At 34.9% G+C, this 144,179-nt stretch overlaps 4 protein-coding genes across 14 annotated transcripts; all 4 read right to left on the reverse strand.

Annotated features, from left to right (window-relative positions):
- Window positions 1-5,229: 5,229 nt before the first annotated feature.
- Window positions 5,230-11,508, reverse strand: LOC126706855 (uncharacterized). 6 transcript variants are annotated; one of them, XM_050406422.1, is made up of 4 exons: window positions 11,084-11,508; window positions 8,890-9,109; window positions 8,653-8,785; window positions 5,230-7,470 (listed from the first exon to the last, which is right to left on the reverse strand). In XM_050406422.1, exons 1-4 carry the CDS (start codon window positions 11,165-11,167, stop codon window positions 7,401-7,403), a joined length of 507 nt encoding a protein of 168 aa, XP_050262379.1. In that variant the 5' UTR covers window positions 11,168-11,508; the 3' UTR covers window positions 5,230-7,400. The 6 variants fall into 6 exon arrangements, 5 of the variants coding, with proteins under 5 accessions (XP_050262379.1, XP_050262381.1, XP_050262383.1 ...); XM_050406424.1 differs by having other exon boundaries at window positions 5,231-7,470; window positions 8,886-9,109; XR_007648727.1 differs by lacking the exon at window positions 5,230-7,470 and having other exon boundaries at window positions 8,509-8,785; window positions 8,886-9,109; window positions 11,079-11,508.
- A 21,407-nt stretch (window positions 11,509-32,915) lies between these two features.
- LOC126705622 (cyclic nucleotide-gated ion channel 1-like) lies at window positions 32,916-51,560 on the reverse strand. 6 transcript variants are annotated; one of them, XM_050404720.1, is made up of 10 exons: window positions 51,308-51,557; window positions 46,073-46,129; window positions 41,717-41,859; window positions 40,481-40,920; window positions 39,188-39,270; window positions 37,019-37,231; window positions 35,220-35,503; window positions 34,622-34,733; window positions 34,121-34,345; window positions 32,916-33,551 (listed from the first exon to the last, which is right to left on the reverse strand). In XM_050404720.1, exons 3-10 carry the CDS (start codon window positions 41,752-41,754, stop codon window positions 33,042-33,044), a joined length of 1,905 nt encoding a protein of 634 aa, XP_050260677.1. In that variant the 5' UTR covers window positions 41,755-41,859; window positions 46,073-46,129; window positions 51,308-51,557; the 3' UTR covers window positions 32,916-33,041. The 6 variants fall into 6 exon arrangements, with proteins under 6 accessions (XP_050260677.1, XP_050260679.1, XP_050260675.1 ...); XM_050404722.1 differs by lacking the exon at window positions 41,717-41,859 and having other exon boundaries at window positions 32,916-33,533; window positions 51,308-51,560; XM_050404718.1 differs by lacking the exon at window positions 41,717-41,859.
- A 4,493-nt stretch (window positions 51,561-56,053) lies between these two features.
- Window positions 56,054-64,801, reverse strand: LOC126705625 (cyclic nucleotide-gated ion channel 1-like). The gene is made up of 5 exons (XM_050404725.1): window positions 64,374-64,801; window positions 62,076-62,276; window positions 61,582-61,862; window positions 60,253-60,364; window positions 56,054-56,513 (listed from the first exon to the last, which is right to left on the reverse strand). Exons 1-5 carry the CDS (start codon window positions 64,602-64,604, stop codon window positions 56,406-56,408), a joined length of 933 nt encoding a protein of 310 aa, XP_050260682.1. The 5' UTR covers window positions 64,605-64,801; the 3' UTR covers window positions 56,054-56,405.
- Window positions 64,802-97,376: 32,575 nt separating this feature from the next.
- On the reverse strand, window positions 97,377-125,078 carry LOC126705624 (cyclic nucleotide-gated ion channel 1-like). Its single transcript, XM_050404724.1, has 7 exons — window positions 124,936-125,078; window positions 124,441-124,582; window positions 120,932-121,256; window positions 118,349-118,552; window positions 117,888-118,168; window positions 110,518-110,629; window positions 97,377-97,971 (listed from the first exon to the last, which is right to left on the reverse strand). Exons 2-7 carry the CDS (start codon window positions 124,476-124,478, stop codon window positions 97,708-97,710), a joined length of 1,224 nt encoding a protein of 407 aa, XP_050260681.1. The 5' UTR covers window positions 124,479-124,582; window positions 124,936-125,078; the 3' UTR covers window positions 97,377-97,707.
- Window positions 125,079-144,179: the final 19,101 nt, after the last annotated feature.

Below are 144,179 nucleotides of genomic sequence, written 5' to 3' on the forward strand. Positions count from 1 at the left end.
GGGCCTAAATATATATATATATATATATATATATATATATATATATATATATATATATTTCCTGTTTAAAGGGGCCTGGGATTATATTAAGAGTGCTGAGAAGAATTTTCTTGAATCTAAACTATTAAATCTCATAAAATTTATATACTATATATTTTAAAAAAATTCTAAGGGGCCCCAGGGCCATGGGCCTCTTGGTTGAACCGTCTATGTTTTAAGATTAATTCACACAATTATGTTATTTATTTATTTTTTTTTTTTGTTAAATATTCACACAATTATTGTTGAAAACTTGAAATACAAGTGTGACATATAGATATATGACCGTTTGGCTTGCTTGTCATATTTGATGCTAACTTAACAATATTCAGGCTTTATTTCTGGGACCAGTGACCACAACAATTTTTTAATTTATTTCAAGGGCAATAGACTTTTTTTATTTATATAGGAAGAGCCGAAGAAGTAAAAATATTTTCATCGAACAATACTAATGAACCACAATATTCTTGATATATATATATATATATATATATATATTTAGAAAAACAATACTCTTGATCTAATTGTTCAGAAATTGTAATAGAAGTAAACAAGGAGTTCTATATATATATATATATCCCCTTTATTCAGCATATATATACATACCCCCTTATTATTATTATTTTTTTTGAGTAAACAGTAATAATTATTAGAACACACACGAAAATAATAATAGTGTTTTAAACTGGGTTTATAATACATTACATAACCAGAGTACAACTACAAAAGGACCCAACCTTTGTAGTTGTAGACTGAGGTTATAAACAGCGAACACTAGACACACACAACCAATGTGGGACAAACATCTTTATTCTTTTTTTTGAGTAAACAGTAATACTTATTAGAACATACTTCTTATTAGTGAGAAAAAGAATGTGTTTTTATATAAAGAAAAGAGTGGCTGAAATTGGTTTTGTTGGAAGATTTTTAAGAGCAGGTGCAAGTAATAAATAAACATACCATTGTCAACCATTGACAATGGTCTAGTCTTTTTCGCTATTAATATTGTCTTCTTCACCAACGGATAAGAATTATTAGGCCCTCAATGGATAAGAATTCATCTCTACCTCTCATAGGGGTTGGCCAGGAAGGAAGACTCCTCCAAGAAGACTCCGTAGTCAACTCAATCATAGTTGTTAGTATAGTATGATATGCGATACATATTGTATTGTGTGTAAAAAGTTCCATATTATATCGGCGTATTGTAAGTGCTCATGAATCGTATGATACAGTGTCTGTATCGTATGAATTGTATCATAACATAAAATCATACGTATCATACAATACGTAGATAAATGCTTTAAAATGAGTTTTTTGTTAAAATTTATACTTTTATTTGAATCTAATAAGTTATTAGACTTGCTTTATTACTTAATTTAACCTAATAAAATAACATATTTATAAATTTTTCCCCCTCTCTTTCTTCTACAAAATTTGGACTACATAGTATACACTTACACTTCACTTTAATATTTACAAATTTATTTTCTATATTATGAATAAGATATTAATTGAAAATATAATTATTTTTTATTTTTTTTTTATTATTGTTATAAGTCCAAGAGACTAGAATGCCAAGAAGATTTTTTTTTTTTTAATTATTAAAATAAAAAGAACAAGAAGAGATAGTAAATGTTAATGACAATGAATAAAATTTTAATGAAGAAATAAATTTGCAAAATGATAAACGTGATGATAGCATTGACTTAGATGGGGTTGATTAGCCAATATGATTAAAATAAACTAATTTTTGGGTCATTTGTAATATATTATCACTTTTAAATTTAAGCAATTTGAATGTGTATGTTATAAGCATATGCTAATATTATTATATAAGTGATGAATAATATATTCAAAATTTATAATGAATATATCTTTTACATATGTATATCTATAATTTTTTATAAATTTTATTAAGTGTTTGTGTATCTTACGATATAAGATACAAAAAAATAAAAAATTGATTCACAATACAATTCACATTTTAACAACTATAAACTCAACCACTTAAGTGTAACAAATGGGAGAAATAAAAATCAGCGATTTTTTTGTTTTGTATTTTTTTTCTTGTTTTTTTTTTTCATTTTCTCTTTTTATGCTTTTTGTTTAATATAATTTAATAGTTAGGAGAGAAGGTATTTGAATTTGGACACTTCTGTCAAAAATATCAAAAAAATGTCAATTAAATTACAAAATTCTTAAACAAAAATTAGCAATCTTATGAGCATAATTTTGTTCACAATTTATTAAGTTGTGTTTTAAAGCATTATTACCTTCAAATGAACTCATTCTCGACATAGTTTCCAATATACACCACAAGTGACAATATATCACATCAATAATTATAAAAAAGAAAAATTATTACAAAAAATTATTGAATAAAAAAATTCAAGTTCGCAACTTCCTAACAAAACTGTCAAAACATTCGGTAAAAATGAAAAAAAGAAAAGAAAAGTACACTTCGTAATTCTTAATAATTCAAACTGTTGGCTAAATAACCTAACAATTATATTTATGTGTAATCAATGTTGTCATCTACCATAAATTTATGTATGTAAGATAGTTAGTAAAGGTACTAAATGGATAAGACAGCATTGTTGTCTAATAATAATGGAACATAATAAGAAGCTACGTGCTAACTTAACTAAAGGTATTGTTCATTAAAAAAAAAAAAAAAAAAAAAAAACTTAACTTAAGGTATACCCTTTTAGAACAGTAGATTCTCACTAAAGATCAGCAAAATGCTACTTCCCATATCAGTAATGTAGTCTATGTAGAGTTATTGGTCATGGGGATTATACTATGGAATAGCGATGAAGTCAAATTTGACTTTAAGGGTTGTTTGGATACAAATTATTTTTACTGAAAATTGAAAACATTGCAGTAAAATAATTTTTAAATGTGTGAATAGTTTCATGAGACCAATTTTTAATAAAAACTTGCTAAATAGTACACTAGTGTACATTGTACACTGACAGAAAGTCAAAAAACACGGCTAATCAAAAAAAAAAAAAAGGCAAAACGCGGACGCAGCAGATGCAGACACCAATCCAAACGGCACCTAAGAAGATAAAATTTATTACTGACATACATACATCATTATGAGTAGATTTTAGGTATAGAACTTAGGTGTTATTTTTTAAGTTTTTCTCTTAAAATTCAGCCATATGACTACTTAACTAAAAATACACTTCTATCTTATGAGGAAAAAGCCACATAACTAAAATTTAAGAGAGAAACTTAAGGTACAACACTTAAGGTACTATACCTAAGTTTTGTTCTACCATTATACACTCACATACATAAAGATTTTTACACATTGTCTAAAACCATAACATATATACACATTATATATGGCACACTTAAGTCTAATATAGACAATAAAATACTGCTTATGTGAATACTGGTATTTTTCATGTTAAAAAACTATACAAAGATAGCACATTCATTATATTGTATTTATTTACTATGTTACCACCACCATAAATAGTTTTTATAATAAATATGTTAAATTTTCATCCTAAAAATCAATTAATCCCGATAAGTAAAAAAAAAAAAAAAAAAAAAAAAATTAGGCTAACGTGTGGCCCTCCTTTAAATAAAAGAACTTTTTAATTAAAAAAATATTTTTTTTAAAAATCTGCGTTTTATACAACTAAAATCTTTTAGTATAACCTAGAATCTTATAGTTCAATTAATTGGTACCTTCTCTTAATTTGTCCAAATGAGATTACCAAATTATTAAAAAAAAAAAGTAATACTTTTAGTATAAGTAAAATAAGAATCTCTTAATCATTAGAAAATTAAAAGAAAATTGAGAAATAAAGGACTTGAAGAAACAATAAAACTCAAGTAGGATGCATTTTACAGTTAGTACTAAAGTGAGAACTGTAAACCATTAACAATGGTCCACTCGTTTTTTACCAACTAATAAGAATTAAATTTTTTCTAAGAAAATTATTAGGCCCTCAACTGATAAGATTTCAATTTTTCCTGAGAGAAGACCTTAGAGAGAGTTTGGTAGAGAGAAGGCCCTAAACCTCACTAGTTAAATCAACGTAACCTTATTTCTATTGTTTGAGATTTGCTATGACAATCATAATCCTCAATTAAATCCATGTTTGGTATACGATTAGAAGTGTAAACAGAGATCAATCTAAAACCTCTTATTCTAAATCATATATATATATATATATATATATATATATATATATATATATATATATATATAAATACTACAAGGAAAAAGGGCTATTGCGGTGGGCCAGAAGCGTCGCTAAAGGTACATTTCACCTATAAAAACCGCTATAAGTCTTCAATTATATCATAATTTTAGTCCTTCAATAGCTGTTTTTGCCCGCCGCTATAGGTTTTTTTTTTTTTTTTTTTTTTTTTTTTTTTCCTTCTTGGGTTCTAAAACCACATTTCTATTACAAATAACCTGTAATAATTTTAGGTCCTCTAAGACTATACCACAAATGTAACTAGATAACAACACAAATATCTCCAAACTAACAGTATATTAACATAGAAATATATTATCAAATACATAATATTGTCTCTAACCATCATCAGAGTTCCAAGCTAATACCACAATCAAAGTTCCAAAGTATTTAAAAATATCCTTCAACACTTCCAAAAATTGCAGTTGTTCAAACTACAAGGCTTTACTTCCTTAACGTGTCTAAGGACAAACATTAATTCTAAGATTTTGTTTAAATTATATATTTTAAAGGAAAAATATTGCAATCTTAATTGCTTGTATATAAGAAGCCTATTAAGTTAAATTTTACTTTAAAAGTTAAAATATAAATATATTGACTAAAAGCAATAAAGGAGAATAATAGAACAACTGGTTGACGAATACCAAGCACATGTTCTATAGCATAGACAATAGACAATAAACTCTCAATAGGTGACGAGACTTCTACGTAAAAGCCAAAAGATGCTTCATCAATTGAGGTCTTGAAATTTCATAAGTCTAAAGAGACCATGCAAGGCATTTATAGAATCTTGTATAAACAATGCACTCAACGCCAAACTGACAATCATTACAAAGCACACAAACAACAAGAGTAAAAAAAATCCACAGACCATGGTATGATATTTTCACAAGTCAGAGGCGCAGCTCAAGCCCTTTATATCTTTGTTGATATCATGAAAACATAATCCAAATCCATTAATTATTTACATATATAGAAATATTGCTCCTCAACAAGTATAACATGCGTCTTTAATTAAAATAATAATAAGGAAAAAATAAAGTTGAGGCCAATGCGCAAAAGGCATCTTTATATAACCTTAGAAAATTTTATGGACCAAAGTAGGATAGGCATATTTTTCCCCCCTTAAAGCTAACATCACAAATAAGGAACCAACAAAGTTGTATCCCCATGTAGTCAGTTAAGAAGATTTTGGAAGTATTTATGGAGCTGTAATATCCCGCACAAGATCCGCCACTTCGCTTGGAGGGCTTGCAAAGATGTTTTACCCACAAAGGAGAATCTGGTTAGGCGCAAAGTGCTTTTGGACAGTGTTTGTGATGAATGCCAGATGGAGGATGAGTCTTCAGGCCATCTATTTTGGCACTGTCAACGTGCTAGAGAAGTTTGGCGCACTTCCTCTCTGTTTCTGGGCTTTGTGGATCACCATTTCAGTTCATTCATGGACTTGCTGTACTTCCTCTCTGTTTCTGGGCTCTGTGGATCACCATTTCGGTTCATTCATGGACCTGCTGTGGTACGTAGTGATGATTGCTCAATGGGATCACAGTGGGGTGGAACATTTGATTGTGATAGCTTGGGCGTTGTGGTCGAACTAGAATGAACACAGACATGGTGGTGCGAAGAAGTCAGCGCAGGCCGTAGTACAGGATGCGTTGGAATATTTAGTTGCGTATCAGGCTTGTTTGGAGGCCACAGGTTTGAAGCAGCCAGCTGAAGCAGTGGTATGGACGCCTCCCTCTCCTAATCGCTACAAAATTAATGTAGATGGTGCCGTGTTCAAAGAGCAGAAAATGGCTGGGGTGGGGATTTTAATTAGAGATGCAGCGGGTCAGTTGATCGGTGCCTGTAGTAAAAAACTTGATCCTCTAGGTGCCATGGAGGTTGAAGCTAAGGCTGTTGAGCTGGGCCTTCAATTCGCCAAAGACATGTCTATCCAGGACTTCACGCTTGAGGGTGATTCGTTGTCTCTGGTTAATGCTTTAAGGGAATTATCTCCTCCTCCATTATCTGTTGCTGCTCTGGTTTTTAGTTCCATAAATGTTGCTCATAGCTTCCGTAGTGTAGATTTCGCCCATGTTGGTCGAAATGGCAATAAGCCGGCTCATTTACTTGCTAGACATGCTTTAGGCATTGCAGATTTATCTGTTTGGGTTGAAGAGTCCCCTCGTTTTCTTGAAAAAGCTCTCAACCAGGATGTATTTGTCAATTCTTCTGATTAATAAAGTTTAGTCGAATTTCACATCAAAAAAAAAAAAAAAAAAAAAGTTGTATCCCCATGTGAGGATCCCACCTTTGGATGCCAATTCCTACATGCCCCAAGTAATCTTAACTCCCTAATAATCATATTGACAATATAAGTCATGGAACCATAATTTTTTTTATTGGTAATGCTTTTAAAAGCGGAAGAGATTCCATTTGAGCTAGTGCTCATTAACAAGTCCTTTTTTATTATAAAAAAAAAAAGGACCACTTTTAATATTTCTAGGGAAATAGAAGAAAATTTTAATTTTCACCCAGCTGGCAATTACCATAATACATGGAAGAATCCCATCTCTAAAGACAAAAATCTGTGACTCCAGCTATGATTTTAAGGACTACCTTTCTCTTCATTCCTATGCTTGGCCCTAATCTAATTCAGTGCCCAAAATTCCACATAGCTAGACTCGTACCGCATCAAATAGAAACTTCCATAGTTTCTCTTTGGAACAAACAACAGTCAACAACTAACCATACTTCAAAACACAAAGAATTACACACCTAGGTGATTAGTTTACAAGGACTTTAAACCTCTACAACTACAACCAGAATATAATAAATTCAGAATCGCTCATCTATTGAACGTCCAAATTTACTTCCACAATAACAAACGCATGAGTAGGTTATGGAAACAGTAATGGGCACATCACCATGACTGAATTGATGAACTAATCATTCAATCATTCAAAATACCCAACAATCATGTGAAAGAATAAAAGGTAAAAACCCATCAAGAAATCAATTGGGAACTAAAAAGAACCCCAAAACCAATACACAATAATTTTTTTCAAACATATTTTCGGATTCTACAATAACCAATTACCAACATAAAAAAATATATATATAAAAAAAAAATAAAAAACACTCCTGTGTATAAAACTAACTTTGCAGTATGACAGAGTACTTCATTACTCTTTCTCTATCACTCCTCTGCTGAGGGACAGGGTACCTGGTGAGTAAAGCAAACTCTAAATATTAATCAAAAGTTTGAACTTTGACAAAAAGGTTAAAAAGAAAAGAGTAACACAACCCCTGTTTGCTTGCCTAGAAAACCAAATAAAACAACAAAAGAGTTGCAAATTTCAAATCTTTTTAAGCAAACCAAACCCACAGAAACCAACGCATGGTAAAGCCCAAAAACATTAATTTCCTTTTCTTGGCTTTCCCTCCAATTTATCAGCAATCAAACAGCAAACAAAACAAATCAAATTCTTTTAAAAAAAAAAAATGGAAACTTTCAATTCTAGAAGTTTACAGTTGTGTTCAAAACACTCCGTACATAACAGTTTACCACTTATAATTTGTTCCAAAAGCATTTCTCACTTTTAGGTATTGTGATTGATTTCTTTTCTTCTTTTTTTTTTTTTGGTTCCTGCTCCTACTCCACCATGTCACAGTATGGTGATATTATCCCTGCCCAGAATAACAATAAAAAGAAGAGCATTGCAAAAATCACCCTAAAGGAAAAAGAAAACCGCTTATGGTCTTAAAGCCAGAAGAACCAAGACACTAAAAGGTGCAAAAGAAATGTTTAGAAATGACAAGAGGGGATTTTAGTTAATTACATAAAAATCTGTATAAAATCAAACCAGTATCACATTTGTAATGTTATTCAATCCATCCTGTTAAGGTCATAAAACGTAATACTTGAAGACAATTCTAACCAAGAAAAAAGTGTTGATCTAATAAATTAAACATATTTAAAAGATAATAAGATTAAAGAACAAAAACTATGTAATAATAATAATAATAATCGATTGAGCTGTTCTTAATCACAAAAACGTTATATTGGTTCGACCTTAACCATTAAATGCAATCTATCAATCCTTTTACTACCTGTTTTCATTTGTCTGTATATCTTTAATCTAAACCACTCTGAAAATAATGCTCGGAAGGACATTTTAGTCACATGCTAAACCAACCCAGCAAGATGATGAAAATAAATTCTATTGAGAAAACAAATTCTTATTCATTTAACAGTTTCACATATGTAAATAATTTTCATATTGAGAAAAAAAATTAAGAACGCTTAAAATGAACTTTAAACTAATGTCAATAAACTATTTTCTTTTGTCCTAAGTTATTAAAAAAGAAGACGCAATAAAATGAACAAGGATTTTGTAAAGCTTACAGAATCACTAATACAGCAATCCCAAACTCTGGCATTGTGACCAAACAGCACAACACCGTCAAGTTCAGGCACAATAGAATACCCAGGCTTGTCAGAACCATTTCTTTCAGTATGAACCACCCAAACACGAGCACTGCACAAATCAAGAAACCGGTTATTGTGTGGAATCACTCCTCCAAGATAAAGAACAAGTATTAACAATTAGAATGGTATTAATGAAGAAACTAATTCACCTACGATCGTCAGAGACAGATACCAGATTGGAACCATCAGAGGACCAGGTTATGCGGAAGAGTGATCCTTCATGACCAGCAAGTTTATCCATATGAACAGCTTCAAACTGCTGATAATGAAATAGGATATGGTTGGAAAATGGATAGCTTTGATCAATATGGTCTTCCATAGGACTTGTTGAAGATGGAGCATTATACTTAGGAACCACCTTCCATACAAGAATCTGAAAGAATCATTTTTGTCTCAAAGGGTTAGGAATAACATAAAGACCAAGGTCAAAAGCCTCTTTTAAAAACTATAAGGATTATGGTAATTATAAGATAAGTACGATAGTCTCTGGTAGATGATAAATCAGCTCCACTAACAGCATGGGACTAAAATTTTATAATCAGGGAAATGACTAGTTCCCTTTCCTTTTATCCTTCCTGAAGGAGGAATTCAATCACTGGAGACTCTGTAGACATACTAGGAGTGACCATAGAATAAGACTTATTAAAAGAGGAAAAAGTGAACATACAATAAGAAAATTAACAATGATAGTATTAGAAAAATTACAATGCTCAATATTGATAATGACTATGACCAATACTCTTAACACAAATAAGGCACCGACAAATTTTGTGACCAAACCCATTATTTAAAAAAACCACCACCAGGCCCTAATCCCAAATTTTGGGGTCATCTTTGAGGACGCCCCAACATGTATCTGTAGTAGATCCATTTATAACAAAGTAACTTAAAATTTTACAATGGCATTAAAGTCTGCAACCCAACCCTCCTTTTTTTCCAAACTTGGGACCGACACTCAAAATTAATGAAAAACCAGTTAAACCTATGAAACAAAGATGCCCAGATATGTTTTTTTTTTCACTTGAACGAGTTAAATCCTAAAAAACATGCAAACCCAGAACTGGTTCCTAATCAACTGAAATAAAACTCAAAATGTCTGAAACATAGAATTTAAGGAAAATTTTAGTCTTGGATAAAGCCCTGTCCATCCAATTTACAATACTAAACCCACAAACCCGAATCAAAAAACAAGAAGAAAACTTTCCTAATAATAAAGTAAAAGACTCACAGAACCCAAAAAAGGAAACAAAAGCATAATTGGGATTCAGAGAAAACGAAGGGAAAGTCAAGCAGATACATTTCCATTCAACAAAACACCAAAATCAGCTCAGTGAGTTCTGTAACCCCAAGTGACCACTAAAGGCCAACTCAACTCCATTTTTATCTTTCTTCCCAAAAAAAAAAAAAAAAAGTTAACTTTGGTTCACTATTCATAAACGAACAAAATCCCATTTAGATCAATTCAATGGGTATCACAAACTAGCAATGCATCTTTTGAAAATCAAATCAAGCAAAGTTTTTGAAAAGCGAACACTACCTTATTGAATGAGTGGCAAAGCTGAGATAGAGCAAACAAAAGCCCTTTAAAAAACCAATGTGAAAATTGCTGAACGAAGAAAAAAATAACACACTTCTGTAGATTTCTTTTCTTTTATTTAGCTATCAGTCCCAATCCAATTGCTTCTCTATATTCTCTCACTCTCTCTTCCACTGTGCTCAATGCTTAGCAGTTAGCAAAGAGAGAGATGGAACACAGTGTGAGAGCAAAGAGATTTTGGACTGATCCAATCATGACAGGGCTCGTGAATATTTTTTAATTTTTTTTTATTATCTAATATTTTATTTGATTTTTTTTTTAATTATGATAACTATTAAAATTGCGTATCACAGTATAAATGTGAAAGATCGAAATAATTGCACTTTTTTAGGGCATAGTGGTATAATTTATAACCATTACGTTAATTACTAATGTACACTCTACCAGTCTCTTATTAAACACGTGATCTCTCTCACCAGTTGAGTTCTCAAGTTCTAACCCAATGATTAACAATTCAAAATCAGCATCATATGAGAAAAACCAATTAAATCTACGCTAAATGAATTGAATACTCATATTGTCTAAAACAATCCATAATTAAAATCAAACAAACCAAAATCAAGCTATTAAGAAATGGTGAATTTATTCATAAGGCCATGATTCTAACATTGTCAAAATCAACCCAACAAATACTAATATGCAAACATTCACGTATAAAAAAATAAAATAAAATAAACAAATAAATATTTGCAAAAAATTGAAAAAGTAGATTGATATGAAAACCCTAACTAACTAACTAACTAACCTGACCTTGAAAATAAGAGACTTGCCGATCCGGCCGGCGGGGTGATTCGCCGCCATGAGCGCAATAGCGATCGTATCACCGAAAACCATCTGGATCGCGGTGGAAGTGACCGGAGAGAGATCGAAGGGGCACAATTCTAGCTCCAGAGGCAAAATGCACGTTCATGTCACACAGGGCAGCGAGCGCATTGCCCTGAATCGAGGTGAGGGAGATCAGGTACGCGCCTTTAGCGCGAACGCAAGGGACGAGGCGGAGGAGCTGGTCGGTGTTGCCGGACTTGCTGAAGTGGTGGCGGCGGCGGAAAGGCCAGGTGAGGGAGGCAGGGAGAGAGAGAGAGAGGCGAAGGTGGTAAGGGTGAGGGAGAAAGAGAGTGACGGCTGGTGTAATGGGTATGAAGAGAAAACATTAAAACCCTAACCAAAGCTTATTGTGTTTTTTTTTTTTTTTTTTTTTTTTTTTCTCAGATCTAATCGTTTCTTTGTTTTCTTTTTCCTTTTTTTCTTTTTTTTTTTCCCTTTTTCTTTCCTGGGCCGTGATATCACTGATATGCGTCCACTTTTTTTTCTTTTTTCTCTTTGTTTTTTCTTTATTGTTAATAAGCCCATTGTCTTTTCTTTATTGTTAATAAGCCCTTTTTGTTAAGTTTTCTTTTTACATTTTTTCCTTTATACTTTTACAAAAAAACAATCATATATACTCAATAAGATTCAGGACACAACTTTCTCAAAAAAAAAAAAAAAAAAAAAACCACACAACAAAAATCATCACACGTTCTATCTTATTAAAAATAAAAAAAATAAAAAAATAAAAAATTGTCACAGCTATTATTAAATTTATGTAAAATTTTAATATGTGGCTAACTACTTTTACTTTAAAAAAAAAAAAACATATGACTAATTGGATGGTCAGATTGAGAGAACATAACCATACAAGTATACAGCACATATCCATCACGTGCCATTCATAGATTTGAAATCTAACCGTTGGATTTGAAGAGTGTAATGAAAGGTTAATTCTAATAAATTATGGTCACAATCACACGATTGGATTTAGAGAAACGTGCAGTTAATAACTTATTATTGAATGTTACATCAACCAATAACTTATTATTGAATTCATATTTTGAAAATCCAACGATTGGATCACATTTCTATATGTTCTTAACATGCATGCCAATTTTAACGCCAATTAGATGTAATTTACCGTATGATCTTTAAACTCATCTTTTATGCGTTATTTTAAATTACAAAAACTTGAATTAAAACAATTGATCGATGGTATGACTATTAATCTTTGATCACTTTGAAATTTTGTAAGCATGAAATATGAAGATAATGTAATCTAACGATAGATTTTTCAAAATTCACTTTAAATTAAGAAATATAGGATTGGGTTCAAGTTACACTTGATGTAACTCTAAAAAATGTTACACCAACCAATAACTTATGGTTGAATTCATATTTTCAAAATCCTACAGTTGAATCGCATTTTATATATATTCTTAATATGCATACCAATTTTCATGCCAGTCGGATGTAATTTACCATTTGATCTTAAAACTCATCTTTAATACGTTATTTTAAACTACAAAAACTTGAATTTAAAAAATTAATTGATGACATGACTATTAATCTTTGATCACCTTTAAATTTTGTAAGCATGAAAAATATATGAAGATAATGTAATTTAACGGTATATTTGTCAAAATTCACACTGAATTAAGAAATATAGGGTTGAGTTTAAGTTATACTTGATATAACTCTAAAAACTGTTACACCAACCAATAACTTATTGTTGAATTCATATTTTGAAAATCCAACTGTTGGATCACATTTCTATATGTTCTTAACTTGTATGCCAATTTTCATGCCAATTGAATGTAATTTACCATTTGACCTTTAAACTCATCTTTTATATGTTATTTTAAACTACAACAACATGAATTTAAACAATTGATCGATGGCATGACTACTAATCTTTAATCACTTTAAAATTTTGTAAGCATGAAAAATATATAAAGATAATGTAATCTAACGGTAAATTTGTCAAAATTCATTTTGAATTAAGAAATATATGATTGGTTTCAAGTTACACTTGATGTAACTCTAAAAAATGTTACACCAACCAATTACTTATGGTTGAATTCATATTTTGAAAATCCTACTGTTGGATCACATTTTATATATGTTCTTAAAATGCATGCCAATTTTCATGCCAATCAGATGTAATTTACCATTTGATCTTAAAACTCATCTTTTATGCATTATTTTAAACTAAAAAAACTTGAATTTAAATAATTGATTGATGACATGACTATTAATCTTTGATCACCTTTAAATTTTGTAAGTATGAAAAATATATGAAGGTAATGTAATCTAACGATAGATTTGTCAAAACTCATATTAAATTAAGAAATATAGGGTTGGGTTTAAGTTGCACTTGAGGTAACTCTAAATAATGTTACACCAACCAATAACTTATTGTTGAATTCATATTTTGAAAATCCAACCGTTGGATCACATTTTCTATATGTTCTTAATCTGTATGCCAATTTTCATGCCAAACAAATGTAATTTACCAATTGATCTTTAAACTCATCTTTTATTCATTATTTTAAACTTCAAAAGCTTGAATTTAAACAATTGATTTATGACATGGCTATTAATCTTTAATCACCTTGAAATTTTTTAAGTATTTAAAATATATGAAGATAATGTAATCAAACGGTAGATTCTTCAAAATTCACATCAAATTAAGAAATATAGGGTTGGGTTCAAGTTACACTTGATGTAACTCTAAAAAATGTTACACCAACCAATAACTTGTTTTTGAATTCATATTTTGAAAATTCAACCGTTGGATCACATTTTCTATATGTTCTTAACATGCATACTAATTTTCATACCAATCAGATGTAATTTACCATTTAATCTTTAAACTCATCTTTTATGCGTTATTTTAAACTACAAAAACTTGAATTTAAACAATTGACTGAGGACATGACTATTAATCTTTGATCACTTTGAAATTTTGTAAGCATGAAAAATATATGAAAATAATGTAATCTAATGGTAGATTTTTCAACATTCATATCGAATTAAGTAATATAGGGTTGGGTTCAAGTTACACTTGATGTAACTCTAAAAAATGTTACACTAACCAATAACTTATTGTTGAATTCATATTTTGAAAATCCAACCATTGGATCACATGATATATATGTTCTTAACATGCATACCAATTTGTATGCCAATCGGATGTAATTTACTATTTGATCTTTAAATTCATCTTTTATGCGTTATTTTAAACTAAAAAATTTGAATTTAAACAATTGATTGATGACATGGCTATTAATCTTTGATCACCTTGAAATTTTGTAAGCATGAAAAACATATAAAAATAATGTAATCTAACAATAGATTTGTCAAAATTCACATCGAATTAAGAAATATAGGGTTGGGTTTAAGTTACACTTGATGTAACTCTAAAAAATGTTATACCAACCAATAACTTCTTATTGAATTCATATTTTGAAAATCCAACCGTTAGATCACATTTTATATATGTTATTAACATGCATGCCAATTTTCATGCCAATTGGATGTAATTTACAATTTGATCTTTAAACTCATCTTTTATGCGTTATTTTAAATTACAAAAACTTGAATTTAAACAATTGATTGATGACATGACTACAAATTTTTTATCACCTTGAAATTTTGTAAACATGAAAAATATATGAGGATAAAGTAATCTAACGGTAGATTTATCAAAATTCATATCGAATTAAGAAATATAGGGTTAGGTTCAAGTTACACTTGATGTAACTTTAAAAAATGTTACACTAACCAATAACTTGTTTTTGAATTCATATTTTAAAAATTCAACAATTGGATCACATTTTCTATATGTTCTTAACATGCTTACCAATTTTCATGTCAATCGGATGTAATTTATCTTTTGATCTTTAAACTCATCTTTTATGCGTTATTTTAAATTACAAAAACTTGAATTTAAAAAATTGATCGATGACATGACTATTAATTTTTGATCACCTTAAAATTTTTTAAACATGAAAAATATATGAAGATAATGTAATCTAACAGTAAATTTGTCAAAATTCACATCGAATTAAGAAATATAGGGTTGGGTTCAAGTTATACTTGATATAACTCAAAAAAATGTTACACCAACCAATAACTCATTGTTGAATTCATATTTCGAAAATCCAACCGTTGGATTACATGTTCTATATGTTCTTAACATGCATGCCAATTTTAATGCCAATCGGGTATAATTTACCATTTGATCTTTAAGTGGGAAGGCAAAAAAAAATAGAGGGAAATTTTGGGGCTAGAAAATTTAAAGGTCTATTGCGGCGGTTCAACCCGCCGCTATAACTAAGAAAAGGTGCCGCAAAAAGGATCCCTATTGCAACGGGGTTTTGGAGCGCCGCTATATCTTAGTTACCGCCACTAAAACAGGTCTATTACGGCATCTTTATGTCCCGCTATTGTAGGACGCCGCAAAAAACCCTACCTATAGCAGCGGTCCCAAAAAACGCCACAATAGGCGACATATAGCGGCAGTTTTCGCACCCACCGCAATAGCTCGTTTTTTTTTTTTTTTTTGAGAGAGTATCAATCTAAAGCGTCTATTCCTGATGATAGCTCTTTATTATCAAATCAAGTTATTAATTAGTTTTTGGTGTAAGCGAGGATTGAACCCCATATCTCTTATTCAACCACCAAAGACTTTACCAATAGAGCTAACTGGAACCCACAAATAAAAAATATATATGAGTCATGCTAACGGGTGCCCTTAGGGCAATGGTTAACAATCCATTTTAGGAAATTTTTGATACCACTTTTATGGGAAATGAAAAAAGTTGTCAAAATATTAATTGTTTTTTTTTTTTTTCTTTTCCCATAAAAACTTTCTTTAAATAGGTTGTTAACCATTATCCTAAGAGCATTCATTAGCATTTTCCAAAAAATATATGTTTTTTTTTATCTTTTTTTTTCTTCCCTGTATCATGGAATTTTGAACCAATTGCAAATTTCCGTGCTATATTACCAGGTCCATATGGTATGTTCAAAATGGCCAATTACAAAGTCCTGCATGTTACGCAATGGGTCTTAATATCATTGTTCAAAGACAAATGGAGATTTGGCAAATGTCCTTAAATAAAAGTTGAAAAGAATATTTGAGTGTCAATCACAGGTCAATTCATACTGATAATGACATAAGCAGTTTAATTAAATGCTACCAAGTATTATTTTAAGTTAAGATACTTTGACTAATCAAACTCTGTCATGTGTCTCTTGGAGAACAAGAGATAAAATCTCTCAATTTAAATTATGACTTATCTTATCAAATGAGCGCCAATCATGTGTCATTAAACTCCTCAATAATCCAACAAATAAAAGTTCTCCTTAGTCTCGTAGGAGAATATTCAAAAGTCTCAAAACTTTATTGGAATCAAGGTCCAAAGCCTCCAAGAACTTCAACGGTCAAAGCTCAGTCGAATTCAAGTCTCAAAATCCCTAAAAACTTCTACATTTAAATCTTTGAACACAAACAATATTTGAAGAATATTCATCCCTCTAAACCTTAAAATTCTACTAGAATCAAGCTTCAAAACCTCTAAGAACTTCAATAATTTCAACTTCAAAGATTTTTTTAGATCAAGCTCCAAAACTCCAAAGACTCTAATCCATTGAAACTTCATTAATTAGATTCAATCTCCAAAGCCCCAAGGAATTTCCATAAAAAAATCTTTGAAGACAAAGAACACATAAAGAATGAGAAGAATAAAAAGTCTCTAGCAAGTGCATAGCCAAAAATTCATCACCATTTCATTCCAAGGGTCTTTCAATCCACTTTATAATTAAAGTGAAGGATATTTTGTGCTTCAATCAAGACTGCATTGGCACAATTCTCGAATCAAATACTTTTCCCTAGAAATCAAATCAAAGCATTATTCTATTGTAATAGAATATAAGTACAGAAGATTGTACCCACTCTTTTATGTTTTATCACTAGAAATTTACATTTTTGAAACTATTTAAATGATTTAATTTTTAAACTTGAAATTTTGTGTTTACACCCCAAATTTGCTCACATCTAATATTTCTTTTTAGAAAACTACACTCTTTATCGTTTCCAAAAATTCAATTCAGTCTTAAAAGCTTTTTTTTTTTTTTTTTAATTATCAATTTAGTTTAACCAAGGTATGCGAATATATAATCCATATAATATATTCTAGAAAATCCAATTTAATGTTTATTGCAATCGCTCCATTCCAAAAAGAATGATAACATTAAGGTTGTGGGTTTTTTTTTTTTTTTTTTTTTTTGGGTGCATGCGCTTGCAAGTAAATAAGATTATAACAATATGGACAGGCTATGTATTATGTATACAAGATAAGGAAAAATATGTATGTATATAAATAAAATATGGACACGCCTCACACACTTGCCAAACGCCTATTCAATTATTAATTCCCGTGGAGACTTTTCTTTTTGTTTTTTTGGTTGGTGTTAAATATATATTATTAACGTGATATGTTATATCATGTTGTATATGATAGAGTGGATGTGGAAGGAGAAGCATAGAATAGAAACACCGAGAACATGAAGGTTACGTAGTTCAGCCTTGTCGGCCTACATCCACAAAGGAATTCCTTAAGGGTTACATTTTTAATATGTAAGAGTGTAGTACAATAACTTGTGTTACAATGAACCCTAACATGAGTATATGTAAGCGAATAAACCCTAGACTACTAGTATAAGTAGGATTGGCCTTGGCCCTATTACATTGGACTACTATGTCTAATATATCTCTAACACCCTCTCTTAAACTCAAGGCGGAAGCTCAATGAAGGTTTGAAGTTGGATAAGCATGAGAAGATCCCTTATAGATGTCTTGAAGAATGCCTTTGAAGAAACCACAATGAATAATATGCCAATTGACCAATTTCAGAGTTTCAAATGAAGAAACGAAGTCCAAAATCGGAATCTATGCGAAAAATTGAGCAAGATAGGCTATTTTTGGAAATTTTGACTTTTGGTTAAAGGTCAACGCAAAAGTCAAAGTAAACTATGGTCAAAGTCAACATATCCAAGGTTAAAGTCAACGGCTACATGGTCCAGGTCAGTTCCGGGTTTCTAGGTCAGGTCACAGATCAGACTGTAGAGACAGTGACATCATCCTGATGACGTGGCGTTGACCTGGACATAAGTTGACGTGGCTGTGGCTTGCGTGGCGCTGACATGGCTAAATGACATCAAGATGACATCATTAGAGGTTTTCGACACGTGGGATGTCCACTGATGTGTGGAGGAGAAGCCAAAAACCCAGGCGGCAAGTGTGGGTGCGTGTTGGCGAGATAGGTGGTCAAACTTCTCGGGTTTTGCAGATCAACGGGTTGTGAGGCCAACAGAGCAACACGTGTAACCATAAACCTACTTGAGAGTCGAGAATTTCGATGGTGCGTGGGGAGTTGCAGAGCCTTTGGTGGTGCGTGGTGGCACGTGAAGCTACTGTTGGGGGCCAAGTTCCTGGGTTTTGATCATGGAAGGTTGTGGAGCACGTCTGTGGTGTTGGTTTTATTAGGTGAATCTTGGATTTGCACAAATTTGATAAGTTAAGTCACGGCTTGCTTGGTTGTTGGATTTTGACACATCATAGAGCCATGGTGGCTGCGAGATGCCATGGAGTCTAAATCCAACAGACAAGCATGTGTGACTTCAGATGATGGTGTGCACGTGATAATCTTCTTTGCTTGCTAGAGACGTTTGTTTGATGCCAAGAACGAAGTTTGGCTCTAATACCATGTTAAATATATTATTAGCAATGTGATATATTATACCATGTTGTATATGCTAGAGTGATGCAGAAGAGGAAGTATAGAATAGGAACAACGAGAACACGAAAGTTACGTGGTTCAACCTTGTCAGCATACATCCACGGAGGAATCCCTTAAGGGCTACATCTTTATTATGTAAGAGTGTAGTACAATAACTTGTGTTATAATGGACCCTAACATGAGTATTATAGGTGACTAAACCCTAGACTACTAGTACAAGTAGGACTGGGCTTGAGCCTATTACATTGGGCTAATATGTCTAGGCCAAAATGGCAAAATACCCCTTTCACCAAAACTTTCCAGCAAAATGCCCCATGTTTGAAACTATTTAGGGATATGCCCCTATTTTGAAACTCGATTTTTAGAAAATCGAGTTTCAATGAAAAACTCAATTTGCTGAAAATCAAGTTGTTTGAAAAATCCTGCATGGAACTTGAGTTCCATGCAAGAATTTTATTTTTATTTTTTTTATTTTTAAATTTGATTGCCTATAACTCGATTTTTGTCAAATCGAGTTTTTCATTGAAACTCGATCTTCGCCAAATTAAGTTTAAAACAGGAGCATATCCCTAAATAGTTTCAAACAGGGGGCATTTTGCTGGAAAGTTTCAGCGAAATGGGTATATCTCCATTTTGGCAAATATGTATAATATATCTCTAACAGTTGGTTTGGACCCAATTTTTGTTTTTGTTGCTTTGAGTGAACTAATACCTCCTAATTTGATAAAGAAAAGTGCTACATCCATAACGTTTTCATAATAAATCATAGGTGATAAGTGTTATTAGTTCTAATTTAAATAACATTATTGCCCACCCATGATAACTAATAACAACTTACCACTTGAGATTTATTGTGAAAAAATTTTGAAAAAATTTTAAACATAGTATTTCTCTTTGATAAATAGACTACCTTAGGAGTCCAAACCAATGCATTAGACTGCCAACAATTTTAACAAAGAAATTTATGACTATTTATTATCCATTTTCAACGACGTTTGAATTATATAAGACAGACTTCCAGTTAGATCAATACCACGAAACATAATCCTATACCAAACTCGTAATCCTAGATTCCTAATCAATCATCTAGCTAATTCTAAAACAAACTAATTTATTTGAATAAAATACAGGCGTAATACAATACTAATTCAAATAAAGTAATCACATAACATTTTTATTTTTTTATTTTTTGATAGAAAAAATAGACAATACTGCTGCTGCTTGTTTGAACATAAAACCAATAATTTATTAATACCATTCTTCTTCTTCAAATGAGAGTAGAACAACATATAAAACTAAAGACTAGCAAAGAGAGAATACAAAATGTGCGGGAATAATCTTTGTGTTTCTGTACATTTTACTGTATAAGAGAGACAGCATTTTTGGCCAAAATTGGGTTTTACTCATTTTAGCCAAACTTTCCAGTAAAATGCCCCTTGTCTAAAACTATTTAGGAAAATACCCCTGTTTTGAAATTCAATTTTCTAAAAATTGAGTTTCAAATGTAAAACTTGATTTTTGGACAATCGAGTTATAGCGAAATGAGACTTAAAAAAAGAAAAAAAAAAATCTGGAACTTGAGTTCCATTCAAAGAACTCAAGTTTATAGAACTCGAGTTCCACTTGAATATTTTCAAGGAGCTCGAGTTCCATAATTTTTTTTATTTTTTTTAAATTTCAATTTGCTATAACTTGATTTTCCAAAAATCGAGTTTTAAATTGAAACTCGATTTTTAGAAAATCGGGTTTTAAAATAGGGACATTTTCCTAAATAGTTTCAGACAAAGGGCATTTTGCTGGAAAGTTTTGGCAAAAGAGACAAATGCCCATTTTAGCCCTGCATTTTTATACAATCATGATAAGTGTGTAGTACTAAGTGATAGGTGTGCAAAGCAAGTAATAGTATAATGTGCTTATGTAAAGTTGTAATTTACAACTTTGTGTTTTGTTGGCTTTATTCCGTACCAAATTTATTTGTAATTTCATTCAATCTGTTGTACCATGTATTTATTGTGGGATTTAATTGTAAGGGTTGTGTGATAGAGAGAGAGTGTGTGAAAACTCAAGCTATTGAAGACAAAAGGGTTTTAGCGGGTATCTCGCGACTAAGCATCCCACGAAATGATGCATGTGCCCCGCACATGATTGGAATGTGAAGAGACAAGATAGATGGAGACAGTTATGTTTCGCGAGTATCTCGCAGGTAAGGCCTTCCCGCGAGACACTCGCATAACATTCTGTTTTGCCAGTTTGTACTATCTGATACACACTTTCTGTACCCACACTATATATACCCACACTATATATACCCACAATTGTTGAGGAGTGTTTCTGAGAGAAAACCCTAGCAATAAACCTTGAGAGTTAGAGATTGCTATACCCACATATCTCTACACATTTGCTTGTGGATTTTCTCAACTCCTACCTCTCTATTTCCATAGCATTGAGAGGTTGATAGTCCAAACACTTACTACACCCTTTCAGAGTGTCAAGTGAGAATTTGGTGCTGCTAGGAAGCATTGGAAGAAGCCAAGGATGACAAATGCAACATGGAGCTTGTTACGGGATCCGGAGAGCTAGACAAGACACGGTTTCAAGTAGCCTTGTTGGAGTAGGATCTTGGAGGGCTTAGGTACATCGGGTAAATTAGGCTTGGAGGGTCTCTTGCTAACTCATGTATCCCAACTGATTGTCTAGTGAATCAATTACCGCTTGGAGGGCAGCAGAGAGGTTTTACGTCGAGGACTTCGGTTTCCTCTTCGATAACACATCGCTGTATTGTCTTTGTGTTTGCATCATTCTTCCCTACTCTTTTATCTTTCATATTACTGCTGTGTTATATTGTTTATGGCTTAGAGTAGTTTGTTTGTTCATCCGCTCGCTTTTACTCTTTTCTGCACTTAGTATAAGTTAAAGTAAAATCTATAGAGCCGTAATTTTTATCTTGGGGTCTAAATAGTTCTTGTGTTTTTATACAATTTAGAGCTTTTAGCTTATATTTACGTATGATATAAAAAGTTGTATAACAAATTTAGGGAAAAAATGCCTTAAAGTTGTAAAACATCCAATTAAGGTTACTTAATTCCATTCTTTTCCAATCATTTCCCTTGCTTAAATACGTTCAATTTCATTCCATTATCTTATGATCATTTTTTTTCATTCTCTTATGAACTTCCAAACGAAGCTCTAAATCTACTCTCTAAATTTTACACATGAGCCAAATTGGAAGCATTCCATTAAACTAGTATTATCCTTATTTTAAAAATAATGTGTATTATCCTTATTTTAAAAATAATGTTTATTTTCGACGAAATATTTTACAAATTATGATCATAAAACCGTTAGCTTTGGCAAGCCAGTGTTTAGATTCAAATAGAATTTTGATTGAAGAAACCCAATGTTTATCTTCGAAACTGTCCAACAAGACTTGATGTAATTTGTTATTTCTTGCTGATATGGAATGGAAGTCTTTCTGTTTCTCAAAAGAGAAAGAAAAAAAAAATTAACCGTATTAGCTATTCTTTAAATCAGCCTAGTCATGAACTAAAAACCAAAAGAGAATTTTTGACATTCAAAAATACCTTCCCCACCCCAATAGCCCTACCTTTCCGCACTCCAACATTAAAATACAAGCAACTTTCAATTCAAGAGGAATAATATTAACCCACAACGCGACCATGATTTCAGAGGATAAGCAATTGGAAATTAGACAGAAAAAAAAAAGGCACAAAAGTAGAAGAGAGAGGACGGATGAAGCACGCTCTTGAGTAGTCTTCAACGCACCAGATTAGAGCAGGCTACATCGTCTCGAATGGCACGGTGGAACCACAAACAGCGAGATTGGAGACGGGAGGGGGGGAGGGACGCCGCTGTTCAGTTGAGAGAGACCATCTCCCTGTTTGAGCTGTCTCTCATCAATTTATGTCTAACAACTGAGCCTCTAGTTTCTCTATCTCCCGTCTCTTTGAGTTAGGCAAATTTTGTCCAGCTGAGAGGCATTAGTAATTTATTTAAACTTTAGACCTAACAGAAGTATTAATTTGGCTTATGTATGAAGTTGAGGGAGTAAGTATCCGTTTGAGATCCGTTTATTTTGTTGAAACTGAAATTTTTTCCTAAAAATATTATAAATAAAGGTAAAAATTAGTAAAAATAGTACAATGGAACCTATAAATAGTACCAAAAAGTGCAGTGAGACACATAAATAGTAACAAAAATAAACTAAATCTTAAAATAAATTGACAAAAATAATTCATACCAAACGCAGACTAAATTGACTAAAATAGAAGTTGAGGGAATGTAATGAATACTATATACCCCTTACTATTCTAAAGTTCAAGGGAAGTGTAAGAGCATTTTTCCCACGAATTTATAGAGTTAAACAAACCATTCTTTTTAAAGCAGATATGACACTTGACATTGCTTTGAACTTCCCAAGAAATATTATGGATTAGGTTCTCCACGCAAACATCTTCGTCTTCTTTAAATCTCTTCTATATGTGATCCATAATCAAGCTTCTCATTATACTAGGGAGATTGTTTTTGGAAATCCACAATTCTGTGATTGCCTTTTATTGTTCTAGTCTTCTCCTTTTAATCGGTAAAGTTTTTCCTGGTTCCCCCATTTTCTTCTTCATTTGCCGTCGTTGACTCGATCTTTTAACCTTTTTTTTTTTTTTTGAGAAAAACTCCATCTTTTAACTGATTCTGAAGTTCTTTGCTGCATGTACACCTGTCACACTTCTACTCGTAACTTAATATTGTCAAATATTACACTGTATAGGCATTAAAAAATGTATATTTTTAGAAGTATTGTTAAAAATATGTGCTTAAATGATTAAAATTATCATATTCCAATAGTTTAAACTTTTAAAACAGTCAGTAATTTAACATGGTACATATAACATCTTATTGTTTCCACACACTGATGCACACAACCTAATTAGGTAATTCGTAGTGACAAAGTCCAAAATTTTATTGTAAAATCTATCCGAAGTCACAGCCGCACATAGCGCACTCTCACTTTTATAAAAGGATTGATGAGGTGAGGTGGCCCTCGTCAACAACCCATACTACCTACCCCTTCCAACATTTTGCATCTTCTATACTCGTCAATTGTGCCAAGTCACCAAATGTCTCCATTTGAATCCAAACCCCGATCCCAATCCCAAACACAACTACACACTCAACCACCCAATCACTACCATCAAAACTCCTTTCTTTTGTCTTGGCTTCCACTGTTGCCTCCTCCATCCTCTTATTCTTGATCATCCTTTACAGTAATATCACCTAAAAGTGAACCACTCTTGACTTTTGACTCCCAGATTGATCACTTGTCCTACTCTATCGTCTAACATGCCACTAATTCCTTCTCGCATTGCCTCGTCCTGGGTGACTTTGGCCTAGTTGCAAACACCCTTACTACCATTGCCATCAAGGTCATGAACTCTTGTTCACTTCAATGCATGTGCTAGTTCCACAACAAGCTCTTCTTCTGCTTCAAGCTCCACTCCCCTTATCTCATCTTTGTAATTGTGTTTCTTGTCCCACCACAAATGACATTTTGTGATGTTTTTGGTTGCCAAGAAAGTAAGGGGAAACTAAGGAAGACAAAATAAAGTAATTTTATTTGAATTTCCTTATTTTGAGAGTAATTTTTAAGCTAATGTACCTTCTTCCTTTTTCTTTTTTCTTTTTTTCTGTTTTTTTTAAGCTAATGATGAAGAATAACAATGAAACAGGCTTCAAAGAAGCTAGGACTAAAATAAAACAAAAAATTGTTTAAGGACCAAAAAGAAGCCAGCCCTAAAAGTTGTGGACCAAAAGCATATTTAAGGCTCAATCACATTGGTAATAACAACAACAACAACAACAAATGACAATAACAACAATAATAAACTAACAATAATATCACTGGTAAAAAAAAAAAAAAGTAATAATAATATCAGTATAATACTATCACTAATAATAGGATGATATAGATGTCTATAATTTAAATCTCTTATTCCCAATTGTTGTAACTACTGAATTATAAAAAAACAATTATCTAGATTAGCATATTACTTGGCGAATTAATGATCTCTCTCTCTCACTCACACACACACACACACAATTATGAGACTTAAAACAATTTTAAAAAGAGAAGAAGTGAAAGGAAAAGGATTGGGTAGTACTCACCTGCAAGTTTCTTGTGAAATAAAGAAATAATAACAGACCAAAGATAGAAATTCCAAGCAGAGAAGTTTTCACAAAAGAAGAAGTGAAAGGAAAGGATTGGTACTCACCTGCAAGTTTCCCATGAAATAAAGAAATAATAACAGACCAAAGATAGAAATTCCAAGTGCAAAGAAGTTTTCCCATATGTAGCCACTTGTTAGGAGGTTTGACACAAAAGAACTGCAAAATGCCACAACTATAATGTATGAGACACTAATCTTAAGAATTTCTAACTAAAATTCAAAAAATGAGAATTCACGAAATTTTAATGGAAATGTATAAGTTAAAGAGAAAATTAAAGATCTATACTTAGGCCTTGAAAGTAAGAAAATAGGGCCAAGATCACATGTTTATGGCCTTTGGACAAATAGGAACTCTAACCCCATACACAATAGCAGTGGTTAATCAAGGATGGAGTTCAAGCCCATTACATTCATGAGAGAAGGAAGCATGAACGCGACACAATTAGAAGAAATAAGAGGAAATTAAGGAAAGAATGAAGAGCAAAAAGAAGACAATGGCTACAAATTTCCCTTATATATTTTTATTAGATGTGAATTTTGACTAATCTACCATTAGATTACATTTTCTTATTGTTAAATATTAGCATTGATACACCATGTTGAATATGCTAATATAGATGCAGAAGCGAAAGCATAAAGTATAGAACACAATAACACACGAGAGTTACGTGATTCAGCCTAACAGCCTACATTCACGGAAGAAACCCTAAAATGCTACATCAATAATATATTATAGTGTAGTACAAATCCTGTGTTACAGTGAATCATAAAATGTGTATATATAGTAGACTAAACTCTAGACTAATAGACTTCTAGTACAAGTAGGAGACTTGCACACAAAGTAGAATTAGGCTTGGGCCTATGCTAATGGGCTAATATATCTCTAACACATCCTCTCAAACTCAAGATATAAACTTGATGAAATCTTGAGATTTGATAAGGTTAAAAAGATTTCTTAAATGAAGTTTGGCTCTGTGACGGTAGTTTGAGGAAGACAATGGTCTTGCAGTGTTGATGCGACTTCTAACGGTGACATGATTATACTAGAGAGTTTTGACAGCAGCAGTAGGAAGCTAAAGAAGATGAATGCAGCGACAAAAAAAAAAAAAATGCTTAGAAGACTCTTAAAAGACACTCGGTCAACTGATAGCCTATTACAAAAATTTTGAGATTTGCTTCTGGATTGTTTGTGTAGCCACCTCTCTAGCCCAAAACCTACAAATATAAAAACCCAATATCAATCCTAAGTTGGTGATAAGGAAGATGGCCACATTACCCAAAATTAAAAATAAAATAAACATTTGAGAACGCTTTTTGCTGTCCTACCCTCTCCCATCGATCATCTTTGAGAGATTGAGAGTTCCAAGTATGAAATCACCTAAAGTGTATTGGAGGTTCTGTTGAAACCATAAAGTGACAGTGTGACACAAAAATCTTCAAGTGGCCTTAAAGTAACTAAGAAATTGGTTTGGCGGTCGGCAATCTACTTGCGGCACTGAATCAATGTGAAGACTAATATAAGAGTTTTGATGAATGAATAATTGCATTAACTTTTTGATTGTACAAACCGATCTATATATACAAGGAAATAAGCTACTAACTGCCTAACTAACTTCCCAATCTATCCGGATCTTCCCTCCAAAAATGGTTATTAAAATACACCAATCACCAAGCAACACATGTCCATAATTAATATGAAACTAACTACAACACATCCTAAACTACAAGTAGCATAGCAAACAGAAAGTCTAAACTACAGTAGTTTATGCAGAAACTAGTAACAGCTTTCCTTCCAATGCTCTGTTTCTGCAACTTCAGTCCAGGTCTGATCTCAGCTTCCTTGCTAACTTGACATCAACTTCTTAGACTTGCTTCCATCAACCTGAACCTTCTGATAACTAAAGGCTAGTACAGCAATTGCAGCAAAAGCAGGAAACTAGGATACATTTTCTACCTGCGGCACTAAATCTGTGTGAAGACTAAAGGCTAGTTCAGCAATTGCAGCAAAAGAAGTAAGCTAGGATACATTGTCTATTACTTGTGCTGGAGGTCTAGTGACTTAGTTTCCATATCAAAAATCTTTATGGGTAATTATTGTATGGGTTATATATATATTTTAATAGAGTCACAATTCTATTAGTGATAAGTTGTATATATTAATTGCTTTAATTAATTGGGTAATAATAGAATTATATAATAATTATCTCAAAAACTAAAGGGAGAAACTAAAATATATATATTTAGTTTCCTCTTCATATAAATGATTGTTGATTAAAGATAATTTAAAGATATTGAATCTTTTTGTCAAATCTTAACTCAAGTTTGTTGAAGTTTAATATGCATATTTTATGTAAGATACATAGACAAGGCAAAATTGGACATTGATCCATTAACTGAAATGGACAATATCCAACCTTACATGGGATTTTGGGACCTAAAGTAAAAATAGCTCAACCCGTACCTGACCGGTTTAATTTCTAGGTCAGGTCAGGTCAACCCATGGCCAATTGAACCCAACATGTTTTTTAAAGTGATATTTTTTTTTAAGTTGGTTATATGGATTTAGATAAGTTAATTCATTTTTAGAATAGTCATAATTTTTAACTCTTTATTGAATCACTTTCTTTGTATACTTGACTTATATTAAAAATATTTTATTGTACGTAGATGAAATACTAACAAAATTACTTGCCAACTTGAAGATTGATTCTTGAGGTACTATTTATATTAAATGTATATTTATTTTTCTTTACCTAATATATTATGTTTTATTCTTAAAACCTTTTTTTTAAGTTATATTTCTAAATAATTTAACTTTATTATTATTTTACATGCAATAAAAAGAGGCACAACAGAGAAGGTTGATAACTTGGCATGGTCCACAAACTTTAGCATTTTCTTTTTTGTTATTTTATGGTGATGATATTATTAGTGAACTTTGGATTGTGTTAACTTAAAAATCAATGTATTTTTTAATTTTATTTAAATAGTTTTTGTTATTGGTTCTCTTTTTTTCTTTTTCCTTTTTTTAGTTATTTGATCTCTAATTTGTATTGAAAGGAACTAGGAAGACAAAAATAATATGATCATATTATTATTATTATTATTATTATTGAATTGATATTCGGGCTTAGAGATTGAAATATGAACTTATAATTTTAAAACTATAGGTGCGTTTGGATATCGCTTATTTTGCTGAAAACTGAAAATAATTAAAAAATAATTAAAAAGTTACTGTTCATCAATGGGTTACTATTCATTTGCCTATTTGCACTGTTCACATGGACGCGAGAGACGCTATCCAAATGGTACCTATATATATATATATATTTATATAAAAACAATAACTTTGAAATTGTAAGTCAAAATAAGAATATATTTATTTATATTTTAGTTAATTTTTATTTTTACTAATTTAATATATTTATTTATATTTTAAATAATTATTAAATTAATTATAATATCATCACAGTTCAGGTTTGAAAACTATGATGTGTGATGGTCGGCTGGGATGTTGGGTTAATGGTTTACAATTTCAAAGGGGGCACAAGCTTTTTGTAAAGGGGGCTCAAGTTCTTTTTTTTGAAAATTAACCTACTTAAAATATATTTTGCTGAAAACTGAAAATAATTAAAAACTAATTAAAAAGTTACTGTTCATCAATGGGTTACTATTCATTTGCCTGTTTGCACTGTTCACATGGACGTGAGAGACGCTATCCAAATGGTACCTATATATATATATATATATATATATATATAAAACAATAACTCTGAAATTGTAAGTCAAAATAAGAATATATTTATTTATTTTTTAGTTAATTTTTATTTTTACTAATTTAATATATTTATTTATATTTTAAATAATTATTAAATTAATTATGATGTCATCACAGTTCGACCTCGGTTCGACTTTAAAAACCTTAAACCGTTCTTTTTTACGATTCAATGAACAGTCCAGGTCTGAAAACCATGATGTGGGATGATCGGCTGGGATGCTGGGTTAATGGTTTACAATTTCAAAGGGGGCACAAGCTTTTTGTAAAGGGGGCCCAAGTTCTTTTTTTTGAAAATTAACCTACTTAAAATATATATATTTTTGGACCAGGGAGACCTGGCTCCCACCTGTGTCCGTCCTTGGCCCTGCGAAGCCTAAAGGAAAACACACAACTGTGATTAAGTTGTAGATGTTGCATAAGAACAATTAGAGAGCACATAAGATTATACATCTTCGGTTTTATAGTATATATTGATGATGCACAGAAAATTAGTAAGCTGAATGCTCCAAGCTTCAATGGGCTTGAGATTGCTTGGAAGGCCTGAAAAGAAAGAAGCACATGATCAAAGGTGGCCTGGGTAAACTGGCCAAAAACCCTCCAATACTTAAGTTAGTTTTCTCTCTTGAACTAAGGAATTCCAAACTCTATAAGTGGTGAAAAACTTACTTTGATTTCATATGGCTGAGTCGTTTTATAGTAAGCTTTGGAGTGGTTACTTGTTTAGTAATTTCCTCAACATGGATGGAAGTTAGAAGGTTCAGAATTAACTTCTACAACTGCCATTAGAAGTTACGAACTTAGTGGAAAGTTAAAGCGATGAATAAGAGTTTTGCTTCTACTTCAAAATAGTAGAATGTGGTCTGAATCATAAGCTTTTGGATATAGATTTACTCTGAAAATTTCTAAGTGTTTAATAGTCATCTAGGTGACTCCATGTTGGACAACCTTCTTGCACTTGGATGACCTTTATGGTCTTGGACAACACTATAGATGAATTGGAGATAGTCTAATTTTTGGTTCACCATCATATATAAATAATAAAAATATAAACATTAAGAAAATGATCTCAACTATGTTATTTTATAGGGAGGTATGCCCCTGAATGTGATGGAAGCTACCAAGGGAGATATGTAGGAAGTTAATTGGTATATTCAAATATTTATGAAAGAAATCAAGATAATTCCAACTGTTTTTTTTTTTTGTGAACAAGTGACTTTAGTGATGAACGGTAAAGTGACCTTAGTGATAAGCCTAAATGTAAAATTATGGTCAAATGTAATATTGGTAGTGCTTACTGTGATGATTGAATTGTCAATTGTAAGGAAAAAAAATAGGGTACAACCGAATGTGACAAAAGTGCGATCAGAAGTAATGTGGGTATTACCCAATGTAATAATGGAACGGTCAAATTTGAGAATAAAAAAAAAAGGGTACCACTAAATTTGACAAAAATAGAGTCGGATGCAATGTTGGTACTACTTAATGTGACAATGGAACCATCAAATGTGAGAAAAAAGTAAGAGAATCACCAAATATGAGAAATGAATTGTCACATGTGATGTTGAAACTGCACAATGTGAGGATGGAACAGTCAAATGTGAGAAAAAAAAGTAAGGGAACCACCAAATGTGAGAAAAGAACTGTCACATGTGATATTAGAACTGCACAATGTGAGAATAAAACCATCAAATGTGAGAAGAAAAGTAAAGGAACTACCAAATATGAGAAAAGAACTATCACATATGACAAAAGAACTGTCACATGTAACAAAAATAGAACAAATGCGATGTTGGTACTGCTTAATATAACAATGGAACCATCAAATTTGATTAAAAAAAATAAATGAACTACTATATGTGACAAAAGAATTGTCAAATATGATATTGGAAGTGCATAATGTGAGGATGAAACCGTCAATTGTGAGAAAAAAAAAAAAAGGGAACCACCAAATGTGAGAAAAGAACTGTCACATGTGATATTGGAACTACATAATGTGAAGATGGAATCGTCAAGTGTGAGAAAAAAAGTAAGAGAACCACTCAATGTGACAAAAGAACTGTCATATGTGATGTTGGAACCGTACAATGTGAGGATGGAACCATCAAATGTGAGGAAAAAAAAAAGTAAGGGAACCACCAAATGTGAGAAAAGAACCGTCACATGTTATATTGGAACTGCACAATGTGATGATGAAATTGTCAGGTATGAGAAAAAATTAAGGGAACCACCCAATGTGACAAAAGAACTGTTACATGTGATGTTGGAACTACATAATGGGAGAATGGAATCATCAAATGTGAGAAAAAAAATAAAAGAATCACCAAATGTGACAAAAGAACTGTCACATGTGATGTTGAAACCGTACCATGTGAGAATGAAACCGTCAAATGTGAAAAAAAAAAAAAAAAAAAAAAAGAGTAAAGGAACCACCAATGTGAGAAAAAAACTATCACATATGATGTTGGAATTGCACAATGTGAGGATGGAACCGTCAAGTATGAAAAAAAAAGTAAAGGAATCACCCAATGTGACAAAAGAACTGTTATATGTGATGTTAGAATCACACAATGTGAAAATGGAATCGTCAAATATGAGAAAAAAAAGTAAGGGAACCACCAAATGTGACAAAAGAACTGTCATATGTGATGCTAAAACCACACAATGTGAGGATGAAACCATCAAATGTGAAAAAAAAAAAAAAGGAAACCACAAAATGTGACAAAAAAACTGACACATGTGATGTTGGAACTGTACAATGTGAGGATCGAACTGTCAAATGTGTGAAAAAAAGTAAGAGAACCACCAAATGTGAGAAAAGAACTGTCACATGTGATGTTGGAACTGCATAATGTGAGGATGGGACCGTCGAGTGTAAGAAAAAAGTAAGAGAACCACCCAGGGGCAGAGTAGGGGGGGTCCCCGGGGGGGGGGGGGGGGGGGGGCACTTGCCCCCTCTGACTCCACCCAAAAAAAGTTCATAGTAACAGCCTGCAGAAGTGAGCAAAAACTCTATTAAATGCTTAACCTATTTGCCCCTTCTAAATATAAAGAAAAAAACAAAATGAGTCCCCAAAATAGCTCTGTTACCGAAAAAGAAAAGCTAAGAAGGTTACACAGCAATTGAAGGATTGACGCCACTGTCAAAACATGCTACATCATTTTGGTTTTAAAAAGAAACTTTTATTAAGTCCCAGATTTAAGCATGTCACTACCATTCTTGGAACGTTTATCCCAACTTTCTTTTCTTTTTTATTTCATAAATTTTCAATTGATGGTAGGTCTTATATTTTAATATTTTATACAAAATAATTATATATATATATATATATAAAACTAATGTCCTTGTACTATAGTTTCTATATATATATATATATATAAAACTAATGTCCTTGTACTATAGTTTCAGACCCTAAACCTCCACTATCTTCTCTCTCCTCCATCTCTTAGACATTTCAATTTTAAACTCTAGGTCTAGGTTTTTACTACAAACCCAAATTTAAATACTTTGAAGAATAGAGAACAAAAAATTTTGAATTGTGGATATTATTTAAAAGCAATCAAAGCAATAGACATGTATACAACAATAGATATCTAAATTTTAAGGAATCAAATTAGATATCTAAATTTTATGTAATTAGATTAATCTCTTACTTTAATTGTTTGTAACTATAAATTGGTTATTTTTGTTTCGATATGAAATATATATTTGTACTTAATTGAAAATATGGAAAATCCTGAGTATAATAATGAGTTCAAATCAAGTTCTAAATGAATTCTTATATAATTGTTTTTGTTTTTGCCTTTTTAAAAATAGTCTTTAAATCTTGCCCCCTCTGAATTGAAATCTTGAGTCCGCCACTGGAACCACCCAATGTGACAAAAGAACTGTCATATGTGATGTTAAAACCGCATAATATGAGGATGAAACCGTCATAACATAACTTAATGCATGAATTAATTAAAGAAACATAATTTTTACCATTATTATTTCACATGTTCCCCTTGTCCATCACTAGAAAAACAAATCTTAATACAGCAAAGACATCAAAAAAATCCATTGCTTTGCAACAACAATGTCAAGTACTACTGGATTCAGAAGTTTTCTTGAAGCACCAACACTTTGGTTGATTGCAGCACCGGACTCGTTGTAAAATAGAAGCTTCCTTGTATTCAACAACATCAAGCTCTACTGGATTCTGATCATGGAGCGAGATTCCTTGAATGTAAGCTGCGACGTCGTTGGCCATTAGAGCAAAGACTTCCACTTTTGTGTGGGTTTTGAGAGTTTTGGAGGAAATGGGGAGTTTGGATAGGTTATCGACAGAGGAAGGATTCCAAAGCAATTCAAGAAGTTCTTCTCCAAAGAAGTGACCTTTCTCAAGACGCTCAGCATGCTTTCCTTCACCATTATTACTGCTTGGATAGGCCCATGCAATGCCGTACGTAATCAAGAATACCGCATCAATTGGGTCTCCCTCCTTAACAATGTAGCTTTGCTCGTTGTAGAACACTGGCTTGAGTGAGTTGCAGATTTTAAGCAAAAGTTGCTGATCCTTAGTCAAGTCATTCTTTTTTATGATATTGAGCTGAGAAAGAAAAACAAATTAGTTGAACTACAAATCTGTTTCCTAACAAAAAAAATAAAGGGAGAGAGAGATGGTTAAGTTGAAATTACCATAAAATTCAATAATTTTTTTTCTTTAACTACAAAAGAAAAAGGACAAAAAGAGATTTCAAATATTTTTTATAATTATATAATTTAGAGTTGTATTTTACTATGATTGCATGGTTATAACCTATTACAACTTTTAGTTTGCGACATTGATAGCGACATGTATCTTTGATAAATACTAATTATCAAAATGGTAAATTTATAGTGCATCCTTAACTAGTCAACTTAAATCCAACTTTTATATATATATATATATATATGGATAGATAGATAGATAGATAGATAGATATAGCTATAGAGCAAGAAATTTGTGTTTCAACCCTTTTTGGATGACTTGATCAAAGTGTATTATACAGTATATGAAATAATATAGATATTATGTATCATCTTTTCTTTTGGACGAAAGTTATTGTACCATTCTCAGTCATTATGCATAGGACAAGGAGTTATTTAGAAAAGTTATGGAGAGGTGAAGAAACTCACATTTTTTAGCAGATTTAAGCAAATGTGGCGCTTGACATTGCTTTGAAGTTCCGAAGGAAGATCAGGGATCAGGTTCTCCACATTAACATCTTCGTCTTCGTCAAATCTGTTATGTATGAACCCAATTATATGGCTTTTCATTTCAGTGGGGACCTCTTCCTTGGAAAGCCACAATTCAATGTTTGCTTCTTGTCGTTTCCTTCGTTTCCTTCGCTGCATGGACGTCTGTCCCACTTCTATAAATAGTAAGTTCAATTCACAATATCTTACAATGTATATTTAGGCATAAAAAAAGTATACTTATAAGCATACATCTCATCATGACAATCGTATCAATGTAATAATATAGTAGGATGATTAGTATATTACTTGGAAAATTATGGTGTTTCATTCTTCCTATTTAGAAACCACTGTCTCTCTGCTTTATAATTGTACAACTAAGAGCCTAACATTAAATAAAAAATAACAAATAATAAATAAATAGAAGAATTGGATTCGTACCTGAAAATTTCCCATGTAATATAGAAATAGCAACAAGCCAAAGATAGTAACGCAAAGTACAAAGCAGTTTTCCCATACATCGTTACTTGTTCGGAGGTTTGAACCAAAAGAACTACAAAAGTGGCACAACAATAATGAATGAGATGCTAATCTTGAAAATTTATAACTACAATGAATTTACCAAATTTTATTGGGAATGAATAAGCTTAGAGAATATATATATGTGTGTTGGTGTGCGCGCGTGCGTGCATAGGTTTCAGGCCCTCCAATCCTAATATGCAAGATGTAGAGTAACGACAATGTTTTTGGCAATCAGAGAAGTCCTGAGCCACTTTGCTGATACTCATCTACCAGGGTAACAGTTTTAACATCAAGTTTGGAGGTCTGTATGTTGAGCACGAAATCCTAGTCTCCATAGTGGATAAATGCTATGGCATAAACCACCTAGGAAACTAATAGTAACTCTTTTAGTCCATAATGTAATCAAAAAACAAATTTAATGCATTGAAATAGCTTAATATGGATCTTCTCAAAAAAAAAAAAAAAAAAAGATAAAAAAGCTTAATATGGAATTGTACAGAGTCTAATATGTGCAAACCTCAGATTTCGCATGCCCCAACAGAAACAGTAGAATATTTTTTGTGGAATATTTTTGGACTCTAAGATCTTAGACTGATGAGCGTCGAGATATACTCCAAAATCAAAGAGCTCCGCATTTGGCATATTTTTAGGGCAAAATTCATCTAAAACGGAGTGATAGCGAAAGTTGTGGTCGCAGTAATAAAAAGAATTTCGGACACATCTACCATGATTTTTACACGCCATGTACCAGCAAGCCACAGTTCGTTGAATAGAGAAACAATACCAAAAGGCTCCTAATACCTAAAAGACGAGGAAATCATTTAACATCAGTCAATTTTGTAGATATCATAACCAAATGTAATAACTATTTCAACTAAAACGATAATAATTAAAAGAAAAAAGAAGAGAAGAGAACTCAAAAGATATGAAACTACTTAATTTAGTTAAAAGATTTAAATAGGAAAGAAGTAATACACCTAAGCACAAAAAGCACGCTTGATTGAAGGGAAGCGCACAATTTTCAAATATAATATTTCATAACTTCTAATAGAAATATTCATAATATATTAAAAAAAAAAAATAAGAACAAAGTTTAGCTAAAAAAAAAAATTTAACATTACTACATATTTTAAAAATTTAACAATTAAATTGCATGTTCTTTATGTTCTTAATATACATGTCAAATTTGTGCCAATTGGATATTATTTACTATATGATTTATAAGCTTATATTTTATATATAATTTTAAACTATAAAAACTTGCAATTTAAACAATTTATTGATAACATAACTATTAATCTTTAATTTTCTAGAAATTTTGCAAGCAAGGAGGGTGTAAAAAGAAAATGTAATCCAATTGTGGATTTGTCAAAATTCACCTCCAATTTTGTAACTAAACTTTTTCCAAAAAATAATAATAGCCAAAAATTTATATTTTTTACCGATCAGGGAAGTCAATTGTATAATGTTTGTAAATTCAATTTTTACCTAAGTTATTTCAATTCTTAAAATTTTATATAGTAAATTGAAAACAATTATCAATGGTCAATATCATAATAATCTAGTCATAGAAAGTTTTATACATAATATATTCTATATTTCTCTTGTGCTTTATAAAAGTACAAAACCATGATAGCTATAATCAAACGATGTATGTGGTTCAATCAACATACATCTAAAAGTCAAAGATCAAAGAGCACAAGAATTGTAAATTAACCTATCTTATGACACGTAAATAAAAAAATAATGTGTAATACAACACCCTAAAGATAATAGTTGTGTAGTAAATCATTGGTCCATGTTATTTCTTTTAAGATCAAACAATTAATTTTTATGATCCATATCTATTTTAGCAATAAAATAAAATAAAAACGTGCCTATGCATGCTTTATTCTTCTTCAAAAAGCTCCAAAAAAACATGCATAAGGCATGCTTCAATAAATGATCTATTTTTTGGCCTTGCAAAGCTTTGAGAGATTGGGACTTGGAGCTTTGATCTTAGGCGCACTTTTAACAACAATGGTGCACTTATGTGAAATTGGTCTTCACCACATGTGATTTTGATCTCTTAAGATATGAAATTACTTAATTTTAAGAGATAAACCTCAGTAATAGTACTTAAGTACTATACCTAAGTTCTGCTCAGAGTTATATAAAATCTAACTTTAACCCAACTCCTCCAAAAAAAAAAAAAAAAAAAAAAAAATCTCTCTCTCTCTCTCTCTCTCTCTCTCTCACTCAGAGATGGTTTCAACACTTGCACACTTGCCAAGATTAAATTTAATGAATATGAAATTTCTACACAATCAAACTTACATGGCCGGCAATGATGTATAGAAAGAAATCCAGTGGGCCTAGGACCCATCGCCTTTCACCAAGTATCTCATGATTTGATCCCAGATCCTTCCTTGGTAGGTAAATTTGAAAAACTCTCGGCCAATATTGGAAGAAAATAAAAATGTTTAAGATCTGTAATGTTTTTAAAGATTTCATGGCTCTCACGTCTAAGAGTATGCATAACATTACCACCTGAACAAATTACAAGTAGTTCCATGTTTAGAGGCGCTGAATAAAATCCAATTATGTGTAGGACAATGTTAATTCAAAGAAGATAGTATGCGTGTATAAGAAATTGCATCAAAATTCTGCTTTAAACTTATAATTATTCTATTTGAACCCTTTTGTTGTGGAAGAAAAATGTTTTATTTGTCAAAGAAATAATTTAGTTTTCCTTATAAAAGAATTAGTATTATTTGTCCATTAAAAATTAGGTGTTATAGCCGTATGCAGGCACTGTAATTAATAAGTGATTAAGAATTAAATATATGCAAAAAAAAAAAAAAAAAAAGTGATTATGTTTAGAGGTTGACAGATATCTTATTGGTTTTGTGGTCAAAAGATACAGATATCATATTTTTGTACGTTGGCGTAATTCGAATTAAAACAAACTTATAATGTGTTAGAGCGGTATCTAGGCACTGCTATTAATAAGTAATTAGAGAACTGAAACATATGCAAAAAACGTGATTGTGTTTGGATGTTGATAGATATCTTATTGGATTTTTGGTCAACGGATACAGGAGCGTGATTTTTTGTTTATTTGTATAGGTGAACACATTGAGTGTTGTTTGGGTCATATTTTTGTATTTTGGCATAATTTGAATCAAAACGCACTTTTTATGTGTTTGAGTCTTGGTTTAAGTGTGTTCATATTCATAAGCAAATGGAATATATTGAAGACACAAGAAACTACTAAAGAACTGTTGAATCTGCTGCCTCAATGTAAAGCTCGACTCCACTTTAATGGCTTGGAGGTATGACAAAATTGCTTTCCTTATATTATATTTTCCCCCATACTCAAGTAGTTAAAGGGTTATTGTAAACTTGCCCCCAACATACAACCAATCCTATTGGATTTTACAAATTGCAACTTTGGAGAATACCTAGAGTTTCTAAATTTTTTTGTTAGGGAGAATAATGAGAGTTTATACATTATATATAGACCATGAAAATTCAGAAATAAAGTGTTATAAGGGCTAAAAAAATGTTAAAAACAATCTCCAAATATTCATAAATGTTTAAATATGAAATGGTGCAACTCTTGGCAATAACTTTGTAATAAAAAATTGCATAATCTCACAAGACATTTGGTCAATGAGTGTCTATCGAGTTTCAGACAAAAACTCTCGTAAGACATTTGTTAGATGTTCAATCATTCAAAAACACAATTTCGATCAACTCAACATCTATCCAAACATTATAAATGCATTTTCCACTTGATTTTTGATCATTTCTTTCAAAGTATCTCTTCTAAAGAGATAATGACACTTTTCAACTTGCAAAGTGGAATCAAACAACAGTCTTCCACTACCAAAGTGGGATCAAACTTGTACTACAACTTATTTAGATATACAAAATATCCAATGAAAAATTGGAATTTTGATTCCTGGTTGTTGCTAAATTTTATGCTTTCAGCTGCTCAGGAAGTGACTGGCTGCTCCTTCAACCCAGAGTGGATTCTAGGGGAAGGGCAAGGAATTCGAACAAACAGGGGGCAAGGAAATGGTTATTGGCTAATTTATTTGAAGCTTCCATTGAATTTGAACAAACAGGGGGCAAGGAAATAGTCTGTTGTGTGTTATATCTATAATTGACTCTTTTTCCCAATAAAATATGAGAATTTGTTTTGGGCTTAATGAGATTTAGGTTAATTTGTGTTTTTTAAAGGATTGTGAGTGCATTGATATTTGTTATTTCGTAAGTGGGGTCTATAAAAATTTATCAAATGTGTAATATTTATCATTGATAATAAATTTTAATTGTTGTCGCATGTGAATAAAAACATGTGATTTGTTGAACTACGTTACATTTTTGTGTTGTTAAATTTCCATTTACATGAATGTGCTTTTGTTAGTCCCAAACTACAAGAAGATGTGAAAAAAGTATTTTGCAACCAAGAATTTAGTTTTTAGTCTACTCCATTACCTGTGGGATGGGAAGAAAAACTAAAATGTCAAATAGAAAGTGTGGATGCAGGATATATTTTCTGAGATCTGTTTGCCACTTATCTGCATAAAGGAATCAGGATTTTAGTTTCGGGGGAGCCAAATTATAAATAATTATTTTTTTAATTAAGAATTAAAAATATACTTAGTATGCATTTGGATTGGTGTTTTTCAGCAAATCCGTGCGTCTGTGTTTATTTTTGGGTACATGGATACTGTTCACGGACCCACAAAAGTCAACAAAACACAATTTTCTCTCTTTGGGTCCCACAATACTATTCACATATTTAAAAATTATTTTACTACCGTGTTTTCAGCAATAAGTTTTCAGTTTTCAGCAAATAAGCGGTATCCAAACACACTCTTAGAGTCCGTTTGAAAACAGCTTATTTAGCTAAAGCTAAAAACTTTTTGCCGAAAGTGTACAAAAAAAGTTGAAAAATTAGTTGAATAGTACAATGGAGACCCATGAATAGTATCAAAAAGTACAATAGGACTCATGAATAGTTTTAAAAATAAAGTAAAATTGCAAATAAACTGAAAATTTCAGCTCATCCCAAACGATCTCTTAGAGTGTGTTTGGAACTAGCTTATAAGCTAGCTTTTTGTTTTTTAGTTTTTTTTTTTTTTTTACAGCTTTTTAAAACTTTTTTTTTTTTTCTTACTTTTTTAAAGTACAAGTATACTTTAACACATTTGCTGCAAAAAGTTAAATAAGTTGTTCCCAAATGAGACTAAAAAGCAAAATGCTAACTTATAAGCTAGTCCCAAATACACAAAAGATGCATTACTAAATACTATGAAAAAATATAAAACTAGTATCAGTTCAATATAACAATATATAAACAAACGAAAAGACAAATAATTATTGCTCAATGCATTTCAATCAGTCATTTATCAAAAAGAAATTTGACGTCTTTTAAATACAGGAAATCATTTATGATATAATTTCTATATTAAATTCAAGGTAATTTTCCTTTCAATGAACAAAATCAAGTAGTCCTTTAAACAATCATTTCCATAAGAGTAACTAGTAAGCATAAGTACAATCACCTTATAAACAAGTTGGTAGATCTTCATCTTTAAATCACTATCAACCATTTGGTACCATTCAAAAAGAAATGGTGAATCATTTTTATAAAAAAAAAAAAAAAAAAAATTATATATATGTGTGTGTACTTCAGATTTACTACCATTCGATCAAAATTTTGAAGAAAAAACACACGTTAGGTAGATTACAATTTAGATAGCATGTTATTATGTTGATATTTACCTTTAACAGGTGTTGGGCCAGTGGGGGCCTTGATCTCCGTTGATCTTGACGTGGCTCCGTTGATCTTTTCCTTTACCAGGTGATTTTTTATTTTTTTTCTAGATTTCCGAAATAGGTTGCCTAAAAACCCAGTATGAAATCGCAGCACTAGGTAACTGATATCAAGGAAAGTTCGCGAAACTATAGCTGTGATCCCCAACATTCTGTCTATCTCAACGCATTTCTTGTATTCATTGATCGTGAGACCATACAAGAACAAGGGTTCCAGTGACAATGCGATCATGCGCACCAATATAACTATTAGATTCCAATCCCATGGAAGAGAATTTACCCATTTTTTTATTCTATTCCAATCCCACGGAAGAGAATTCCCTCGTGAGTCCGAACTTGTCTTTTCTGTCTTGCCAACCTTGGGAGCCTGCTCTTCGATATCATTTATACTAAACAAAAAGCATGGAAAACATAAAATTAGTTTATATGACTCTGATCTTATAGGACTGAATTTCAACTAGATAAAAATAAACCCATAAACACAAACTTCCCATAATGTATTAGTAAAATTAATCATTTTTTTTTCAGCTCATCCAAAATGGATGCCTAACACGGCAAGGCAGCAAGTCAGGTGTGCTGTCTGGTCCGCCCCTTGAGCCCAGCGCCCTCTCCAGACGTGCTCTCTCGTGTTTCCCAAGGGTCCTCCGTGCAGAAGTCAAAGCTTCGGTTTTGGGCTTACTTTTGTTTCCCTCTGAGGCCCAAAAATCTCCCTGCCATTTACCCATAAATATACTCCCTCTCCTTGTTATGAGCCCACCAACACCCCTTTAAAAAGGGTTGCTAGAGCCCAAGGAAAGAAGCCCCAAAATTGTAATATGCAAACACAAGAATTTAGATGGGCTCTTGGGTTCATGGGGGTAGGGGGTGCATAGTTTGTTTGTTTTCTCCCAGTTGTATTGTTGGCTTTCACTGATGTATCTCTTTCATATGAATGAATAGTTCATCTTTTTATCAAAAAAAAAAAAAAAAAAAAAAAAGGATGCCTAACAGTAACCAATTTAGAAATATGTTAGACTTGTAAAAAATGACAAGTGTTATTGTTAGAATATAAAAAGAGGTGAAAAAGAATAATAATTAACTAAATATGATTAATTAATTTGAAAATATTTAAAATATTTTGAATAGATATTAAAGACACAATAGATGAGGTAAAAAAAAATAATGTCAAGGGCTAAGGAAACTAACCTCGTACCATTCCCTAGCTGATGTGAACGAGAATTCATAACTAAAGCTTATCAAGGAAACGATGTCCAAAATGAAGAATCAGCCTTTAAACTATGTGTAGGCCCAGCCAACTTTAACAGGAAAATCTGAATTAATCTTGATCCCTGGAGAAATGGGAAACAGATTAGACAACAAAGGCAAATTTCTTTTTTTTTTTTCTCGAGAGAAGCAAAAGATTTTCACCAAATGGTGTATCTAGCGTGTGAAGTGTGAGAAGGTGGAGCAATGCATATAGTGGCAGAAGTAGGCTTTGTAATGGGATTTTAAGAGTGCTCAGAGGCAGATGCAAATAATAATAAGCAAGAGCAAATCCTGGCTGCTAATGGTCAATCCCGGCTGCTAATGTTGTCAAGTTAGTGTGAAGTGTGAGAGTCATTCACAATGGTCAATAGTCTTCTAATGTTGTCCTATTTCAGCAAGTCTTCGTTTTTTTTAATAAAAGAAGACCCGGACAACTCCATCTGCTCAGACTAGTAGTGTGTGTAGTGTGGACCATATATGGTCCATGGACAATGTTCTGGTCTTTCTTTAGCATTGTCTTCTTCTCCAACCAATAAGAACTCAATTTTTTCTAACAAATTATTTGGAGCTCATCAACCGATAAGAATTCAATTTGTTCTGAGAAATCATCAGGTTTTTCTGGTGGAGGCACTTCCTCATCAAAGGGTATGAGCCGGGGGGGGGGGGGGGACCCCAAAAGGACACGTCTCATTTATTCCAAAGTAAAATCAGCTAACTAAATATGGTAGTGTTGTACATATGGCGGAAATGAAAATAAACAATATTAAAACTTATCAAGGACATGATATTTTTCGAAATTTATTAAAGTAGGAAGTTGTGATTAAATCAAAATCACTTTTAAAATGATATATTATTGATACATTTTTTATTATGCACTTATTACAATATATCACATTAATAATTATGAAATTTTATTTTATGAGAAGACTTTTTGAATAAAATTCTAAGTCACTACTTCCTAACAAAAAAAACAACGGTAAAAAAAAGAAAGCATAATTACACTTCTTAATATTTTCAAAAAGTTTATTATTATTATTTCAAGTGCTAACAATGCACACCTAACCACAAAAATATTTTTTGTTAGTTAATTGATGGTAGGAACCTACTTGATTGCAAATTAAAAATAAATTATATTCCTTTAACATATCTTAAGATTTGGGCTAATGACAATCAGATCTAAAAATTTTCAAAACTAGCCAATTTGATCCCCTAAAACCAACTTAGGCCCTAAGATAGTTTATAAAAATAACTGATTGACCTTTTTTTTTTATTGAGAAACAAACACACACATACACGCAAAAGAGAGGAAAAGAAGTTTTAACACAGACGCAAACCACAAACTCCACTCAAAAGCCATAATAACTTTTAAATATTTAGAGATTAAGTTGACTTTAAAGACCAAATTAATCAATTTTGAAAAATTTTAAACCTAATTGACATTAATCCAAATTTCACACTATTTTAATAGAATTTTCCTTTAAAAATAAAATAAATCAAATTAAAAATTACGAAAATAAAAAAATAAAATAAAATGGTTATGATCAAAAGTTAAGAGAGTTACGTTTAATATTAGGCCTAAGATTTAAAAAGTTAAATGTAACAAGAAGTAAAAGATTAAAAATACAAAAGTATAAACTTGTTATGAGTGATTTATGAGGTATTAGGCCTATTCCAACTGGATCCAAATCCGCAAAATTCTATTTCTTGGCCGTCTATTTTAAGCTATCTTCTTTTGTCCGTTTATGTCAAGTGATTGTCGGAGACTCTAATGTGAGATTAAACTGTGTTCAGTACACCATTTCAAACAACAATTTTCAATTTTTAAAAACTATTACACATATTTTCATACATTTTTTCACCTACACGTATTTTTACGCATATTTTCAAACATCAAAACACATGTTTTTTATTTATTTATTTATAAACACATGTTTTTAATTACAGGGAACAAACGTCCCTAAATAATGGAAAAGTAACTTTAAACTTTGTGCCTTACAGCTTGATTCAACTCACCCTCAAAAAACGTGCCAACTTGAATGTATTTTTGCAATATTGCAACTTTATCTTAATTTATTGATTTTCATTATATAGGTAGGCAGTAGCAAGTACGAGTCAATTGGTTATATATTAATAGTACCGCAGCCTATTCAACAACTTTTGATTTGATTTTAAGATAAATTATTTGACAATTTTTTGCTACAACTTTAAAGAAGTAAATTATGAATAATTATAAAATAAATCTATAAAATTAATAAAAATATTTTATAAATTTTCTATGTGAGAACATTTTTTCATAAAAAAAAAACTTATTTTCCTTAGATAATTACATAGTTAATGGCAATATTTTAATAGAATTGGATGAAAGCAAGGTCAGCTCAATCATATACGTAAGTGATGGAATAGCATAAGCCCCAAATAAAATGAGACCTCCATTTTTAACTAATACAATATAATTTATTTATTTTTATATTTTAATTAAGAAAAAAAATTTAAGTCCTTTTATTGGTTAAAAAAATGCATAAAAAAGGCTTCAGTGTATCTCTAAATACAGAAAATTAAAAAGGAAAAAAAAATTAGTCAAAATTCAGCTAACAAATTCACTGGAGACAAATTCATTAACTCATTCTTTAAATCCGCTAAAATCAAATTTAATACCATACAAATTCGTTAATAATATAACGTAAATATCTTGAAATATGCTACAATATATATTATAAATCTCTAAAAAAAAAGACAAAAAAAAAAAAAAAAAAATCTCTCTCTCATGCTCATACCCATATTGCTATACAATCATGAAATCTCCACTAACAAAGGATGAAACAATTAAGATTTCTAGAAGTTTATTCACAGATGAAATTGATAGGTCGGTTCTCAAAAAAAAAATTTTGATAGGTCAAAACATTTCTTCATCCCTCTATTCTCTTTAGTACAAATAAAACACTCAGAAATCACACTAAAGCATCACATAAATGAACTTCATCACAAAAATGTGGTTCAATTCTTTTCCCATTTACCTAAAAAAATAAACCACCATTGTTTCTTGGATTGGGTATGGAATAGGAGGCCTATACATCCACTATCATAGCATAGCTGGTGTGTCAGTGAATGCTGTATTACTTTGTATGGTCACTGACACCTTATCAAGTAGTAGTTTTTTTAAGCTTTCATTTCACTTGTAACTCCTCACAAACCCAACGAAACTACTTAACCAAGCTACAAATTGAGCGCCTCGTGTAGGTTATTACTCATCCAACCCATAACACATCACTTGGGTGGAGAGCACTTGCCATTTTTATTGTTAAAATAGCTATCTAAAAAGCTTGCTCTCAAAGTTTTGAAGAAAGTTTCTGGGTTCGTTTGGATTGAGCTTATTGTTGCTGAAACTGAAAACTGAAAACACTGTAGCAAAATAATTTTTAAATGTGTGAAAAGTACTGTGAGACCCATTTTTAATATTTTTAATGCGTGAACAATGCTGCTACAGTACGTGAACAGTACTACTACAGTGCATAAACAGTAATTTTTGTCTCTGCACAGTAAATTTACTGTTCATGTGCTGAAAAAAAAAAAAGAAAAAAAAGGACAGAAACGCGGAAATGAAAATGTGAACTCAGCTAAAACCAAACGCTCACTCTATATTGACATTGATATTCTAGAACAACCAACAATTTATATACTGTACTTCTAAAGCATTCTAAACATCATTAATTATTAGTTTAACAGATTTAACCAGAGCAACAAAAAGATATAAATTCAGTCCCCTAAATTAAAACATCATGCTCCTCCCCTTCTTGGCACAAAACTAATCTATACTGTAAAGAATTAAAATTTTCACTTTTAATAAGTAAATTTTGAAATGTCAAGGTTTGGGTAATGTGTTTCATACGCATATCTTTACTCACAATCTTGCTCAGTTACTCTCAAATCTAGGAGAGGTATCACATTTACAACCAAATAAAAAATAAATATATAAAAAGGCCCAGGGAGCCCAGATCATGTCAAATTACTATAACTTAGTATTTTCTGAATGAAATATATATAGGGCAAAATTTAAGTACAGTATTTAGGTGTTTTTCTTAGGTTCTCCTCTTAAAATTCAATCACGTGACTGCTTAACTAAAAATACACTTCTATCCCATGAGAAAAAAATCACATAGCTGAATTCAAAAAAAGGAACCTAAGGAACAACATTTAAGATACCATACCTAAGTTTTGTCCACATATACGTGTATATATATATATATATATATAGAGAGAGAGAGAGAGAGAGAGAGAGAGAGAGAGAGAGAGAATTACCTCAAGATCAAGTCAGCGGTAGAACTGCGGATCACGGGCATCAACAACCATTACAAGCTGAAAAGAACAAAATGAAATCAGTATTAACCTAAACTAAATCATATGATTTAAGACGAAGGAAACAATGTGTTCCATGAAAAGAAATGCAAAAAATAAAGGGAATACTTGATATGTGTGCAAGGAATACTAACATGAGACTTTAAAAGGGAAATCTAACAGGATTTCATAATTATGGTAGATTGCATGTATCAACATTACAAGTGAATAAAAATTGCTATCAGCCAGTAAGGTCATTACTCAAAAAAGGTAGGTCAATAAGTATGATCACAAACTAAAACTTAGAGAAAACATACTATGACCACAAGGTCCACAAACTAAAACTTGAAGAAAACATACTCCAAACATGCATTAAAGCAGTTATTGCCAAATATAATCAGCAAATGCCTACAAGAATCTTAAGTGAAATCAAACAAGTCTTACAATTACAGGCGATGACACCTAATCTACAATATTTAGGCATGTTTGTTAAATTAATTATATGATAAGTAGAATTCCAGCATGTTTATAAAAAAATTACTGCCTGGATAATAATGCTGAAGACGAACAAATATCACAGGTGAACAAGAGTAAGAAAAGAATCAAAATCATATGCCTTAGCCTATGAGATATTTTTATGCAAAGAGCAATAATTTCCTAAAATAACGGTGGTTTAGAAATATCATTACAATTACACTCCTAAATAAATGTCAAAACAATGAAATACCTTCATTCCTAATAGTTAATTAAGTCAATTTAAGAATGAAATATTTCTGTTAACATCTTGTATTAACTTTTGACATCCCAATCGTTTAGAAAGCAGCAGTGTTTAAAGCCAATTAGAAGTCTCATTTACTGGTTTCTCAAAAAAAAAAAAAAAAAAAGAAGTCTCATTTACTGTGAGAGCTGATTATATGAAAATAGTAGGTAAACCCAAAACTAATTTGTGCTGTATGAAATTTTCCTATCCTTCCAGGATACTACTACAGCCATTTAATGGACCAAGAAGATATGGCCAGGAAAATGCAATAATTTTTTTCAATTAGTCTCTTTGTAAATAAAAAATAAAAAGCAAAACTAATCAGGTAGATTGAAGCCAATTACCTACCCCTACATTACATCTTGTTATCAAGGGTACTTCAAAGCCATCCATATCCCATATATGGGGCAATATCATAATACACAACTGTTTACTAAAGCGACAGTCTTTACAAAGTTACTAGTCTAAGCTTACATGGTTTTTAATTGAGTATATCCCTTCCGGCTTCATCATTATCTGGAGTTCCAATTTTCATGCCAATTTACAGAATTACTCCTTCAGATGTCTAGTACTTGCCATAACAATTTCAGATCAAAGAATAAAGCCATTATTTATTAAAATTCATACAAGCCAATATACTCAAATCTGCCCTAACAGAATTTCAGTCAACTTAGAAATTGCACCATTATTTCTATATTCATCCAATTGCTATGAGACCAATTCCATTACAAAAATGTGTATTAGCTTTCATAAGAACTGCCCCTAGCATCCAAATTCACAAAATAGGATTTAATCGAACATTTTCATGTTGAGAACAAATAATCTGTCGTAGTGGCAGATTTAACACATTTACATAAAATAATTAAATAATTTTATATTGTCTTATTATCATCTGGGGATTTTAATACACTCATTAGACATGTCAAACAACACCTATAAACACTCATTTCACCATTTACAAAAAAAATGAATTATAACAAGAATCCCAGCAGGTATTTAGTAATCAAAGTCTAAACAATAAACACACTAAGAATTTTGTTTTTGGCAGAGTTTCACCATGACTCTGAGGTTATCAAAATCTGCTTCTTAAGGTATTTTATGAAGTATTCTCATCCGTACTACATTAGTGAAACTTTTACTTGGCAAGATAAGTATTAGCTGCATGAGCAGTTGTTCAGCAACAAGCAATATATCATAAACTAAAAAAGAGCACATGTACAGCATACCAACACGCCATCTTTTAAGCACTCAAATAATAAATTCCAGCGAACCTAATACTAGAAAATTTTAAAACCATTCAACACTTATGCTACCAAATACCAATAAGATGGCATCAGCTACAGTGTTGGGCATTATCAATTTAAACCAGTAGGGTTTTGCACTACCAATATCTTCATGCATCATTCATTTGTCATTTAAGCATTATTCATGTTTAAAGTTGTATTGCTCTGTTTAATTGCTAAAATGAGAAATTTTCACTACAAAACTTTGGAAGTTAATCAAGATTGATTTCATCTGCTTCCTTACCATATCTTAGCATCCAAATGTGGTATAACCTCTAAGCTATATAGAAACAATGCAAGATCTTTATCCAACCTATTTAAATTATCCATAAAATTTAACTCAGACAAATGTCAAGCATGTGGAGTTCACTTTAAAGAACAGATAAATAATACCAAGAAAATAAATGATCTTCTCAGCTAATGGCATGACAATTAGAGATCATAGTATCATACTCATGAAAAACAAAGGAGAGGCAAACCCCAAGAATTAATATTTCCTTTTTGTAAGTTTAGAGAAAAAATAACAGCAAAGCTATAGTTCATTGCTTTGTTAAATCTCAAGAACAACGAAGTTTTGGATGTTAATTACCAGGAAGGTGCATCTCACATATTAAAAACATCAAAACTAAAATTCACTTAAGCTACCAACGACAGTAAAAAGTTAAGTGTACAATCAAAACCATTTAGGCCACATAACCATCAATAAGTAGTTAATGCTTCCATAGCCAAAATCCAAACACCCACAAACATAAGCAAATATGAAAAGTATGTACCAGCACAAATCTAACATTATAACCCATCTTCTTCATTTGGTTATGAGTGAGTGAATACCATGAAGGAAACAACCACAAAGAGAAAAATAAAACATAAGACAAATTCAATTCATCTCCTTTTCGTCCATTTTCAGAGCAACCAAATATAAATTAAAGCTGAGGTTTCTTAGAATCTCATATTTGTAACCAAAAAGTACAAGATTGAGAACTTAAACCACAATTCAAAAGATTTAACATAAATCAAATAATCATGTAGGTTACAAATCTTTCAGAAGAACTTTTAGCACCATAATAATCAACCCCCCCCCCCCCCCCCCAAAAAAAAAAAAAAAAGAAACAAAACAAACAAACAAAAAAACAAGATCTCATACATAAAAACTTTCAAAAGGCCAAAAAATTTAATAATTAAACTCAGAAATTATTAAAACTAAGCCATACACATACACATGACTACAAAACAATGAAAAATAAGAGATAAGAGGGGAAAAAAACAATTGAATATCTTCACAGTTGTTGAGGTGATAACTTGGTGATCAAACTTGTATACCATATTGCCATCCACGTCCCTATGTAAACTACTACCATGGTGATTTTGAAAGGAAGTTTAGAATTAATTCATGCTGCCTATGCACCCTTCCCCACATTGCTTCAATTTCGTCTATTATTTTTCTTTTAAAAAAACTGGATATCTAATAAGTGACACTGAATGTATGCATTTATAAGTTATATAATGACTTATGGGGAAATAGAACTAAACAAAATTTGAAACAGGTCATTTAAAAAAAAAAGAGGTGAAACAGGTCTAAATGGTATTATAACTTGTTTAATAGGTACTATATAGTTTTATTCAAACATTAATAATACAAAAAACACAATGTCTTGATTATTCCTGAATAAAACAAGGCAAACACAAAATAAATGATTGACTCTTATTTACTATCATCTAGTGTAAAATAAATAATAATAGAGGTATGTTTTTTTTATTCAAATAAATTAGTTTGCATAAAGTTGTAATTTACAACTATTTTGTGTTGGCTTTAATTCCATGCCAAATTTTATTGTAATTTTAGTCAATCACATTTCCCTATACTTATGTGGATTTTTAATTGTATGAGATGAGTGTGAGAGAGTGTGAAGACTCAAGCTTAAAATGATGAACAAGTGGATTTCGCGAGAAGATAACCTGCAAAATAAGCCACGTGTAGAGCACATTACTGGAAGGCAAAGAGTCATGCCAACCTAGAGGATTTCACGAGTGTCTCGCAGGTAAGGCCTTTCCACAAAGTACCCACGAAACTCTCTATGTGGCAAAATGTCATGTTATATTTTACCAAGTCTTTACCCACACTATATATACCCTCATTACTCACATATTGTAAGCAATGTTTTTTAGAGAGAAAACCCTAGAAAATACACTTTGAGAGTTAGAGATTGTTATACCCACGATCATCTACATATTTCCTTGTGGTTTTCCTCTACTCCTACCTCTCCATCTCTAAATCCTTGAAAGGTTGATAACCCAAACACTTACCACACCCAATCTGAGTGTCAAGTGAAGTTTTGGCGCTGCTGGAAAGCATTAGAAGGAGTCATTCATTAGCGGATGCAAGCGGGCTGAATTGCGGGATCCGGGAAAACTAGAGAAGACAAGGTTCCAAAAAACCAGTTGGTAACAGGAGCTTGGAAGGCTCAAGTATATTAGGTAAACTAGGCTTGGAGGGTCATTTGTTTTTAGTGTACTCCAACTTTATTCTCTAGTGAATCGATTACCACTTGGAGGGCAGTGGAGAGATTTTTCGCCGAGTTTTTTGGTTTCATCTTCGATAACATATCTCGGTGTTATCTTGTATTTGCATCTCTCTTCCCTACTCTTAAACTTTACTTTATATAGTTGATAATGGCTGAATATGGCTTAAGGTAATGTTATCGGTTGTTTGCGCTCACTTACTCTTATTCCGCACTTAGTCTAAGTTATCTGGCCCAGTCCATAGCCTCTCCAAAACAAACAACTTTAACAAATTCCTAGATCAGCTTTTCCCTATCCCAAAATAAAACACTTTTAAGTCCTGAGCTCCATTTTTTCACATTTGGACCCATTAGTAGGATCAATCATGTGCTCTCTGCTTTCACATCCACAATGGTCCTACTAATTAAATTCACGATGAGTCCACAAATGTATGAAAAAGCTGAAAAGAGAGCTACTTAATTAATAATTTTCCTTAAAACATAACAAACAAATCCTTTGTAAATCAGTATTACTTACTACTCCACTTTCAAGTAAATCAAAACTCTTCCTAATACCAAACCAAAAAAAAAAACCCAGCTTTAATGCATATATCTCTGGTTTACTAAGAAAAGAAGCTAGAGAAAAAGAATGCCTTACACTGCGGATATGCAGCGCTCTGAGTCCTCTATAGCTTGCCATCCGGAGTTGCTGCCTGCTGGCCGTGGCATCACACTCTCCCTGTTTTTCGTTTAGACATGGAATGAACTGAGTGATCGATATTGTGGATAACTGTGTATATGAAAAACCAAAACATAAAAAGAAAAGAAAAAATACTACTGGGTATATGGTGTGATTTATGGCCGCATATCAGTGTATAATGTTTTGCAGTTTAGTGGTCCACAGCTCCGCTTGCTCTATTATTGATCTGACAAGACAACAACATTATATTTGTTTTTGGTTTTTTAGTTAACAACTTTATATTTTCGTATTATTTTAGATGCACGTGTAAAGTGTGCTATTTGTTTTTCTCGGGAGAAAGTCTGTGCACCCAAAAAATTTCACACTTGGTTATAGGGACGGAGGAGGCTTTGACCTTGGGGCCCAATGACCCCTCCTAATGATTTTTTTTTTTTTTTTTTTTAATATTAGGGTACATTTGAGATTTAATTATTTTGTTAAAAATATTTTTTTTTTTGAAAGTACGGTAAATAAATGTAAAAATTGACTGAAATAGTACAATGAAACTCATGAATAGTACCAAAAAATTCATTAGGACTCATGAATAGTACAAAAAATAAGTTAAATAGTAAAATAAATTGGTAAAAATAATTTTTGCTAATACTTAGAATATTCACATGTATCAATTTTAGTAAATTTTTTCTATAAAATTATATTTTGTGTCTCTTAATAATATTATTAATTCTTTTAAAAGTAACGCTATAATGGCAAACTCTTTTATAATATATTCACAAATCATTAAGGTAGTAAATTTTTATTAGTTTGCATACTCACCACTTATATCACTTTTTTTATTTACTAATAAGCACTCATCACATTAGTAATTTGTACATAAGTTTGTAACTCTAGCATTTAACTCCTTTAAAAGGACTTTCTTAAAAAAAAAAAAAAAAAAAAACCATAAAAAAATTTATAGATGTAAAATTTAAAACAAAATATATAGCCCAACAAAAAAAAATTACCATAAAGCTAAAAACAATTAAGCTCAATTAACCAATTTTACACAAAAAAAAAAATAAATAAAAAAACTCGGTGTTTAAAACTTTTTTAAACAAAATAATTTTGTCTCTAACCAGTAGCAACTGCACACATAAAAAACACTAATAAATAATAAATAAATAAATAAAATAACCCTAAGCAGTTAAGTCAGAGGCAGAGGTCAAAGCCGCCACATGCAACTAGAAGAAAAGCCGCCCCCCCCCCCCCCCCCCCTAACTTCAAGTTCTATCTCCATTCTTACTTGGTTGGAACAAGGTTTCTATCCAAACTAATTTAGAGAGAAATCTTTAAAATTTCTCTTATATCTTTTTATTGAATGTGAATTTTTAAAATTTAATTGTTAAATTGCATGTTTTTTTATGTTCTTAAAATATATGTCAAATTTCATTTAAATCGGGTATTATTTACTATTCAATCAATAAATTTATTTTTATACATAACTTTAGACCACAAAAACTTGAAGTTTACACATTTGATTAATAGTTGAGTTATTGATCTTTGTTCTTCTTGAAATTTTGCAAGTATGAAGAATATAATAAGAACATACAATCCAATTGTTATATTTTCGAAATTTACATTCAATAAAGAAAAACTATAAGAGCAATTTGAAAGGTTTCTCTCCAAAGGTTTTTCTACAAACTAGTTTGAAGAGAAACTTTTTTCCCCTTGAAAATTGTTATGTGGTAGATAAAAAATTAATATCAGTGATAGGTTTAGATAACAACCAGTAAAAACTTGCTAATTTAATTGTTGTAAATTTGTTTGTGCTTGTTGCATGCTCTTTGTGTTGTTGACTAAAAGATTTTTAAATTTTTTATTCACATGACAGGCTTAAGACGATAACTAAAAGGAAGCTTTTTTTCATATAAATATTTATTAGTTTTTTTTTTTAATTTATATCATAAAATTTTTAACTTAAATTTTTTTTTTCTTGCCTTATGTAAATATGCAAACTAACTAATTAAGATTATTTTTGTACAAAAAAATCAAATATCATGTTCATGCATGAATTTAATAGAAATGGATAAAGTAACACTCCCTTCTTCGGTTGACACTGTAGAGTGTTTGGTAGCTATATGAATTCTTCAATTTGCCATTGAATGTGCTTTCTCCTCTATAATCTTGGAGGATGATTCTAAAACTATGTATAGAACTCTTTGCTGCGAAGATGTCTCCCCTCTCTTCGTTTGGCCACTTGGTATAAGAATTCAAGACCTTTGCAGAGACCTTTTGTGTGGTCACTTTCTCCTGTACGTGTAGACAATGTAACTCTGTAGTTCACAACTTAGCTAAGCATAGTATACATGTTAGATGTTTATCAGGGTGGAAGGAGGATGTTACTTCACACCTACTTCCTTGCAGAGACCTTTTGTATATTCACTTTCTCTCGTACATGTCGACAATGTAACTCTGTAGTTCACAATCTAATTAAGCATGCTATACATTTTAGATGTTTATCAGGGTGGAAGGAGGATGTTACTTTACACCTACTTCCTTGCAAAGACTTTTTGTGTAGTCACTTTCTCCTGTACATATAGACAATGTAACTCTGTAGTTCACAACCTAGCTAAATATACTAGACATATTAGATGTTTATCAAGGTGGAAGGAGGATGTTCCTTCACACCTACTTTCTATAACTTTAGCCAACTTTGGCTGAGTTTGCTTTAATAGTATTGTTAGGTTTTAAGACTTTAGGAACTAATGTATTAGAATTTCAATTTGTAATGTGTTGGCAAACCATGATCAAAACATAGAGTCTAGGTTTAGGCTTGCTCAAAGTGTGTTTACTTGTAAAATTGGAATCGAGTGATTGTAGAAATTATTGGACTAAATCTGCAAGGCTAGATCGATCGAAAATTAGACTTGATCGATCGAACCATGTGTAGATTTTTTTTTTTTTTTTCTGCAAATATTCCAATTCAACCCAAGCTCATTTGACTTGTAGGGTTTTGTATTTTACTCCAAGTATAAAAGGAAAAACCTTAGCTACGTTTTAAATGTCTTTGAAGAGTTGTGTATTAAATTTTTTATGAGATCTAGAGGTGTTTACCTTCATACATACACTTAGGGTTATCAAGATCAAGATTCGTGTTAAGAAACTGATGATCTCTTCAGTTACTACATAAAGAACTTTAATGAAGATCTGAAACCTTTGAGTGGAGTCTCAAAGTCACAAGTAGGAGAACTTGTGGTTGCAGTGGATAAGAAAAGAAATAATCTGTGGACTAAGAGTTGTCACGTGGTCGTGGTAGTAAGTTTTTTTACTCGAGATAGCAATAGGAGGCCTCCTTCCCCATCTCCTGTGTCTTCTGTCTATACCATCTCAAAAAAAAAAAAAAAAAAAAAAAGAGGATAAAGATAAGCGGTCTAAAGTACCACATCGGTCAGTTAGTGAGTGAGTTTTTGGTTTATAAGCCCTCGCTAGTATTTACAAAGGTTAGGTCATTTTGTAAGTGTTAGTATTGTAAGTCTTGTCTTTCCACTCACTCTTTTCTCATTCCCTATGTCTTCTGTTTATACATATATATATATATATATATATATATATATATATATATACACACATATATATATATATATACACACACACAATTATTTTAATATATAAATAACTAACTAAAAAATTTATTTATTTATTTATTTCACAATTGATTAAAAGATTGACCTTGGGACGTGGTAGTGCAATAAATTAAAAAGACCCCACTTGGAGACTTCCTAACAAAATAATGTTAAGATAACATTATATAAAACAATGTAAAAATTGCCTTTCATTTTTTTTTTTTTTTTTTTTTGCTGAAGTAAAAGTTCCAATTTCTAATGTTTAAACCTTAGCATTTAAGAATGTGAGACATAGTTATGATATCATATCAAAATATAAAAATATTAGGAATAACTAAAAATAAGATGAGAATGAAAAAAAAAAAGGAATTAATGTGACTCTCTTTTAGTAGCCTACAACACTGCATTCACAACGAAAATCTCTAAATGACACGTCTTAAATGTTATCTCACAAGCATTAATTTCATCTAAAGTGAATATATTTTTTCAATGGATTTACATTTTTTATTAATAAAATATTTTTGATGTAGTGAGTACTAGCTTTAATTGTTATTCAAGAATTCTTTATTAAGTAATTTATATCATCCGTACCATATTCTCTTTTGGTTTGCTTAATATGGCATTAACCTCTATTGTGGTTTGCTACTTTGGTTTATGAGGTATTTTGACTATTTTTGCTACCTTCAGCGGAATTTTATAATGTGGCAAGTGCTACCAACACTCACTGGGAAAGAATTAAAGAAAAAATTACCTTAAACGTTCTCTCTTTAAAACATACACAAACCCAAATGTCAGGAATTGAAAGAGAAAATTAGAGTGAGAATCAGAAATATGAGTATATGTGATGTTGGCAATTGCCAAATCATCAAAATTAGCAAAAATGCTGCATAAAGCAATCCATGAGAGAGGTAAATGCCTTATAAAACGAATCACAATGGAATTAATAAGTGTCATAAAATTATCACATTGTAGTTCTATGTTTGAAAGGTATACCCTATCTGTAGTTAGAATGTGTAATTTAAAAAAAAAAAAAAAAAAAAATTCTACCCTATATACCAGGGTGCCCATGCATTGCATTAGTTAAATGAATATTCAAGCATGAATATTGTGAAATATAAGATCAGATAACCAAATCTTATACATCACATCACACGGATTAGGATTACAATAGGTGTAAATAAACTAAATACAAACACAATCCTTATTGAATTTAATACCGTTCATCAAACAGAATTCACACGTTGTCCTTTCCCTAATTTTGCCATCATTATTCAGAATCCAAACAAGTAGCCACTCCATCACTAGAAAGACAAATCTGAAAACAGCAAAGACATCAAAACAAACCACTGCTTTGCATTAACAATATCAGGTACACCTAGATTCAGAACTAGTTTTCTTAAAGCATCAGCAATCAGAGTCTTTGTAAAATAGAAGTTGTCTTGGGTTCAACAACAGCATCATACGGGTGATTCCAAATTATGAACTCTTCCAGATTTTTCAAATTCCAAATTCTGAACACTTTCAGATTTTTCAAGTGATTTTGAAGCACCACGCTGCATGTAAACCTGTCCCAATTCCGTTAGTAGATAATAAGTTGAATTCGGAATATCTTACAGCATATATTTAGGCACTAAAATTAAAAAACGGTCTGTTTATACAAGTATACAGCATGTCAACATCTCATTCATCCACACACAAATTCTTTAGGTATTTTTCTGAGATATACTATGGATGCAACCAAAAAAAAAAATCACAACATTCCAAAATTAACATTAAAAAAAATTAAATTGGAAATTATGTTGTACCTATGTGTAAGTTGGCATGCTAATTTGAGAACATTTTGTTTGTGTTCTTGTCATTACTGTATTAAAATAAAAAATAAAAAAAAATAAAAACCTCTATTACCCAAAAATTGAGAAGTATAGCTAAATAATAATTCTCTTTTAAAAAATAAAAGGGGGGGGGGGGGGGGGGGGAGAGCTTTGATGGTGGTCATGCACATGGCATACTAAATTATGATTGATTTTCGGGGGGGGGGGGGGGGGGGGAAACAGTTTTTATAGAATCTTTGATGAAGACCAAAAACAATAAATGTCGTGGATTTCATAGATGGTTTTTTTTTTTTTTTTGAGAAATTTTCAATTTATAGCGTCCGTTCTTGATAATAGCTTTTTATCATCAGACTAAAACACCAATTGGTTTTTGGTTCAGGCAAGGATTGAACTCCAGATCTCTTATTCAAAAATTAAAGATTTTACTAGTTGAGCTAACTAGAACCCACTGATTTCATAAATGGTTAAGTTTGAACTTTGAAGTAAAGAGTTCCAAGACTAGTTAATCTAATTTTCTTATTTAATGTCCAATATTATTAATTTATGGGTCCAATTAATGAGTGCTCTAAAGACACTAGTTAAAGACTACTAAATGTTCAATTATGAGCTCTAATGCAAGCTTTTCAAAAAATAAATACATATGTTAATGATTCATTGGTTTACATGGACAAATTATTTTTTTAAAATGTATAAATATTATTGTAAAGTGTCTTGGACGTGACCATCCCAAAATGAAAAAGAGGAGCCCCGCCCTTAGCTTGGAAGCATGAATAGTAGGAGGCAATCATGGCCAATATGGAAGGAGAAAGAGTGGGAATCTTGTTAAGAAAGCACCCATCACCTCCGCATTGAATGCACTGCACCAACTGTGTTAGTCACAATAATGGCTGAATGACACCTAAAGTACCAGGATAGCTTGTGGCTCACTTAGCACCTCCTCCAAAGATGGAATGGGACAAGTATCTAAGGGAAATCAACCACCTTTCATGTGGAGGGTCAGAGTGAGAGGGGAACCAGTATAAAAGGGGAAGAAATCCCAGTGAACAGGGATCATAACCTAGAGATTGGAATGAAATAACTCAAGAACTTGTAACCTTGAACTGTAACAAGCTCCCTTGGCTGACATAGGAGAGATCAATATAATCTTTTCACTTCCATTTTTCTTGCTAGTTCTATTTTCTTTCCATCTAGATCTTTTTCTTTGAATTCAGCCCTTCGGATCAAGAGCCCATGTGTTGGGTCCACTATACCCATCTACAAATTAATTGTAGTGGGTTTGTCTCCAAAGCCCAATCTTTTTCTTTTGGGCCTTTGTGTCTGTTTTTTGTCCCCATACAATTATTTAATATAACATTAAATGCATCTTAATCTCTGCCCTCAAGGCATTTATTAACAAAATCCTTAGTTTATATTTTCTATAAGTTTACCTATATTAATATATGGGTCATGCTAATGAGTGCCTTTAGGGCACTCATTAATAATCCATTTTAAGAAAGTTTTGATACCACTTTTATGGGAAATAGAAAAAACTGTCAAAATATTAATTACTTTTTTTTCATTTTCCCTTAATAGATTAATCCTTGTAAGGAAATCAGTGTAGTGAAATGAATTTAAATCATTTTCTGGTGCAAGCCTTTTTAGCTTTCCCTAGAAGGAGTGAGTGGTCCTCTGAGTGAGTCCCAAAGTACACCAATGGAGTGGTTAAGGGAGTCTCTCCTCAAGCGAGAGTATTGATTCCATGAGTCTATCCTATTTTTTTACTATAGAGAGTAATAATTTCAGCCAATTATGATTTGATAAGTCATATCACAAAATTCATGTAGTGCGTTCAAAGTGGCTGATTATAGGGTGCTATATACTACTCTTTCTTTTTCTTTTCTGATTTTTGAGATGAAGGTACTATGTACTACTTGGTAGGCTACACTATCTTAACTCATTGATTATTGGAAATTTGCCTGGTGTCACTAAATAAAAACTCCAAAGAATATGCTCAAGAGCCAATTACACATCGACGGGTGTTAGAGATTTAATTTAAATACAAGCAGTTCAATTAAATGTTGTCACATGTTATTTTAAATTTAATTAAGACACTTTGGACTAATCAAATGATGCCATGTGTTTTTTGGAGAATAAAATTGTTTTTTTTTTCTCTCAATAAATAAATAAATATATATATATATATATATATATATATATATATATATATATATATATTTTATCAATAAAAAGCATAAATATGCTTTTGGTTAGCTAAGTTGTTGGCTAAAGTAATTTTATTTAAATTTCCTTATTTTAAGAGTAAATTTTTTCGTAATGTGCGTTCTTTTTGTTAGCTAAGTTGTTGAAATGATTTTATTTTTTATTTATTTAAGCTAATGAAGACAAGGATACAAAGAAACACGCTTCAAAAGAGTTAGGACTCAATTAAAAAAAAAAAAAAATTATAAGGATCAAAATTAAACCATCCCAAAAATTGGTGGACTGAAAGCAATTTAAGCATCAATCACAATAGTAATACCAAGTACTAACAATGGTAAATGACAATAAAAACAATAATATCACAGCTATCTTCTTCTTCTTGTTGTTTTTGTTTTTAAGATCTGTTATTTATCAAAATAATAATAATACGTCTATCTCTGGGTTAATGGACCTAATGAGATTTTTTTTTTTTTTTTTTACAAGATAGAAATTCTATTCTAGCCTAATCTAAGTGTATTTATGTGTGATGCTCCCTCCTGAAGACTTGAACTCCGGCCTTTGCCCTCCCACACCCTATAAGAACTTATACTTGTAGAGTAACCATTATACTAAGAGTGCGTGATGATGGATCTAATGGGATTTAATTGTATCAAGTTTTTCCTGATTTGCTTTTAAGTCAGCCAGATGTGGCTGCCATTAGTACATAGTGGAAATATGAGTAGGCTGGTGGCTTGGTGCATTGTCTGTTACTTCTGACTTTCCAAGCTTTAGAATCACATTGCTATCTATAAAATGTTATTATGAAACCTAACTCTCTATTTATCTAAAGAAATGGTTGGATTGTGCATTCTAGGGATTGATGGATTCAATCAATTTGAGTGATATGGGTATAAAATATTGTTGAGATGGTTCCATATTGTGAACGACTTTCATTTTTGGAACATTAATGTTTAGATGTTATTATGTAGAGGAAATTTGAGGTATCATGGTAAGTAGAATCTATATCTTTCATTTAATTTTTACTCTTTCTAATTTTTTGTTATTTCTAATTCTTTGCCCTTTGGCATACATAAGACATCCAAGGTTTAAATCCATCGTCATTCCCTATTGTTGTAGTTATTGAATTATATTAAAAAAAAGTGATTAGCATATTACTTAGTGAATTAATGAAGTCTCTCTCTCTCTCTCTCTCTCTCTCTCTCAATTGTACAACTAGGACACTTAAACAATTTTTAAAAGAAAAGAAGTGAAAGGAAAAGGATTGGGTACTTACCTGCAAGTTTCCCAAGAAATAAAGAAATAATAACAGGCCAAAGATAGAAATTCCAAGTGCAAAGGCGTTTTCCCATATGTATGTACTTGTTTGGAGGTTTGAACCAAAAGAACTGCAAAAATGGCACAACTATAATGTATAAGAGTCTGAGACACTAATCTTAAAAATTTATAACTTTAAATAAAGCGAGAATTTACAAAATTATACAGGAAATGCATAAATTAATAGAAAATGCGTGGAAGTGGAAGCATATAAGAGTAACACAATATCATACAAAGAATTACATGGTTCGGTCTTGATGATCTATGGCCATGGAAAAAACCCTTAAGGCCCACATCTCTTGTAATGAGTGAAGTACATATTCTTTATTTAAATGAACCCAATATGGGATATTTGTAATAAGCTTAACCTAACATTAACTTCATTTAATAGACTTGTAATACAAGAATATGCCATGGCTTGCACACCAAGCATGATTGGGCTTGGGTCTATAATATTAATATTATTGCTATTATTATTATTAAAGACTACTTGTTTTTTACCCTGACTCGAACTCAAATGAGACCTGACCCCACATGTTTACTAGATTGCACACACACACACGCAAGATAGAGTTTCAACTTATGACTTCAACTCCATAATTCTTGCTCTTTATTATCAAACCAAGATACCAATCAATTTTTGGTATAGTCGTAAGCAGAGTTCAAACCCCAGATGTTATTCAATGACGAAAAACTTTACTAGTTAAGCTAACTGAAACCCACATACTTAATATATTTATCTTGAGTTTGGTTTAGAGTAATTTTTATAGTACTATATATATATATATAGTTAAAGAACATAACATACCAGAGCATCTCCAGGAATAAAGCAAACTAGTTCCATTAGTAGCAAACTAAAAAAAAAACTTGTAATTTCTTTCTCTGAAGATCCAAATGTATACAAAAAAATTGTGAAATACTCAATAGGGATATTCATATATAAACAATTCATGGATCAATTATTTTCTTTCTATTGTGATCCAATGTTTATTACGCAATTCATGGTTTACAAATGTGTGAGGACGAGTGATTCTACTTTACTATTTTACCACATAAGAAATAAAGAATAGAATAATATTTTTATAAAATGAGATCACTAATAACTATTTTAGAACCTAATGTGTGAAAAAAAAATTAAGAATAGATAGAAATTGTCATGAACGTTGTAACTCAATGACAGCTTAGTTTCTATTACGAGGAGATCCTTTACTTGTTGTAACAATTGATATATATATATATATATATATATATATATATATATATGGAATATTAAAGGGTATGTGCAAACCTTAAATTTCGCAAGCCCCACCAGGCAGAGTAAATTAATTTTTTTGGAAAATCCATGGACTCTAAGATCCCAGACTTACGGGCTTCGAGAAATATTCCAAAATCAAAGGTACTTGTATTTGTTGAATCAATAGAGCAGAAATCATGTAAAGCAGAGAGATTTCCAAAACGGTGGTCACAGTTAAAAGAACCTTGGACGCTTCCACCTTGATGTAAACACACTTTACGCCAACAAGATGTCAGTCGTTGAGTCGAGAAAAAATACCAAAAGGCTCCAAATACCTATTACAACAATATCAATAAGAGAGAAAAAGAATTGTATAAATATGAAGCTTCCACCCATCAAAAAAAAAAAAAATATGAAGCTTCCACTTATTTTCTATAAAATATTTTTTATTTTTGAATTTAAAAAGAAGTAATATAAATAAGTCATCCTCAATATGCCAATGTAAAAAAGAAAAAGAAATTACTATGTAAGCAAACTTTAAAACTTACATGACCAGCCAGGAGGTATAGAAAGAAATTGAATGAAGCTCTGATCTTTATGGGAATAACCGATCCTTCCAGTTCCTTCAAGGATAGGTAGATTTGAAGAACTCTTGGCACATATTGGATAAGAAGAACAACGTTCAAGATTGTCACAGTATATGTATATTTCGCGTGTCTCATTTCTAAAAGTATGTTTGACATTAACACCTGAATGGATTACAAGAACTTTCGTGTTTAGAGTCAATCGATAAAATCTAATAATGTGTAGGACATCATTAATTTAAATAAATTAATGACTATGAATGCATTAGAATTTGTTTCAAATTTATATTTTTATGTATTACTAATATATTTGAAGTTTTGTTGTTGGAAAATACTTTTGATGTCAAATAAGTAACTTAACGTTCCTTATCCAAGAAGAAAGATTCTTTGTCCATTGAAAGTTAGGTTTTTGTTTGTTTGTTTTTGTTTTTACATGATAGAATTTCATTTTATGGTATCAGTTTCGAGATAATTGATTTCTATTATTAGGCCAAGATATCTATCGATTTTTGATATAGGCGAGGTTCGAAGTTCAAATCTTTTATTCGATGACAAATGATTTTACTAGTTGAATTAACTCAAATCTACAAAAATCACATGTTAGAATGTTATTCTATAGGCGTACTATTAAGAAACAGAAGTTAGAAACATTGGCAGTGTGTCGAACATACTTAAAGTAGGGGTGGTGAAGCCAGAAATTAGCTCACGCGCGGTCCAAAGTAAAAATTTGATGATTAAATGTTTTTTAATATATTATATTCTTACTATGTATAGTAGAATAACATATATAGTGCTATATACACAATTCATAATATAAAATAAGTATTTTAGAATTCAACGTGTACCACATTGTTTTCATTGGGTTATCCCTTTAACTTTTAATTAAGATAATGGTTAGGGTTAATATATATTCACTATAATTTATGAATACCCAATTAATTTAAGTAATTAGTATACACAACTCATCATTAATAAAATTGTGACTTTATTCAAATGAATATTAAAACCTCAAACTTTCATATAAATGTATATAATTTAACGAATGCTTTATATGAATAAATTATACTTTAATCTTGATTTTGGTCCGTCCAATTTAAATTTTTTGGATTTAGTCTCTAAAATTTCAAAAGTAAAGCATTTTCCTACCTAAAGTAAGTTCAACTTTGGCTCCCTACATATGAGGTTGGTTCAATTTATTCCCTCTATATATATATATATATATATATATATATATATATATATATATTTATGAGGTTGATTCGACTTGCTCCCTAAAAAATGGGGGTGCCTTAAGATACTGTTAGTTGTGTAAAGAAAATGAAGAGACCAAATTTGAAATTTGAAATTTAAGTGACTAAGATCAAACCTAACAAATTTTAGTGACCAAAAGTATAATTTATCTAAATTTTATTTATATTAAAATTTTGATTGACATTTGGAGGCCATAAGTATAAATATCTAATTTTGTTTTTTGTGTTTTGTTTTAAATGGACTACCCATATATAAAATCAATATCTATTTAGAATTGTTAAAAAAAAAAATAATAAAGGGGAGGGGTGGCTCCGCAGCTAACTTAATGATTGAAAAATATATTATACTACTTTTGGGGTTAAAAGAGAGAGATATATATATATATATTTATTTATTTATATATATATATATGATAAAATTTCAATTTCTAATGTTTGTTTCATGATAATTGGTCTTTATCACTAAGCTAAGACACTGATTGATTTTTAGTATGGACATGTTTCAAACCCCAAATTTCTTAATTGGTGAGACTTTATTAATTGAGTTAACTAAAACTTGCCACACGAATGTGATTTAAAAGTTTGTTTATTCCAACAACATGAGAGTACCATTGAGTATATTGGGCTTTAGGTTATCAAAGTGTTACTTTGTAGCTTCATATTTAAGAGTTTGTTTTGAGTATATAAGATTTAGTTTAGTTTGTGTCTTTAAGAGAGTGCATTTATAGTTGTTAGAGTTAATTTGTAAGTTTAATTTATGAGTATTGATCAAATATTAGTAATGTATATTATTGATAATAATTTTTTTGTTTTATGAGAAGATATTGATAATAAAATTAAATTGTTAATGCATGTAGATGAAACATGAAATTGGTTGAATTATGTTAGATTTTGTGCAATTAATTTCCATGTGAATGTGCTCAGAGTACATCTGACCTGGTGCTCCAAATTAATAAAAAGATTTTATTAACAAATGCAAAATGCCAGCTGAAAAAGTTAATTTTTGTATTACCTGTGGAATGGGAAGAATAACCATAATGTCGAACATGAACCACATCCGCAACTTCCACAACTCTTTTTCTTCTTGGCTGAAGTTCCAAAACTTGTACCTTTGACCTTTTGACTCATTTGCGCTTGTAGTATTTGACTTATCTTTGTTCTTCTCAATATAAAAGTTCACTACAAAGTGCACCATGTAAATGATATCTAGGAACGATCGCCAAAAAATGGCGTTGATCCACATTTTTTTGTCTTCACTGATGCACTTCTTGTCTTCATGGATGACAGGAACAAAAAAGAACAAGGGATCCAGTGATAGTGCGATCGCGCGCGATGATACAAGTAAGATTTTATACCATTTAACAAGCTCCTCATGGTCATTGCTGAACCGTGATATTGCAAGTAGAACTCTAAAAATACACCGATCAAGTTATATGTTTTTAGTAAAAATATAAGGAGATCATTATTTAAATTTATATCTGTTCTATAAAAAAATTATATTTAATTTTTTTTTTCCAAAAAATATAAAAGGAATGAGGGATTTTTGAAAATTCAAGGGGGTCGTGGCTATCCTAGCCCCCTCTCCCTCTGCCATTGTCTATAAGATACTCTGGGAACCTCAAGGATCGACAATTGAACTTAAAACGTTTATGTTTACATCACGTTCCAGACTAATGAGTGCGCCATTCATGTACCCCATTGGAAACAAGAATGTATTACAATTGGAGGAAAATTTTAATTGTTGTTGCACAAATTTCATAATACCTGGTTAGATAAAAATGAAGTTTTAAAAATTTTAAAAATTCTAAATTTTACTTTACACCCCCCTTAATGGCCTGTTTGGAAGTTTAGAGAGGGAGGAGAGTAGAGGAAAATAGTTCCCCTCCACCTTGTTTGGATGTTTTTAAAATTAGTAAGGGGGAAGGGAGTAATTAGTCCTTCCCCTTATTTGGATGTTTTAAAAATTAGGATAGAGAGGATAGGAAATGATTAAAATAAACATATTTAACCCTATTTGAAAATGGACTTGTAACATTGGTTTATTATTAATTTAGAAATGGTAAATTGGGAAATTTATCTAGTCAATAATTTATCTACTCTACTCTCCCTCCAAATCTCTCCAATTTGGGGGAATTAAAAATGAGGGGTTAGAGGTGGTTGAAACCCCTCCAAACCTCTCCAAACTCCTCCCCCTCCTACCTTAAAAAACTTCCACACAAGGTAATTGAATTACTCTCCCTCCCTCTACTCCCCCTCCTTTTTTTTTTAACTTCCAAACAGGCCATAAATGTAGCTAGGTTCATTGATCCTAAAATTTTATCTTTGTAAATTTCATTGAACATCATTGTCGATGTAGTCTTTTCATCAACTAATGTTTAAAATTTTCCATTAAAGCCACTAAAAAACATAATTTTAATTTTTCTAATTTCTAATCATTACAAAATTAGACCGAAATTTCAACAAATTAAGAAATGAATTATACCAAATTACCAATTTTCTGTAAAATTTATTTATACTACCAATCTCTTTATCCTAAAACCATCAAATCCCCCCAGCAAGGACTCATACTAAAGACAAAATTTGGTTACAAACTTGGTTGTAGTTAATGACAATAATTCCTACTAAAAAAATTAAAATGATTATATATTTTGAAAATTTAAACAATTGGATTGCATGTTAATTATATTCTTAAAACACATGTTAAATTTTATGTCAATCGAATATTATTTATTTTTTAATTCATAAACTTATTTTTATGCATAATTTTAGACTAAAAAAAATGTGAAGTTTAAACATTTAATTGTTGACTAGTTATTAATCTTTAATATTCTAGAAATTTTGCAAGGATGAAAGATATAAGAAAAAAATGTAATCTAATAGTGAATTTTCAAAAATCACATACAATAAAAATAATGAGCTATGTCCCGACCAATGGGGTCCCCTTGGAATTCTTTAAAATATATATATATATATATATAAATATATAAAACTTTAAAATAATAATAATAATAATAATCACTTGTCCATCTAACTCATATTGTGATTATTGGCATGTCACTTCAATTATTTGAATACAAGGCTCAAAGTTAAAGTTTTATTATGGTGGGATTTGAGTATTATTGTATTATTTTGTTCGACCTAAAAAAATATTTTAGATTTTATTTTTGCCTTTTTGCTTTGTTTTTTTGAAATTATTTTATTTGGCAACACTAATTAGTTTTTTTGTGTGATTAAATTACCATTTTGGTCCCTAATATATACTATGTGTCAATTTGTTTTACAGTGAGTCAGGTTGGTTGGGTTCGGGTCATAAGATTCTCAAATCCGTCTAACTTGACCCGACCCACATATATTTAATATATATTTAAAATTTAAAAAATATATTATAAATATTTTTATTTACATTTTTACCCCTCTTCCTAAATAAAACCAAAATCTTAAGTCCTCCTCATATAATTTGCATTGATTTTGTGTTATACTCAGTATTATATTATTTGGTTATAAATTTGCTTTTTATTTATGGTGGTGGTTTTCTAATTCTCAATTTAATATTAATAATAGTAATTAAAAAAATTTGTCCAACATGATTCACGTGAGTCGGATTGGGTTGGGTTGAAAAAACTAAGGATGGCAACGGGTCGGGTTCGGGCCGGGTTTTTCCATACCCGGACCCGACCCGCGGGCCAAGACCCACGGCCTGGACCCGGCCCGTTTACTAAACGGGTTTTTTTCCCGGGGCCCAGACCCGCCCCGCCCCACCGGGCTCCACGGGCCCCGCGGGCCCCGTCCAGCTAGGCCACATTTGGGCCTAATTCTCGGACCAAATCATGACCCAATCACAACCAATTTTTTTTTAACGCCCAAATGCCAAAAATAGGCCCAGCCAGCTTAAAATGTGAAGGGGAAAAAAATTTTTAAAAAAATCTCACACCAAATCAGCTTGTGTAAAGATCTTGAGTATATGCATATGCATTATGTCATAGTTTAAGATTTTTTTGCCTTTTTTTTTTTTTTTTTTTTTTTGTAAAAAAAAGAGGAAACAAATCAGTTCCTTTTTTTTTTTTTCTTTTTTCTTTTTTTTCTCTTCTTTGTTAATACAAATTTTTCACCAAAAAAAAATAATACAAATCACAATCCCAAACATGAACAGAAACACAAATCAGCTTGATTTTTTTCTCTTCTCTGTTAATACATAATTTTTACTAAAAGAAAAAAAACACAAATCACAAACAGAAAAAATAAAATAAAATAAAACCCTATTTTGATTCTTCTGTATCTGATACCGTCATCGTCTTGTCGATGTCGCCGAGTGACATACGCGCCACGGCGGCGTGCGCAGCTGAGGCTAGGTTGCATAGATCGTCGGAGGAAGACATCATTGTTTTGATTGACACAGATGACTAGATGAGTCTTACAATCAGCCAACAAGGAAAAACATCCGCTGGGCTTTGAAGGATCTGGTGCGATCGGCTGTGCCTGGAGAGTGAGAGTGAGTCCGCGAGGGGGGCGATGACCATGCGTGAGACGGAGCGTGAGACGGAGCGTGAGGTGTGAGGCCGTGAGACGGAACGTGGCTACGTGAGGTGTGAGGCCGTGAGGGACGAGGGTGAGGACTAAAAAGGTTTGAGCAGAAATAAGGGAGTGAGGGTGAGGAGGCTGGAGGCGTGAACTGAGAAATGAGGGAGTTAGGGTTTGTGTTCTGTTTAGCTATATATATAGGGGGGTTTTTTAGTAATTTTATGGTAATCGGGTCTTAACCGGGTCTTATTCGGGTCGGGTTTCGATTTTTTAATAAAACCCGGACCTGACCCGGATCCGCTTCGGGTTTTTTTTTTTTTTTAAACCCATACCTGACCCTATTCTTTATCGGACCGGGTAAAATCCGGCTCATTAGGATCGGGCCAGACTGGGTATCCACGGGTCAGATCTAAATTGCCATCCCTAATTTTGATAAAACCAAATAACATAATGGGAAAAATAAAATAAATAATAAGAAATTAAAATTAAGAAATGTTACCACAATATTTTTGGAATAAATTTTAAGTGATAGGTTATTACTATCTAATATTGGTGAGAAAAAAATAATTTTTTTGATGATGGTGGTAGTGACAATGGTGGTGGTAGAGGCTGTGATTGTTGTTTATTGTAGAAAACATATTATTTTATCATGTGGTGCCGGCGGTGGTGGAAGAGTCGGTGGCGACGGTGGTGGCGACGGTAGTAACAGCGATAGCGATTGTGGTGGCGGTGGAAGAGTCAATGGCGGCGGCGGCGGTAGTGGTAGCGGTTACAGGTAGTTGTAATTGTTGTTTATTATAGTAGATATATTATTTTATTGTCTTGAAAACTAAAATAGATTCACTGCTGCAGCATGTGTGTAGGTAAAATAGATAAATTAACTTTTGGTAGAGTTAAAAAGCTTAATTTTTAACTCTACTGCTGTGGATGCTCTAATGGCCACATACACGTCTGGCTTTCAATAATCCATGTAGCTTTGCCTTTGCTATCCGAAAAGATCAGTTTAATTTCTTAGATTATCTTACAAGTCTACAAAAAAGTATTTCCCATCCGATGGTTCTTGATTGGGCTATTGATTGCGAGAACTGTGAAGTTGCTCAGAACAAAGTATGCAGATAGAATAGCCATTGTGAGGATTCAAAAAACAGGCCTGGGTACCGTTGTAAGTGCGACAAAGGTTATGAGGGGAACCCAATAGTAACATTTTATGTACAAAGTGTTAAAATAGATCTAGAAGTTGATATATCAAAAGAAGAGTTAAATGTTGGGTTTTAATTTTTACAAAACCTAGCTTTTAGATCTTCTTTTATTTCAATTTTTTTAGTTTTTTATGTTTTGAGAGGAGAGAGGCATAAAAGAGTAACAAAATTACAAATTTATCCTTATTTTTAACAGAAATGGGTTACTGGAGACAAATAGAGTTAACTTTAAGTAAATAAAGTGCCAATTTTTAATTTCAGATAAGTAAAGTATTTTTCAAGTAAACTAGATATGGCTTTAAGTGTAATTTCCAATATATATATATATATATATATATATATATATATATTAATTTGAGTGGATATACATTGGGTTTAGCCCGTATGGGTGGGCTAGGGAGTTTGTAGCTGTGTGGGTGAGGGCCTGAAATTGTTTTCCATTTTTTAGATTATAAAATATTATATACTCAACAATTGCATTGTGCCTTTGCAGTGCTAAGTCTTGTCATACTATCAAGTATCAAGCTTTCTGCAATGTGCATTGTCACTGTGCAATGGTAGCAGTGCTGTGGAGTGTGAGCAGATTGTGTAAGTGTAAAAGCAAAACTAGTGTGTTGCCCTATCAATCAAGTAAATTAAAAAATATAACTTAAAATAAATGACTGAGCTTATAGAAAAAATGATTTTTTTAACAAAAAAAAATGATTTTACTAAAATGTGCCCTTAGGCATAAGACACACATTAATTAGATCCTAAAAAAAAATTTAAAATAATCATGATGAAGAAAAGCAAGGTAAAAATATAGATATAGAGGCAGAGAGATAGAAAGATAAGAGTTTTTTTCTTTTAATTTAGAAATTTATAATATCTGTTATAGCATATTTCAAAATAATTATGTTGTTTTATTAATGAATTTATTTGATATTAATTTTAATTTTAGTATATTTTAATAATGAGTTAATGGATATGTTTTTTAAAATTTAATTTTGTTAGCAGGATTTTGGCTATTTTTGTTTTGTTTTTTTTTTAATCTTTAACATTTTAAGATACAATAGAATCTTTTTAATTCATTTTAATGATCAATAGAAAGATTAAAATATATATATATTTTAATTAAAATATATAAATAAATATTTTATACATATATTTTATAGTGGGAGCCTTCTTTTATTTGAAGGACCTAAACAATGGTATCAATCGCATCTTTTATTTAGCCGGCCCTAATTAAGTCATTTGCAGAGTCTTCTCCACCTGTAGTAGGGATGGGCCAGGAAGGAAGACTCCTCCAAAATGACTCCGCAGTCAACTCAACCACTTAAGCCTAACAAATGGGAGAAATAAAAATCGGCAATCTTTTTAGTTTTCTAATTTTTTTTTTCTTGTATTCTTTTTTGTTTTTGTATAATTCAATAGTCAAGAGAAAAGATTTGAGTCTAAACATTTTAGTCGAAAACATTAAGAAGTGTTAATTGAAATATAAAACTCATAATAAAAATTAATAATTTTATGATCATAATTTTTTTCATAATTTATTAAGATGGTAAAGTTGTGTTTTAAAGAATTATCACCTTCAAAGAAACTAATTCTTGACATAGTTTCTTATGTACAAAGTCATAATGTATCACATCAATAAGTATAAAAAAATAATTATCACAAAAACTTATTGAATATAAAAAATTCAAGTTCGCAACTTCCTAACAAAACGTTTGGTAAAAATGAAAAAAAAAAAAAAAAAGGTACACTTCATAATTCTTTTTTTATTGATACAAAAAATAGAAGTTTGTTAGTTTACGCTAGACTTGGACAGAGTGCTAGAGTTGAAGCCGTTGAGTCAACTCGTATATTATTGGCTGAATAACCTAACAATTATATTTATGTCTATTCAATGTTGTCATCTATCATAAATTTAATGTATGTACGATGGGTACTAAATGAATAAGACAGCTATCCTATTTATGTCTAATTAATGTTGTCAGCTTAACATAAATTAATGTATGTACGATAGTTGGTAAAGGTTTTAAATAGATAAGGCAGCTAGCACTGTTGTCAAGCCACCACTTATAAATTGGTAGAACTTCTATAGAGCACTAGATTTAATTGTTGGTTGCGGGTGTCATGTGATATTGGATTATTATGATATATGTTTAAAAATGCAGATGTGTCATAATTGTAAATTCAGTATATTAAGAGCAATCATATCAGTGTGACTAAAAGATTCCGTCTATTTTATATAAAATATCTATTTTTTTTTATTTTACACCATTATTTATATAAAACATTCACATCAATTTATCTATTATACACATATTTTTATTAAAATAATATTTTTCCTTACTTTTTTTTTTTATTATTTCCCACCTACCCCACCTAACCCTTCTTTTTTTATCTGAATACACCCCCTTTCCCTTCTTCTTCTTATTCTTATCTCTATCTCCGCCACTCTTTCTTCTCTTCTTCTTTTTTTTTTTTTTTTTTTTTTTTTGAGAATCTTTTTCTTTCCTCTTCTTCTTTTACAATTTGGGTTTTATACTTTTATTATAGATGATGATTTTGGGTTGGGTTTGATTAAGGGCAAGGATTTTGGACGGAGAAAGCAAAAATTTTGGGTGGAGAAAATGGTGATTTTGGCATCTTCTTCTTTCTTTCTTCTTCTTCTCCTTCTTCTTTTTTCAATTTCGGTTTGATTATTTATATGAATTTGTATATGGGTTTGATGAATTTGGATCTAGATTTAGAACGATTTTGATGATTTTATGGTGTGTCCATGTTGTTGTGGTGGTGGTTGCCGGTATTGGGTTGCAGTGGTGGTGGTTGGCGGTACTGTGTTGCAGTGGTGATGGTTAGTGGTTAGCGGTGCTGGGTTGTTGCGATGGTCGGCTGCTTCTTCTTCTTCTTGGCATTGATGAGTGGGTGAGAGAGGGTCTGATAAGGCAAGACTTACACAATTTTACATGAGTTGACATGAGAGGTTTTTTGATCAAAATGTGTAAAATGGAGGAGTTTTTGTATTATAAAAGACTACGGCAAAAATGGGTAATTACCCATAAAAATCTATCTATTCAGTTAGTTGGTCCGGTTTGTAAAGAATTTGGGATTTTAGCAACTCGAGCCTTAAAGGCTCGATTTTGGGCTCTAAATCGAGTTTTCAAGGCTCGATTTTCATGGGTCATTCGCATCTGATCTGGCAAATTTTCCAGGTGGCATCTGAATGGAAATCGAGTCTCCGAGACTCGATTTACATATAAAAAAAAAACAAAAACCACTACAACTTGTTCATCAGAGAAGAAAGAAAAAAAAAAAAAAACCAGAGAAGAATGGGTTCATCAGAGAAGAAAGAAAAAAAAAAAAACCCAGAAACAGTCGGCGACCTGGGTCGCGGTGCAACTTGGGTCGCGCGGCGAGACCTAGGTCGCGCGCGGCCTGGGCCGGGTCGCCGGCCTGGATCTGTCGCGCGCGGCCTGGATCTGTCGCGGCCTGGGTCGGCTTGAGCTGATCTCCATTCCTTCTTCTTCTTCTTCTTCTCTTTCTTTTTTTTTCTTTTTCTTTCTTTCTGCGTTTTTTCCGCTGATTCTGCATTTGGGGTTGCATTTTGGGTTATTAATATTATTTTTGGGTTGGAAATCGAGTCTCAGAGACTCGATTTCCATTCAGACGCCACCTGGAAAATTTGCCAGATCAGATGCGAACGACCCATAAAAATCGAGCCTTAAAAACTCGATTTAGAGCCCAAAATCGAGCCTTTGAGGCTCGAGTTGCTAAAATCCCAAATTCTTTACAAACCGGACCAACTAACTGAATAGTTAGATTTTTATGGGTAATTACCCATTTTCGCCAAAGACTACCCACCAACTGATGTGGATTCTCTAAAGGATATTGAATAGAAGCCACAGTCTTAATTATTTAGCATTTAATGTATCAAACATTAAAAAAAAAAAAAAAAGGGTTTATAAGGTGTTTTAAATGCTAAAAGTTTTAGCAGGATTAGCAAAATTGCTATAGTACAATTGTATTGATAGAGTTGTACTGTAGCAAGTTGTATAATTAAATAACAAATTTTTATTCTCTATTAAATAACAAAAGTACAGTAGCATTTTGTATAGTTTTTTAACATGAAAAATAGCAGTAATCATCACATAGGCAGCATTTTGTTGTCCATATTAGACTTTTTTTTTTGATACAATCCATATTAGACTTAAGTGTGCCATATATGTGTATATGTGTTGTGCTTTTAGAAATTGTATAAAAATCTGTATGTACGTGGGTGTATAATGATAGGACAAAATTTAATGATGAGTAGTGTATACTAATTTCTTAAGTTAATTGGACATTAATAAATTATAATTAATATATAGTTACCTAACCATTATCTTAAAGTTAAAGGGATAACCCAAAGAAAAAAAATATTTTGTTTGGCTTCCTCCTCATAAAAATGATAGTTGATTAAAGATAAGTTAAATAACGATTTGTAGTAGTAAAATTGTACTGTAAAATTACTATAGTACAATGACTATTTTTTTTTAAAACTATTTTAATGTGGTGTAATGTTAAAATAGAAGATATGATGTATAGCATATTGTAAAATGATGTATTAAAATTGATAAAATAAAATGGCATTTAGCATAGCACACTTGATGCTAGTGCTCTAATAATGGAACATACAATGAGAACAATAGATTGAACGATAGTTAGGAATAGCACCACCAATGTAGTGTGTTTTTGTGACGTGGGATTTTAAAAATAGATATTTAGCAATTTAGTACCACCGTTACTGACTTAACTAAAGTTACACCCTTTTAGAATAGTAGATTCTCGCTAAAGATCAGTAAAATACTACTTTCCATATCAGTAATAAGGAGTTATTGGTGGAGATTATATTATGGAATAGTGGTGAATTCAAGATTTGACTTCAGAAAGATAAAATTTATAACTATCATACATATATCATTATAGGAAAAACTTAGGTACATACTTAGGTATTTTTATTTAAGTTCTCTTCTTAAAATTCAGTCACGTGATTACTTAACTGATGAACCAATAAATTCTCATCATCTAAGGAAGCCTTTGGATGACCAATGCGCCATAAACGCGCATTTAATGCATGAACCATTACTAATGGACGAATGCATAAGCATGACTATTGCACGGATATTTAAAGCACATCATTAAACCACTAGAGGCATTACCAAAGCCATTAAAGCCTCCATTGAAGACCTCTAATGGCTGGAAAAGCAACAAACTATATAAACCACCTCATAACCTAAGCAAAGGTACAAATATAAACAATTACATACTTTTATAGATTGTTTTCTCTCTAAATAGTTATCTGACTTTATCATTAGAGGTTCATTGGCTGGCACCATGCCGATGACATTTGGAGAGAAACTCCATAGTTATTCTTTTGTAGAAACCGAGATCATTCTTGCTAAACTATATCTGGACTAACATATCAATTGACAAATTTGATTTAATCATTAACTAAAAACACTTCCATCCCATGAGAAAAAAAGCTACATGGCTAAATTTTAAGAGGGAAACCTAAGGAAAAATACTTAAGATACTGTACTTAAATTTTGTCCTATTATTATACACCCACGTACATACATATTTTATACAATTTCTAAAAGCACAACACATATACACATATATGGCACACTTAAGTCTAATATGGACAACAAAATGATGCCTATGTGATGATTACTGCTATTTTTCATGTTAAAAAACTTTACAAAGATAGCACATTCATTATATTGTATTTATTTGCTATGTTACCACTACTATAAATAGTTTTTATAATAAATATGTTAAATTTTCATCCTAAAATTCAATTAATCCCAATAAGTAAAAAAAAAAAAAAAAAAAGATTTAGGCTAACATGTGGCCCTCCTTTAAATAAAAGAACTTTTTAATAAAAATATATTTTTTAGAAAAATCTATTTTATATATAACTAATTTCTTTTAGTAAAATCTAAAATCTTATAACTCAATTAGTGGCATTTCCTCATAATTTTTCAAATGAGATTATCAAATTATTAAAAAAAAAAAAAACTTTTAGTATAAGTAAAATAAGAATCTCTTAATCATTAGAAAATTAAAAGAAAATTAGTCGAGTTCTATGCATATTTTGCCATTTAAATTTTAAAAAAAATTTAAGTGAAACTCGACATTACTAATATTGAGTTCTACTTAAAAATACATATAGAACTCGATTTTGAGGATATTGAGTTTTACACGGAACTTGAATTTGTTAAAATTGAGTAGTTCCAAACTAGGAGCATTTTATTAAATAATTTCAATACAGTAAAATTTTGCTACATAATTTTTCAAATTAAGGGTAAATATCAATTTTCCCCCCAAAAAAATACAGAGACATCAAAACTAGGGGTGTCCAGGAGACTTGGTGACCCACTCAACCCGGCCAACCCGCCCGAGTCAGACCCGCCACCATCCGATTCGACGACTCCGGCGGTCGGACGCAGGTTCCAAACTGTCAAACTCGACCCCCGGCGGGTCGGTTGGCGGTTTTGCATTTCAAAACCCGTGAAACTCGACCCAAACCGATACCTTTAACGTTTCCGGCGAAATATTACGCAACCCAAACCAATCTCCAATACCTTTAAACGTTTCTGGCGAAATATTAAACAACCCAGACCAAATCTCCAATACCTTTAACGTTTCCGGCGAAATATTCAGCATACCAGATCAAATACGGCGAGATCTCGACATTATCCAACGAAATCTAGGCCAGATCTCGACGGATCTGGCCATATTTCGGCCAGATCTCGCCGGATAGGCCAGATTTCGGCCTCGGCGATGAAACCCGAAATCGACTAGATAGAACCCGAAATCGACAAAACCCGAACCGAAAAATCCAGCCAGTCGTCCGGGTCGGTTTCAGGTCATATTTTAATCCACCCGACTAAGTCGGGTCGGTTTCGGGTTGGGCACAAACCCGACTCGGCCCGACCCATGGACACCCCTAATCAAAACAAACTATTTCTTTTCAACATGTACTACTGGATTTTGACGTTTTACTGAAGCACCAACACATTGGGTGATTGCTACACCAGGCTCGCTCATTGTAAAATAGAAGCTGCCTTGGATTCAAATTCAACAACAACATCAGGCGCTACGGGATTCTGAAGTTCTCTTGAACCACCAACGTACTTCATCTTTCTTTGGGTTATTGAGGCGCCAGATTCGTTGTATACTGGAAGCCGACTTGACTTGTACAATTTCTTTGGGTCTAATTGTGAAAACCTAGAATAGAAGAAAGGCTTCCACTTTTGTATGGGATTTGAGGGTTCTCGAGGAAACGGGAAGTTTGGAAGGTCCGTTTGAAAACCCATTCAAGATATTCTTCTCCAAAGAACTGACTTCTGTCTTCCTTCACCTTTATCACTGCTTGGATAGCTCCATGCAATGCCGTCCGTAATCAAGAGTACCACATCAGTTGGCTCTCCCTCCCCAACAATGTAGCAGCGTCTTGTCGCAGAACACTGGCTTAAGAGAATTGCAAATTTTAAGCAACATTTGTTCATGCTTTAGCCAACCCATTCTCTTTTTATATAATTTAGTAATTATTACAATAAAATTTATTAAATATGAAATATAACCCAGTTTAGCTGTATAATATGAAATTTGAATTAAATTTATAATAAAACCTGGATAATCCGTGATTTAATATTAAGGCACGAGTAAAAATAAACTTATATATATATTTTTTTCCTTCTTCCCTGTACAGTGGAATTTTCAACCAAATGCAAATTTCCGTGCTATATTACCAAGTCCATGTGGTATGTTCAAAATGGCTAATTACAAGTTCATCAAAAAAAAAAAAAAATGGCCAATTACAAAGTGTTGTGTCCTACACAATGGGTTTCACTATCATTGTTCAAAGAAAACGGAGATTTGTCAAGTGTCCTTCAATAGAAGTTGATAAGAATATTTGAGAGTCAATAGCATATTGATTTGTACTGATAGTGACATAAGTAGTTTAATTAAATAATAACAAGTATTATTTTAAATCAAGATATTTCGAGTAATCAAATTATATCATGTGTTCAATCTCTCAATTTAAATTATGACTTATTTTATCAAATGAGAGCCAATCATATGTCATTAAACTCCTCAATAATCCAATAAATAGAAGTTCTCCTTAGTCTCGTAGGAGAATATTCAATAGTCTTGAAACTCTATTGGAATTAAGGTCCGAAGCCTCTAAAAACTTCAATGGTCAAATTGTCGGATTCAAGCCTCAAAAGTTTTTTTAAAAAAACACAACCGAATAGTTTAGACAAAGCCAGACAACAGCACGCACAAAGTCCCAAAATTTTAAGGTCCTAATAAATAAATAATCAATGCGACAAATACATAGTCATTCATATATTTATAAAAAATAAAAAAGACCCAAAACAGAGTAGTTTGATTATTATTTTTATTTAAAATTTATATTCTAGTAACACTTAAGGATTTGTTACACACAAGGGTTTTTTCTTTAGTAGGGGCTGCAAGCCACAATAATGGATTAGCTAACACATACACATATATTATTTTTAAAATTTTAAATTATTAAAAAAAAAAATGTAAGCAACATTTATCAAACCAAACAAGTGAACAACAATTAGCAGAGGTCTCCCTTACCTGCGGGATGGGAAGAATAGTTATAGTGTTGAATAAGAACCACGGCCATAAATATTTCTGGGCTATTTTCCAAGCATTTGTATTCAACTCAAATTTTCCACTTTTCAGAAGCTTCTTGTCTATAAAACCAGCGCGAAATTGCAATATGATATGCAGTAGGTGAATGATATCGAAGAAGGATTGCAAAACGATAGTTGTGATCCACAACTTCTTGTCTAACCGAATGCTTTTCTTGTCTTCATTGATCACAGGAAGATAAAAGAACAGAGGATCCAATGATACTGCAATCACGCACGACAATACAAATCCTACATTCCACCTTTTAAGGAACGCTTTCCTTGGATCAAGAATTTTCTTCCGTGCCGTTGTTTCTTTCACTGAATCACCTCCACCATTCTTAAGAAATTGCCTCTCAATGTCTTGATTATTCCTGAATAAAACAAGGCAAACACAAAATAAGTTATTGACTCTTATTTACTATCATCTAGTGTAAAATAAATAATAATAGAGGTATGTTTTTTTTTATTCAAATAAATTAGTTTGTATTAAGGATTAATTTGATTAGTTTCAATTATGGTTAGTGGAAATCTTTAACAACTTCCCCCAAAATACCTATAAGTTCTAGCAAAATTTCATAAAAATACACTACTAATATCTTCAAGTGTGCATGAGCTCCTCTATTATATAGATGTTTAAATTTTAAGTTTTTGTATTTTATAGCCATGTGTAAAATATGAGTTTATGAATCAAAGAGTAAATAATATCTGATTAACTTGAAATTTGGCATGTAAGTTTAAGAACATAAAGAAAATATAATTGTAATCCAACGGTAAGAGTTTTGAAATATTAATTCAATAAAAATATACGAGCTGGTGTAACATTGCTTTTGTAGGGGCAAAGGTCCAAAATCATACAATGGGCCTTGGGTCTTATATAAAAGTTCGACCACGTCCGAGGAGAAGGTGTGGGTGCCAAAAGGGCTCCCCGCCCAATTCTTATGGGCCCAAAAATATTTAAAAGGCGGTTCGAGGAGAAATGTCTCATTGGACGTACCAAATATGGCTCAAACATGCACTCTGCCTGCTATAAGGATCCACTCTTACGAGTATTAGTAACAAGGATGAGTTCTACAAGCCCGTAAGAGGGAAGAAAGTGTAGGATGCTAAGGGAGAGGCTACAGCTGCCACATTAAATGCATAACAACTACTTTTCTGGCCGCATTAATGTGGAGAGGACTTGCAAACAGTGTTGCCTTGGCTACCACAACTCACAGAAAGATGGGGGAGATGTCCGATGGAACGGGCACTCAAGTGAAGGTCTAGATGATCAATAAATGTAAAGCCCTAATGACTTCAAGGAGGCTATATAAGAGAGGGGAGTCCCCATGAAGAAGGGGACAAAAAAACAGGAATTTAGAATAGAAGAACAGGGTGAGAACCATAGCCTTTAAGCAGGGACAGAGATACATCCTCCACGTCTCCTCGGACCGTATATCTAATTGACATGAAGGGGATTTTCTTATTTTCAATTGTTGTATGGCCCAATGTTAACTAGTATGCACTTCGTTAGGGCCTAGTTCTGTAATCCACTCTCTATAAATTCATTGTTTCAGGCTCCTTGGGCCAGAACCCCATACCTATTGGGCTTGAGCCCTGAATTGCGATCCTACAATTGGTGCCGTCTATGGGGAGAACTTGTGCCTCAACAAGTGAGACCATTAGAGATGGAAGGATCAGGTCTACGCCAAATGGAACATGCAGACTCCCAATGGCAGGATAACTTCTTGAACCTTGAACGGGAGAGAGATTAAGACAAGCGGCGAGAGGGTAGTGTAAATACCTCCCACAAGAGCAGAAGTCGCTCGAAAGGGAAAGGTCATGCATCCTAAAAGCGGGACAATCATAGGGCTCTACAGCAAGAAATCGACGACTTGAATAAGAGGTTACGCCGAGCGCAACGAAAGAGTCCTTCCCCCAGTCCAGACACCAGCGATAAAGAGGACAATAAGTACAGGCGGAGATTGAGAACCCTGCCAAGTGAAACCTTCTCCTATTAGGAAGAGCAACGTCATAAACACAGCCACAAAAGCCCATCTTACAAGGGCCTAGCAAACGACGCCATGAGTAAGGCCTTGGACCGCATCTCCCAATCACCCTTCATGCGCAAGATAGAGGGGGCTTAGCTTCCTCGGTGGTTCCACCAACCCACTTTTGCCATATATAATGGTCAGACGTACCCACTAAAGCACGTAAGCTAGTTTAACTAGAGGATGGAGTAAGGCCCTGGACTGCATCTCCCAGTCACCCTTCACGTGCAAGATAGAGGGGGCTGAGCTTCCTCGGCGGTTCCACCAACCCACTTTTGCCATATATAATGGTCGGACATACCCAGTAGAGCACGTAAGCCAGTTTAACTAGAGGATGGCCGTCCATTCCAGGGACGAGGCATTAATGTGCAAAGTGTTTCCGTGCAGTTTGGGACCCATGGCGATGAGATGGTTTGACGGTCTCAAGCCAAACTCCATAAACTCTTTTAAGCAACTAACACAGGCTTTCGGTTCTCGCTTCATAACTAGCAGCAGGGTTCCTCGGCCCCTAGACTCCCTCCTGTCCTTGTCCATGCGAGAAGGAGAGACCCTGAAGGCCTACTCAGACAGATATTGGGAAATGTATAACGAGATAGAGGGAAATTACGATGACGTCATCATTAGCACATTCAAGAGGGGTCTGCCGACAGAGCATGGTTTAAGAAAGTCCCTGACTGGGAAACCGGTCATCAGCGTGTGCTAACTCATGGACAGAATTGACAAGTACAAGAGAGTCGAAGAGGACCAACAGACGGGAAAGGGCAAAGCGAAGGTTGTCCCTCAAGAGAGGAGGGACTTCAGGTTGGACCGCTTTAACAATAGTAACCAGCCGATAAGGGATTACTCGGAGCAATTTGGATCCATAGGGGCATAGGCAGTCCATGCTGTGTTCCGAGAACCATTACATAAGATCATAGAGAAAGTGAAGAACGAATCGTTCTTTCAATAGCCAAGTATGATGACAGGCGACCTCACGAAACGTAACCAGAATCTGTATTGCAAATATCACCAAGTGCCAGGCCACACCATCGATGACTGCAGGAATTTGAAAAACCACTTGGACCGGTTGATTTGAGAGGGAAAGCTGAGACACCTCTTGCATCATTCTGTTGGATGGCAGGAGCAGTTAAACGTCGAAACAAGGCAAAGCACATTGAGGTCACCCATTGGCATGATAAATGTCATTCTTGCCATACCAGGAAGAACTGGCTCCCATCCTTTCAGAGTGATGTCGGTGGCCCGACTCCCCGTTGAAACTGACGACTGGGAGTCCAAGAGGGCTAAAGGGATGGCCACGCCCCTAATCGGATTCTCAGATGAGGATAAACTGGGAACCCTCCAGCCCCACGACGATGCTCTAGTCGTCACGCTCAGGATTGGGGGATATGACGTGAAGAGGGTGCTAGTCGATCAGGGCAGCATCGTGGAAGTAATGTACCCCGACTTGTACAAGGGGTTGAAGCTGAAACCAGAGGACCTGACAGCATATGACTCCCCTTTAGTGAGTTTCGAAGGGAAAACCCGTCACTTCGAAAGGCCTGATTAGGCTGCCTATACAAACAGGGTCGGACATAATGGAGGTGGACTTCATAGTGGTAGACGCTTACTCCCCCTACACTGCCATTGTAACTAGATCATGGCTTCACGCCCTAGGGGCTGTGTCATCAACCTTACACCAAGAGGTGAAGTATCCGTTGGAGGGTTGGGTGAAAGAAGTAATAGGGGACTAAGCCATGGCCCGACAATGCATGGTGTTCGCCATCTCGCGACGACCGAGTACTGAGCCCTCCACCTCAGCCGAGAATGGCTTATAGCAATTAACAACCCCGGGCCTGGCCTCAGGTAGTGGGGGACCCATCGAGGGAGCGAGTTGTGAGGATTTGGAAAAAGTTCTTGTGGGCTCCGACCCGGAAAGATTTTTTCAGGTTGGCTCAGAACTGTCGCCCCAAGAGAAGGAAATGCTGATTGACTTTCTCAGACAGAATGTGGACATGTTTGCATGGGACGCCTACGAGGCTCCGGGGGTCGATCCAAATTTCATTTGCCACCACCCTAATGTTAGCCCGGCCGTGACACCTAAGAAGCAACCTCCTCGGTGACCGTCAAAAGAGCATGTGGATGCGGTGAGAGAAGAGGTGATGAAATTGAAGAAGGCAGGGGCTATCAAAGAGGTATTTTACCCCGAGTGGCTAGCCAACACAGTCGTGGTTAAGAAGAAGAGCGGGAAATGGCGGGTCTACGTGGACTTCACAGACCTGAACAAGGCCTGCCCGAAGGATCCTTTCCCTATGCCTCGGATAAACCGAATGGTGGATTCGACCGTGGGACACCCTCGAATGAGCTTTTTGGATGCCTTCCAAGGCTACCATCAAATACCCCTAGCTGTCGATGGCCAAGAAAAAAGGGCTTTTGTCACCCCCGTTGGAAACTACCATTATAAGGTAATGCCTTTTGGCTTGAAGAATGCTGGGTCGACTTACCAGAGGATGATGACTAGGATATTTGAACTACAGATGGGTAAGAGCATTGAAGTCTATATAGGCGACATGGTGGTGAAGAGCAAGTTAGTGTCCAACCACGTCAGAGACCTCAGCGATGTCTTTGGAATTCTGAGAAAGTACAGGCTACGCTTGAACGCGTCCAAGTGTTCATTCGGAGTGGGGTCAAGAAAATTCTTAGGTTACATGGTGACCCATAAAGGTATTGAAGTCAGCCCTGACCAAATTAGAGCTATCCATAGCCTGTAGCCTCCTCGGAACCCCAAAAAAGTCCAAAAACTCACTGGCATGATTGCCGCCTTAAACCGTTTTATCTTCTGTGCGGTGGACAGGTGCAGGCCTTTCTTCCTCTTATTAAACAAGTGGAAAGGGTTCGAGTGGACTGAAGAATGTGCCTTAGCCTTCCAGCAGCTTAAGGAATATCTGTCTCAGCCACCAATCATGTCCAATCCTGAAGTCGACGAGGTTTTATTCGCCTATATTGCTGTGGCCCCTCATGCAGTGAGCCTAGTGCTAATCCGAGAGGACAACAGCCCGTCTACTACGTAAGTAAATCGTTGCATGAGGCAGAGATCCGTTACCTCCCCCTCGAAAAGGCCGTCCTGGCAATCGTACAAGCCACGCAAAAGCTCCCCCACTACTTCCAGGCACATACCGTTGTTGTACTAACCCAACTCCCGCCCAGATCAATACTCCGGAGTGTCGACTACACGAGCAAAATAGCAAAGTGGGGGACGATTCTGGGCTCCTTCGACATTAGGTATATGCCTCGCACCGCTGTGAAGAGCCAAGTCCTCGCGGATCTGGTAGCTGAGTTTGCCGAACCCTCATAAAAAGGAGGAGGAAGGCCACTAAACTCAGATGAAAAACTGATTGGCACAGTCTCTCAGCAAGAGCCCACTTGTTGGAAAGCATACGTTGACAGCGTGGCCAACCAAAGGGGCTCAGGGGTGGGGCTCGTCCTGATTTCCCCCGAGGGGATTACCATCGAAAAATCGTTGAGGCTGGGCTTTTCCGCCACAAATAACGAGGCAGAGTATGAGGCCTTGTTGGAAGGAATGTCTATGATCCAGAAGGTGGGCGGGAAATCCATAAACATGTTCTCGGACTCAAGACTTGTCGTGGGACAAGTAAATGGGGAATTAGAGGCGAGGGATGAAAGAATGCAAGAGTACCTAGTCCAAGTCAAGTGCTTGCAGGCACGTTTCAATTATTTCAGCCTAATGCACGTATCCAGGAGCAGGAACACCCACGCTGACTCCTTTGCAACGCTCGCCACCTCCTCGGCGTAACCCCTCCCTTGGGTCATATTCGTAGAAGATCTATACAGGCCATCGATGGTGAGAATTGAGTTGGTGCATGTTCACAGCGTTAGGATAGGGCCTAGTTGGATGGATCCTCTAGTACTGTTTTTAAAGAATGACATCTTACCCAAAGATAAGAACGAGGCCGACAAGATTAGAAGAAAGGCTTCTCAATTTTGGTTGTCCGAGGAGTCCAAACTATATAAGCACTTATTTTCAGGACCGTACTTGCTATGTATACACCCAGATGCCACTGAGGTTATCTTGGAGGAATTGCACGAAGGAATTTGTGGAAGCCATACGAAGGGTAGGCCCTTGTCCCATAGGGTCATAACGCAAGGTTATTGGTAGCCGAGCATGCAGAAAGAGGCGCAGGAATATGTGAAGTGCGATCAATGCCAAAGGTTCGCTTTGAATATACATCAACTAGGCGGGACCCTTAATCCGCTGTCCAGCCCTTGGCCATTCGCGCAGTGGGGCCTGGACATCCTAGGACCATTTCCTAAAGCAGTGGGGAACAAAAGGTTTCTTCTCATCGGCACAGATTATTTCACAAAATGGGTCGAAACTGAGCTGTTGGCAAACATTAGAGACTTTGATGCTAAGAAATTTATTTGGAAGAACATCGTCACCAGGTTCGGAGTCCCTCACACCCTAATATCGGACAACGGTCTCCAGTTTGATAGTAAAGCTTTCAGAAGGTATTATAGCGAGTTGGGAATTGCGAATAGGTACTCCACATCGGCTTACCCATAGGGGAATGGGCAAGCCGAAGCCGTCAATAAAGTCATAGTAAATGGGTTGAAAAAGAGATTAGATGACGTGAAAGGGAGGTGGGTAGAAGAACTGCCCCATGTTTTGTGGATGTACCCCGCACCACGCCACGCAGGTCCATAGGGGAGACCCCATTTTCAATGACATATGGAGCTGAGGCCGTCATTCCTCTAGAGACAAATTTTCCAACACTGAAGACCAGTACATTCTGCCCCAATGCTAACAATGGGTTCCTGGAAAAAAGTTTAGACCTCATCGAGGAAAGAAGGGGGAGAGCAATGATCCAACTCGCTTACTAGTAGCATAAGCTCAAGCAAGGTTATAATGCCAAGGTGAAGCTAAGAGCCCTAGCACCTAGGGATCTGGTATTGAGAAAAGTCCTGGGCATTGCAAGAAATCCCGCGTGGGGAAAGCTTGGACCAAATTGGGAAGGCCCATATCGTATCACCTCGGTGGCCGACATAGGGGCCTACTTTTTAGAAGATTTGGATGAACATGTAGTACCACGTTCTTGGAATGTAAATAACCTTAAAAGGTACTATTATTAATGAAAGTTTGTAATTTTTGCGCCATACTACTGCGCATTTATTTCTAAGTGTTAAACAGAACCCAAGTCCTGCTTGGCTTCTCGGACCACATGCTAGGAGGAAATTAAGAACTACGCAGTTTTTATCTAAGTGTTAAACAGAACTCATGTCCTGCATGGCTCCTCGGACCACAAGTTAGGGGGAAATTAACCACTGTGCATTTCTATCTAAGTGTTAAATAGAACCCAAGTCCTGTCTGGCTTCTCGAACCACAGGCTAAGGGGAAATTAACAACTACGCAGTTTTTATCTAAGTGTTAAACAGAACCCATGTCCTGGATGGCTCCTCGGACCACAGGCTAGGAGGAAATTAACTACTACGTGGTCTTATCTAAGTGTTAAATAGAACCCATGTCTTGTATGGCTCCTCGGACCATAGGCTAGGGGGAAATTAACTACTACGCGGTCTTATCTAAGTGTTAAACAAAACCCAAGTCCTACCTAGCTTCTCGGACCACAAGCTAGGGGGAAATTAACAACTACGCAGTTTTTATCTAAGTGTTAAACAGAACTCATGTCCTGTGTGGCTCCTTGGACCACAGGCCAGGGGGAAATTAACCACTGTATTTTTATCTAAGCGTTAAACAGAACCCATGTCCTACATGGCTCCTCGGACCACAGGCTAGAGGAAATTAACAACAACTGGTTTTTATCTAAGTGTTAAACAAAACCCAGGTCTTGCGTGGCTCCACGAACCACATGCCAGGGGGAAATTAACCACTACTCGGTGCTTATCTAAGTGCAAAAGGTCCTGCGTGGCTCTACGAACCACATGCCAGGGGGAAATTAACCACTACTCGGTGCTTATCTAAGTGAAAAATGGAGCCTAAGTTCTGCTTAACACCTCGGAACACAGGCCTTGGAGAAATTGGTCACTCTCCTCATATTCATACTTAGCCGAACTTCTTAAACTATAAATAATGGGTTATCCCTGGAAGTCTAGTAGCACGGTTAAATTCATTTATAATGGATACAGAAATAGAAGCAGAAAAACAAAGTCCAAAAAGGGAAATTATATTATTCATTAAGCTCTGAGAGACGCCATCTTACAAACACTAATAAAGATTAAGGAAATGAAAACAAAACAAAACAATTACAAAAGAAGTCCTACACTATTGCCCTAAGCCTTTGTAGGGTCTTCAACTGCGGGGCGGTCATCTCCTACTGTAGGTTTGGGTCCGGTTTCTTTGGCCTGTGCGACCACGTCCTTTATAGTAAGGGAGTCCTCGGGCGACGTGTCCTTTAAGTGGCGGCTGCACCTCCTCGTCCCCACCTTTCCCTTCAAGTGTGGTGGGGTCGAGGACGGTGTTCAAAGCAGAAGGGGGCTCCTGAGGGGGATCAGAAGTAGGAATCTCACGAATATCCTCAGGGAAGAAGATATTCTCGATCCTCCTAAGGTCGAAGCCCGTAGGAACCGTTGCCCGGTCTAAGGCTACTCCCCAGGACTCGGTGACATAGTCCCTGCAAACCACAGCCACCTCCTCAGTCAGCCTGGTTTCAGTATCCCTTACACTGCGCTCGTAGGAGGCCGCCACTGCAGCCTCAGCCACCTCCCTAGCCAAACGAGCTGCCTCCTTTGCCTGCAGCAGCTGAGCCTTTAGGTCTGAGACCATTTGCCTCTTGGTCGTAAGGTTTATCTCTGCTGTATGAAGCTGCTAGTGCGTATCCTCGGCCTTCTTCGTTGTGGTCTTCAGCCCCGCCTCAACACTAGCCTGGGCTTTGAGTGCCTCTTTGACCTCCTTGTTTAAGCAGTCTTTGTCCAGTATGAGAGCACCCGTAGCCTTCTCCACGGCGAGGCGAGCTTGAACCTTAGCGTTCAGCTCCTCCCGAGAGTGCTTCGCCCACCCCTCAGCGACGAAGATCTATTGAGTCACCTGCAAAGAAGTAACGGAGAAATCATTAAGACAAAAACGACAGATAGATGAGAAGGGAATAAGGAGTCCGAGTAGACAAGGATCCTCATTTTACCATGGCGAGGTCTCTCTTCAACGACATGAAGGGGTCGGGCTTCCTGGTGGCTCGGAGCCCTTCCATATCACGAGGTAGGAGGAGGGGCTGCTGTAAGGCTTCAGTGAGGTAGGATGCCTGCCCCCACTAGGACTCCCAAAGAGTGGCATCCCATGGAATAGGGGCGCCATCCAACTCCAAGCGAGGGGACCAAGTGCGTTGCTCCCTCCTAATGGCCGCTTCCTCTCGGCTGTTAGTGGACTTCGTCCTTTTGTCCTTTGGCTCTTTTCCCTTCTTCTGTTGTTTGGCCTTCAGAGGGCCAACCTCACTTTCTTCCAATTCTTCCACCGGCCTCTTCCGCCTTAAATTGGGAAGTGGTTGTAGCGTGGGGCCAGTGGAAGAGGGAGGAGGATGAGGAGGTATTTTAGCTGGAACTTGCTCCTTAGTGGCATCCTTGGAGGACTGCCCCTTGTTCCTATTGGACATAAGCCCTCTCAGCCCAGATCTTGGTTTCAAGTCCATGTTCTTCTCTTTAATCTCTTGGCTGGTGTGAATCTAAGCAATTACCAAGCTAGGAGTGGGAACCATCGAGAAACGATCTACGTCCGAGCCAGAGTCTGAGAGTTGTACAGGTTTGGTTGATACCTCTCCGTCCTCGGCGAAGCGGAATTGGTGAATTTCAGCCTCAAGAGATGAGTGTGAGGAATTAACTCCTTCTCCTGGGACAACTACCTCTTAGACAACGCGCTGAATGGGCAATTGGAATGGTGGTAGGTCTCTCCGAGCAAGAAAGCTTGGTATAGAAACGTCGATGTGGGGTAATCGAGGACTTCTAACCCTTATGGCTTGACCCACATCCACAAAAGCGCGAGAAGAGGGCTCGCAGTCCAAGATAAGGGGGCGGCATGCAGTTGCCCATCCTCGCTCAAAAAGATCTCGGACCTTAGGAGGAAGTTGAGGGCTTGGACGTTGACCAGACTTATCTTCAGAGTTGTTTGTTCTTTGTCTGTAAAATACCCAAAAGGAGGGGTTATGTCAGTCCGAGAAGGCAAATAACCAAAACCAAACTAAGATCCCCGCCGAGGGATCTGACCCTACAGTGTCCCACCTAGTGTTCTCACCCTAACTGGGCAGTGAAGACCGTTGTGCCATGCTTCGGAGACGATCAAATGGTCGTCCTTCAAGCCTTTGTTGGACTTGGGAAGGCAGGATATCAGCCTCACCTCGTTGGACTTAGATTTCAGGTAATACGACTTATTGAGGCAATGTCATTCGTACAAGTGAACTACATCGTGCCATGAGAGGCCGAGGTTTATCTGTTCATTCAGAGCGTCTACGCACCCCAGGATCCGGAACATGTTCACGGCACACTGGTGGGGGGCCAGCCTATGACCGCGTATATAATCCCTAGTTATCCTCCCCATGGGGATCGTCATTCCTCTTTCTATGAAAGCTATCATTGGAATGACAACTTGCCCCGTCCTTCTCTTTACTAAGATCTGGTCCGAGGAGCAATACTCTAGACCTACTCTCGGTGGGATACGGTATTTGGCCCTGAAACCCTCCATACCGGCCGGAGAATCTACCAATTTCTCAAACTTACCCATCCCACTAACCCTAGGCGACACGAAGAAGGTTTACTTAGGGAAGGAAGCTGGGAAAGGCAACGGAGGGGAAAGGCTAAGGAGTGCGGGAAGTGAATACTTACGGGAGCGAAGATCCTAAACCTCTCGAGCTTGCGAAGAACTCGGTGGAAATCCTCACGGGAGTCGCTATGGAGTTTCGGATGTTTTGCAAGAGGAAATACTGGAGTGTTCTGGGATGTTTGAGTGCTTTTTCTAAAAGGGGGAATAATTCCCCTCAGAAGTCTTATATAGTAAGGAGGAACTGAACGGACTTACTCCCGCCCAAAGGATTGGGGAAATGTCAACTGTCGATTAGGTGCCCCACCATTGGATGCAAGGGACATAAAGTTGCCTGGCGCAATTAATAGCGCCTCGTGAGTTATGAAACGCAGGTAGCAATAATGAGGCATGTGAGACTGTACCTCCGCACGCATGAGTCAAGGAATTATAATAAGTAATCCCATGAGTATCAAAATCCCACATTTTCTCCTCGGATAATAGGGAAAAACAAGAATTTTGAGGGGCTATTGTAGGGGCAAAGGCTCAAGATCATACAATGGGTCTTGGGTCCCATATAAAAGTTCGACCATGTCCGAAGAGAAGGTATGAGTGCCAAAAGGGCTCCCGGCCCAATTCTTATGGGCCCAAAAATATTTAAAAGGCGGTTCGAGGAGAAATGTCTCCTTGGACATACCAAATATGGCTCAAACATGCACTCTGCCTGCTATAAGGATCCACTCCTACGAGTATTAGTAACAAGGATGAGTCCCACAAGCCCATAAGAGGGAAGAAAGTGTAAGATGCCAAGGGAAAGGCTACAGCTGCCACATTAAATGCATGACAGCTACTTTTCTAGCTGCATTAATGTGGAGAGGACTTACCAACAGTGTTGCCTTGGCTACCACAACTCACAGAAAGATGGTGGAGATGTTCGATGGGACGGGCACTCAAGTGAAAGTCCAGATGATCAACAAATGTAAGGCCCTGATGACAGAAGGCTATATAAGAGAGGGGAGTCCCCATGAAGAAGGGGACGAAAAAATAGGAACTTAGAACAGAAGAATAGGGTGAGAACCATAGCCTTTGAGCAGGGACAGAGATACATCCTCCACGTCTCCTCGGATTGTATATCTAATCGACATGAAGGGGATTTTCTTCTTTTCAATTGTTGTATGGCCCAATGTTAACTAGTATGCACTTCGTTAGGGCCTAGTTTGTAACCCACTTTCTATAAATTCATTATTTCGGGCTCCTTGGGCCAGAACCCGATACCTATTGGGCCTGGGCCCCGAATTGCGACCCTACAGCTTTTATTTATATATATAACTTTAATTCACCACTTTAAATATTAATACTGAAAAATGATCATTTTAGAGGTTTATATATTCATGTATGTTCTAGCATTTTGTTTTATTTCTATCATTCTAGAGGTTTTCATGTTATTTTGGTTATTTTAGAGGTTTTAAAAGGACATTTTTGTCATTTAAGAAGTTTCAATGGTAATTTGGTCATTATAAAGATTTTAAGGGGGGCATTTGTGTATTTGGAGGTTTAGAGTGTATTTTGGTCATTTTGGGCATTTTAGAGGGTATTTTTGAAATTTTAGAGGTTTTGTTGCGTATTTTTTTTTGAAGAGATTTTCAATGGTATTTTGATTTTTTTTTTTGAGAATAAATGGTATTTTAATTTTGATATATATATATATATATATATATTTTTTTTTTTTTTAAAAAAAAATTTTGAGAGCATTTCAGTCCCTTTGAAGGTTTAAATATTGTTTTGGAGGTTTTGAAGGTACTATGGTCTTTCTGAAGATTTTTGCAATTAAATTTTTTTTTTTAGGTTTATGTTCTTTTGAATTTGAAAATGGCTGAAAATGTTTTACACCTTAATAAGAGTATTTTTTCTGCTCAGTGAAAAATGGTTTGCTTTGACCAACTTTTTCAAGTGCCCAAACAACTCAAAAATAAGGAAAATATTTTCTAAAAAAGGTTGCATGTCAAAACAAACGACACTTAAGAATATGGCCAAAAAAGAAAAAAAAATGTTATTGACCACATATTCAACATATTCAAATAAGCAACATAAAAGCTGGAAAATGATAAATAATAATAAAATAATGCTAGGGACACAACAATTTCATAATATTAATAATAATGTCAAGAGCAGGGCTATTGGCCGAGGTCTGATTTAGGTCCTATGCACTAAATTTGGCACATCTTCAAAATTGATCACGTGTTCACATCATGTCCCTTGTTCAATGCTCTAGACAAAAGCTTTGATCCTTTACCTGATTGTTTAGAAAATGTAGTAAACCTAAACACTATGTACTTCTAAATATTTAATTACAAAAAAATGTTCTAAATATGAGAATGTGTATTTATAAAATGTAAAATGAACCTGAATAACTCAAATAGCACTCATTTTACAAGGCAGAGCAAGAGGAAATGGGATTTGGACAGCATAAAGTGACAGAAATTGGCTTTGTTATGGCATTTTAAAAGTGCACAAGTGCAGGTGCAGGTGTGTTAACCATTCACAATTGGTACTAGTGTGTTAACCATTCACAATTTAAGAGTTGATTAAGAAAAATTCATTTGAGCCTAAAAAATGCTACTGGTTTGGATTAGTACTTTAGTTAGTCCTCCTCTCTTAAAATTCAATTGAGCCTCCCTCAAATTTAAGAGTTGATTACAGAAAACCCAACACAAACTTTTTATTTATTTTTTTCAAACTCGATCTCCAAGATCCTGGTTGGGATGAGCTATAAGCTTCAACTTATTTGAGTTTTTAATTTTTTTTAATACTATTCATGAATCCCATTATTTATTTATTTATTTTTACTATTTATATATCTTATAGTAATATTTAACTAGTTTTTAGCCTTGTTTTCTACACTTTTTCAGTTGAATAAGCTGAAACTGATAATTGATTAAAAAAAAAAAACCCAAAAATAATAATAGCAAGTATCTTGCCCAGTCCATATTCTCTCCAAAACAAACAACTTTAACAAATTCCTAGATCAGCTTTTCCCTATCCCAAAATAAAACACTTTTAAGTCCAGAGCTCCATTTTTTCACGTTTGGACCCATTAGTAGGATCAATCATGTGCTCTCTGCTTTCACATCCACAACGGTCCTATTAATTAAATTCACCATGAGTCCACAAATGTATGGAAAAGCTGAAAAGAGAGCTACTTAATTAATAATTTTCCATAAAACAAACAAATCTTTTGTAAATCAGTAGTACTCACTACTCCACTTTCAAGTAAATCAAAACTCTTCCTAATACCAAACCACCAAAAAAAAAAAAAAAAAAAAAAAAAAAACGAGCTTTAATACACATATCTCTGGTTTACTAAGAAAAGAAGCTAGAGAAAAAGAATCCCTTACACTGCAGATATGCAACGCTCTGAGTCCTCAATAGCTTGCCACCCAGAGTTGCTGCCTGCTGGCCGTGGTATCAGACTCTCTTTGTTTTTCGTTTAGATGTAGAATGAACTGAGTGATCGATATTGTGAATAACCGTGTATATGAGAAACCAAAACATAAAAAGAAAAAAATACAACTGGGTATATGGTGTGATTGATGGCCGCATATCAGTGTATAAAGTTTTGCAGTTTAGAGCCTGTTTGGCCAACTATTTTTCATCACTCATCACTCATCACTCATCATTCATCACTCAATTTTTTACACCCGTTTGGCATTATCACCCAATTTCCATCACTCAATATTTTTCATACTATTTGTTGGCCCATACCTGTCAACCGGTGTAGCTTTTATTTTTTATTTTTTTCCACTAGCAGCTTCTTCTTTTTTTTTTTTTTCCCTCCTGGGTTGGCTGTTCGGTCGGGGTTTGTTTTTTTTTTTCTTTTTTTTTTTTTTTTTTTTTTTTTTTTTTTTTCAACTAAGTTTGGTGAGTCTAGGTACTAAAGAAAAAAAAAAAAAGAATAGAACAGAACAGATCGAACCAATATAAAAAAAGAAAAAAAAACCCAGACCGAACAGCCAACCTAGGAGGAAAAAAAGAAGAAGAAGAAGAAGAAGAAGAAGAAGAAGAAAAAAAAAGAAAAAAAGAAGAAGAAGAAACCAGACCGAATAGCCAACCCAGAGAAGAAAGAAAAAAAAAAAAAAATCAAAGGAGAAGGACCCTACCCCCTTAAGACATTTACCATACTCATCGAAATTACAAGCTGGCCACAGAGGCCAAAGTATTGGCAACCTGCCTATAACAGTACATACCATTCCTATAAGATACAAGTGTGCTATTTGTTATTCTCGGGAGAAAGTCTGTGCACCCAAAAAATTTCACATTGGGTTATAGGGACGGAGGAGGCTTTAACCTTGGGTGGCAACGACCTCCAATTATTATTTTTATAATATTAGCATATACACATGCACTAACTTCAGTAAATTTATTCTATAAAATTACATTTTGTGTCTTTTAATTAACTGTTAAGGTAGTAAATTCTTGTTAGCTTGCATCTGGACATATCACTTATATCACTTTTTTTTACTTATTAATAATCACTCACCACATTAATAATTTGTAAAAAAATTGTAACTCTAGCATTTAACTCCTTTTAAAGGTCATAAAAAAAATTTATAGATATAAAATTAAAAAAAAAAGCCCAACAACAAAAATTACCAATAATAAAACTAAAAACAATTAAGCTTAATAAACCAATTTTACAAAAACAAAAAAAAAAACTTGGGCCTTTAAAAATTTTAAATAAAATAATTTTATCTTTACCCAATTGCAACTGCATGTACACATCAAAAACACTAATAATTAATAAAAAATTAAAAATAAAACCTAAGCAGTTAAGTAACAAAGCCAGAGGCCAAACCCGCCACACGCAACAAAAAGCAAAGCCCCTCGCCCCCCTCCCTTCTAACTTCAAGTTTTGCCTCCATCTCTACTTTGTTAGAACAAGGTTTCTCTTGAAACTAGTTTAGAGATAAATTCTTCAAATTCCTCCTATTTTGGTGTACCCTTAGTACGTCAACCCACATACCCATATATTGAGTTTCCTACTGTTAATGACATGATGTCACTTCTTTATGGTCGTCTTGTTTCTTGGGGTACTAAACCAATAATCAATTCTTGTGAATTCACTGAGATTAATTCTTTATATTTAAGGATTACTTGTCATAATATCTATCCCATTTCACATGTTCATATTGTTCCTATAGATAGATGAGCTTTTTTTTTTTTTTTTTTTTTTTTTATTCTTTTGTTACTGATGGTTCCATACGTTTTCCATCCATGTTTATCCAAACCATTGTTGATATCTATAGGAGTAAGAGTAAGAGTCAGAAGTTGTTCTTTCCTATGTTTATATTTAGGATTTTGAGATTTTTAGGGTTGTCTGAGTTTCCTCCCTTAGAGTTAGTACATATCACTGCCCCTATAGGAGCCGCCAATCTTAGATAGCGATAGGCATAGATGAAGAATGCTAAGCCAAGAACTGGGACGTCTAAGAGATCATGAGGAGAAGCTTCTACTACAGCTCTTGCCTCTGGTACTATGCTTGCTATTGAGGAGACGTTTGTGGATTTGATTGCTGTTGTGGATCCTTCTGGTGGTGCTGATGATGTTGATCCTATGGTTGCTCCTTTGCTATCACTCTGTGCCATGATGGAGTCCTTCATGACTATACAGGCTGCTCATGGACAACTTTTGGATAAGTTATAAATAGAGGTTGCATCCTTGCAAGCAGATTTTGCTGAGTATATGAGTGCTTTTCCACCTCCTCCGCCATTTAAGGACTGATTTTACCTTTGGCAATTCATAACAAAAGGGGGAGTAGAGTGTTTAGGACTTTTTGTACGTAGGGGGAGTAGATTGTATTTAGGGGAAGTTTGGTGTATTTTTCTTTGGTTTTTGTGTTTATATTTTCTTTGTTTATATCTGTTTAGTGTTTCTGTTCTTGATTCACAAACATTGATATGTTTTGTTAGTTATGATAGTTATTGATGATGAGGTTATTCATTATTGATGATGGTGTGTTCACTATCTCTTTATATGTTTTGTGAATTAAAGTTCAAATATTTACTTAGATTATTATACTATATCTTCCACACATGAGTTTATGGTTTGTTTTTATTGTTTCAGGAATTTACAGGTTAATTCTTTCAATAGATGCTGTCTACACTAGCAATTAATAGTTAGTAGTTGTGTAAGGATTGTTTTAGGGAAATATTTTGTATTTAGGCTGGTATTTAAATTTAAGCATTTCATTCTTTATGTGTGTTTTGTCACAAATTGCTAAACGGGGAGATTGTTAGGTTCTAAAGATTTAGATTTAAATATTTAGAATCATATTTGTATTGTGTTGGCAAATCGAGAACAAAACATGTCTAGACTAGGTTTTTAGACAATGTTTAAAAGTGGTTGTTTCAAGGTTCAAGTCTAGCTGATTGTAAAAAAAGAGAGTGTGGTTCTGCCTTACTTGACTGATCGAAAATTGGAAGTCCAGTTTTTTCTGCAGAATTTTAAACAGGCCCAAGCCTGCGAAAATGTTTAGGGTTTCATCTAAACTTCTCTACATATAAAAAGGAAACCCTAGCCACATTTTGAAGACTTCTGGAAGACTTGTGTGTTACTTTTTGTGAGATCTGAGAGGTTTTATACCTTTTAATTATACAAGAATCTATTGAAGCCAAAACTACAATCCAGTGTTGGTAGAACATAGTTGCTGCATCAAGATCATTACTGAAGGTGATTTGAAACCTTCGAGTAGGATCTCAAATTCACAAGTAAGGCGGCTTGTGTTGGTGTAAATCCAAGAAGAGAAGGAGTTTGTGGATTCGGAGCTTACACGTGGTCGTGTCAGTAAGTTACTACTAGAGGTAGCAATAGATTTAGGGTTAAATTTGATTGTAAAAATTCCAATTCTATTATGGTGGATTTACTTTACTTTGAGGATAGTTAGATAAAATCCTATCCAAGTTTTTACCTTGAAATGGTTAGTTTTATCGATTTTCCTAGGTCATTATATCGTGGTATTATTTATTTTTCGTTACTTTGCATGATATGATTTATTTGTATTTAACCTAGATCTGAATAATTAATCTAAGTAATCACTTGGTTAATATATTAGGTTAAAAAATCTGGTTAAGTGGTATAAACGAACAAACACACACACACACACACACACATATATATATATATATATATGTAATGCAATTTGCTAACTGAGTAATTGTTTTAGTATAAAAATAACTGACAAAAAAATTTATCTATTTTAATTTTTTTTTTCATAATTGACTAAAAGAGTGACCTTGGGACGTGGTAGTGTAATAAATTAAAAAGACCCCACTTGGTGACTTCCCAACAAAATAATGTCAAGATAACATCATATAAAACAAGGTAAAAATCAGGGATGACAATGGGATGGGACAGGGCTGAAGGATGGGGTCTTCGTCTCCACCCCACATGATTTTGTTTTGCCCCATCCCCACCCAGCATGACGGGGAAAACTTTCTCACCCCATCCCTACCTCTTGAGACCCCATGAAGCCCCACCTCATCTCGTAAAACTCTACTTTTTTGTTAATTTTCCCTACAACCAATACAATTTTTTTAACGAAACCTATTTCATTAATAAAAATATACTTGAAATTACAATTAAATTTATCCCATCAAATCAAATCAATTTTTAGAAAAAATTGAATAATATATCCAAGTTTTTAACAAGACAATAAAAAAAAATCTCATGGTATAACACATAACAAAATAAAGGCTAAGAACCACATTAGGTAGAATAAAATAAGTTAATATTGATATGTTTGTTAATAATAGGGTTTTAGAATATGAAAAATTTATAATTATAACTTTCAGTAATGTGGGGCGAGGCGGGGATGGGGAGAAGCGGGGCGGCGTGGGTCTAAAAAATCTAAACCCATCCCCACCTTGCCTTGTGGTGCAGGGCTAAAATCTTGCCCCATCCTCGCCTCACTACCTTTGCGGGGCGAAGCGGAGAGGGGTGGGTTAAACGGGGCAGGGTAAAATTGCCATCCCAAGTAAAAATTCCCTTTTTTTTTTTGGCTGAAGTAAAATTTCCAATTTCTAATGTTTAGACTTTAGACCTCAGCATTTCGGCATCTAAGAATGTGAGACATAGTTATGATAACATGTCAAAATATAAAAATATTAGGAATAACTAAAAAAAAGATGAGAATGAAAAAAATTCAAGGAATTAAAGTGACACTTTTAGTTGTTTACAACACTGCATCCACTGCGAAAATCTCTAATTGACACGTCTTAAATGTTATCTCACAAGCATTCATCAAAAGTGAATAAATTTTTTAAATATACATAAACCCAAATGTCAGGAATTCAAAGAGAAAATTAGAGAGAATCAGAAATATGAGGGTACGACGTCTTTTTCTTCCATTCTTTTTCTATATGTGATGCTGGCAATTGTCAAATCATCAAAATTAGCAAAAATGCTAGCTGCATAAGGCAAATCCATGAGAGAGGTAAATGTCTTATAGAACGAATCACAATGGAAATAGTAAGTGTCATAAAATTATCACACGGTAGTTCTACGTTTGAAAGGTATGCCATATATAAGAAGGAAAATTATTGATTACTTCAGAAATATATTCTTTTCCTTTCACAGAGGGGTGGGTTTCACCCACTATGGGCCTACCTCAGATCCACCCCTCTGTGAGAGGAATGGAGCATACTCCTAGAGTATGCAATAACAACCCATATATAAAGGCAGTATGAGTAATTTAAAAAATAAAAAAATAAGTTTACCCTATATATCAGGGTGCCCATGCATTGCATTAGTAACTAGTAAGTTAAATAAATGAATAATGAAGCATGCTTGGATCCCGTCATATGAAAAAAGATTAGATAACCAAATCCTATACCACATCACACGGATTACAAAAGGTGTAAACATAAGGTTCTACACACATTAACCCTTATTGAATTTAATACGGTGCATCAAACAGATTATTATTTCACACGATGTCCTTTTCCTAATTATACTATTATTATTCAGAATCCAAACAAGTAGAAACTCCATCACTGGAAAAACAAATCCCAAAACAGCAAAGACATCAACACTACGCACCAACACACTTTGGGTGATTGCAGCACCAGGCTCGTTGTAAAATAGATGCTGTCTTGGGTTCAAAAACAGCACCATCTTCTTACCATTTTTCAGATTTCTTAATTGATTTTGAAGCACTGCGCTGCTTGTAAAGCTGTCCCAATTCTTTTAGTAATTTTTCAACAACAGCATCATCCAATTCCAGTTCCCTTTCATTTTCAGATATTTCAATTGATTTTGAAGCACTACGCTGCTTGTAAAGCGGTACCAATTCTGTTGGTGAGTTTTCAATTGATTCTAAAGCACGAATTGATTCTGAAGCACGACGCTGCATTGATTTTTCAGCACCACCCTGCATGTAAACCTGTCCCAATTCTGTTTGTAAGTTCATTTCGGGATATCTTACAGCATATATTTGGGCATTAAAAAAAAAAGAAAAAAAAAGAAGGTATATTTATACAAGTATACAACATCTCATTCCTCCACACACAAATTTGCTGATTTTTTATTTTTTTTATTTATTATTATTTTTTTTTAGAAATGTTATGGACACAAGAAAAATTCACAACATTTCCAAATTAAAATTAAAAAAAAATTAATTGGAAATTATTGTGGGCCTATACATAAGTTTTTTTTTTTTTTTTGAGTAAACAGTAATACTTATTAAAACACACACGAAAATAGTAATGTTAGTGTTTTAAACCGGATTTATAATACATTACATATACGTAAGTTGGCATGTTAATTTGAGAATGTTATGAAATTGTAAAGATATTTTGTTTGTGTTCTTGGTACTACTATATATATATTTTTTAAAAAACTCCATTACCCTAAAATTGAGAAGTATAGCTAAATAATAATTCTCCTAAAAAAAAAAGGGGGGGGGGGGGGGGAGAGCTTTGATGGTGGTCATTCACATGGCATAATAAAATATGATTGATTTTTGAGGGAAAAAAGTTTTATAGAATCTTTGATGAAGACCAAAAACAATAAATGGCACTTTGAAGTAAGAGTTCCAAGACTAGTTCATCTAATTTTCTTATTTAATGTCCAATATTATTAATTTATGAGTCCAATTAACAAGTACTTTAGAGACACTATTCAAAGACTAATAAATGCTCAATTACGAACTCTAAAGCAAACTTTTCAAAAAAATAAAAATACACATGTTAATGATTCATTATTGGCTTACATAGACAAATTATTATTATTTAAATGTAGTATAAATATTATTTAATATAACATTAAATGCATCTTAATCACAGCTGTTAGGGCATTCATTAACAAAATCCTTAATTTATATTTTCTATAAGTTTACCTATATTGCTATATTAATCCTTGTAAGGAAATTAGTGTAGCGAAATGAATTTAAATCATTTTCTGGTGCAAGCCTTTCTAGCTTTCCCTAGAGAGAGTGAGTGGTCATTTGAGTGAGTCACAATTAATCCTTAAGTGAGTGAGTCCCTAAGTACATTGTTAGAGTGGTTGAGGGACTCTCTCCTCAAGCGAGCACTATTGATTCCTTGAGTCTATCCTATTTCTTTACTGTAGAGAGTAATAATTTCAGTCAATTATGATTTGACATGACATATTACTAAATTCATGTAGTATGTTCAAAATGGCTGATTATAGGGTGCTATATACTACTCTTTCTTTTCTCTTCTTTTTTTGAGAGGAAGGTACTATATGCTACTTAGTAGGCTACACTATAATTTGCCAAGTGTCACTAAATAAAAATTCTAAAGAATGCTCAAGAGCCAATTACGCGTCGACATGTGTTGAGATTTAATTTAAAATACAAGCAGTTTAATTAAATGTTGTCATATGTTATTTTAAATTCAATTAAGACACTTTTGACAAATCAAATGATGCCATGTGTTCCTTGGATAATAAAATAGTAATTTTTTTCTCTCAATAAATAAATAAGTATTTTTTTTATTAATAAAAAGCGAAAATATGCTTTTGGTTAGCTAAGTTGTTGGCTAAAGTAATTTTATTTAAATTTCCTTATTTTGAGAGTAAATTTTTTGGTAATGTGCCTTCTTTTTGTTGGCTAAGTTGTTGAACCCCTTTTTTTTTTTTTAATTTTTTTAATTTTTAATTTTAAGCTAATGAAGACAAGGATACAAAGAAATATGCTTTGAAAGAGTTAGGACTCAAATAAAAAATAAAAATTATAAGGACCAAAATGAAACCATCCCAAAAATTTGTGGACTGAAAGCAATTTAAGCATCAATCACAATAGTAATACTAAGTACTAACAACGGTAAATGACAATAAAAACAATAATATCACTGGTATCTTCTTCTTGGTTTTGTTTTTGTTTTTAAGTTCTGTTATTTATCAAAAATAATAATAATGCGTATATCTCTGGGTTAATGTACCTAATGGGATTTTTTTTTTCCCGGATACAAGATAAAAATTCTACTCTAGTTTAATCTAAGTGTATTTATGTGTGACGCTCCATCCTAAAGACTTGAACTCCAGCCCTTGCCCCCTCACACCCCACAGACACTTATACTTGTGAAATGATCATCACGTCAAAGATGCGCCGTTGTGGACCTAATGGGATTTAATTGTATCAAGTTTTGCCTGATCTGCTTTTAAGTCAGTCAGATGTGGCTGCCATTAGTACATAGTAGAAATATGAGTAGGCTGGTGGCTTGGTACACTATCTGTTACTTCTGATTTTCCAAGCTTTAGAATCACATTGCTATCTATAAAATGTTATTGTGAAACCTAACTCTCTATTTATCTAATGAAATAGTTGGATTGGGTATACTAGGTGATAGAGATCAAGGAATCAGTTAGTTGAACAGCATGGATCACGATGATGTTGAGGGCCTGAAAGATAAGAAATAAAAGGTCAGAGGAGACCGGGGTTGGCTGGTCAAAACTCCTCCGATGATGAAGTTAGTAACTCTCCTCTTAATGGAAAAATATTGTCTGTAGAGAAGAAATACTTTGCCTTTTTTTGTCGGAGACTCATCTCTTTTTATAGGTTTAGGGAGCGGTTATCCGTTGGATAACCTCCCCCAATTTTACGGATTCCGGAGCGTACAATTTGATAACCGTTATAGCGGTTATCTTTGTCAAAACTGCCTTGCCCTCGTCCTAAGTGCTTTCTGGACGAGAGATAGTACACCAGTTAGTACACGTCGTCCAGAGGTCTCTCTAGATGATAGTAACGTGGCTTGCGTAACCTTCTCATGGACGACATTCATGGACGAGTAAGGAGTTGGCTTTTTTTAGACACCATCAGTTGCCCCCTCGTCCATATGTGTCGTCTTAAGGATAATTTGGGGGATTTTCAAAAATGTGTACTGTATGCCACGTGTCAAAATCTGACTGATGAACTGATGCGCTTGGTTCAATTTTCGAGATCTATGCCACGTGGCGCACTTTGGTTGGCTGCGACGTTTCGCATCCCAAAGTTTTCAGCTTATAAATAGTTGAATTCCTCCAGTGCCCTTCACATTTCTGAGATTTCCCTCCCTGAGCATCCTCGTCTTAGATCCTCGTCTAGAAGCATCATCTCGTCCTTAGTTCCCTCGTCTAGATTTCAGGTATTTCTTTACTCGTTCTCAGATTTTAAGTTTTCTACAATGTCTGAGACCGTTCTTTCCTCGTCTAGCAATAGTTTAGGCAAAGCCATAGACGAGTATCATGACCTAAGTAGTTTTAGTGGCTCTAGTGATAACAGTAATAGTACTAGTAGTGAAGGGAACACCACGGACGAGTATGTGTCCGGCGTCCCTGGGGTACCCTTAGAAGTTCTCCAAGGACTCAAGACGAGGAGTGAGTCTGGATCCCAGGCAGGCACAAGTGCCCCCTCGTCCACAGTTCAGGACGAGGTTGAGGTAGTGTATAGCTGTGCCATAGGAGTAGAGTCCAAGACGGACGATAGGAAGTTAGTTTTGCTTAAGAAATGGTACCAAATCCCAGACGACCTTAATCCTAGGTTAGCAGTTCGTGGGGAGTGGTGTTGTCAACCTCGTTTTGGGATAGGTATTTACGAAGGCTATCTTTTAGGTGGACTTAGGTTACCTTTAAATGCTTTTGCCAGAGAGTTACTCACTAGGTTAGGTATAGGTGTTTGTCAGCTTAACCCCAATGCGTGGAGGTTAGTAGTCTCCATGCAAGTTTTGTGGAGGGAGGTCTTTGAGGGGAATCGTCCTCTGACTGTGGACGAGTTCCTCTACTGTTACAAGCCTTCTGAGATTAATCAGTCCCTTGGCTTTTATCAATTCATAGCCAGAGGGAAAGATTATAGATTGATTAAGTCCATAGTTTCCTCGGATAGGAACTGGAAGACGGAGTTCTTCTTCATCTCAGGTTTCTGGGCTGGACGCCCACTCGAGGTTTCTCAAGACCCGTTTCCTCCCTACATAGGAAAGTTAGGGAACCTTCGTCCTGAAGGTATGCTTGTCATTTTACTCTGTTGTATTTATCTTTGTAGACGGCTAAATAATAATTTTTTTTTTATTTTTTTATTTTTTTTTATTTTTTAGGTGCTGGACGACCTCATCTGGACAGGTTTCATATAGAAAGAATTCAAAAGGTTCGTCTATACACGGATAGGGCTTTCCATTCTTTGGTAACCCTCCAACGTCTTGCCACTTGGGGTTTAGGTCCCAACCAGTCCAGTGAAGCCCTTGCACACGAGCTCACCACTCGTAGACGTAAGTCAGTATAATTGTTTCCCTTTTTTACTCCTCTTTTTTTTTTACTTATTATTTTTAACACCCCTTCTTTTTTCAGGAATAGCTACAATGAAGGAAAACAAGGGTAAAGAAGTTGTGAACGAGGCTGCTGCCACTGGGCAGGACGCACCTCAGTCTCACCCGTCCGTAGGTGAGAAAAGGAAAAACTTATCACTGGGAGTTGACCTGGGCAATCTTCCCAGCAGGCGCAGGGAGAAAAAGGTCAAACATAAGTCGTCTAAGCCCAAAGATGTTCAACCTGCGCCTACTCCTGTTCATGAGCCTGAAGACGTCCAGATCCTTGATTCTGAGCCCAAAGATTCACCCATGCAAGTCCCGTCCATAGTCAAGACGCCGTCCACGTCTCAGCCTTCTCCCCAAGCACCTCAATACCTCATTAGGAACGAGGATCTGACTTGGGAAAGATTTAAGATGGCTGTGACTGATGAGGACGTGTCTGCCTGTTACAACATGTCTTTGAAGGACTTCGAGCATTCTGGGTTCATGATCTTTTCAAGGTATGTATTTTTTATTTTATTTTATTTTTTTATTTTTTTATTTTGTCTCGTCCTCTTTGATAAGATTCCTAACTAAACCATTATTCAGGCCATGTCCAAGTTCATTGCTACGTCCAGGCAAGCAACTGATCTTGACAAGATGAGGGTCTTGTTAGAGAGGAGAATCAAGGAAGTGAAGGACGAGAGCAAGCGTTGGGCTAAGGCAGCTGCTAAAGCCAACGAAGGGGCAAAGGAGCTGCAAAATCAAATTCAAGAGATGAAGACTGATGTTGTGGAGAAGGAAACTCGTCTTGATCACTTGCAAAAGAAGAATGACGAGCTGAGTGATCTTTTCAAGAAGACCAAGGATGACGTAATTGCAAAGTTCAAGGCGTCCAAGCAGTTCACTGATCTGCTGGATACTAACTATGCGGCTGGGTTTGAGGACTTCAGGATGGACGCAGTCGAGAACTTCCCCAGCATTGACTTCAGCTCTATTAAGCTCAATCTCAGTGGTGCTCCTACTAGCTCCCTCCTCCAGATGAGCTCAGAAGACGTTAATGTGGAGGATGATGCTACAACCCAGCCACTTCAGGACGAGTAGAACAAAGATGCCCCACCAGCCTGATGCCTCTTTTTTTATAATTTTGAGACTTGATGTAACTTTTTATTTATCTCGTCCTTAGTTTATGGACGAGTTATCATGTAACTTAAGGGTGTTTGGACGTTGGTCGTCCTCCCTTTAAACACTTGTGTTTTCTTTTTTGTTATATCAAGGACAAAAGTTATGCTTTTGCTTTAAAATTTCTTCTCGTCTATGAGGGTGATCTTATGAAATGCTTGGAACTTTATACTCGTCTTGGAGAAATCCCAGATGTCAGCATCACCCGTCTTGAGACTTCGCCTCTTTTTTTATTTTTTCTCTAGACTTTGCATTCGTCCATGAGCTTAATTGCTCTGGAACGTTCTTGGTTAATTAACCAGAACATCGTCCTTGCATGTATTCGTCCATGTGTGGACGTGTAAATCTCACGTTTCAGTTGTGCTTTGTGGACGTATTGTTGTTCGTCCGTGTTGTGGACGTACTATCTTCCATCCCGTCTACTTCAGGGACGGATGTTCTGTGGACGTACCATTTCAGGGAAAATTTTCTCGTCTACACTTGGGCATACATACATTTCCCTTGTTTGTCGAAGTTAAATCCCCGCGTCTGGAGATTTTCCTCGTCTTGGGCTTTACAGCCTTGTGATGAGTTAATTGGAACGAAAATAGCTTGGAGACTTAGAAATTTGCACAATACTTTGTACATAACATAAACATTGTTTTCAGGTAAGGCATATACATATATTTATGCCTTTTTTATTAAGTACAAGCTCCATAAGTTCGTCCATAAACACCATAAATAGTAAAGCCTTAACTTCGTCCACAACACACTAAATATAAATAGTAAAATAGTAGTTAATAACACCACATTAAATATAAGTAGAATAAGTCTTCAGACAAGGTCCAGCCTCGTCTGTGGCCATACTTCCGTCTAGGCTGACTTTTACTGATAGTACCTCCTCAAGTGCTCCACGTTCCAAGGGTGCTCCAGTTTCCTCCCGTCCAGGGCCTCCAAGTAGTAGGATCCTTGCCTTTTACAGTTGATAACTTTGTAGGGTCCTTCCCAATTCGGGCCCAATTTCCCATGTGCTGGGTTTTTGGTTGCCAAAGAGACCTTTCTTAGGACGAGATCTCCTATGTTGAAACGCCTAGGCTTCACCATTGCGTCATATTGCCTAGCCATGAGGTTCTTGTACCTTGCTGTTCTGTATTCTGCGTCTACCCTTACCTCGTCTACTAGATCAAGGTTCAAATGGAGCTGCTCCTCATTGTCCTTGTCTTTATACATCATCACCCTGTGATTGGCCATATGTACTTCCGCCGGTATGACTGCTTCGCTTCCATAAGTTAGCTTGAAAGGAGTTTCCCCCGTAGGGGTTCTCACCGTCGTCCTGTAAGCCCATAGAACACCAGGTAACTCCTCTGGCCATACCCCCTTTGCCCCTTCAAGCCGGGTCTTGATGATTTTCAACAAGGATCGGTTTGCCACTTCAGCTTGACCATTCACTTGAGGATGAGCGGGTGAGGAATAGTGATTCTGTATTCCAAAGTGTGCGCAAAAGTCCCTAAAGAGTGCGTTGTCAAACTGTCGTCCGTTATCAGATACCAATACCTTGGGCACTCCGAATCTGCATACAATGTTCTTCCACATGAAATGCTTAACATTTTGTTGTGTGATCGTCGCCAGCGGTTCAGCTTCCACCCATTTTGTAAAGTAATCGATGCCCACAACTAGAAATTTCATCTGCCTTATGCCCTGAGGAAAGGGACCCAAAATGTCTAGTCCCCATTGTGCAAAGGGCCATGGTGCCATCATCGGGGTGAGGTACTCTGATGGTTGTCTGGGGACGTTGCTAAATCGTTGACATTGGTCGCAGACCTTGACGTACGCTTTAGCATCAGCTTGCATATTTGGCCAGTAATACCCTGCACGGATGACCTTGGAGACAAGGGACCTGGCTCCGGAGTGATTGCCACATGTTCCTTCATGAACTTCCCTCAGCACGTAGTTTGCTTCGTCCGGAGCCAAGCACCTAAGATAAGGTTGAGAAAAGCCCCTCTTGTATAACACTTCGTTTAGGAGTAGATATCTAGCCGATCTCACCCTCAGCTTCCTTGCTTCGTCTTTCTCTTTTGGTAGCTGTCCATCTTTCAGGTATGATATAATCGGGGTCATCTAGTTTCCTCTATTTTCCACCTGTTGTACTTCTGGAATATCTATGTTTGGCATGTACTGAATTTGGTCAGATTCGTCCATAAATTCACTTGCCGAGGCTTCTTTCGCTATAGTATCAGCTTCCATGTTTTCCTCCCTTGGGATTTGGACGAATTCAGCTTTTTCAAATCTCTTCATTAGGCGCATCACTCTACTAAGGTATTTCCTCATCCGTTCCTCTTTTGCTTCGTACATTCCATTTACTTGCCCCATGACCAACTGAGAATCTCCCAGGACGAGTATAGACTTGGCTTCCACAGACTTAGCCAATTCTAGCCCTTTGAGAAGGGCTTCATACTCGACTTCATTGTTAGTTGCTTGGTATTGTAGACGAACCTTGTGCCTCAGTTTGTCTCCTTCTGGGGACTGTAAAACCACACCAATCCCACCTGCATACTTTGTGGATGATCCATCCACATGGACGACCCATCTATCATTGTCTTCTGTCTCTTCATGACTTGGGGTAAATTCTGCAATGAAATCTGCTAATGCTTGAGCTTTTATAGCATGCCTTGGTTGATATCTGATGTCAAATTCGCTGAGCTCGATGGCCCACTGAATCAATCGTCCAGCTGCCTCCAGTCTGTTCATCGCCTTCTTGAGTGGATGATCCGTCATGACATTAATGACATGGACCTGGAAATAGTGCCTTAGCTTCCTGGAAGCAGTGATCAATGCGAAGGCTAACTTCTCCATCTGTGGATATCATCCTTCCGCTCCCCTCAATGCCTTACTCATATAGTACACGGGTCTTTGCACTTTACCTTCTTCCCTTATCAGTGCTGAACTTACGGCATACGGGGTTACCGCCAAATACAAGTATAATTCCTCTCCCACTACTGACGGACTCAACAATGGAGACTTGGTAAGGTATGCCTTCAGATCCTCAAAAGCTCTCTGACACTCGTCGGTCCATTCGAATGCTTTTCTAAGAACTTTAAAAAATGGCAAACATTTGTCAGTGGCTTTAGAGACAAACCTGTTAAGTGCAGCGACTCGTCCAGTAAGAGATTGGATCTCTTTTGTATTCTGCGGAGGCTTCATGTCTAGTATTGCTTGAATTTTATCAGGATTCGCTTCAATCCCCCTATGAGAGACCATAAAGCCAAGGAATTTCCCTGATGATACTCCGAAAGCACATTTACTAGGATTCAGCTTCATGTGATACTGTCTCAGCGTGTCAAATGACTCCTGCAGGTCGTCCAAATGCCTTCCTTCATCCTGGCTCTTTACCAGCATGTCGTCTACATAGACTTCCACATTCCGCCCAATCTGCTGTCGAAACATGTGATTGACCAATCTCTGATATGTGGCTCCTGCATTCTTTAAGCCGAACGGCATCACCTTATAACAGAACAAGCCTTGACTTGTGACAAAGGATATTTTCTCCTGATCCACCTCATCCATCCTTATTTGATTGTATCCCGAAAAAGCGTCCATGAAACTAAGCAACTTGTGGCCCGCAGTTGAATCCACCAATTGATCAATGCGTGGCAGCGGATAACTATCCTTTGGGCAAGCCTTGTTCAAGTCGGTAAAATCCACGCACATTCTCCACTTACCATTTGCCTTCTTGACCATTACAACATTTGCTAACCAATTTGGGTAGTACACTTCCCGGATAAACCTCGCTCCCATCAGTTTTTGAACTTCGTCTTTGATAGCATCATTTCTCTCAGGGGCAAACACCCTCTTCTTTTGCCGCACTGGCTTGGAGGAAGGGCATACATTCAGACAGTGGGTAATGACACTAGGGTCTATACCCGGCATGTCCTCATGACTCCATGCGAACACATCAATATTTTTCTTCAAAAAGTGGACGAGGCCCTCCTTAATCTTCTCTTCTAGGTCTGCCCCAACCCTGGTACACTTCTCAGGGTTCTCTTCGTCCAGGGAAATGTCTTCTAATGCTTCGGTAGGCTCGGCTACCATTCTCCTTTCTTCAATATTCATGGCTTGAATTTGCTCGTCCATGGCCAACATGGCCAAGTAACATTCTCTTGCTGCCAGTTGATCCCCTTGCACCTGCCCTACTCCGTGTTCTGTTGGAAACTTAACTGATAAGTGGTAAGTGAAGGTAACGGCCTTCCAACTATTCAAAGTTGGTCGTCCAATTATGGCGTTATAGGAGGACGGACAGTCTACCACAAGGAAGTTCACATCCTTGGTGACTTGTTGTGGGTATGCCCCCACTACCACTAACAAGGAAATGGTACCCACGGATTGTACCTTCATGCCACCAAAACCTACTAGGGGGGAGTTCACTGGACGGAGCCGGTCTCGTCCTAGCCTCATTTGTTGAAAAGCTGGATAATACAAAATGTCCGCCGAGCTTCCGTTGTCTACAAGCACCCTTCTAGTTGTGTAGTCAGCAATCATTAAGGTGATGACGAGAGCATCATCATGGGGGTGATGAATTCTCTCAGCGTCTTCGTTTGTGAAGGTGATCGCTGCTTCGTCCGTGGTCCTTGCTCTCGGTGATCGTCCAGAAAGCTGGACACTCTGCACTACCTTCAAATATGCTTTCTTGGACTTGGATGACTGGCCTGTCGAACTTCCCCCTATAATGACTCTTATTTCTCTGAGTGGTGGCCGTGATGATTCTTCCATTTTTCCTTTCATTTTTTCGTCCCTGTTATCTCGTCCAAGGAAATTCTTCAGCTTCCCTTGCCTTATGAGATTTTTGATTTGCTGCTTTAAATCGAAACACTCGTCCGTATCGTGACCATGATCCCTGTGGAAGCGACAATACTTGTTCCGATTGCGCTTATTGGGATCTCCCCTCATTTTCTCCGGCCACTTCAAGGAAGGATCATCCTTGATCTGCATTAGGACCTGCTCAAGTGGGACGTTCAAAGAGGTATACTGCTGGTTCCGTACTGAAGAGCCCGGCTTCTTAATATCTCGGTCTTTCCTGTCTTCCGTGCGTCCTTTCTTTGGACGAGGGCCCTGCTCTAAGTGGCGACTGGGATTTGCGTCTACTCTCTCGGACCTCTTCCTCTTCTTAGCAATGATTGCGTCTTCTGCATTCATAAAATTTTGTGCCGAATGGACAAGTTCTGCCATAGACTGGGGCTCTTTTTCATAGAGTTTGTGAATGAACAGATCTGAATTCACCCCATTATGGAAGGCTGCCAACAAGAGCTTGTCATCTGCTTCGTCCACACTCAGGGCCTCTCTGTTGAAACGGGTGATGAACGACCGTAAACTCTCGTTCTCTCCTTGCTCTATGGTCAATAGGCTGGACGAGGAACGCTTATGTCTTTGTCCTCCTATGAAGTTGTTAACAAACAGTTTGTTCAACTCTTCAAAAGAACTCACCGAATTCGGGGGTATTTTACTAAACCAAACCCGTGCTGGGCCCTTGAGGGTAGTAGGGAATGCTCTGCACATTATTTCGTCAGGAACCCCTTGGAGATGCATGGTGGTCTTGAAGGTAGCAATGTGATCGAACGAGTCTCGTGTTCCGTCGTACGAATCTAGAGAAGGTATCTTAAACTTCGATGGTAGAGGATGACCGTTGATAGAAGCCGTAAAGGGGGAATCAGTTCGGTGGACTAGGTCTTCTATAGGATTTGTCCTTCTCATGTTTTCTTTCATTTCCTCCATGACTCTTCTCATCTGGTCCATCTCTTCCTTCAAATGTGGCACCGCTCGTGAAGTGGTACCTCTTAACTGACTTCCAATCTCAGTGTTCTCTCTGTCATCACGACTCTGCATTTGTCCTCCATCCTCACGTTCTTCACGCGTCTGCCTCCTTAGATTAATCTCCATTCTTAATTCTTTGTTTTGGCGAGTCAACTCCGCCACTGCGGCCGCCATGGATTGTACGTTTTGGACAGATGAATTCTGCATGACCGGTGCGGATTGGCGGTCGTGGTGAGGGTTGCTGGAAGCATCTCTGCTTCCCTGACGGCCTGGGCTGGTAGCCCTCGATCTAGTCCGTACCATCAACTTTTTGTCAAAGAGAAGAATAACTTTCCACAAACGGCGCCAAACTGATAGCGATCAAGGAATCAGTTAGTTGAACAGCACGGATCACGATGATGTTGAGGGCCTGAAAGATAAGAAATAAAAGGTCAGAGGAGACCGGGGTTGGCCGGTCAAAACTCCTCCGATGATGAGGTTAGTAACTCTCCTCTTAATGGAAAAATATTGTCTGTAAAGAAGAAATACTCTGCCTTTTTTTGTCGGAGACTCATCTCTTTTTATAGGTTTAGGGAGCGGTTATCCGTTGGATAACCTCCCCCAATTTTACGGATTCCGGAGCGTACAATTTGATAACCGTTATAGCGGTTATCTTTGTCAAAACTGCCTTGCCCTCGTCCTAAGTGCTTTCTGGACGAGAGATAGTACACCAGTTAGTACACGTCGTCCAGAGGTCTCTCTGGACGATAGTAATGTGGCTTGCGTAACCTTCTCATGGACGACATTCATAGACGAGTAAGGAGTTGGCTTTTTTTAGACACCATCACTAGGGATTGATGGATTCAATCAATTTGAGTGATATAGGTATAAAATATTGTCATTGAGATGGTTATATGTTGTAAACGACTTTCTTTTTTGGAACATTAATGTTTAGATGTTATTATGTAGATGAAATATGTGTATCATGGTAAGTAGAATCTCTATCTTTCATTTAATTTTTACTATTTCCAAATTTTTGCTATTTCTTATTGTTTACCCTTTGGCATACAATAAGATGTCTAGGGTTTAAATCCATTATTCCCTATTGTTATAGCTATTGAATTAATTTTTTTTATAAAAGTGATTAACATATTACTTAGCGAATTAATGAGGTATCATTCTCTCTCTCTCTCTCAATTGTACAACTAGGACACTTGAAAAATTTTTAAAGAAAAGAAGCGAAAGGAAAAGGATTAGGTACTTACCTGCAAGTTTCCCAAGAAATAAAGAAATAATAACAGGCCAAATATAGAAATTCCAAGTGCAAAGGCGTTTTCCCATATGTATGTACTTGTTTGGAGGTTTGAACCAAAAGAACTGCAAAAATGGCACAACTATAATGTATGAGAGTCTGAGACACTAATCTTAAAAATTTATAACTACAATACATGAAGTGAGAATTTACAAAATTATACAGGAAATGCATAAGTTAAGAGAAAATATGTGGAAGTGGAAGCATATAAGAGTAAGACAATAACATACAAAGAATTACATGGTTTGGTCTTGATGACCTACAGTCATGAAAAAACCCTTAAGGCCTACATCTTTTATACATGAGTGAAGTACATATTTTTTATTACAATGAACTCAATATGGGGTATATATAATAAGCTTAACCTAACATTAACTTCATTTAATAGACTTGTAATATAAGAATATGCCATGGCTTGCACACCAAGCATGATTGGGCTTGGTCCTAAAATATTTGGGTTGATATATCTCTAACAACCCCCCCCCCCCCCAACCCTCAAACTCAAGGTGGAAACTAGATGGAGCCTTAAGTTTGGAACAAGTTTGAGAAGATTCCTTTAAGATGCCTAAGATAATGCCTTAAAGATGCCTTGAAGACGCCCCAAATAAAGCCCTGAGAATACTTGGAGAATGACCTTCGAAGAGACCCAATTGATTTGATGTTAATTAGGCACTATAGAAGAAGAACCATGCAAAATGGAGAGGATGACGAAATAATGCCATAAGAATCCTATAAAGGCTTGAGAATGGCTGCATTAATGACCAAGGAAGACTATTATGGCCGAAGAATGGCTACACTGATGGCTTGTGTTGGGTTATAAATTAACCCTAGTTAATTAATTCAACTACCCAAATTGATCGATTAGGTCAAATTACATGCAAATCATGAAGACACGAATAAATCACCAAGTAAACTAGATTGCAACAGGAAATAAATTGACACAATAATTTGTTGACCAATGAGGAAAGTCTCTCACAAGGCAAAAACCCCACTGGGTGATTTTCAGGTCACCACTCCCAAGGATTACTAATCAAAATCGAGAGATTACAAGTACAAGGAATCTTACCTCAAACTTGGTCTATCCCAAAGTACCTAACAGTAGAATCCTTATGCCAATTCCCAATTGGTCTTGATTTGGTAGAGACTTCTTCCTTTTGCACGGATCCCAGTACGTGAGTAATTGCCAGCAACTTGAAGCTTATTGTTGGATGCAAAGATCTTCAATACACTTGTATAGAAGGAAGCACTTGGTTACAAAACTCTAAGGCACATAAGAACATAGTTGCTTCAAAATAAGTGTATAGATTCTCTAATTGAGTCTCTGTGTCTTGTGATGACCTTAAACTAAAGCTTTTATATCCCTAAAAAGTTTAGTGAATGAAACCCAAGAAGTCCAAGTCATCATGGGCCGAACAAAAAATCTGAAAATTATGGATCTACAAAACTCGATAGATTGAGAGGTATCGAGGTTCTTTATTTATTCTCGATAGATGCTAGTATCAAGCTAATGTTGAGATTCACTTTTTTAGCTTTTCTTCAATTGTTTCTTGGTGCAGTCTTCATGTCTTCAATAATACCGCATGTCTAGTTTGTAAAACATACTTCATAATATTCTAGAAACCACTTAGAATTACTCAATTATAAGTAAAGTGTGTTTTGTCAAAAGATACACCAACATATGAATATATGACCCTAACAACTTGAAAAAAATCATCGAAAATGACATAATGATGAAGCACAATTAGCAAGTTTTTCCCATGTAAGAGGACAAAAAAAGAATGAGAAATTGGCAAATTAAGTGATTTATGAGTCTCAAATGAGGAAACAGACTCCAAAATTTAATTTATGGGGAAACCTGAGTAAGATATGCCTGGTCGAAAATTTTTGACTTGTGGTTAACGTAAAAACGTCAATGGTCAAAGCCATTTGTCTAAGTAAGCAGATTCAAAGTCAACGGTCAACTTGGACTGGTTTGGTTCAGCGCTTCAAAGGGAAACCAATTCAAGAAATAGTTAAGGTCAATTGTTTGGTTTGGGTCAACCCAAATTGATGGTATTGATTATGTCAACACTAATATGGAGAGAGAGAAGGTTGATGGTGATGACACAAAGAAGCTAGCAGGCAAACATGGTAAAGCTTGGTGTGGCAAGACATAAGAGCTACACATGTCAAATGATGACATCATTGATGATGTCATTAGAGGCAGACTGCGTTTATGGTGCATGGAACTCGTGAAGGCATATGAAGTGCAAATATTGACGTCACATGAGGTGCGTGAGATAGGCGTTGAGGCAAATACTGAAGGGTGCAAAGGTGACAACACCTAGGATGATTTTGGTCACATGTCGTGACGTGTGTAATAGAGGAAGGCAACCGGATTTTAGGGTTTTAGTCGTGGGACGTCGAGGAACTTACCATTGTGGTCAGTTTTTTCAAAAGAGACGTACAACTTGTAAGCTTGAAAGATTGAAGGTGCACTTTATTAGGTTTTTAGTTTTGTACTACAGTGGTGTTTGGTGGTGATTGGGAATCTAGGATTTAGTCACCTAAGGTTGATAAGGAGGCCTATGTGGGTCGCGTGATCAGATCTCAAGGGCTAAAAAGGATTTATGAAGAAAGAGTAGTCTTTGCCTATGTGGGAGCTTTAAATCCATGATGCTTGTAGTGGTGGAGGTTTGAAGAGTGCCATCGATGACACTAAGATGTGATGACGGCGACATGGCAGCGATGGTGGCTGCATGGTTGATGATTTTAAAGTTCATATCTAGTGGTGACACTCTAGAAAGTGAAAATTTCCTACCAATCACAAATTGCAACGTCATTTCATCAAGTCCATGTAGTACATTCAAAGCGGCCAATTAAAAGATGCCACATGCTATTTAGTGGATTCTACTATCATTATTTAGAGACCAATGGAAATATTCCAAGTGTTTCTAAATAAAAATAACAAAGAACACCTAAGAGTCAATTGCACGTCGACACGTGTTGATTTAAAAAAAAAAAAGAAAAAGAAAGAAAAAGACATAAGCAGTCTAATTAAAAGCCGTCATGTGTTATTTTAAATTAAAACACTTTGACTAATCAAATAATGTCAGGTGTCCCTTGGAGAACAAGATACAAAGCCCCCACATTTAAATGATGACATGTGTCACTGTTAATAACTAATCATGTCTCATCACACCTTCCCAAGACTCTTATAAATAGAGACTTTTCTCAGTCTTATGGGAGGAGATTCAAGCACATTTAGAAGTCTCGAAACTCTTCCGAAATCAAACTCCAAAGCCTCCAAGAACTTCAACCTTCGAACCTCAAGAACATTCAAAGCAAAATTATCCAATTCTTCCTCCTAGATCCCAAAGTGCACTCAAATTAAGTTCAAAAGCCTCCAAAAACTCCAAGAAACCACAAATTAGTGAAGCTCTACGGATTCAAGCCTCTCAAGCCCCCAAAGAACTTCGACCTCAAATCTTCGAGTGCAAAGAAATTCATCCAAATCATCATTCTAAGTCTTAGAGTTTTATTGGAATCAAGCTTCAAAGTCTTCAAAAACTTCAAGAACTCTAAGCAATCAAAGCTTCATTGAATTCAAGCTCTAAAGTCCTGATGAGCTTACACAACAAATCTTATAAAATCAAGAACATTCGAAGAACACACGAAGAACGTAAAGAACGTGAAGAACAAGAAATCCCTAACAAGCTCATACCAGATATTTATTGCAATTTCGTTTTGAAGATCTTTCAATCCATTTTCCAATCAAAGTGAAGACAATTTGTGTTCAAATCAAGACCAAATTGACGCAATACTTGAATTGAAGACTTTTCCAAGAAGATTGAATCAGAGGATTATTATATTGTATTATAATCTAAATATAGAGAATTGTACCTACAAATTTATCAATACAAATTTACATTTGTGAAACATTGCCAATTGTTTGATTTTCAAACTTGAGATTTTATGTTTACAGACACAAAGAAAAGTCTTTGATGGAGGCATGTTTGAGGTTGCCTAGCAACGGAGATAGATCTAGACTAAGTCATGGAGTTGCTGTGGAGACCATTGTATGGTGGCTTGCAAGAAGAAACTTGGAATAGGAACAAAGACTTTTCTAGAGGCCAAGATTGTTGGCTTTGATACCATGTTAAATAAATTAGAGAAGATAAAAAAAAAATAGATGGAGAATCAGAAGCATAAAAAAGGGACACAAGAAAACACAACAAATCATGTAGTTCGGTCTTGACGACCTACGTTCAAGAAAGAAACCCTTAAGGGCTACATCTTTGATATATGCGTGAAGTACAAATCTTATATTACAATGAAACCAATATGGGGTATTTATAATAGGCTTAACCTTAGACTAACCACACATTAACTATGATTAATTTAACTAATACAAAAATGTCTTGACTTGTACACCAAGTATGACTGGGCTTGGACGTATTGAATATGTGGGCTAATATATCACTAGCAGCTCAAAAGACTTTTGGTCAACTAATGCCCTAGTACGAAAATTTCGGGATTTGCTTCTAGATTAGTTTGTGTAGCCACTTCTAGCCCAAACCCTACAAATATAAAACCCCAATATCAAACCTCAATCGGTGAGAAGGAAGATGGATAAAAAGTACAAAAAAAAAAAAAAAAATCCATTTGAGAATATTCTTAGCTTTGCAACCTTCTCTCTTTGATCATCTTTGAGAGGTTGAGAGTTTCAAGATCACTGAGTTTGTTGGATTTGTTGTTGAAACCACAAAGGAAACACCAAAATCTTCAAGTGACCTTGAAGTAGCCAAGAGATTAGTTTGGCAGTTGGCAATCGACTTGCAGCACCAAATCACTATGAAGACTAAAGGTTGGTTCAATGGTTATAGCAGGAGCAGAGAGCTTGGATTCAATATCTATTACTTGTATTGGAGGTTTAGTTTGTTAGTTTATATCACAAAAATATTTATAGGGGATAGGGGTGTCCAAGTAGACCCGGAGCCCGATCAACCTGCCCAATCCATCCGACCTGGCCCGAAAACCGTCCGACCCGACGCCGACGACGGTCGGCAGCGGGTCTTCGCCCATAAAACCCGAGACCGACGGGTCGGTTGATGGGTTTGAGCATGAAAAACCGAGAAAAACCGACCCGACCGGAAAACTCTTCAAAATTTCTATTCTCCGCCGATTTGAGTGGTTACCGGTCTGATTTTGTCCTATCTCCTCGAGTTACATTGAGATCTTGCCGGATCTCTTCGAGATCTGGCCTGATCTCGTTGAGATCTTGCCGGATCTATTCAAGATCTGTCGAGATCTCTTCAAGATCCGGCCTGATCTCGTTGAGATCTCGCCAGATCTATTCGAGATCTGCCGAGATCTCTTCAAGATCCAGCCTGATCTCGTTGAGATCCGCCAAGATCTCTTTGAGATCCGGTCAAATCCAGCAAAAACCAAAGATTTTGGCAAAATCCGATGACAATTTTTGTAAAATTCGGCGACCATTCACCCAGTCTGAAACCGACCAATACCCGACCGGAACCAGATGACATCCGACCACCCGATCCGCTGCCTTTGGCGGGTCGGCTGCGGGTCCAGGTTTTGGAGGTCTAGATGACCATTTGAATTTGTACTCAGTGAACATATGCTGGTCTTTGCGTGTGGGTATTTACGATTTATTTTTTTGTTCTCTTATAATGATGATATCATTAGTGAAAACTTTTGATTATGTAAAATTAAAAATTGATATATTATTTAACTTTTAAAATAAAAAGAAAATAATAATAATGACTGGGCTTGGACCTATTGAATATGTGGGCTAATATATCTCTCTAGCAGCTCAAAAGACTTTCGGTCAACTAATGCCCTAGTACGGAGATTTCAGGATTTGCTTCTATATTAGTTTGTGTAGCCACTTATAGCCCAAACCCTACAAATATAAAACCCCAATGTGAAACCTAAGTCGGTGAGACGAAGATGGCTAAAAAATACAAAAACAAACCATTTGAGAATATTCTTTGCTTTCCAACCTTCTCTCTTTGATCATCTTTGAGAGGTTGAGAGTTTCAAGATCACTGAGCTTATTGGACGTGTTGTTGAGACCACAAAGGAAACACCAAAATCTTCAAGTGACCTTGAAGTAGTCTAGAGATTAGTTTGGTGGTTAGCAATCGACTTGCGGCACCGAATCAATGTGAAGACTAAAGGTTGGTTCAATAGTTATAGCAGGAGCAAAGAGCTTAGATACGATATCTATTCTTCGTATTGGAGGTCTAGTCTGTTAGTTTATATAACAAAAATATTTATAGTGGATTTGGTGATGACCATTTGAATTTTTACTCTATGAACATATGCTGGTCTTTGTGTGTGGGTATTTGTAATTTATTTTTTTGTTCTTTTATAGTGATGATATCATTAGTGAACTTTTGATTATGTAAACTTAAAAATTGATATATTATTTAACTTTTAAAATTTTATTATTATTATTATTATTATTATTATTATTATTATTATTATGTATGAAAGACTACTTGTTTTTTAAATTGACTTGAACTGGAACGAGACCTGACCGGACCTCTTTACCAGGTCTAAGAATACATTACGCAAGCATGTGCGCACACACACAAGATAGAGTTTTAACTTATGACTTCAACTCTATGATGCTTGCTCTTTATTATTAAATCAATATATCAATCAATTTTTGGTGTAGCTATAAGTAGAGTTTGAAACCCTAGATTTGTTATTCAATAATAAAAAACTTTACTAGTTGAACTAATTGGAATCTACATGCCTAATATATTTATCTTTAGTTTGGTTTAGAGTAAATTTGATAGTACTATATATATAGTTAAAGATCAAAACATACCAGAGCATCTCCAGGATAAAAGCAAACTAGTTCCATTACTAGCAAACTAAAAAAAAAAAACTTGCATTTTCTTTCTTTGAAGATCCAAATATATATAAAAAATTTGTGAAAAACTCAGTACGGATATTTATATATAAACAATTCATGGATTAATTATTTTCTTTCTATTGTGATCCAATGTTTATTAGGCAATTCATGGTTTACAAATGTGTGAGGACGAGTGATTCTACTTAATGATTTTACTACGTAAGAAATAAAGAGTAGAATATATTTATTAAATGAGATCACTAATAAAATCTAGGAGAACTCATAACTATTTTAGAACCTAATGTGTGAAAACAAAAATTAAGAATAGATAGAAATTATCATGAACCTTGTGACTCAATGATGTTGCTTAGATTCTATTATGAGGAGATCTAGGGATTGAGTCCCTTTACTTCTTGTAACAATTGATATATATGGAATAGTAAAGGATATGTGCAAACCTTAAATTTCGCAAGCCCCACCAGGCAGAGTAAATTAATTTTTTTGGAAAATCCATGGACTCTAAGATCCGGGACTGACGGGCTTCGAGAAATATTCCAAAATCAAAGGTACTTGTATTGGTTGAATCAATAGAGCAGAAATCATGTAAAGCAGAGAGATTTCCAAAACGGTGGTCACAGTTAAAGGAACCTTGGATGCATCCACCTTGATGTAAACACGCTTTACGCCAACAAAATGTCACTCGTTGAGTTGAGAAAAAATACCAAAAGGCTCCAAATACCTATTTCAACAATATCAATAAGAGAGAAAAAGAATTGTATAAATATGAAGCTTACATTTAATTTCTTTAAAATATTTTTTACTTTTTAATTTAAAAAGAAGTAATATAAATAAGTCATCCTCAATATGCCAATGTAAAAAAGAAAAAGAAATTACTATGTAAGCAAACTTGAAAACTTACATGACCAGCCAGGAGGTATAGAAAGAAATTGAATGAAGCTCTGATTTCTATTGGAATTTTATCCAATCCTTCCAGTTCCTTCAAGGATAGGTAGATTTGAAGAATTCTTGGCCCATATTGGATAAGAATAACAGCGTTCAAGATTTTTATAGAAATTGTATTTTTCGCGCGCCTCATTTCTGAAAGTACGTTTGACATTAACACCTGAATGGATTAAAAGAAAAATAATTAAATGACTATGAATGGATTGCAAGAACTTTCGTGTTTAGACTTTAGAGTCAATGGATATATAAATTAATGACTATGAATGTATTAGAATTTGTTTCAAATTTTTATTTTTATTTATTACAAATATATTTGAATTTTTGTTGTTGGAAAATACTTTTGTTGTCAAAAAAGTAACTTGACGTTCCTTAGAGCATCTCCAATGGTCTATGTAAACCCAAAATTCTCTCTATAATAGAGAGTGAAATCCAAAAAAAGCTCTCTAATGGACTCTCTATTCATAGATTTTTTTTTTTGGCTTATGAACAGTAGCTTATCAAGTCTGATGAGCTACTGTTCACTCTTCAAATGTTTTTTTCCTATTATAATAATTAGGTGTTGAATAAAAAAATGTTGGAAGATGTGTAGTTGTTAAAAAAAGAATAAATAATGAATGAAGAAATAATATTTAAATGAGATAGAGAATGGAAAAGAGAATCTGTTGGAAGTATATTTGAAAAAGTGAGTAGTTAAAAGGTAAAAGTCACTGTTCATTCTCCAAATAGTACAAAAATTTGGAGATTCTGCTGGAGATGTTCTTATCCAAGAAGAAAGATTCTTTGTCCATTGAAAGTTAGGTTTTTTATTTTATTTATTTTTTAAATGATAGAATTTCAACCTATGGTATTAGCTTCAAGATAATTGATCTTTATTATTAGGTAAGGGTATCAATCAATTTTTGATATAGATGAAATTCGAACCTCAAATCTTTTATTTGACAACAAATGACGTTATTGGTTAAACTAACTCAAATCTACAAAAATCATATGTTAGAGTGTTATCCTAAAGGCATACTATTAAGAAATAGAAGTTAGAAACATTGGCACAGTGCGTCGAACATATTTAAAGTAGTGGTGGTGCAGCCAAAAATTAGCTCACTCACAGTCCGAAGTAGAATTTTGATGATTAAGTGTTTTTTGAATATATTATATTCTTACAATGTATAGTAGAATAACATATATAGTGCTATAAACACAATTCAAAATTTAAAATAAATATTTTATAATTCAATGTGTACCACATTGTTTTCATTGGGTTATCCCTTTAACTTTTAAGATAATGGTTAGGGTAAATATATATTCATTATAATTTAGAATACCCAATTAATTTAAGTAATTAGTATACACAACTCATCATTAATAAGATTGCGACTTTATTCAAATGAATATTAGAAACCTCAAACTTTCATATAAATGTATATAATTTAACAAATACTTTATATGAATAAATTATACTTTAATCTTGATTTTGGTCTGTCCAATTTAAAAATTTTGGATTTTTAGTCTCTAAAATTTCAAAAGGAAAACATTTTCCTAAAGTAAGTTCAACTTTGGCTCCCTACATATGAGGTTGGTTCAATTTATTCCCTATATATATATATGAGGTTGATTCGACTTGGTTCCTAAAACACGGGGTGCTTTAATATACTGTTAATCGTGTAGAGAAAATGAAGAGATCAAATTGTGCCCTTTTAAAAAATATAAGGACCAAATTTGCAAATTTTAAATTTGAGTGACTAAGATAAAAAAACCTAACAAATTTTAGTGACCAAAAGTATAATTTACCTAAATTTTATTTATATTAAATTTGAGTTTTTTTTTTTTTTTTTTTTTTTTTTTTTTTTACAAGATATAAATTCTACTCTAGTATAATCTAAGTATATATGTGTGTGAAACTTCCTTTTGGAAACTTAAACCCCGATCCTTACCCCTCACACCCTACAAGCACTTATACTTGTAGAGTGACCATCGCACTAAGGTTGCGTGGTGGTAAACTACAAATTTCTTAATTGGCGAGACTTCATTAATTGAACTAACTAAAACTTGCCACACAAATGTGATTTAAAAGTTTGTTTATTACAACAACATGAGAGTACCATTGAGTTTATTGGGCTTTTGGGCTTTAGGTTATCAAAGTGTTACTTTATAGCTTAATATTTAAGAGATTGTTTTGAGTATATAAGATTTAGTTTAGTTCGTGTCTTTAAGAGAGTGCATTTATAGTTGTGAGAGTTAATTTGTAAGTTTAATTTATGAGTATTGATCAAATATTAGTTATGTATATTATTGACAATAATTTTTTGTTTTATGAGAAGCTATTGATAATTTTTCTTTGATGAACGAGAAGCTATTGATAATAAAACTTAAATTGTTAATGATGGTAGATGAAACATGAAATTGGTTGAATTATGTTAGATTTTATGCAATAAATTTCCATGTGAATGTGCTCAGAGTACATCTGACCTGGTGCTCTAAAGTAATAAAAAGATTTTATCAACGAATGCAAAATGTCAGCTGAAAAAGTTAATTTTTGTATTACCTGTGGAATGGGAAGAATAACTAGAATGTCGAACATGAACCGCATCCACAAGTACCATTGACTTTTTTCTTTTTCTTTCTTCTCCTTATAAAAGTACACAACAAAATGCACCAGGTAAATGAAATCTAGGACCGATCGCCAAAAAATAGCATTGATCCACATTTTTTTGTCTTCACTAATGCACTTCTTGTCTTCATGGATCACAGGAACAAAAAAGAACAAGGGATCCAGTGAAAGTGCGATCGCGCGCGATGATACAAGAAAGATTTTGTACAATTGCTCCTTATGGTCTTTGCAGAACTGTGATAGTATTTTAAGTAGAGCACTAAAAATACACCAATCAAGTTATATGTTTTTAGTAAAAATATAAGGAGACCATTATTTAAATTTATATCTATTCTAAAAAAAAATTATATTAAAATTTTTTTTTCAAAAAATATTAAAGGAATGAGCGATTTTTGAAAATTCAAGGGGGTCGTTGGCTATCCTAGCCCCCTTCACCCTCTGCCTTTGTCCATAAGATACTATGGAAACCTCAAGTACCGATAATTGAACTTAAAATGTCTATGTTTACATCACGTCCTAGACTAATGAATACACTATTGGTGTACCCCATTGGAAAAAAGAATGTATTACAATTAGAGGAAAAATTTTAATTGTTGTTTTAAAAATTTCATAATACCTAGTTAGATAAAAATGAAGTTTTAAAAATTTTAAAAATTCTAAATTTTACTTTTCACCCTATAAGTATAGCTAGGTTCATTGATCCTAAAATTTTATTTTTGTAAATTTTAATGCACATCATTGTTGATGTAGTCTTTTCATCAACTAACATTTAAATTTTTCCATTAAAGCCACTAAACAACATAATTTTAATTTTTCTAATTTCTAATCATTGCAAAATTAGACTAAAATTTCAACAAATTAAGAAATGAATTATACCAAATTACCAATTTTCTTTGAAATTTAGTTATGTTATCAATCTCATCATCCTAAAATCATCAAATCCCCCCAGCAAGGACTTATATTGAGGACAAAATTTGGCTACAAACCTGGTTATAACTAATGACAACATTTCCTACTAAAAAAAAATTAACATAACTATATATTTTGAAAATTTAATAATCCATTTGGATTTGGGAGGAGGGAGGGGGAGTAGAGTAGAGTATAGTTGGCCTAAAATTGGCCTATTTTTAGTCAACTATACTCTACTCTACTCTACTCCCACTCTCTCTCCCTCCTCCCTCAATCCAAACAGGCCATAACCGTTGGATTGCATGTTAGTTATGTTCTTAACACACATGTCAAATTTCATATCAATCAAATGTTATTTACTTTTCAATCCATAAATTTATTTTTTATGCATAATTTTAGACTAAAAAAAACGTGAAGTTTAAACATTTAATTGTTGACTAGTTATTAATCTTTGATCTTCTAAAAATTTTGCAAGGATGAATGATATAAGAATGAAATGTAATCTAATGGTGAATTTGTCAAAAATCGTTTACAGACTTGCACTAAAGATTCAAAATGTTGAAATCAAAGTTTGAAAAATAAAAACTTGGTAAAGTGAAGAACGCTCCAATGTAGAAGAAAGAGAGTCGCACTCGTTCCAAGTTTTATTAGATTCACATCTTTTATTCACGGTCTCTGTGTTTGATGCATATGCTTGTTTTTAGTTAAATTTTCACAAGCATTTTTTGATTTTTAGTGCAATCCCATGAAACACAAAGCGCTCCAAATTCCAATGCCATTTACAATTCCATTATAACATCGTCACAGTATTAGAGTACTAGCATCATGTGTATTAAATGCTAATACCAAATACTAAAAAAAACCACCCTCATGAGATGTGCTAAAGGCTAAAAAAATTTTGGCATGTGCTATGGTGCAATTCAAATACTAGCACTGTAGGGATAGAAATGGTAAAAAATTTTGGTTATTTTTTTATTCAAACTTTCTCTCTCTTCATGATTTGAGAGCTACCCACCCTTGGTGGATGGGGGTGCCCTTTAACCCAAGGACGAGGGGCAAGCTGAGACGAACTCCCTATATACACTCTCTCTTCATGATTGTTGGAATTAATTAATAGATATTTTAACTTTCTTTCTCATATATGTCTATAATGCTGTTAGGAACAAAAAAAGAAAGAATAAAATAAGAAAAAAAAAAGAATATATGTTGTAGGGCGTATTGTAAAATGATGTGTTATAATAGATAAATTAACTTTTTAATATGTCAAAATAGCATATTTTTAGAATGCCTAATGCTAATGCTAACCACTTAGTAGGTTGAAGAAAATTAAAATAGGACTTTTATATATTTACATTATACTTGCAACATAAATTTTATATTGTAGAAAAATAAAGAGTGACAAATATTGTACATATTTGCAAAAAGTGGTAAATATGTACATTATTGGCCATTTTGTGTCTACAATATAAATTTGCATTATACCGTACAATGTAAAAGAAGAATTTCTAATATATATATATATATATATATATATATATAGGGAATGAGCTATGTTCCGACCAATGGGGCCCCCTTGGAATTCTTTATATATAAATATATAAAACTTAAAAAAAAAAAAAAAAAAAATCGCTTGACCATCTAACTCATATTGTGATTATTGGCATGTCACTTCAATTATTTGAATACGAGGCTCAAAGTTAAAATTTTATTATTGTGGGATTTGAGGACTATTGTATTATTTTGTTCGGCCTAAAAAATATTTTGGATTTTTTTTTTTGTCTTTTTGCTTTGAATTTTTGAAAATATTTTATTTGACAACACAAATTAGTTTTTTTTTTTTTTTTTTTTTTTTTTTTTTTTTTTTTTTTTTTGTGTGTGTGTGTGTGTGTGTGTGGATAAATTATCATTTTGGTCCCTAATAATAATATAATATGTGTCAATTAGTTTTACCGTGTGTCAGGTTGGATTCAAGTCATATGCTTCACAAATTCACCTAATCCGATCCTACCTACTTATATTTAATATATATTTAAATTTTAAAAAATATATTATAAATATTTTTATTAACTTTTTTACTTCTCTTCCTAAGTAAAACTCTAATCTTAAGTTCTTTTTGCATAGTTTGTGTTGATTTGGTGTTATACTAAGAATTATTTGATTATAAATTTGTTCTTATTTGTGGTAGTGTTGTTCTAATTCTCAATTTATTATTAATAATAGTAATTAAAAAAATTCTGTCCAACCCGATCCTCATGGGTTGGGTTGAGTTGGATTCCTGTGATAGGTTGAATTTTTTTAACCTATCATGATGGATTAAGTTAAGAAGAACCTTTCAACCCGTTCATGCACACCACTAGTAAATACTAGTGGAAAACAGAATAGATCAGACATACAAAATCTTCTTGAAAAATGTTTGAGCTGATAGCCTAATAACCCATTTATTTATTAAAAAAAACAACAATTTATAACTAAATTTGTTAGACTACTGGCCAAAAGAAAAAGTTATTGTTAGCAAGTAGAGAAAAAGAAACTACCTCGCACCGTTCCCTTGCGTTTTGCTCTGAAAATCCATACCTAAAGCTTGTCGATGATCCAACCTCCAAAACAAAGAACCAACCCCTGAACTATGTTTACACAACCCAACGAGCTTTACAAAAAAAGTTTGAATTTTGATCCCTGGAGAAATGGAAAACAGAGATTAGACAATACTGACAAATTTTTCATTTAATATAAAGTGCAACAATACTAATGAAAAACAAGGCTATTGACTTAATTGTTCAAAAATATAATAAAAGTAAACAAGTATTTCCAAACATGCATTCCCTTTTTTTTGGAGTTATAAATATATATCTCCTTAGTGGTTGGTTGAAAATATGGTAAAGTTGGCTTGGTTGAGACTGCGTGTTCTATTGGTCTGGTATTGACCTTAGCATACCTCCTCGTTCTTTCTTAGGTTAATGGAACGAATACATATTCAAGAAAAAATAAAAATGTAACCCCTTAGTGAGAAAGAGAGTTTGTAATTGAACCTGATCAGAGACTCAAGTAGCATGCATTTTACAAGGCGTAACAAGAGGGAAGGGAATCTGGACAAAACAAAGAGTAGCAGAAATTGGCTTTCTTATAGAATTCTAAGAGCATGCGGAGGTGCAGAAGCAGATGCAAGTAATAAATAAGAGTAACTCCTGTCATCATGATCTTAATCGATGAGTAATATGAACCATTCACACTGGTCAATCCCTCAAGTCTTCCTATGTTGTCTTTTTCACCAACCAATAAAATTCAAATCAGTATTTACTTAATATTAAAAAAAATATCCCCCTTTATTCAACATATATATATATATATATATATATACACACACATCCCCTTTAGTGAGACAGAAAGAGAATGTGTATTTATAGAAGATTTGGACTCTTAATAAAAGGAAAAGAGTGGCTGAAATTGGTTTTGTTGGAAGATTTTTAAGAGCAGGTGCAAGTAATAAATAAACATACCATGGCCTTTTACAGTTAGTTTTAGTATGTGAAGTGTTAACCATTGACAATTGTCTAGACTTTCTCGCTATTAATATCGTCTTCTTCACCAACCAATAAGATTTTATTTTTTATATTTTATATTTTTTTAAGAGATATGCATAAAACTCGACATATTGCTAACATTGAGTTCTACTAATAACTCGATTTTGTTAAAATCAAGTTTAAAAAATAAAAGCATTTTAATAAATAGTTTCAAAACATAGATATTTTGCTGTATTAATTGTAAATTAGGGACAAATACCTATTTTTCCCTTAACAATGATTTAAGTCTTTATAGGTGGAAGGAGGTTACCCCACACCAAGGCCAAGGCAAACCTCAAGCCTCAAGGAGGACTTACATTGGACTTACAAATTGCCCACCAAAAAGGAACTACTGGTAGCGACGCTCGAACCTAAACCTTATTGGGCAAAGTGACCGAGCCTTACCAACTCAACCAATCCCCTATTTCTTCACCAACCAATAAGAATTCCTTTTTTTGGCATCTAAAAATAAAAAAAGGATCCTAAGATATTTTAAGGCCCTCAACGGATAAGAATTCAACTTGTTATTACTTATTAGGTCCTTCGTAGAGTCATCTGCACCTCTCGTACGGGTGGGCCAGGAAGGAAGACTCCTCCAAGAAGACTCCGCAGTCAACTCAACCACTTAACAAATATGAGAAATAAAAATCAGTAATATTTTTTGTTTTCAATTTTTTTCTTGTTTTTTATTTTATATAATTCAATAGTTAGAAAAAGCAATTCAAGTCTTGACATTTCAGTCCAAAATATCAAGAAGTGTCAATTGAGTTTCAAAATTCTTAACAAAAATTAGCAATCTTATGAACATAATTTTCTCCACAATTTATTTAGATAGTAGAGTTGTGTTTTATAAAAGCATTATCACCTTCAAATGAACTCGTTCTTAACATAGTTTCCAATATACACCACAAGTCACAATATATATCTCATCAATAATTATAAAAAAGAAAAATTATACAAAAACTTATTGAATAAAAAAATTCAAGTTCGCAACTTCCTAACAAAACATTTGGTAAAAAAGAAAAAAAAGTACACTTCGTAATTCTTAGGACTAATTTGGGAAAAGAGTTTGTGTAATATTGTTTGTATTTAATTGAAATACGTGTAGGTAACAAAATATGTATAATGTTGGTTAACAACGCTACCAAAATAGGTTATTAATTCAAACTATTAGCTACATAACCTAACAATTATATTTATGCATGTCTGATCAATGTTGTCATCTACCATAAATTAATGTATGTACGATGGGTACTGATAAATGAATAAGACAGCTAGCATATTTATGTCTAATTAATGTTGTCATCTTAACAAAAATTAATGTATGTACGATAGTTAGTAAAGGTATTAAATGGATAAGCCAGCAAGCGTTGTTGTCTAGTCACCACTTTGATAGTTACAACTTCAACAGAGCATTAGTATTAATGGTTGGTTGCGGCTGTCAAGTGTCCTATCATACTGGATCTGTCGCGATCAGGACACGTGTTTAAAAATGAACATGTGTCTTGATCGCAACGAATCTAGTGCACTGGAAGTACTAGACAGAAGTCATGGCTTTAATTGTTTAGCATTTGACACATTAAATATTAAAGAAACAAGGTTTATGAGGTGTTTTAAATGCTAAAAGCTTTAGCATTATTAGCAAAATTGCTACAACAATTATATTGATAGAATTGTTAGCATGTTGTATAATTAAATAACAATTTTTTATTCTCTATTAAATAACAATTGTACCGTAGCATGAGGTGTTTCAAACTAAATAACAATTTGTACTAGTAGAATTGTACTGTAAAATTGCTACAGTATAATTTATTATTATTATTTTAATGTGGTGTAATGTTAAAATAGAAGATCTGATGTATAGCGTATTGTAAAATGATGTGTTAAAATTGATAAAATAAAATGGCATTTAGCATAACACGCCTGATGCTAGTGCTCAAATAATGGAACATACAATGAGAATAGTAGATTGAATGGTTGTTAGGAATGGCACCAGCAATGTATAGTTTTTTTTTTTTTTTTTTTTTTTTTGTGTGTGACGTGGGATGTTAAAAATAAATATTTAGAAATTTAGCATCACCACTGCTGACTTAACTAAAGTTACACCCTTTAAGAACAGTAGATTCTTACTAAAGATCAGCAAAATACTAATTTCCATATCAGTAATGAGGAGTTATTGGTGGAGATTATATTATGGAATAGCGATGAATTCAAGATTTGACTTTAGGAAGATAAAATTTATAATTAACAAGACTTGATTTAGGTCTAGTGCATTTAGTGCACTGGACTCGGTTAGATGGTGACACGTGTCCAAAAGTGGACATATGTCATCATCTCAACAGGTCTAGTACTACTGGACACTAGACCTAATCCTGACCCTAACTGACATACATATATCATTATAGGAAAAACTTAGGTACATACTTAGGTATTGTTATTTAGGTTCCCTTCTTAAAATTCAGCCATGTGGCTACTTAACTGATGAACCAATAAATTCCCATCATCCAGGGAAGCCTATGGATGACCAATGCACCATAAATGCACATTTAATGCGTGAACCATTACTAATGGACGTACTTGTAAGCATGACTGTTGGACAGATATTTAAAGCACATCATTAAACCACCAGAGGCATTACCAAAGCCAATAAGGCCTCCATTGAAAACCTCCAACAGCTAGAAAAGCAAAGAACTATATAAACCACCTCAAAACCTAAGTAAAGGTACAGATATAGATAATTAGACACTTTTACAGATTGTTTTCTCTCTAAATAGTTATCCGACTTTATCATTGGAGGTTCAGTAGTTGGCACCCTGCTGGTGACCGTTTGAGAAACTCCATAGTTATTCTTTTGTAGGAACCGAGATCATTCTTGCTAAACTACATCTGGACAAACCTATCAACTGACGAATTTGGCTTCATCATTAACTAAAAACACTTCCATCCCATGAGAAAAAAGCTACATGCTAAATTTTAGGAGGAAAACCGAAATAAAAGCACTTAAGATCAAGGATGTCAATACCGTACCGGAGGCCGTACCGGTTTGGCCACCGGTACGATATATTTCGGATACTGATCAATACCGGTGTACCGTTTCGAGTTTACCGCTATTTTTTATATTTATAAATAAATAAATAAATATATATATTATAATAAATATAAAAGTTTACCATAAAACATTTCCTCAATTTAGAACTAATTATTCATGGTTTTAGACTTTAGTATCAATTAAAAGGGAAAAAAAATAAAAAATAAAATAGAAAGCTTAAAAGTTACCATTGCATATTAAGAAAACAAATAATACTAATAAGTTAATGCAAATAAGTTACCATTCTATCCTAACAAAAATTCAAAAATTACAAAACTTAAAAAAAAAAAAAAAAAACTTTTTTCTGTACCGGCCGGTACGCTCGGTACCGGCCGGTATTTTTTTCGGTACGAAATAGGGGGGTCAAGCGTACCGGATTGCTGGCCGGTACGGTATATTCCGGCCGTACCGGCTGGTACGGTATGGAATCGATAACCTTGCTTAAGATATTGTACCTGAATTTTGTCCTATCATTATACACCCACGTACTTACAGATTTTAACACAATGTCTAAAAGTACAACACATATACACATATATGGCACACTTAAGTCTAATATGGACAACAAAATGCTGCTTATGTGATGATTACTGGTATTTTTCATGTTAAAAAACTATACAAAGATAGCACATTCATTATATTGTATTTATTTGCTATGTTACCACTACTATAAATAGTTTTTATAATAAATTTGTTAAATTTTCATCCTAAAATTCAACTAATCCCAATAAGTAAAAAAATAGATTTAGGCTAACGTGTGGCCCTCCCTTAAATAAAAGAACTTTTTAATAAAAAAAAAAATCTATGTTTTATATAAAATCTTATAGTATAACCTAGAATCTTATAGCTCAATTAGTTGATACCTCCTCCTAATTTTTCCAAATGAGATTATCAAATTATTAAAAAAAAAAGTAATACTTTTAGTATAAGTAAAATAAGAATCTTTTAATCATTAGAAAATTAAAAGAAAATTGAGAAATAAAGGACTTGAAGCAATAAAAGTATAAAACTCAAGAAGGATGCATTTTATATTTAGTACTAAAGTGAGAACTGTAAACCATTAACAATGGTCCACTTGTTCATTATTATCGTCTTCTTCACCAACTAATAAAAATTAAATTTTTTCTAAGAAATTATTATTCCCTCAACTGATAAGATTTCGATTTTTCCTGAAAGAACCTTAAAGAGTGTCTAATATAGAGAAGGCCCTCAACCTCACTTGTCAAATCAACATAACCTTATTTCTGTTGCCTGAGATTTGCTACGAGAATCACAATCCTCAATTAAATCCATGTTTAGTACACGATTAGAAGTGTAAACAGATATCAAACTGAAACCTCTTATTCTAAATCTAAGATATATATATTCAGTAATGATCCAATTATACTTTGCAGCGTTTAATCTCAATTGATTTGTATAATAAATTGCTTAAATTAATTTTAGGTATTGATTTGGAAATGATTGATATAGTATCTCCAATTGAGCTTGGATGCATTAGACACTATGGCCTTTCTCTGTTTATATATATATATATATATATATATATATATATATTAGATTTTGTAGAATTCAAACCTAGGGAATCCACTTCATGATGATTGTTCTTATTATTGACACAAGCAGGGTTAGGACCCTATATCTTATTTGATGACAAAAAATTTTACTAATTAAAACAAATCTTGAATTTAATACGGTGCATCAATTAGTTTATTAAATATCCATGTTTTAAAACTATTTAGCAAAATTCCCATGTTTTTTAAACTCGATTTTGTTAGAGTTATATATTAGACATATTAGCCCAATGTAATAGGCCCAAGCCCAGTCCTGCTTGTACTAGTAGTCTAGGGTTTAATCGCCTATATATACTCATGTTATGGCTCATTATAACACAGGTTATTGTACTACACTCTTATATGTAACACAGGTTATTGTACTACACTCTTATATGTAACACAGGTTATTGTACTACACTCTTATACATAATAAAGATGTAACCTTTAAGGGATTCCTTCGTGGATGTAGGTCGTCAAGGCTGAACCACGTAACTATCGTGTTCTCAGTGTTCCTATTCTATGTTTCCTCTTCTATATCCACTTTAACATATACAACATGGTATAACACATCACATTGCTAATAATAATATTATTTAACATGGTATCAGATCCAAACTTCGTTCTTGGCATCAAACAAAACATCTCTAGCAAGCAAAGAAGAATATCACATGCACACCACCATCAGAAGTCATGCATGCTTCTCTGTTGGATCTAGACTCCACGGTATCTCACAGCCACCGTGGCTTAGTGCTGTGTCCAAGATCCACAAACTCAAGCAAAGCCGTGACTTAACTTTTCAGATTTGTGCAAATCCATGCATCGCCTGATGAAACCAACACCACGGACGTGCTCCACGACCTCCCGTGACAAAAACCCAGAAACTTGGCCCTCAGCGGCAAGCTCATGCACCACCACGTGCCGCTAACAGCTTCGGAACGTCTCCACGTGCCGCCAAAATCTCGAGACCCAGTTAGATTATAGCCACACGCGCCGCCATGTCGGCCTCATTGCTTGGCGATCTACAAAATCCGAGAAGTCCGGCCGTCTATCGTGTTCACACGCGCCAACATGCGCCGCTTGCGTTTCCGGATCTTTCCCACACACCGCCACGATTTCCTATTGTGTAGCTCATCCATTAGTCACACGCGCCATCCTATCGACCATGTCGACCACCGATCTGCCTACGGAAGAAATATGGCTTTCAACCGCTGTTGCACGCGCCTCCACGCACTACTTGGGTTTCTGGCTACTCCTCCACGCGCCAGTGGAACACCCACGTGCCTGCCACGCGTTGAAAATTGCTGCTAATGTTATATGATGTCACCTGATGACGTCATCTCTCCACGTTAGCAGCCATGCAAGCACCTCCACATCAGCCCTAGTCCACGTCAGCGACACGTCATAGGATGACGTCAGTGGCTCTGCTGTCCAATCCGTGACTTGACCCGAAAACCCGGAACTGACCCGGACCAGTATTCGTTGACTTTGACCTGGACCAGTTGACTTTGACTTTTGCGTTGACCTTTGACCAAAAGTCAAAATTTTCGAAATGGCCTTTCTTGCTCAGTTTTTCGCATAGATTCCAATTTTGGACTCCATTTCTTCGTTTGAAACTCCAAAATCAGTCAATTGGCACATTCTTCATTGTGGTTTCTTCAAAGGCATTCTTCACGGCATCTTCAAGTGATCTTCTTATACTTATCCAACCTCAAGCCTTCTTCGAGCTTTCGCCTTGAGTTTGAGGGAGGGTGTTAGCGATATATATTAGACATATTAGCCCAATATAATAGGCCCAAGCCCAGTCTTGCTTGTACTAGTAGTCTAGGGTTTAGTTGCCTATATATACTTATAAGGACTGAAATTGGGTTGGACCCAAAATAGGATTGGGTTCTGGCCCAAGCGGCCCAAACAATAAATTTGTAGAGTGTGGATGAAAGAACTAGATCTATTCCAGAAGAAAAATGATTCAATTTGGTAATTCAAGACTGTTAGACACAAGTAGGATGAGAAAATCTGTCCTCGGAGTAACTCAAGTAGTTTGTATCATATATTTTTGTCGAATAATCAAATTGTACCAGAGTCCTTTCCTGATTTTTCTTCACATGTTATATACTACAATCTTGGTGTCATCCTTACCACACACGTGTAGGTTAGATTCGGGGGACTCCTTCCTGTCCCATCCAGCACCTCCCAAAACCATCAACCAGTAGCTGTAAGGCTACTTGATCACTGTTCAGGCATCGCTTCCACATTAATGTGGCCAGAGAGTTGGTTGAGAGGCATTAAATGCGGAGGTAACAGCTTTTGAAGATATTTGTTTACCTTTCTTTTCTTACCCCTGGTCCAATGTCCAACCCTTAGTTGTGATGTAACTCTGAAGTAAGTCCGTGATGATATGGCACTCAGATCTACCTCGGACACATGTTGCCGAGAAGGCTTTTGTCTACGGATGCTTATTGGACCTATCTCACATTGTCTCTACTCCTCTCTTCATTCTGTTCTCCTCATAATCTTATTTGGACCTCCTCGGATGGTCTAACGTCCTTGGATCGGGCCATAGGCCCAGTTAATACTGCCTTAACAATACTTCCTAATTAGCTGGCCCCCACAATAGCCCCTCAAAATCTTGCTTTTTGACTCCTCATGAGAAAAGGACGATTTTGATGTCCTCAGCCCATCTTGTTTTTGGTTCTACTCTGTATTCCTGACCTCCTACATGTCTTTTTGTATGCTCTGGGCACGCTCCTAACGCTTTGGATTCTAGAGTGTGCCAGCATTAAATTTTGGCGACGCCCCTGTCCCCCACGTTCAACGGTAAGATATAAATCGAACGGTGGAGGGTTTTTCTTGTTTTACGAGCGGGAACTTTCCCGCTTGTAACTTCTGCGCTACTATAAATAGCTTTTCAAATCAATTCTCTCTCTTATTTTCAGCAATCATACAATCCTAGAGCTCATACACTGAACCTGTCTCTTTCTTTCATTTCCCTATGCATCTACAAATACTAGAATCTTGTCCGAGGACCCTCTTTCAAACTTGTAAGTCGTCTTAAAACCTTTTTAGCTTTCATCTTAAACTTGTTAATTTTTCTTCGAAACCCTTTAGGAAAATGGGTAAGTTCAAATGTTTGGTTGAGTCCGAGGAGGGTATGAGAAGTTTCAAGGCTTAGTATAGGATCCCATCAACAGTGGGCATGAGGTCTGCAGCCCAGGGGGAGTGGGTCGGTGCTAGGAAAACAGGGGAGGTAGTCATTCCCATGATTGCCTTCATAGAGGGTGGGATGACCATTCCCACGGGTACCATTACCAGGAATTACCTTAGGTTTTTTAAGTTATCTCCCACACAGTGTGCCCTAAACATGTTTAGAGTCTTGGGAAGTATAGAAGCTTTGAACGAGAGAATGAACCTAAACCTGACCCACCATGATGTGAATTGGGTGTACAATTTGCACTATTTGAAGGGGCAGGGATATTACCTCAAATTAAGGTATCCCGCAGTAAGGTTAATCCAGTGCCTTCCCACTTCCAACAAGAATTTAAAGGAGGATTTCCTTATTTTCTCCGGGGAATGGCATGATGGCCTACCTTGTCCAATGGAGGAGGGAGAGGCAGGTGGGGGAATAGCTGTAGATTCATGAATTTTGATTTATGTTTCCTTTCTGTGTCTCAATGTCCTTGTTCCTAATAAAGCCCCATTCTAATTCAATGATTTTGCAGACAAGCGTACTACCAAGCCCAAACTCAGTTTAGTTAACAAGGCAAGCTTGGATAGGGTCTTGTAAGTCGAGGTGTATGTGAACGAAGCTGATGGTTAACTCCGAGCAGCTCATTTGATCCTTGGATACACCCCCCTTTCGTTCGCCTTCCAAGCCCCCAAGTACATGATCAATGCTCGCGACCCCCGGCTCCACCCTATCAGCGTTGCATACCAAGGGTTTGTCGTTCCAGAAGGTGTTCCACTCCCTAGAGATACTTCCCACACTCAACCACTTTTCGTTGCCACTCCTTCAGTAGGAGAATCTTCATCCCAGCTCATTCTCAGGGAAGAGGAGGAAAGAAAAGAAGAAGGAGAAGAAGAAGAAGAAGGAGAAGAAGAAGAAGAAAATCCAGAGGAAGTTGTAGATTTATTAGATTCCTCTGAAGAATTCGAGGCTTTTAACTAGACTTTACCTCCCGAGGAAGTCTTTGACGAAATGGGTATCCAAAGGAAGCCTTAGAGGAGTTTAATAGAGTTGATAGAAAATCAGTTGGGAAAAAGTGTACCGGGGAAGTCCACCCAACCTCAGATCCCCCCTCCTCGTCCCAAATCTCCTCCTCCTGCTCCTCACCCACCTCAGCCCATCAGACCTGATCCTGTTGATCCAAAAAGGAGAAGGGAGCAAAAAGGGAAGGATGTGGTTGAGACAGGAAGGTCCCGTTCGACCCGGGAATAGGAAGCTTAACGAGCTGCAAAGTAGCAAAAAGTCAGCCACCCATCTCAACGAGGCTGGGAGAGGTCGGACACTCAGCCTCTTGAGCCACAAGCTTGGCTCCTAGCGCCCATGCACGGTGGGGAGCCCCTGAGGGATGATGCATCACTCAGGGACTCAACGGTGGCATTGGGTGCCACATTGCCTCGGCCGTGGAGGAGGCCTTGTTGCTCCCCAAGGACATGGCCGACCTGAGGAACATGAGGAAGAATGAAGTTTTCCTTAACTGCAAAAGATACCTGGGAATGGTATAATATTAACTTTTTTTTTTTTTTTTTTTTTTTTTTTTTTTATAATTATTATTTGTAGACATATATATTTTTTATTGGCTACAATATTAACCCTTTTTTTTTTTTTTTAGGCTGTCCAAGCCACTTTCATGTTGGAAGAGATTACTTATAATTGCTATCAGCAGTTGGAAGATGAAAGGAAAAAATGGTCGGCAGCTATACAAACACTGACAATATCCGAACATAATGTTGCCGATTTGAAGAAAAAGTTGACCAGTGAGGAGCAGGCTCGCCGTAGCGCTGACTCGGCCTTAGAAGGCGTAGAGAGGCAGGCCGAGGAATAGAGGAAGCGTCTGCGCAAGACCGCCGACCAGTTGACTGCTGCCCAGAAGCAAGTGGCAACACTCAAGAAACAACTGGAGGAAGCCCAAAGGCTGAAAGACCAAGTTGAGAAGTCCAAGGTCGAAGCTAAGAAGGCACAGATTGAGGCCGAGAAGGCAAGAGACGAGGCCGAGCAGAAGGGTTATGACCTTGGAGTGGCTGAGATCGAGGAAACCCTTAGGGCAAAGGTCCTAGCTGTGTGTCGCATTTACTGCGCCCAAACTTGGGATGAAGCCTTAACCTGAGTTGGGGTAGAAGCTTCATCCGAGTTGAGGAAACCAGAAAATGTGTTTGACCCTTCTACAATACGAGTCTCGAACCTTCCTTCTGCTCAAGATGATGTGGCTTCTTCAACTGTTGAACCAAGTAAAGAAGCACAGCCTCAGGATCCTCCTCTTCCTAGCCAGCAAGAGCCAACAAAAGAACCTGGTGCTTCCCAAGAGGTATCTCGAATAAGGCTGCAGCTGTTCCGGAAGCAAAAGCAGCTTCCCAAGGCTTTTAGCAAGACTTAGCTTCAACGGTTATGCCTGTTGAGGGAGCTACTAAAGATAAAGAGGGAACAACTACCTCGGAAGCAGATAACCCAGCCAACAAAACTTCCAAGCTTCAAATTAAGCTGAAAAAATGAGCTTGCTTTTGTAATGTAATTAAAACTTTTGCAAGGGATTCTGTTTCTGTTGTTTTTTTTTTTTTTTAGGCATATTTTAATGAAGTGTGCATTTTTACTTTTTGGAATTCGTTTGAGTTGTTTTTTATTTCATTTTTGTTTTATTCATTTTGTTATTTTGTTTTTGAGTGGCTTTCATCTTGACTGCCCTTTGTTTATACAAGAGAAAAAACATAATTTACACACTCTTTCAATTGGCAATTAAGATGGATGATAACCATTGAGTCTATAATATTACATAGATATATTTTGGATATATATATATATATATATATATATCCAGTCTAACAAGTTTATCCTTAAGAAAATGTCCAAAAGTTGGATAAAGTTAAGTCCATAGCACCTCCGTATGGTTTAAATGATACTTACGAGCTTATTAGGATTTATATCTATACTAGGTATTTTAGGAACCTTGTGAACCGAGAATGGGACTTAAGGGATTACTCCCTTTTAATGCCCAAGTTTGTGTTGCACTAGTATTTTAATAAAAAGAGGCTGTATTAGTTTCTATTGAACTTGCTTAATGCTCCAACAGACGTCATAGGGTATTAATTTCCACTAAGTTTGTGGTCTGAGGAACCTGACATAACTTAGTTTCTGTTCAATACTTCAATAGATGCCATAGGGAATTAACTTCCACTAAGTTTGTGGTTTGAGGAACCTGACATAACTTAGTTTCTGTTCAATACTTCAATAGATGTCATAGGGTATTAACTTCCACTAAGTTTGTGGTCAGAGGAACTTGACATAACTTAGTTTCTGTTTAATACTTCAATAGATGTCATAGGGTATTAACTTCCACTAAATTTGTGGTCTGAGGAACCTGACATAACTTAGTTTCTGTTTAATACTTCAATAGATGTCATAGGGTATTAATTTCTACTAAGTTTGTGGTCCGAGGAACCTGACATAACTTAGTTTCTGTTTAATACTTCAATAGATGTAGAATCACATGATGTATGATTGGCATAAATTAAAAGAAGACTAAACAAGATTACTTTTATTAATAATAATACCTCTTTAGATTGTTTACATTCCAAGGATGAAGTATAGCTTTTTCATCTAAGTCTTCCAGATAATAGGCTCCTATTCCGACTACTGAAGTAATCCAATATGGTCCTTCCCAATTAGGCCCCAATTTTCTCCAAGTTGGATTCTTGGTGGTTCCCAGAACTTTCCTCAGCACCAGATCTCCTACAGCTAACGGCCTCAGCTTTACATTGGTATCATAGCCTTGCTTGAGTTTATGCTAGTAGTAAGCCAGTTGGACCATTGCATTCTCCCTTCGCTCTTTGATCAAGTCCAAACTTTTTTCTAACAGCCCATCATTACCGTCTGAGGTAAATGCACTAGTCCTTAACGTTGGGAAACCAGTTTCCAGAGGGATGACGACCTCGGCTCCATATGTCATTGAGAAAGGAGTCTCTCCTATTGATCGTCAAGGTGTTGTTCGATACGTCCAAAGGACATGTGGCAATTCCTCCACCCATTTTCCTTTTGTATCATCTAGCCTCTTTTTAAGTCCATTGACTATAACCTTGTTGACAGCCTCAGCTTGCCCATTCCCTTGAGGATAGAACAGAGTGGAATATCTATTCTTTATCCCTAAGTCAGAACAGTATTGCCTGAAGGCTTTACTATCAAATTGAAGGCCATTATCCGAGATAAGGGTGTGGGGAGTTCCGAATCGTGTAACGATATTCTTCCAGATAAACCTTTTAACATCTACGTCTCTGATGTTAGCCAAAGGTTCACTTTCGACCCACTTAGTGAAATAATCCGTGCTGACTAGCAGATACTTTTTGTTTCCTAATGCTTTAGGAAAATGACCTACAATATCTAAACCCCACTAAGCAAAAGGCCAAGGGCTGGAAAGAGAATTAAGAATTCCTTCAGGCTGGTGGATGTTTGAAGCGAATCTCTGACATTGGTCACATTTTCTAACATACTCTTGCGCTTCCTTCTGCATATTTGGCCACCAGTATCCTTGAGTAATGGCCCGGTGAGATAGGGACCTTTCCCCCGTGTGACTTCTACAAATTCCTTCATGCAATTCCTTTAGAAGTGACTCTGACATCTCGGGATGTATACAAAGCAGATATGACCCAGAAAAAGAACGTTTATACAACTTTTTGTCCTTGGATAGCCAAAACTGAGGAGCTTTCCTTCGTATTCTCTCGGCTTTTAGTTTCTCCTCAGGCAATGTATCACTTTCTAGGAATAGCAGTATGGGGTCCATCCAAGTCGGTGTTAAGTTGACTTGGTGAACTTGGAGTACGTCCTTCCTTGTTGGGGTGGGGGTGCACAAATCCTTAATGATTATCACCCGGGGCAAATTCTGTGCTGAAGAGGTGGCAAGGGTTGCCAAGGAATCTGCATGGGTATTTTCACCTCTAGGAATATGTGACAAGTCAAAAGATTCAAATTTCGTTTGTACACGCCTAACTTGACTCAAATATTCCTGCATTCTTGCATCTCGGGCTTCCAGTTCCCCTTTCACCTGGCCAACTATCAATCTTGAATCTGAGAACACTTCCACTGCCTTTTCACCCATTTTCTGGACCATATTCATTCCCATCAGCAAAACTTCATATTCCGCTTCGTTGTTCGTAGCTGAGAATCCCAGCCTCAAGGACTTCTCAATGATGATCTTTTCAGGGGATACCAGAACTAGCCCCACTCCTGCTCCCCGTTGGTTTGCTGCTCCGTCCACATATACTCTCCAGGATGAGGCATCTTGTATGGAGATCAGGCCAATTGACTTTTCATTCATGCCACGTTGCTTCATCTCAGCTTCTTCTGGAAGCTCAGCGAACTCGGCTATTAAATTGGCGAGGACCTAGCCTTTCACAGAGGTGCGAGGCATATACTTGATGTCAAAAGCCCCTAGGATCGTGCCCCACTTAGCAATCCTCCCGGTATAATCTGCGCTTCTAAGTATGGACTTGAGCGGTAGCTGAGTTAGAACTACTACGGTGTGCGCCTGGGAATAATGTGGGAGTTTACGTGTAGCATGGGCTTCTGCCAAGATGGCCTTTTCCAGTGATAAGTACCGCTCCTCGGCTTCATGAAGTGACTTACTTAAGTAATAAACTGCTCTTTGAACGCCACTGTCTTCTCGTATCAGGACAAAACTTACTGCATGAGAGGCGATTGCCAGGTAGGCAAATAGGACCTTGTCCATCTCAGGACTGGACATGATAGGCGGTCGAGATAGGTATTGTTTCAGCTGCTGAAATGCTATAGCACATTCCTCGGTCCACTCAAATCCTTTCCATTTATGCAGTAAAAGGAAAAAGGGTCTGCACCTATCAGCTGACCTAGAGATAAATCGGTTCAAAGTAGCAGTCATCCCTGTCAGTTTCTGTACCTCTTTCGGATTCCGAGGTGCTTGTAAGTCGTTAATGGCCCTAATCTGATCTGGGTTCACCTTAATTCCCCTGTGAGTCACCATGTACCCCAAAAACTTTCTGGAGCCTACACCAAAGGAACACTTTGAAGCATTCAGACGTAGCTTGTGCTTTCTCAGAATTCCAAAAATGCTCGTAAGATCTTCCACATGCTTGGACACCACTTTGCTCTTCACAACCATATCATCGATATAGACCTCAATGTTTCTGCCCAGTTGTGGTTTGAACATTTTAGTCATCATCCGTTGATAGGTAGACCTTGCATTTTTCAAATTAAAGGGCATCACTTTATAATGATAGTTTCCAATGGGGGTGACAAAAGCTGTCTTCTCTTAATCGTCTAATGCTGATGGTATTTGGTGATATCCTTGAAAAGCATCCAAAAAGCTCATCCAAGGATGACCTACTGTTGCATCCACCAACTGGTATATCCTTGGCATAGGAAAGGGGTCCTTAGGACATGCCTTATTGAGGTTCGTGAAGTCTAAGCACACTCGCCACTTCCCAATCTTCTTTTTCACCACCACCATGTTGGCTAACCATTAAGGATAAAAAACTTCCTTGATAGCCCCTGTCTGCTTGAGCTTGGCCAACTCACTTCTGACAGCCTCGGCGTGCTCTTTTGATGGGCGCCGAGGTGGCTGTCTCTTCGGAGTAATGGAAGAATTAACATTGAGTTGATGACAGATGAAGCTCAGATCCACACCCGGGGCTTTATATGCGCTCCATGCGAACACATCAACATTTTCCTTGAGGAATTCCACCAATTGCTTCTTCTCTTGTGAAGGCAGTTTAGCCCCAACCTGAAAGAATTTCTCCGGATCATTGCCAACGATTACCCTCTTTAGATCTTCGCATTTTGCCTCGTCAATTGTTCCATTTAAGGGTAATGCTGGGGCTTTTGATTGCTATAAACCATTATTGGCGGTAGCTGAGGTTTCTGCCTTTGGTCAATGTTGGATAGCCGCTACCAGGCATTGTCGAGCTGCAGCCTGACTTCCTACTATTTCCAAAACCTGGCCTCTGGATGGGTATTTTACCTTCTGGTGTAGAGTAGAGGAAACGGCCCCCAGGGTATGAAGCCAAGGTTTGCCCATAATAGCCGTGTATGGAGAGAAAACATCTACAACGATGAAGTCCACTTTCACCACATCCGTACCGATCTGCACAGGTAGTTTGATCTGACCTTTTGGGATGACCATTCTTCCCTCAAAACTCACCAGAGGAGAACTGTAGGTCGCCAAGTTCTCAAACTTCAAACCTAGCCCCTTATACAAGTCAGGGTACATTATATCAGCAGCACTGCCTTGGTCAATCATCACCCTTTTCACATTGTACCCGCCAATTCTCAATGTGACCACAAGAGCATCATCATGAGGCTGTATGGTTCCAACCTTGTCCTCATCTGAAAAACCTAAAACCAATGGGACGTCCATCCTGTCCCTTTTAGGCATTGAGCTATACTCCTCGGCTAGAGATCGGGATACCGACATTACTCTGGAAGGATAAGATCCAGTCCTCCCCGGGGTAGCAAAAATAACATTTATTGTGCCGAGGGGAAGTCTCGAAGAAACATCTCCCCACATCTTCGAGCCTGCTTGGTTTATTCTACCACTGGAATGATGCAAGAGTTGCTTTAACTTCCCTTCTTGGACTAGCTGGTCCAAATGGTCCCATAAATTCTTGCAATCCTCAGTTGTATGTCCATGATCCTGATGATAGTGGCAATAAAGATTCTGGTTACATCTCGTAGGCTCTCCTGCCATCTTGTTTGGCCATTTGAAAAACAACTCATTCTTGATCTACTCCAGTACTTGTTGTACCGGCTCCCGAAACACAGCATTAACTGCATGGGTATTGGCAGAACTTGATTGCCCAACAAAGTCTTCCCGAGGTCGGTTATTGATGTACCGATCTGACCTGAAATCCCTCATCTCCTGAGGGATTACCTTAGCCTTTCCTTTTCCCTACAGTTGGTCTTCTTCTACTCTTCTGTACTTGTCAATCCGATCCATCAATTGGTGTACACTAGTAATAGGTTTACCAGTTAGAGATTTCCTCAAATCATGCTCGGTTGGAAGACCGGCCTTGAAAGTGCTTATGGCCACATCATCATGCTCCCCCTCTATCTCATTAAACATTTCCCAATATCTATCCGAATAAGTTTTAAGAGTCTCACCCTCTCGCATGGACATAGACAATAAGGACCCCAAAGGCCGAGGAACCCTGCTGCAAGTAATAAAGTGAGCGCCAAAAGCCCGGGTGAGTTTTTTGAAGGAATCTATAGAGTTAGCCCTTAAACCGTTGAACCATCTCATCGCCACCGGGCCCAAGCTTGATGGAAAGACCTTACACATCAAGGCCTCATCTTTGGAGTGGATAGCCATCCTTTGGCTGAAATGGCTAACGTGTTCTACTGGGTTTGTCCGACCATTATACATGGTAAATGTAAGGGTGATTTGGAAACTTGACTCAGCGCCTTGTTCATGGCATTGTTCCCTAAGCCTCTGTGAGACGGGCTTTTGTACCTACGTCGATGGTGGTGCTCTCTAGTGAGAGTTCTGGATCTCTGTCTATCACTAGCACCATCTGTCTCTTCGAAGGATGGTGTAGAGCTGGACGGGGAACGTCTTCGCTTAGAGTGACGCAACTCTCTTTTTAAGTCGTCAATTTCACGTTGCATGTCTCTGTCATTTTTTGCATGGGAGACATGACTCTTCCCTCGAGACTGACTTTTATTGGTATGAGTTGTGTGCACACTTCCCTCGCGGCCCCCTTTCTGTTCGAGGCTCCCGTGCGGATTGCCATGTTGGGAACCCCTTGACTCTGCTTGGTGTAGATTAACATCTATCTGGTGCGGTCCTGTCGTTGCTTGGTGTGGACCTGCCTCCTCCATCGTGAACGTTGTAACCAAATTTTCTTTAGCCTAGATCAAGCTCTTCCTACAGTCGGCGCCAATTGTAAGGACTGAAAAATAGGATTGGGTTCTGGCCCAAGCGGCCCAAACAATAAATTTGTAGAGCGTGGATGAAAGAACTAGATCTATTCTAGAAGAAAAACGATTCAATTTGGTAATTTAAGACTGTTAGACACAAGTAGGATGAGAAAATCTGTCCTCGGAGTAACTCAAGTAGTTTGTATCATATATTTTTGTCGAATAATCAAATTGTACCAGAGTCCTTTCCTGATTTTTCTTCCCATGTTATATATTACAATCTTGGTGTCATCCTTACTACACACGTGTAGGTTAGATTCGGGGGACTCCTTCTTGTCCCATCCAGCACCTCCCAAAACTATCAACCAGTAGCTGTAAGGCTGCTTGATCACTGTTCAGGCATCGCTTCCACATTAATGCGGCCAGAGAGTTGGTTGAGAGGCATTTAATGTGAAGGTAGCAGCTTTTGAAGATATTTGTTTACCTTTCTTTTCTTGGCCCTGGTCCAATGTCCAACCATTAGTTGTGATGTAACTCCGAAGTAAGTCCGTGATGATATGGCACTCAGGTCTACCTCGAACATATGTTGCCGAGAAGGCTTTTGTCCTCGGACGCTTATTGGACCTATCTCATATTGTCTCTACTCCTCTCTTCATTCTATTCTCCTTATAATCTTATTTGGACATCCTCGGATGGTCTAACGTCCTCGAATTGGGCCATAGGCCCAGTTAATACTGCCTTAACAATACTACCTAATTAACTGGCCCCCACAATACTCATGTTATGGCTCATTGTAATACAGGTTATTGTACTACACTCTTATACATAATAAAGATGTAACCTTTAAGGGATTCCTTCGTAGATGTAGGCTGTCAAGGCTGAACCACGTAACTATTGTGTTTTCAGTGTTCCTATTTTATGCTTCTTCTTCCGCATCCATTTTAAAATATACAACATGGTATAATACATCGCATTGCTAATAATAATATTATTTAACAGATTTTAATAAAATTGAGTTACAGGTAGAACTCGACATTAGTAATATATATATATCGAGTTCTATGCATATTTTGCCATTTAAATTTTTTTAAAAATTTAAGTGGAACTTGACATTGCTAATATTGAGTTCTACTTAAAAATATATATAACTCAATTTTGAACATATTGAGTTTTACACAAAATTCGATTTTGTTAAAATTAAGTAGTTCTAAAATAGGGGCATTTTATTAAATAATTTCAAAACAGTGACATTTTGCTACATAATTTTTCAAATAGGGTAAATACCAATTCCCCCCCCCCCCCCCCAAAAAAAAACTAAATTAATATAAAGACATCAAAGCAAACTATTGCTTTTCAACATGTACTACTGGATTATGACGTTTCCCTGAAGCACCAACACATTGGGTGATTGCTGCACTAGGCTCATTGTAAAATACAAGCTACCTTGGATTCAAATTCAACAACAACATCTTTCTTTGGGTTATTAAGGCGCTAGATTCATTGTATAGTGGAAGCTGAATTGGCTTATGCAATTGCTTTGGGCCTAATTTTGAAAACCTAGAATAGGCGAAAGGCTTCCACTTTTGTATAGGATTTGAGGGTTCTTGAGGAAATGGGAAGTTTGGAAGGTCCATTTGAAAACCCATTCAAGAAATTCTTCTCCAAAGAATTGACTTTTTTTCTTCCTTCACCATTATTACTGCTTGGATAGCTCCATGCTATGCCGTTCGTAATCAAGAGTACCGCATTAGTTGGCTCTCCCTCCCCAACAATGTAGCAGCAATCTTGTTGCAGAACACTAGCTTAAAAAATCGCAGATTATACACAACATTTGTTCATGTTGGGATTAGATCCCAGTTAATAGAATTAACAAGTTTTAAACCCAAGTTGTTAATTAGATTTATTATGAATAAATCTTATTAAAACAAATAAACATCAATATCATGTCAATATCATGCACAGCGGAAAAGTAAATAAGACA

The sequence above is a fragment of the Quercus robur genome, chromosome 11, assembly GCF_932294415.1.
Source record: "Quercus robur chromosome 11, dhQueRobu3.1, whole genome shotgun sequence".
Taxonomy (NCBI): domain Eukaryota; kingdom Viridiplantae; phylum Streptophyta; class Magnoliopsida; order Fagales; family Fagaceae; genus Quercus; species Quercus robur.

What these genes read in the sequence shown, in the direction of transcription:
- LOC126706855 (XM_050406422.1), bottom strand. Translation starts at nt 11,167, where the DNA reads ATGGTTTTCGGTGATACGATCGCTATTGCGCTCATGGCGGCGAATCAC. An exon ending in GGTATCTGTCTCTGACGATC is followed by an intron (nt 8,786 to 8,889) that starts GTAGGTGAATTA and finishes TGATTTGTGCAG; the next exon opens with TGCTCGTGTTTGGGTGGTTC. An exon ending in ATTGCTGTATTAGTGATTCT is followed by an intron (nt 7,471 to 8,652) that starts GTAAGCTTTACA and finishes TTTACTCACCAG; the next exon opens with GTACCCTGTCCCTCAGCAGA.
- LOC126705622 (XM_050404718.1), bottom strand. Translation starts at nt 46,113, where the DNA reads ATGCCCGTGATCCGCAGTTCTACCGCTGACTTGATCTTGAG. An exon ending in TGGCCCAACACCTGTTAAAG is followed by an intron (nt 39,271 to 40,480) that starts GTAAATATCAAC and finishes TCCTTTATGCAG; the next exon opens with ATAAGTGGCAAACAGATCTC. An exon ending in TTTTTCTTCCCATCCCACAG is followed by an intron (nt 37,232 to 39,187) that starts GTAATGGAGTAG and finishes TAATTTGTTCAG; the next exon opens with GTGGTAATGTTATGCATACT.
- LOC126705625 (XM_050404725.1), bottom strand. Translation starts at nt 64,604, where the DNA reads ATGTGGATCAACGCCATTTTTTGGCGATCGTTCCTAGATATCATTTAC. An exon ending in TATACCTCCTGGCTGGTCAT is followed by an intron (nt 61,863 to 62,075) that starts GTAAGTTTTAAA and finishes TTGTTGTAATAG; the next exon opens with GTATTTGGAGCCTTTTGGTA. An exon ending in TGGGGCTTGCGAAATTTAAG is followed by an intron (nt 60,365 to 61,581) that starts GTTTGCACATAC and finishes CCATTTTTGCAG; the next exon opens with TTCTTTTGGTTCAAACCTCC.
- LOC126705624 (XM_050404724.1), bottom strand. Translation starts at nt 124,478, where the DNA reads ATGGATTTTCAGAGCAAAACGCAAGGGAACGGTGCGAG. An exon ending in TGGGGCTTGCGAAATTTAAG is followed by an intron (nt 110,630 to 117,887) that starts GTTTGCACATAT and finishes CCATTTTTGCAG; the next exon opens with TTCTTTTGGTTCAAACCTCC. An exon ending in ATTTCTTGGGAAACTTGCAG is followed by an intron (nt 97,972 to 110,517) that starts GTAAGTACCTAA and finishes GAATTGGGACAG; the next exon opens with GTTTACATGCAGGGTGGTGC.